The following is a 118,115-nucleotide window of genomic DNA, read 5'->3' as shown; positions in this document are numbered from 1 at the left end:
GTCACTCTCTAAGGCTCGGCTGGAGTGGCCAGGAGGCTCCTTGGGAGGGCACTCGGAGGGCCCCTCTGCCCAGGTCCCTGCCTCGCTCCTGGCAGATGGCAGTGTGCTACCGTAAACGCTCGTGCCACCGCGTAGCGGGAACTTCCAGTCCCCGTTGATGTGGAAGGGATGATTTATTTCTAAGGAATTAATGTAAACAGGCAAAATCAAATCAATCACTGAAGTCAAGGTGCTTCTGCAGCCAGGCGGGGATGCGCAAATGCTGCGTCTGGCCCGTACGGCGCGATGGAACAGAAATCCTTTCTGCTCCAGTCCAACAAGCCCCCAGTTTGCCGCTGCTGTCGGAGGGACGGCACCAACTCCAGCCACGAGGTAGTTGTTTTAAAATGTGTTGAAAGTTTTGGACGTAATGTTTATTCTCCTGCTGCCAAAGCTCCCCCCCCCAAACTGCTGGAAAATAGAGAGTGCTTTTCGGGAAGTTGCAGTTTGTTTAATCAAGGACAGAGGCATTTATTAGTACATGCCTTTAAATATAGCCCTCTTTGCCCTATTTTTAGCCTCTTGGCAAACATTCAGTCTTTTGGCTTCTGAGAAGCTGGCATTTTATTGCATTTCTCCACAGCATGGATCAGAACCAAATTTCTTATCACCTCTCGTTTGATTTTTACTCGCTGTCTGCTGGGGTTTCCTGTGAAGCAGGAAGTGGGAGTTGCTGCAGAATGGGGAAATTCTCTGAATGTGCTTTTTTCAACAAGCTTCAGGAATCCACACTAAGCCAGTTTCTTGAGCATTAGCTGTGTAATGGTAGCCCCACCTAAGACCTCCAGGCCTGGGTGGGGGCTGAACTTTCAGGGTTTATAGAAGCAGAAACACTCCAAGAGCAGTAATAACAAAACACTATTTGCTCTGAAATAGCAAAGTACGCCCTGGATGTTGCAAGCACAGCTGAAAGGTGGGCTTGAAATCGTCCTCATTTTACAGGCAGAGCCATTTTGAGTCCCTGGAGCACAGTGTCTTGGGCCAGCGAGGAGCTTGCTCACAGAGCTGGGGACAGAACGGGCCCTGGGGGACATTTGCTGTCCGCTTTGGGTTGCGCGAGGCCTCATCCTTCCCGTGTGTCCTAGGGATGAGCTGCTCCGTTGCTCTTTGCAGAGCAGGGACCTTGTCCCCTGCTGCCACCGCAGACCAGCCTGGCTTTGTCACCCACCGTGGCATTGCGCTGTGCAGCCAGCTGGGTGCTGGAGTCCCCAGGAGGTGGCTGACTTCAGGGGCAGAAGCAATGCTTTTTCTGGCCCCGTGCTTTAACACATTACCACGATGCATCCAAATATTCTCAAAACACAAAAGCTTTAGAGGCAGTTTTCCCCTGTCAGGTGCATCCCCCCTTCCCGCTGTGCTACCCCCTGCCCTGGGGGAGAACCACAGGGATGGGCGAAGGAGGGATGCTGAGTGCGCACGGGCGACCTGGCCCCGGGCGCTTGGAGCCCGTCTGTCTTTTTCTCCAGAGATTTCTTGCAGACTTGCCGGGCCCAGAGGGCTGCAAGGAAAGGTCTGTTGTAGTTGCTTGGCAGAGGCCACGGTCAGCCCTGCTCACATGGGACAGGACATCCCAGCTGGTATTTCCTAAACAAAAAGCTGCAGTGACTAATGGAGAGTGACCTTTGGGGAGACCAAAGGCAGCGGGGACGCGGGTGAGGAGGGTGGATGTTGGCCAGGACCCAGCGCTGCTTCCAGGGCTCCTGGCAGGAAGGAATTTCTCGCTTCCCTCCTGCCTTTCTGTGCAAACAGCCCCAATTTGGGAGCGGGCGTCCCTTCCCACCCTGCAAACCCACGGCAAACCGAGAGCCTCCCCACTGCCCTGATAAGACAGGCGAAGGGTAGAGAGAAAGGAAACGCTATTTCTCTTTTACTGATAGCAGCATTTTTATACCACAGAGGTCACGTGGGCCCGTCATTATCTGCCTGTGTGTGCCGAAAGCAAACCGGGTGTGCTGAACGCGATTCCAGTTCCTTCCTATCCTCTCCGGTGCCAGCGCGTGGCTCGGGGCAGCTGACGTCGGGGACGTGCTGCGCTGGTTTCCGCCGCTCAGCCACAGGCTGCAGCGCTCGGCTGCTTGAATTTCACTCCTGTTTCTCAGGGGGAGGCATCGCCTTTGGGTGCTGCTGTGGGGACAGCCTCTTCCTCAGCTCGCAGCAGGTATGGGTGCTCGGGTGCTCCCAGCTGCTTCCTGCAGCTGCGAGAACGGCTCCCTAGCTCGGACTGAACCCACCAAACCCAAGATTTGTCTTGAGCAGTAGCTAATTCCGTGTGCCTAGCAAAGACTATGTGGGAATCGCAAACACACAGCCATGCTTCCAAGAACACCTTTTGTACCTCTGCAGGTTTGACCTCCCTCTGTGTCACCCGTTGGATTTTGCTGCCGTTAATTTGACTGATTCCTTTCTGAGCCCACGCAGACTTTTAGTATCTGCAATGTCCTGCAGCAGAGAGCTCCACTGATTAACACGCCCTTTGTTTTGGATTCTTTCGCAAAGTATTAATTTATAAATTATCCAGTTAATGGCTATTAATGCCAGATCATCTCATCCCCCAGCTGCTTTCTACACATTTCAAAGAGCTTCAGTATTTGCCAGGTGGTACTCCCCTCGGCAAAAGCCACGTTGATGCTCTTCAGCTATTTCCTGTCTCTGCGAATCCCGGTCTTTAGAAGTCTGAGCAGTTTGCTCAATATAGGAGTTGGGTTTTCTGGTCTGTTATTCCTCATATTCCTCCCAGAATCCTTAAAAAAAACCCTAAAACCCCAGTATCACACTTGCCACCTTCCACCTATCTGGCACCAGGACAAGCAGTCGGTTTGTCCGGGGATTAGTGGCTTGGTGGGTTCATCCCTGAGCCCTTTGGACTCCTCCTGGAAACCTCCCTGGCCTGCTGAGTTATTCCTCTTCGTGTTGCCAGCTTGCACAAACCTCCCTTCTATTTAGTTCATTTGGGGCGAGTTCTTTAGATTTTTTTTTTTCTTTTTTTTTTTTCAATCACAAAGCAATGTGTAAACAACTCCATAGTAACCACTGGAGTACATGAGTCATTTAGCTTTTCTGCCACAGGACATACTCGCTTGCTCTTGCCTACTGTTATGTTTCCAGATTAAAGGAGGGTTTAGTTGTTGAGACAGTTACTCATGGTTTCCTACTGAGTGTACCAGTGTTGAGTCTGGCCCTTTTTCGATGGTTTGTATGACTTCTCCCCCGTTAGAGAGATCCTCTTCCTCTGCGGGACCTTCCACGCTTGTCATCTGTCCCCTCTGCTGTAACGTTTTAAACTTCATTTAAGTTTCTTTTAATCAGCAGCCAGACTATATTTTGCTTTTGTTGGAGGCCTCCCTCACATCTGGACCCTGTTTCAGAAGGAATTTGAATCGCTCACCAAAACTGCCTCTGGTCTCGGGAACTTCCACACCCGCTTCCCAGCCTCCGAGAGCCCACTGGGCTGGAGGTGCCTGAACCCACCTGCGGGCAGAGGTCCTGACCCAAAACCTCACCTAAAATCTCTTTGGATGAGGAAAAAACTAAACAGCCTTTTGCACAGCTCTTGGGTAGGCGAGCCCTTGATTTCTCACGTTTTAAATTGCAGGGTCATGCCCAGAAGTTTGGTTTAATTAGGATCTGGACTGGAGAGAGGAGGGGATGGGGACTTCCCTTGGATCCTGCTCCGTCCCCCGCTCAGAGACCAGATCATCGTAGGTGGGGTCTGGCCGGTAGCTGGGGCAGGAGAGCGGCACAGGTCTGGTTGCAGGTTGGGGGATCTGGCACTGACACCCGGGGTGCGGTGCCTTCATCAGGCATCCCGAGCCACGCTCGGGTTGAAGCCGCGGAGCTCTTCTGCAGCTGCTGCGAGTGGGACACCCCAAATCCCGCGGCTCCCAGCTGCTGCAAGAGCAGCCTCAGCAGAACGAGAGGAAAACGCAGGATCTGTAACATCCCTGTGGGTTTTTTCTCTCTGTTTGCGGCGGGGTGGGGAGGGCAGCGTCCCCTGGGGTGCTACCAGACTGGGCAGCCTTTAGGGGACATTAAACCAGCCTTTTCGTCAGCACCTGGCCGGTGATCCCCTGGACAAAACCTCTTGATCCCCCATGGCCCTTGTGTTTAAGGGCAGCATCAGCAAACATCTGGAGCAGCACCGCTGGCCTGACCCTGCCGTTGGGTCCCTCCAGCCCAGACAGCCTCCACGTGACGCAGACTTCGGTCCATCCCTCTCCCGTCTAAACCCGTACGGCGGCAGAGGGAGCTCTTATGCTTTTTTTTTTTTAATTAATTAAATAAGTTTTTTTTAAAAATGGAGCAAAGAATGTTTTCTGGAAGGGCTTGTTGGAAACGCCTCCAAGGATCAATCCTGCAATGTTGCAAGGAGCAACCTGCCAGCCCGGCGCATCCCGTGCGAGCGTGGGACCGCGGTGGGAAGGGTGTCACCTCCCCGGGCGTCACCCCTGGCCGCGGCCACCCATCCTCCCGCGCCTCGCAGAGGGGTGACAAAGAGGAAAACAACAACTGAAACCACCTCTCCTTCCGTTAGTGCTCCCTCTGAGCTTGCTGGGGCCGAGCAGGGATATAACGGGAACATGATTTCACCGCCCTGATGTTATGGGGTGGTGTGAGCAACCACTTGAGTTGGAAAAAGTAAGTAAAAAGCAAATTTATTCCCAGCTGGGTGTGTGTGTGGGACTGGCTGCCTGGGTTGTCTCCTCAAACAGACATCGGGACTGTCCCAATTTTGGGGAATAAACTCTGATTTAAATACATGCTTCCTAGGAAGCGATTCAGCCCTGTGCCCAGCAGAAGGTGCCCGTGTTTTGAGGGGCACGTTGCACCCCGCTGCACCCCCGTGGGTCCAGCACCCCTCCCCAGGGTGCGGGCTGGGTGTTCCCTGGAGCAGCGCCGCAGCATGCACTGGGTTTGGGGCGTAGGGATGGACATCCCTGCCAGGCCCCGCTCCCAGCTCCTTAGCTCGGAGCGCAGCCTCTTGCTCTGGATCCCAGGGATCGTCCTGTTTGCAAGCACCTTGGCGAGGATTTGGGTTGGGGCCCCTAAAGCTTAGCAGAGCTGCTCCACATCCATCAGCGTTCAGCTCTCTGGCACCTGCTGAGGTTAGCAAAACTAAACCGTCTTGGCTTAGTTTTGCTCCCAGAAACCAGAAGGGAATTTTACCATCGGTTTTAGTGGGAGCTGCCAGGTTTAATTGTTGGACACCACCATAAAAATCATGTCTACTGCTTCCAGGCTCAACTACCTATCGTCGATGCTTTGAAGCAGCAGCTAAATGCTTTCTACGCCGTTCAAATGACGACATTTTGGGATGATAGGACACAGGGGACAGGACAACCTGGCACCAGTGGCTGCCAGGTCACAGCCCCCAGACCAGGAAGGTGCAGCAGCGTCAGGCGGGTGCACTTAATCTGGTCCAGTACAAAGTAAAACAGATCAACCCCCATCTTTTTTGTGGTGGATTCAGCTTTACTTTGCGTGGGCAGGGATGGGGAAGGTGATCCCGTGATCCATGAATGGGTGGTGATGAGGGGTAGCGAAGAGCCGGGACAGCACCTCTCGCCCCTCACAGCCCGTGCCATGTGCCAGCCCCCTGCTCGGTGATGCTGCAGGGTGCAACGCTGCTCCCCGGCACGTCTCTCCCAGCTCAATGGCTTTCCTCAGCTGACAACCATGAGGCTGTGGTGCCTTTTTGCAGCATGGCCCTCAGCCCAGGTCCCCGGAGCCCTTGGGAAGGTCCTTGGGCAGGACCCGGCTCCCTCAGGTCCTTCCCAAGCCTCCCACTCACAGCACCAGGTCTGCCTGGTTTTGGTGGTAGGTGAGGAGTACCTGTCACCTGCCCAGTGACATTTCAGTGCAGAGCCACGCTTTCAAATCCCCCGCCCCTCATCAGGCCTGCACATCCCCGTGCCATGGCCGGTTCCTACCCGTGAACTCCCAAATCCATCACGACCTGGTTTTGCAGTTGCTCCTCATCCCTCATGCTCCAGGCAAACGGTTCGGCCCCTCTACTCCGGTGGTCTCGCCGAGAGACGTCAAGTACAAACATCCCCAGTGTAATTTTTGGCAACGTCAAAGTTTCTGGCTTCAGATATATCAACAGGACTTGTCATTACGTTTAGCTGCTTTCCCCTGCCCTCGCTCCCAGAAGACCTTGAAGTGCTCTTACATGATTTTAGGATATCCACAAAACAACCAACCTGTTATCCAGGCCTCGGATTTCATTTTTACGAGGCAGGACTGCAGTTTGCACACCGCAGCCTTGCCCGGCTGATATCCCCATCCATGCAGAGCCCCGCAGCACCCTCATCCTCATCCTCATCCTCATCCTCATCCTCCACTAGTGTGGGAAACGCTGTGACCCACGCGTGTCTCGTGGCTGCTGCTCGCTCAGGTCTCTTTGCAGGCGTGGGGCCACAGGTAGATGTGTGTGTGTAACACAGGCTCGGGCTCAGTAGGGTTTGGGGTTTTATATTTTTCTTAAAAGTAGCCAGAAATGATTTCCTCTCCCCTGTGACCTGTTGCCATCACCACACATGGATGACTGTGGATACCAGCACTGATGAAAACAGCGGTACCCTGCCCTCCCCTCACCACTACAGCAACTGGGGTGAACCCTGAATTCTTGGTCTTCAGCCCCCAGTTTGAGGTCTCTTCTTTTAGCAGGCGTGACACTACATTAGCCGCAGAGGACTTTGCAAGATTTCCATCCACTTTATGTCGGCGCTGCAGGCAGCTTGCTACCTGTCCCGCAGCTCGCTGGCCTTGCTGAGCATTAGCAGTGTTGGGTGTTTGCACCGACGTTACGTGGAGCCTTGGGTAAGGGACTGGAGCCACCCAGGAGACGTGGCGGGTGAGGAGGGAAGGAGTTGCAATCTCTGGGCTGGGCTGATGCACTTGCTGGCATAGATCTAGGGTGGCTGGAGAGGAGCCTGGGACCCACTCCATCTGAAAACCCCGTGTGCTGGGATCCCCGCTGTCATGTCTTCAGCAGCACCTTGACCACCAGGTGATGACCGTCAGGGACAGCCCCCCACTTACAGCTGCTATAGCTGCTGCAGGCACCGAGGCGGAAACTGCAGAGGAGGCTGAGACCTGGAACTCAACGGACGTGTCCTCCAGGACAACCTGCAGGGCCGTAGGACAACACTAGCAAAAGAAAGAAAATTAATTCCCTTCTCAAAGCTAAAGGAAGGCTGTCCTGTGCCCGGATTTTCAGTGCTCATTGGCACTGTGGTAATGCCCACCAGCCCCAGCGCCGTGCAACGCACGTGGGCACGCCACAAACACTGGAAGTAAAGATGGCTCGTGGCCAGAGCAGAAAGTGATTCTTGATTACTTGGGCAGGAGGAAGGAGCCCTGCAAGGATTGCAGTTCACAGGACTTTCTTTTTGCAATATTGGTTTGTATCCACATTAAAAATTCAGACTCTCTTTCCCCAGGGTTGTTGTTCTTCTTGGAAATAGGTGACTTCATGGCTTGACAAGGATCAGGGGGGCTTTTTCTCAAAAAGAGATGACTACTAGAGAGCTTAGACCTTTCTGCCTCCCCCAAAACACACAGCAGCATCAGGTATTCTCTGCTCGCAGCCTGATTCCCCCTGGGGAGGGAATAGTGCAGTGGCCAGTTATCCTGCTTTTTACCCTCAACTGAGTGAGATCCTTTCATACAGGAAAATCGGAGCCCTATACCAGAGCCAAACACACCATGTTACGGAGCCCTTGAAATTAAAAGTGTCTCACGCATAAAACTCACCTAGCTGAACTATAAATCAAGCCCCTGCTTTCAGGCAAACCAAACTTGCCTACTTATGAATCACTCCCTCCTTGCTTAATCATTTTGTATGAAGGACGTCTTAAAATGAATGTACTCAAGTCGAAAAGTCCATTAAAAATGAGAGTCCAAGTGACTAAGGGAGGATTTTGCATCTGCATCCAAGTTTGCAAGCAAATATGGGCATTTGTAGGAAGAGCAGTCATCCTTCAAATATTTCTGCAAAAAAAAAAAAAAGCTCAGGCGGGGAATGACTAATGGGAGCGGGCAGGAACGGGCTGATCCACACAAGCAAGCGCCCGGGCGAGGAGCCTGCAAGGAGTTTGGCTGTAGCTGCCTGGCTCCACCTTGACCTATGCAAATCTTCTTGGGTGAAGGCAGATTTCTTTGGAAATCGAAATTTCCCTGCTTTCTGATGGCCCTTTGCCAACCGAAGACCTCGGAGAGGAAAGCGTGCAGCAACCCAGCGCCGCGGCAGTGCTTCGGCTCAAAGGGTTTGTGCTGTGCTGGGGACCGCCGCAGTCGGTGGGATTGCAAATGGAGGGTGTCCTCTGCTTCCAAAACACCAAGTCTGCCTTTTTTTTCCTGCTGAGAAAGTCCTTATGAAATATTGGCCGTGCTCAGGACACTCTGGGAGCAGTAAGCAGGAGTCAACTTTCAAAAAAATTCAAAATTCAACTTTCTGTACTTTCTCTGCAGCAAGATGTTCAGGGGCTGGGATCTCCGTGGGGTTTGGGGATGGGGGAGCTGGCACCCCAGGCCAGTCCATAGGGCAGGCACGAGCAGAGCGCATCTGACTGTATTCCTGCACAAGAGCAGGAGAGAGAGATTTCATGTCAGAGCAGCGCAACACGCCCGCAGCTAACCTGGCGGGTTGCAAAGCCCTTGATGTATTGCTGCACGGGAGGGACATGCACCCAGTCCAGATGGAGATTTGCTGGCTCAGAAACTCCTCTTTGCAGGCAGTGCCTGGGTAAACCCGCTGGTGGCAGAGGGCAGGGCCGCCCAGCGATTTGCTTGTGCCTCGTGCGTGCACCGTGCCAAAGCAGGACGTGCCAAACACCGGCCGCGGTGACCGGCTGCCCCGCTCCGGCAGCGGCTCGGCCCCGTGCTCGCTCCCCTCCCCGCGCACGCACCCGCCCGGCTGGAGCTCGCTCCATACATAATTGCTTGCAGGGAAAGATGATTTGGGAATAGGTCCATGTCTTGGATGGTGAAGTTTGGAAGGTGGAGTACACATCGTCCAGGGGATACATGTCCATTTGGGCTTGGAGAGGCAGGCAGAGGGCACCCCCAGAACTGGGCTCTGGTGCTACTGTCCCCCCACAGCCGGAGCTTCCCGGCGGCGTGCAGACCCTTGCAGCACTTGATAAAAGCCACTTTATTCATCTCCTCCTGGCTTTTGTGGCAGCTGTAATACCTGACGCCCACAGATAGACACCCTCAGGCATGCAAGGACACAGCAACAGCCCCGAACACAGCAGGACGGGGAAGCCCAAGCAGGCGGCACAGGCGTCCGCACAGCACCCGCCGCCCAGACGCCTGGTGTCGGATGCGCACGGATGCGTAGAGGCACAACTGGGCACTAAAAAGCATCCCAGCATGGATCCCCGCTGGGGTACAGGGCGTGCACCCCACATCCGCCACATCCACCCTGCGTCGGGGTGCGCTCACACACACGCGTGCACACACACATGCACGTGCGCGCACACACACGTGTGTGTTCCCCACAGCAACGCAGCTATTTTTTCGCTCGGCTGTGGCTGCTGTGCATGTTTGAACCAAAGGCAAGGTCTGGGCTCTGGGCTGCCAGCGGATCCTCGGGGAGGTCCAACAGCCTCCAGCTGCAGAGGATGAGCTCAGCGCCAGCCGGGCCGAGTGAGCCTCCACCTTTTGCGAGCCCTGGAAGCCGGGATGGAGGTTGCTGCCGTTCTCGTCAGGCAGTTTTTCAGCTTCAAATGACCTTCACTCCGTTCCTCGCCCGCTCAGCCCCTGGGTGCTGCCAAGTGAGAGGGGTTTCGTGGCCATGCCCTGTGCAGCTCCCGTGGATTTGGTATGGATTTCATGGATTCTTGAACTTCAGCGACTGCTTAACTTTGGCTCAGTGATACCCAAAGGTGCGGAGGCACCGGGACCTTATAAGCCCCAGCTGGGGTGGATAACTGCAGAGCGCAGGCACAGGCCACCTCTGCCTCCCGAGCGTCCTCCTCCCGGCCTGGGAGCACCCTCAGACCCAGATGTGAACTCCGCAGCTCAGGTCTCTCCTAGTCTAAATATGTATTCGAAGGAAATTCCAGCTCAGACTCCTCCTGGCAAAGCTCTCCGGCTCTGCTCTTGTGGTTTGAGCACGCAGGACCTCTGACTTACAGCTGCAAATATCTTGTAGTTATACAAGAGGAAGCAGCATAGCTAATGTGCATGGGAATTATCCCATGTCCTAAAACTTTGCCGGGCCTGGAAGCCATCTGTGTGACCCTTCCCGGGGTCAGAGGTGAGACATTCCGTTTTTCCTGTGTCATTCGGAATAAAAAGCAAAATATTGGCTGGTGCTCGCAGCCCTGCGAGACGCTAAGTACGTGTGTCAGGGCGCTGCGAGCTATTTTCTTTAAACATGATTTAGCAATGCGAAAGCGTGTCTAGCGAGCAGCCGCCGAGTCCTGCAAACACATGGCTGGGGGATGTGTCACGGTCCTTGAAGGAAAGGGCAAAAGAAAACGAGCACAACTGAAGGGCTGAAACCTTGCAAGTGAGTAGGACGCAGCAGCTGCAAGGGCAAATAGTAACGATCGCAGTGTCTGGAGAGAATTTAAAATGCAGGACATGGATACAAAACTACCGAAGCGCTGGCTGGGCACTTAACTGCAGTAAGATGTGCAATTTATTGCGATTCATGACATATATTTGCTGGTAGTTGAACAGTATCAGTCATTAGCAACTGGAGTGGCCGGTTTAAATTAACTGATTTAAAATTTAATCATTTAATTTGAAACAATCCATTACAGGTGAAGTCAAGCCCACCTAATTTTGACCCTATGGACTGCCCATGAGCATCTCTTGGGACACCCACCCATGGGGGAGACCCGAGGAGTCACAGCACCCCAGGGGTTGATGGGTTTGAGATGTCCAACTCGGGCAAGACAAACTGCCTCCAAAAGAGCCTGTTTCTCCCCGGTTAGAATAGAATAGAATAGAATATTACTTTTAATATTTAACTACTCAAGACAGAGCTGTGTGTCTCCTCGCTGCACCTCTCCTTCCCACCAGCACAAGCGCACCCCGGGGACATGCCATTCAACCAGGGCATGTCCCGACTTTCCAAGAAAGGTCCTGCCTCCACTCCTTGCGGTGGGCTCTTTGGGGGAAGACCTGGCTGGTTGCATACTTCCACGATGAGGAAGGTCATCATGGGCTTGTTGTGTTGGACCAGCGCCAAAGACACCGAGCTGGAGCCTTTTATCCTGGGTGCTACCCAAACGTGGGGCGAAAGGACAGACTTCGCCTTGATGTACAAGGCAGAAGAGAAGGGGCTGACATGACCACGGTTGGAAGCAGTAAGGCCGTGCCAACCGTCACGGGTGACAAAGCTCCTTGCCCGTGCCGATGGGCGCTGGGGTCCTTGTTTAAGCCTCCTAGACCTTCTCCCAACCTGTCCTTTGGAGAAGATGCTGCTGGGATGAGGTGGCGAGTCCCAGACGGGCACTTTCCTCCCCCCAAAAAAAAGTCCAAGCCATGAATCAGGACTGGGGAGGTGGGCTTGCTCACAATGGGATGTTTCCTACGAGGAATAAATGAGGCAGTGCAAAGAGGGGGGGAGGAAATCACCCTGGAGAGGCGGCTTGTTTATCGCAGCTCACGCTTGTCCCAGACAGGAAAAATGGCCCTTGACTTCCCCTGTCCCCTGGCAAACCAGGAGGTTGTTTTGATGTGTCGGGAGAGGCGCGGGGGGCTGTCTGGAGTGCTCATTGAGAGACGCGTATTTCCATTGCTCCCACCCCACCGAACAGCCGGGGGTGACTCAGATTTCCCGGAGATGCTCTTATCTCGTCCTGCCCAGCGCTCGCTCGGCAGCGAGGGCGAAACAGCAGCCCCTGGAAAGGCTGCCCTCTGCCCTTTCACAGGGTGCTGGAGGTTTCCTGGCTCTGCGGCTCCCACACCCGCTGAGAGCTGGAAAACCCCAGCGGCAGCCACCGTCAGAGCCCCAGCTCCCCGGGAGGGCTGGGGGCTGCTGCGGTGCACCCAGGGCTGCGCTGCCCGGTGGGTGCTCGGAGGCTCGGTGCAGGTCTGCGTCCCCAGTTCAGCTTCACCGAGCAAGGAAAGGTCATGTTGAGTTGGGCATGGCTAAATAATCCTACACAGTCCTTGGCAAACCCTCCGAAAGCTACGGGGCACTTACATGAGCGTGTCATGACACGGACCGCTCTGGCATCACTTTTAATCAAAATTAAATGAAGGCAGAGCTGGGCGTGCAGGGCGAGCACGGGACAGCTGTCATGGCTTGGCAGGGCCATACCATTTTGCTGTTCACATTTAGATTCGTGACATCATTAACCCATTTCTGATTCCAGGTTTCCATCCTTTGCTTTTTAATTGCCCAATTAGCAAAATACCCGCCTTGGAGCCCGCAGCCACCAGCCTCACCCGGTGTCACTTCTTGCCGTGGCACATGGTGGCCGTGGCCACCCAGCACCGCTGTCACCTGGACACCGCGTTTGCTGCCTTCAAAGGCTGTCTTTTCCTTTGGGGGAAAAAATAGCTGAAGGAAGAGAGAGAAACATTTAACTTTTTGTCCCAAACATCTGAAATGTGGTGTATTTATTTTTCCCAGAAGTTTTGTTTGTTCTTCTGGATCTCAATGGGGTTTGAAGAGACACGGGAGGGGAATTAGTCTGGGTGGTTGATGAGAGGCAACTGGATGTGCAAGAACAAATTCAGGTCTCCAGTACTACCTGGCAGCATTTGAAAGTCTTTCTTTTCTGGTTTCTTATCTGAAACACACTGGGGATCTCGATGCAGTCTCAGCTCTCTGCATCACACAGCTGATGGGCTTCTTGGCCTCCGTGATATATCCAAATCCTTCATCTTCCTCTCCCAGCCTCTAAACGACGTGTTCTCTCCTCTTTCCATATTCTCACTTCGGTATCGCCCTCCCACCCACGTCTACGTGCTGCTCTGCAAAGCTCATCTACAGTAAAATGTGGAAATCAATCCTTTGGCTGAGCCAAGTGGCATTTACACACTTTTATCCGAAAGTCTGGGCTTAGTGCATTTTCAGACAGACTTGTCCAGCTCCTGTGTGTGATACGTAACTCCTGGGATTTTGTCATCTCAAAGTCCCCTGTCTGCAGAGCGAGCTGTGATTTTGCCACACAAAAGAGAGACAGCAGGTAGAAGAACAGACATGCTTATTACACCCTTATAAGAGCTTTGTTTCCATAATTTTAGGGTTTTTTTTCCATATATGCAAAAAAAAAAAGGCTTTTAATAATGTGTAAGTTACTGAAAGCATGACTTAGCTGCTCGATATGCACACACACACAGAGCACTTCTAAATGTAATGTTGGACACATTCATGAAGATCCCAATCCCAACAGAAATTCCAGCAGGGCAAGATATAGCTCAGGTTCATAAGAGGCAGGTTTGGGCCAGCTTTGGCTCGTCGAGCTGGACAGGTCTCCAGATGCTCTCTGGATGGCCAGAGCACGGGGAACTGGGTTCTCCAGAGCTCTCCAGATGCTCTTGGCCAGCAGACCAGCACAAGGACTGTGTCTGGCTTGTCCACCAGATCTAGCCCACCCTGCTGCTCCTTCACTCCACCCATAGAAATGATGAAGTCAACCTAGCCTGGAATCAAGGGAACTGTCCCATCTCTTTCTAACGAGATCTCACATAATTATCCTTCTAGTTAACAGGGCTGAGGCTTAGGATGAAAGCTTATTTGGTCCTTCCCTTCCTCACCCAGTTGTCCCACAGCTGACTGGGGTCGTGCCTCCTTCTCTTGCTGAACGGGGTGGCAGGAGGATTTGGGGTGAGGGAGGTGGGAGAGATGCTGCCCACACGCGGGGCAGAGAGGTGCCTGGCGGTGATGGGGCAGGGTGCTCGGGGGTGCTTGCTGGCTCCACGGCAAGGCAGTTTCCCTGCTCTGTTTATCAAGTGTTACGTTACCATCCAAACCCTCCACCCCCACAAATCCTGCTAAGCCAGCTGGCCATTTCTAACAGGCTCTTTTGGGGAAAAATGGTAAAATATAGCAGGTAAACAGACACGGCTTGGTGCCTTTGCCGCTTGGGTTCAAGCAAAGCAAAGGCCCTTTCCTGCCTTGTGCCCCAGCCTGGGTCGGAGAGGGACCCCCGGGATTCCCGTGCACGTGAGTAACAACGCTGGCTCACGCAGCAGCTCTTATTTCCTTGAGCACTGGCAAGACTTGGCAGGGCTCGGGCTGGTGAAAGGCTCTGTACATCTGTGCCGGGACTGGGGCTGCTGTCGCGGCTGGGATGGACAGACGGCCGGGCGGCCGGGAGGGCGTGCAGAGCCGCTGCGGGATGCTGGCGTCTCCTCGGCTCGGTGCAGCGGGCGGCAGGATGCTGCTAATGCCGCTCGTCTCCTACATCTCCCAGCTCCTCTTCAAAAGCTGAGGAACAGGTCGCGGTTTTTAAGCAGCACTCAAAGTACGTGGCTGGGGCTATCAGTGTAAACTGTCCAGCTGTAAGAGCAGAGAGTGTCCACCGCTGCTGGGGGGAGCGGCTCCATCCCACCTCATCGCCCTGCAGGTGGGAAGGTGTCTCGGGGCTGTATTTTTGGGTCTACTTTGAGGTTAGACGTTTTTGGGTCTACTTTGAGGTTAGACCTGGCTTTTCCCTGCTTTTGCTCAAAACAATATTGCTGTCCTGCATCTCCCTTGCACGACCCAGGCTACCAGTGAGGTGCTGGTGGGGCTGTGGAGGGTTTCCAGGCCTCCACTGACAGGTAGCTGCCTGTAAAAGGTGGATCTTCCTTCCAAGGCTTCCATTTGCAGTCTGGAGTGCAGAAATGACTTCTGATACCTCCTCCTGCCTAGGAAAAAAGTTTCCCTCATGCTGTGCAAATCAAAGCTGGAGCTTTGGGAGCTCCCCCGGAGCTCTAGGAAAGCCAGGATCAGAAATGCAATATCCCCACCTTCCCCGGGTGACACAACCACCCACCTCCCTGCTTCCCAGCAGCTCTCGTGTCACCAGTGCTCCTGGATGGGCAAAGGCTGGAGGGGGATCTGCACCTCCCTGCAGCTCGCGCTTCGGCCACGCTGAGTGGAGAAGCCCTTCGCCTGCCTGTACGTCTGCCTTCACTTAAACCACGCTGCTCTTTCCTACGTGCGCATCTGCAGTGTCTCCTCTTGGGCACAGGAGATGATACTGGAGGTCCGAGATGGAGGTGCAACCACACAGTGAACACCACGCTCCTTCCTGCAGCCTCCTTGCTCCCAGTTAATCAAAGTAGACACCCAAGATAATTATCATTACATTATTACCCTCGTTATTTTCTCATTTTCTTGGATGTTGGGTTTGCTCTCTGTGTTAACAAATGAATACAGGGAGGACGGCAGGACCCGGGGCTCATCGGAGAGCTCAGGTTGTAGCTGGCCTCGCTGTATGTCAGGATCTGTGGCACTTGCCAGAATTTTGCATTCTGCTTCACGGCTTTTTTTTAATCCATGGCCGGTTCTTTTCTTTCCTCCCTGTAATGTGACCAGCATGACATCTGGGCTCTCCATGCCATCACTTGTCGGCTTTCCCTGCCACCCGGAGCCCTGCCACCGTCTCCCCGTTCTCTGGCCACTGCGCTCCTGCCCAAGAAGGTGTGATGGTTTCTTACCAGTCACAAGGGTGTCAGGAAACCATCCGCAGTGTTGCTCCAAATACTCCCGGTATGTTGGAGACAAGCACCATCCAGACAGGGCAAGGCATGTGAGAAAAGAGTAAAATGCACAAATTTGGGAAAAACAAACCCCAAACAGATATAAAAGATCGTCTTGACCTGGCAGTGTCACTGCCCGGGGGCAGCTTTGGTGTCTCTGACACGGTGTGTGCACGTTCCTGTGCTGGGGACACCCTCAAATGTGGGGCTCCAGCCCTTCCCTGCGACCGGAGACGACCTTCTTTTTGTCAGCCCAGCCCAGAGGGGCCTCTTAACCAGACGGAGGAGGACGAAGGTGGGTGAAGGCTGCATGGAAAGGGATTTGTTAGGACTGTGGATATCATCAGCTGGACTCCTTTGACTTGCAGCTTTCTCTGGTCATGAGACAAGATCTCCAGGTTTTAACCACAGCTTCAGTATCGACACTTTCTAAGGAACTAGGCTGCCTCAGCTCCCTGCCTCAGTTTCCCCAAACAGGGCTACCAGTGTATCTACCTCGCACGAGTATCTTCACAAGGGCAATGTCATGCTGTACACATTGCCACCGTGCTTTCCCTCCGCTCGGTCAGACTGGACCGCACCAGCATCCCAGCACATGTTTTCCTCGCCTGGTGAGACTGCTCGGACACGATGCCGAGCCCGAGAAGCGAGCAGGGACCCAGCCTGGGCGATGAATGACTCGAAGGCGCCCCTGCAGGCATTTCCTTGCCAGATCCCTCTTGCAGTGCACAAAATTAGCACCTCTGACTATAAACAATCAATCCTGGAAGTTGTTACGTCTCCCTTGCGCATTGCAAAGGCATCTGGAAAGGGCCACAGCCCAGGTGAGAAAGGTGGTGCCGGGTCAGCGCCGTACGTCAGGCTGCGTGATGGATCCAGCTCTGCGGGGACAGGGCTTTAGTGTAAATGATGCGGCAGAGTTTGGCCAGGACGGGCCGGATCTGTGTCACACCAGCAATGGCTTTGGCTTCCTGCCCTGCCGGAGGCCAGCCTGGAGCCGTAATGGGTCAGATTGTCTTCTTGCTGCTTTTTTCAGACCAAGGCTGGAGCGCCTCTTCCCAGGGCAGAGGGGCTCCCAGAGGAAACGATTATTCATTTCCAGGAACATTTAAACCAGAGAGAGCTCCTGGAAGCCTCCTTCGTGCTTGATGTCAATGTGTTTCCTCGGTACCGCAACTCCTGCATCCGAAGGGGCCGGCGAGCCCTTCTGCATCGCTGCCTGGTGCCACCAGGGCTGCCCGGGCAGCTCCAGCCTGGGCTCATCCCTGGAATAGCACGGGATAACATCGCTCTCCAAAAGTGGCCAGAGGCAGGCGGTTGCAGAGCTGCCTGACACCCCCTCCACAAGGGTGGTCTCTCCCAGGGCAGGGACTGCTCGAGCTAGAGGTGGTTTCCAGGAGTGTAGATGAATAACCTCGATGGGTACCTCTTCCCTGAACTCCTCCGCTCCCCCTTACACCAGCACAAACTTTCAGCATCCGCAGTACCTGTGCCAAGGCATGTTGCAGTGTAACTACACACTAAAAAACCCCTCTTTTTGCTTATTCTGAACCTGCATCCTCCTACTTTCATGAATACATCCTTGCAGGACTGAGACCTGGTTTTGTCTGCCGTCACATCTCCCCTCCATGGCTCCCTTGGTTGCTCTTAATGAGAGCTGTTCCCTTCAGCCACCTCTCTGCTGTCATCTCTCTGGGATGGGGGACCAGTATCCACGGTGCAGGGGACTCGTGGCCTTTTCAGGTGGAATAACATCGTCCTCAGCTCTGACCCCTCTTCCTCCCCTCTCCCTTTCTCCCCTGGTTTGGGGGGAGCTGGGTGCACCCACCAGCCCTCCTTCCCTCTGTCCCTGCTCCTCCCAGCACGGGGCTGGGACGCTTTGGGGCTGGGACGGCAGAAGAAGTGACCTCAGCGCTGAAACTCCTGGCTCTGCAGGCAGGGCTCTGCCTGTTGTGTTTTCGCCAAACGTCTCTATTTACGATGCTCTGTGAAAACAATTACTGTCAGTACCAAAGAAGCTCGGCTGCAGGAGCACCCAGGTTCCCTGCTGCTGGCTGGGGAGAGGGATGGAGGTGCCAGAACATGCCCAGGCGCAGTCACTGGCAATGGTGATGGAGACGGTGACAGCCTGCTTAGCCCCAAAACACTGCCCGTCCCGCAAGAGGGGCTGCTCTGGGGCGACGACCGGCCCCGATCCCCGCTCCCGGGGTTGTTTCGGGTGGAATTGCTGCGCTCAGTTGAATTTGCTGGTTTCTGCCTGCTGTCTTTTTGGGTGCATCCTCCCCATCTTGCCCCACCTCCTACCTCGGTGCCTTCCAGCTCCCACCCTCTGCCTCCACCGCGGGCGTTCCCCTCCTGCTATCTGACTCCAGTCCTCAATATTGTGATTATTAAAATCTGCTGCTAAATAAGACAAAGATGTGCTCTCCCTCCTCCCCAGCTGGCCGAGCCTTCGCCCTTCATTTGAGGACACAGAGGGGCCACACCGCTTCCTCCGGCAGCCCAGGGGTGACCCCCGAGGGAGGGCGGGCTGGCAGGGAGGAGGCAGGATCCGTGGGTTTCGGTGCAGGATGCCCCCTGGCACTGCCAGCTCCTGCCCCATGGGAGAGCCCCGGGGCGGGCAGGGGGGAGCAGGCAATGCCCGCACAGCTCTGCCTGCGCGGGTGGTCAATCCAGCCCTCCCCTTCGTGGACAGGCAGCCCTCTGAGGCTCTCGTGGCACAAGAGGCATCATTATACACTTCCCAAACTTGTCTGCTTCTTGCCAGAGGTATTACTCAACCCAGACATACCATGAGTGTCCGAATCCCTTTCCCATGTGCAATCGGGTAAGGAATTACACCCGGCTTCCCGCAGGGACTCCTCACCCACCTGCTGCGGGGGAAAGTCAACTGCTTTCCACGTGAGCTCTGCGTTTCAGCTAGAAAACATCTATTTTGTGCCTAAAGGCATTTGCGGCGGGGAATGACCTAGCGGGACATCACAGACAGTATGTGGGGCTGCAGGGGAAGCGGTTCCCTCCCCTTCCCCTCCCCGTCCCCTGTCCCCCATCCCCTGTCCCCTCCCCGTCCCCCATTCCGCATGCAGGGACCAGGAGAGGAGAAGCACAGGAGCTCTGGGCTCAGAGCACACAAATTCGTGGCACTGCAGTGGGGAAGGAGGATTAGGGACAGGCTGAAACCCCGGTAACTCCCTGGTGAACAGGCTCTTGCCCAGCCTCCTCCCACAGACTCTCTCTTCTTCTGCAGTTTGTCATAAGAAGCAAACTGGAAGCTCTGGGAGGAATCACAAGCTCCCCACAGCTTTGTGTAGAAAATACCTATGAGGTCAGCCCGTTCTTCCTCCTGCTATTGCAAAACTTTTTCCTCTGTGGCTCTTCAGTATAATGCGCAGGCGTAGAATCTGTCATGAAATCCACCTCCTGCTTCAGCAGGCTGGAGCTCCTGGTGCCTGGCTGGATATTTTTAAAATATATGGAGGTAAAAGCAGAATATTTAGAAGTCCTAAGGGTCCGTCAGTTGGTACGCAGACGGCACCCATCCATGTACGCAGGCGATGCTCTGCGGCTGTGCCGGTGCGTGGTGCTGCTCTGCACCCTCTGCAGGGACATGCACACCAGTGCCCAGTTTGCCCGGGTTGCAAACACATGTTAAAAGCACCAGCTGAGCTGTTATTTAATGGTTAAGACCAGTAGCCATCTTTTATAGGACCTAGGATCAGCTCCCTGTGCCTACAGAATTAGTCTTGTTCCAGTGTCAAAACGTAGCAGGGAAGTTTATCAGCTTTGCTTCTGTGTGGATGTTCCCCTGGTTATAGTGGTTCTTCTACACCAGTATCAGCAAATTCCCTTCTGTACCCAACCCTTTCACCTTCTTCTACTACATTTGCCTGTCGGTACAATAAGAATAATATCCCCTTCTCTCACTTGCTGCTTAATACTCATGCTTAGATTATAAATTCCCTGCGTGGGAACTGCCTAGCTCCAGGTGGTTAATTCGATAAAAATCACGTGTCAGTACAAAAGCAGCACCCACCCAGGTCCCCGGAGCACCCGTCCCCGACCCCCTGGCCGTTGCAGGGGCTCAGCGCGGGTGTCACAAAGCAGGCACCGAGCACTGGAACAGGCTGCCCAGGGAAGTGGTTGGGTCACCATCCCTGGAGGTATTTAAAAGACGTGTAGACGTGGCACTTACTTAGGGACATGGTTTAGTGGTGGACTTGGCAGTGGTAGGTTTGCGGTTGGACTCGATGATCTTAAAGGTCTTTTCCAACCTAAATGATTCTATGAATCTATGATTCAAAACCAAAAAGAAATAGCAAGACCCCTTCCCTTCCCTGGGGTTGGGCTCAGCGCAGCCCCTGGCTTTCACCTGCAGCAAGGGATGCTCGGCAGCAAACTCATCCCGGGGACAGCGGTGACGTCCGGCAGCATCCAGCAAGCGCCAGCACGCCGTCCAAGTGGAGCAGACACCAGCAGCTTTCATCGGCTGCTCGTGAAGGGATTTTAGGCTGGGAGTCACAGCCTCTCTTCCTGGCACAGACACGACCCAAGACAAGTTGGGAAATCTTAGCAACTGCAGTAGCGTTTCCCAGCAGCAATCCTTCCCCAGGTAAAGGCAAGCTTTGACACTGCCAGTAACCAAGAGCCACTGGGAGGACAAGAGGGTATTTAAAGTGGTTTTCTTCCTGTAAAAGAAATTTCTCCCCTTTCTCTCTTTTTTTTTCTTTTTAAAGGTCATGAAATTGACTGCCAGCCAAAGCGCCTAGGATTCATGAAATACCCGAGCCAAAATTCGCTTTTTTTTCCAGTGTCTAATGAGCAGGTTCTGGTTAACGCTGGGTTTAATGGGAATCCCACGTTTCTGTTAGCCAAAGGAAAGAGCTGGGTCAGCGCCGCATGGAGCAGCACCAGTCCCTGGGCACAGGCTCATCACACGAGAACATTTTGGGTTTTTTAGGGTTTCTTTTTTTGCCTCAAATCTCAGAGGTATTTCTGGATATACCATATCTGATGAACCAAGCCTGTTTGGTCAGCGTGGCTTAACATACGTTCCTGCTATTAATTAAACTTCCCAATCTGTCAGCAAAATAGCACGTTTGCTGGATGGAGCGAGGGATTAATTCCAGCTCTTTGGACACCCAGGCGGGTGCGATGATAACCCCTGGATAGACTCATCTGTGTTATCCATGGGGCAACAGGTACCATAGGCTGGTGATCTGCTCCAGGGCGTGCATGGGGCTAGCCGTTGTTTTAGGCATTTAATTGGTGTTTTCTTTCGGAGGGCTGGATATGGGTGTCTTGTTCACGCTGTGGGAAGGATGATATCAATTGAACCGTGTGTGCAACGTAGGCTGCAGGGACAGAGTCACGGAGGGAGCAGCACTGAAGTGACCAGCAGGACTTTTTTCTAGCCAAGATATGTAGTTTCTTGGCGAGTTGGTGTAGGAGGAGGATGGTGATATTGTTGCGAATTAATCTGATAAAATAATGATAAAATAATCAAAATTTGATTCTACATATATAGAAGAGTTATAAAGCATAGGTTTGTTAAGATTGAAACAATTAACTGTAGAAACTTCACTAGAAATTAATGGCTTTTTGTTTTGTTTTAAGAAACTAAGGAGATGATTGTCATGGAGACCAGCTATGCTGCTTGGAAATCCCCGTACCATTCCCATCTTGATTTAAATATCAAGGATTCCAATCAGTAGAGTTAAATTAAATTGACCAATGATTGTTTTAGGGTAAGAATATCGATAAGGTGTATATATATATATATATAAAACTAATAAAATGATCATAGTAAAAGTTAAATTTAATAGTGAGCATATTACGTATCAGAGAAGGGGTTGTGAAGTGCCTAAAACAATGAAATACTAGAAACAACGGGGCTATTAAGGTAGGAAGGATGGGAGACTTGAAGCATCAGTGACCCTACCAACATATGGCATTGTGAAGCTGTCTCGGAGTAGAAACCAAAGTGAGTGATAGTCTGCACTGTTAACGATCCATGAAGGACCGCTTAGTGTTGCCAAGTTTAAGTGAACTTAAGGGAAAGGTAATTCTGGCAGGGGGAGATCATGACCACCGACTCATAGACCACCGACTCAAGAAACCCACCGACCCAAAAGGCTAAGGAAGTAAAGGTCTCGAAAATCGTAGTGGGCATGCGTAGTAATTTGCATGGTAGGGCAAAGACATTTTAGCCAATCATTTAATAGAATAACGATGAATATGTATTGAATGTTTAAATATGTTAACATCTCTTGTATAAAAAGGGATGGATTTTGATGTGAAGGTGAACACGGTTTGGTGGAGCTATCCCCCGTGTTCCCAGCACTGAATTAAAGGAGTGCCTGCTTATCTGCATCACATTGGTGTTGATAAGTTCTTTTCGTTGCGTTTGGCGACAATATGGTACCAGCACTGTCACAGGAGCACATGCAGGACTTGCATCAGCTGCCCAGAAAAAACAGACGCCCTTGTGGGTAGGTAGCCAGGGGACAAAGAAACATTTGGAGAGACAGATGAGCCTGTACAAGGGCCATGCACAGGACAACAGGAATGACTGGAGACATCTAGGCTGATTTTAGGCTTGTTGCCTAAGGAAATGAGCTCTGTATAAACGCACTGAGTGCCTGCCTCTCCCCCAGTAGATTTTAAACCAGCTGGCTGATTCAGCTGAAACGCATCAAAGAAGGAGAAATTCCCCATGACATTAAAAAGCCCCTTCCCAGGGTGGGCAATGTGGTGGCTGAGGTAGGGCTCAGCTGGTGGCACAGGTTGAGGAGGTGGCTTTGGGGGGTTAACAGTACCTCCAGCACCTGAACTGAATTTTCACCTCTCATTTTAATGGGTGCTTGAGGTGCTTTATGCTGTCATAAGCACCCAGCAACAGCCAGATCTGCACCTGAGTGTGTTCTGGGGTTGAGTGGCTGCTCCAACTCAAGCAGAAGCTGCCGTGCTCCTTGCTTGGCTGCTGCATCCAGGTACTGGGGGCTGGGAGGTATAAAAATGGGGATGGGTGAGGTTGGGACTGGAAGGAGAAAGCAGGGGCAGGAAATGGGGAAGGAGACCTAGAGAGGGGAATGATGAGCTGAGGCTGGGGGAATCGGCAGCACAGGGAGAGAGCTGAAAGGGAAAACCAAGGTCTGTCTGCGCGCCCTGCCTGTATCCTGTGCAGCTCCCAGCTTTTGCAATGGGTGAGGCTGGGCTTTTGCAAAGGGTTCCCGTGCTTTAAACACTTGGTTTTTTTGTGAAGCAAAACCAAGTGCACTGGGTAAGGGAGAGGGTTGTGGAAAAGTGTGCGCAACAGGGTAACTAGAGCTCAGCTGGCCTGTGTGTGCACAACGCTGGGAGGATGAGGGCTTAAATTTATCTCATCAACTGGTGTTTTCTTTAAAATGTGTGACTTTGCAACCTGCCCAACGCTATTCAAAAGCAGCGAGCTCTGTGTGAAGTGTCGAATACCCAAAGCCAGATTCAAATCCTTTCAGTCAGGCTCGCACTGACTTCAGAGGCTTTCAGAGCAATCCGAAGCCGGATGGTGTGCGAGGCAGCAGAGCGCGGCTGTACCGTAACATCTCTATAGTAACACCGTGTTTGTTGGCAGCAGAGCAGCTTCCCGCAATCTGCTCCCGGCCTGGGTGTCCCTGGGGGGGGGGGGGGATGTTTTGGCCACTTAGCATCATTTGATACTATTTTTTTTGTTTGTTTTGTACCCCCACCATATATTCAGTGGGAAAAATGGATGCTTTTTTAAAGGAAATCCTGGAGCCTTCAGAGCAGGACACATTTGACCACTTGACACGGATGGAAACACCTTCTATCAACCCCTTCAGAAGCCTGTGCACAGGTAAGGGCTGCCCGGGGCCGGGGAGTGCCCTGGGCCAGGGTGATGGGCAGGCTCCCGCTGCCTGCTGCCGAGGGCAGGCTTAAAGCGGAGAAAGCTGGAGGATGCCCGTTGTGTGCGCCTCCAGTATGGGCATTTCCCTCACACTGGTTTCCTGCAAAAACTTTGGGGTTTCTTAACTATGAGCTTAAATATCCACTGGGCTGAGATTTAAACTTGACTGCAGAAATATTAGTGAAGCTACACCTCGCTGTCTGTAGCTGGCCAAGCTGAGATGGCCATGTGCTGGGAACTTGGGGCTGTGTCGTGCTGAATTCGAACCTTCAGTGTTAGGTTTGAACCCGTTGCTTAGTTCTGCTGGGTGTGCTGGGGTCGGCGCTCACTGTGCCTGTCCTCCAGGGCTGGGGGAAGCTTTCAGTTCACCCCGCATCTTTGCAGCTCGCAGTGAAGTCAGGAGTCACCTCAGGCAACGTGTGATGCATTCCCTGAAACATCTGAAAAGACTAGGATTTGGTTATGGGCAGCTCAGCAGAAACAGTGAGACTCGTTTAAGTTGCTTGTGGCAGGTTGCTTCCCCAGGTGTAAATTCCCTCCTCGCTGATCCCCAGCAATTGAGTTTGATCGGTGGCTAATTGCAGCCATCAGTGGCTAATTGCAGCCGTTAGTGGCTCATTGCAGGCTGGCTGTTTAAGGCTTCACTGCCTGTGCAATGGCAAGCTGGGGGCGGGGGGGGGGGGGGCAGGGATTTGCAGCAGGTCACATAAAAATGATTTTCTGTGTAGGTTGGTGTGGTACATGTAGCAGGAAGATTGTGATCATTAAACTTGACTTTGTGTGTTTTAACCAGCCTCTGCAGAGGTGTAAGAGCCTGCCTGTGGGTGTGTAACTTGCACACTTGCATGTAGGAAGCAAACAACAAGTTCAGTGATGGAGTCTATACGATAGTTCTTGGTGTTTTGCGTTTCCCCGGATTTTTTCTACCTTCTTGCAGTTAGTATTTACATGTACCTGGTACATCACTACCTGCTCTTGTGACTTTTACCTGGGCGTGAGAACCTGCGTTAGCGCAGCCCTGTGACTGCACGTCGGGCTGTAGGTTTTAATGTGCAGGTAGAGGAGAGGTGCTCTTATCTATAAGAGGGTGCCTGATGCTGCAGGTGACCCTTGCTGTGCCACAGCCTTGTAGTGTGATCTCTGACAGATCGGTGGCTCTCTCTAGCTCTCAGGACCTTCCTATAACGTTTTCTGCCATCTCTCTGGGTAGTGAATCCCTTGCGTATGCGTCATCTCCCACTCTGTGTGTACAGCCCCCACATGCCAAGTGCAAAAGCAGGACCACTGTCCTGGGCTGCCCTGCTTGTTTTCCAAGCAGGGGTTTGCAGCACAAGGGCATTTCCAGCTGAAGAGGTTGATATTTTGGATTAAAAAGCTAGGTGCATTTTCTCTGCCTGGAGGCTAATGGGTATGTAGTTGCTCTATATAGCTGTACTCTCTCATTAATTCACAAATAGCCAGGGTATTTTTTTTGTATGGGTCTTTCAAATAAAGTTTCAAGATTATACAAACAAAAAAGTATGGAATAGCTGGATAATGCTGCTTAGATGGCCCATGATTGACATCTTGGCACGGGACTGGGAGCTGGCTTGATGCCTGTGTGTCTTGGTCAGGACAGCAAGCTTCTCTGTGCCACCTCTGTAAAATGGGATCAGCAGTATTTCTGCACCTGCGCATCGTGTGGATAGACACATTGTGGAAGGCAAATAGCTCAAGGAGCTGTAATCAGCGCTTGGATTACCTCTTGGTGGTTTATGTGGGCTGCAGGTGACGTGTCCCGGGTGGCATGCTGTGCCGAGATCCCCCCTCACCAGCTGGCAAGGCCTGTCACCTCTGGGACGCTGCTGTGGTCCTCGCATCCCCCTGCACCCCCCTTGCAGCAGTCCAGGCCACCAGTGATGCTGCAGCACGGGTGGTGCGGGGAGCCCTGGGGATGCTGAGCCTGTGTGGCTGCTGCTGAGCTGAAGCCACTGCAACTGGCTGATTGCATGATCCCTGCCCAGTGGTTTGGGTGTCCCTGCTCTGCTCCACTGGGAGCTCTCTCCCATCCTGAAGGGAATCAATTGTTTTTTGTCAGCACTAGCGTGTGACTCCACAACCCCACGGGCTCCCCCAGGCTGGGGCTCCAGGAAGGTTCAGGCTGTCCTGAAGCCAAACGACTTGCTGAGGTGCAGTCCTGCTCCAGACACCTTGGGGTGGGTGGGACCGGCTCCCTGTTGACCACTTACTTCCCCTGGTTCCTCCAGTCCTGTCCATGCACCAGCCTGCAGATATTTCTCTTGCCACCCAGGTGGAAGGGTTCTAACAACACTGTCTGCTCTGCTCAGGCTGTGGATTGCAGAAATGCTGCTGCGGGGAAAGGATGCTTTTTATGGCTCTGCTGGTTTTCACTTGGTGAGGTTGAGCTGCTTTACAGCCCTGCTTTATGGGTGGGGATCGTGGCAGCTCCACTTGTAGTTTTTATTTTGTAGACTTGCTTTGTCCCAAGGGATGAGGTGTGTTTCTTAGGGAGCTGCTTTTTACTCTGCCCCACCAAGTTTTGCTGGGGTCACTGGTCAGTGGTGTTGGAGGAGACAAATGGCGTGTGCTGTATGGAGACAGACAGGCAGATGTATATGTTATGCGCTTGGAGCCCTGCCCAGGGGAACATGGAAAGCAGATGTTGGATCGTTGACCTGCTGGATAAGCCATGGGCCCTCGCTTCCTCCTGTGCCTCTGTGGTCTGGCTTGGACAGAGCTGGAGTCAGTAACTCTGTGGAGGCTCGGGTGAGTTCAGCACAGCCCTGGCTGGTTTGGCTGAAAGGAGTGTCTGTTCATTTTAAAGTTCGTATAGCAGAAAAACAGATCCAAAAGTCATGTTAAATAGGAATTGAAGCATGATCAAGAAATTGAGATGCTCTGACTTCTTTTCCCTATTCTTAAGGTAGCCTGAAGGCTGCTCTAGTTATCCTGGGGTGACCATGGGCCAGCTGGAGGTAGCTGGGATGTTGGGCACTCCTCTAATAGTCTGTCCTGCCCATCCAGACCCATCCCCACTCACTCATTAGACACCACTTGGGGCCAACGTTGGTTATCTGGATTTAGGAGCTAGCCTCTGGTCCTTCTCCATCTACCCACAGAGCTGGACAGAAGCTGAGGGTTTGGGCCAAATCTTCAGATCTATTTGAACTTCAGACCCAAAGAAAGACCCAAATGGGCGAGATCCTTGGCTGGGCGCCACAAACTTTCCTGACTTCCACTAGCAAAGGAGCAGGAGATGCCTGACTTTTTTCCTTTGTATTGTCCTCTGCTATGTCACCTAACCCTTGCTCACTAGACCGTGGTAACTGAGCAGTAAGGGTAGTATCTTGCTCCGGACTATGAAAGAGGGTCCTAATTAAACGCTGTGCAGGGCCATGCAGCAGTCTGGGCTGTCGTGTCGCCTGGGTGTGCTGGCAGCGTTTCTGTGGTTGTGTGTGTGTTTGCACGCAGGACAGCAGCGCCTGCTTTTGCTGCTGCCCTCAGCATCCCAGGTGTGCTTGGGCCAGGGTGAAAAAGCAGGGCTGGCCCCAGGGTGTGCCAGAACAGGGGTGCAGCCTGGGGCTGCCGGGGAATAGTGTGGGGCTTTTGGGTCTGCCTCCATTTGCTGACCTCAGGGCATGAATATAACGGGAGGAGGAGCTGGTAAAACTGGCAAAGAAACCTTTTCCTCCCCAAAGCATGAGATCTAGCGATTCCAAGTGTGCAGGGACCCCGGGCGTGTTTAGAGCCCAGGCGGGTTGGTGCTGTTGTGGGGCAGCGAGGGTCCCAGTGCTGGCTCCGAACACTGCTGCCTGTGTCTGCCTCGGCGGGGTGTGACATTCCTCCCAGCTCTGGCTCCTGGCTGCAGCTCGGATGTGGCAAAGGAATGGTTTGCTGCAGAATAGGGAGGTGTCTGTGTGAGCCTGCTGGTTTTCTGCAGCCTGAAGTTTCTTTACTCCTAAAAAAAAAAAAATTAAGGAATTAATTTTATTCTGTCTTGCCCATAGCCTCTGCTTACTGTTAAATTTACGAAGAGGTTTGATAATGCATGGCTGGAGAGAGGAGACAAAAAAATTCCTACAGGGGAGGCATGATCAATTTTGCCGAGAAGGAAAGCTTCATGGTACTGGTGTGATTTTTCCTTTTGGAGTGAGGAACAGCACTATTGTGAAATACATGCTGGAGAGGATGTTTCGAGGGGCTTGTGCCTTTCCTGCTCTAAGCTGTATGTGCAGCTGGAACAGCTTCAGCCCTGGCTGACTTTCAGGGCAGATTAGGAAAACTAATTGGATCCAAATGCCCTGATTTGGCTCCTCTGAATATGGAGTACCTGAAGTCCAGTGGGTGATTTGGGGGGCAAAATGCCTCTTGTACAGGGTTGAGTCCCACTGGATGGGGCTGATGGTTCAGAAAGGAGTTGACTCTGGAAGCCCAGCATCTCAGAGGGGGCTTAACCTTTTGCTAAGGAAACTCCAACCCAGGGTGTGTAATGGTTGGCAACACAAATCTCTGGATGCTTCTGGAAATAGTGGTCTGTACTTTCATTTGAGGGTGCCTCTTTTTTTTTTTTTTTTTGGAATCAACCAGCTTTATGAAGTGTTTATCTGCAACATCCCTTTCCTATCAGCTCAGGGAGAGGGCAGCCTTGTGGGGCACTTGCTATAGCAGCTCCTTGCTTCTGTTTTTGGCTTTTACCCTCTTACTTTGCACCTCTGGGAAGGTTGTGTTCTGATTCTCGCTTTCATTTTCTATGGAATGGAGATAATGGCAGAAGCAAGCTGAGGGTGTTGTAAGGCTGAACAGAGCACTGCGGAGGGCTGAGCTGTTCTCCAGGGGCAGCTACGCAGAAATCCAAGTAATATTTTCTTGATCACAGTTTAGGAAAAAGAATGCTGTAAGTGATTAATTCAGTGATGAGCACTCATATTTCTGAAGAAACTTGTGTTACTGGTGTCCAGGCTTCTTTGGTGTTGGTTTCCCTTGGAAATCGTATCAAAAGCATTCCTTGCAGGAATGTGTGAGGAATGCAGGAAGCTTGCAAGTAAATATCTTGGGGATACTTATGGAAAAGCAGTGCACAGTTTTTTAACTGTGGATGACTGATGTGAAGGCTTCAATGTGAGAGCACGTGTGTCCTGCTGGGACCTCTGTCCGTGCTGAGCAGCTGCCTGGTGGCCCCTGTCACACCAGATGGGTCCAGGGCTGAGTCCTGCTGATGGAGCAGCCTGTATGCAGCAACTCATCTGCAGAAAAGGATTAACAGTTTCCCTGGCAGTTGCTCTAGAAATCACCACAAAGCTCTTCACATCACTTCGGATGTGCTCCTTGTATTTATCCTGCGCTGCTGGCCAGCTCTAGCAGTGCATCGTCCAAGTCTGTGTATGTCTGGGGAGTGTGTGAGCATGCTGAGCTCTATCCCATACCTTCTCACCTAGATTCATCTCATGACCTTCTGACTTAAATCTTTTTTCCTTTATCCATGTGTTTCCACAGCTTTCAGAAAGTTGCTGCCATCTAAAGGGCACAAAAAGGTTGCTCTACAGCTACAAAACTGTGGAGGTGGTGCGCACTGAGTCAGTGTGTCCTGATTCACAGATGCCTGTGAAGGTCTCTTTGGGATTGGATATGTTCTTCATGCTCTTCTGAGCAAACCGTGTGCCTAATCTCCAGCTCGTGGCTAAAAGCAATGCTGAGTGGCATTGAATTAGTAACCAACTGCCTAAAAGCTTGAGCACATGTCACTAAAGTGATTGGGGGTTTAGTCATCGGCTTTGCAGAACATCGAGATCAAGTGTGCTTTGGGTTTGTTCATGGGGGTCAGAGCTCTGAAGAATGGTCCTCAGAGCTGGGTTCCAAGTGAGTCTTAGTCAAAGCCAGAACTGGTCTCTGTAGGAGAGCAGATCTATCTGTATCGGACCCACTGATAACAGGGAAGTCTGTATTTGTGGAAAGACATCAGATTTCTATAGCTTTGTGTGCATGGTTACCAAGCCAAAGGCAAGAGAAAGGTAAGAAGCACAAGCAGACCTTGTGTTCTGCGACAGCATTTGGTTTGGCTTTTCATGCCTTGTTTGTAGGACTCGGTGAGGGCTGCTTTCCCTTTTGATGACATGTGGTCTAAAAATGGGGAGAATTTCCTGTGCTGAGTGAAACTGTTGGGTGACAGAAAGCTATCCCAGATGGCAGATATGGAAAGGGTCACACAGCGATGACATTACTGCTCTGACTCCTTCCTTGTTCATAGCTTCGTTTGTTAAAACCGACTTCCCAGCTCTGGATTGCAAAGGGAAGGTTTGGCTAGAGAATGGCTGCTCAAACACAAAACCCAGTTCTCTTGGGAGGGTCCTTCTGCTATGCTCCTGTGGCATTCTTGATGGCTATATGGGCCTGCATTTTGCCTTTTAGGATAGATAAATTGTTCTGTGGTGTGCAGCATCTGTCAGCTCTGTTCAGGCCAGGAGCTTGCTAACAAGTAGGAAAATGAAGTCATCAAGAAGCTGCTTCAAGTGACCCCAATCACTCGGGTCGTTCCAGGAGGCTCCCAAAAAGACACAAAACCCACCATAACTCAGCAACCACAACTACTTGAGGGATTTTCTTTCCTGGACTTGTAAAACCTTTATCCTCGTGTGCAGACTGCTGCTCTGACAGAAGCATTGCAGATGCTGGGGTGGGGTGTATGGGAGAAATGAAAGCAGAAGCAAGAATCGGCTGTAGCTAAAGCACTTCAGAAAGTCATCTGAGTAAATAAATGTGACAATCCATGTGAATAAACTAAGCAACCCATGTGCAAGAGAGGTCTGGCTGCTCGTATGCACCGGCCCTTCCTGAGTTATATTTGGTGGCAGGTCCGTGCAGGGTTTCCTTTTATGCCCTCGCCTTTGTTCTGCTCTTGTTTGTTGTTCAGGAGCGAGGGAACTGGGAGCTCCGTCTCGGGTCATCCTGGGTTTCCTAAGGGCGGGCCGGGGGATGTTCTCTTCCCCTGAAAGATCAGTTGTATGAACCCGGTATTTCTGTTCTCAAGGGTAATTTGGCTGGATACTGAACATTCCTGCCTCGCATTTTTAGCATGGCAGGCGGGTGTCACAGCCTTGCAGCATCTTCCTACTAAAAACAGATGCTATTTCAGCCCCTGGCTCACGTTGCACACTGCATCCAGAACAGCTCGTAGACAGAAAGGCACATGCACACACCCTGCTCCTCCTGAACGGCATCTGCGGGGAACGCGGGGTGTGTCGTAGATGTGTGCTGGGCTTTCATAACATGCACGTTTAAGGTAGCTGGGTGGTGAGATGGGCTTATCCATCCACTCCTGCTCCGTTTCAGAGGGCTAGGTTGCTCGTGAAGGGCTGGGGTTTGTAACCCTGGGTCCAGCAAAGCCAAAAGCAGGACTTGGACATCACTGGAACAAGGATTTTAGCATACAAAGCAATACTGCTGGCTTGGAGTTGTGGAGATATTTGGGCAATGACATGTCCTGTGGGTCTCTAGCTGGAGTGAAGTGCTGCTCAGTGGGAGGCAGTCTGGGGCCATGTGAAACGCCAGCCAGGAGCAAAGGCACGTCGGGCGGGCGAGCATGGGCCAATGCAGCACCCTGTGGCAGGAATGCCGTGCCTGAGGCGTGCTGTCACTTCTCCGGCTGGCAGAGCAGTCCAGTGGCTAATCGGTGGAGCTGGCTGGGAAATGTTTTCCTGCGCTAAGGAGAATTTCATGACAAAATGAAAACAAACAGTGCAAATTTTCCATTTTGAGAGATCATTTTAACTGAAAGGCAAAGTCTTCTGTTCGCTTGCCTGATCAGGTTTTTGATGCAAAGTGGATATTTTCCAGTTGGAGTTTTTCATCTTGTCAAAAAGTCAACAACTCTGAAAAGCAGATTTATTCCAGCAAAATAGTTTCTAGCTGAAGCTTTTTTCCTCCCAACTCATTTTCAGCCAGCTCAACTCATTATTGCTGTTGAGATTGGATGTTGCCTGATCTGAGTACCTTTGTACAAAAATCTTTTTTCCATGATTACAGTGGGATGTTAGTTAAAAGCAGAAAAAACATAAAGCAGAAGTCTCCATCCTCAGAGTTATTAAATATCTGACCAGGCAGCCCTGAGCAACCTGCTGCCGCTGACCCTGCTGTGAGGAGGCAGGTTGGAGTAGATGATCTCCAGAGGTGCCTCCAGCCTCAGCAGTTCTGTGAACTGCTGCACGTAAAGCAATGTGCTTTAAGGCGTAGGGGCTGCCCTGTGAAAGGGAAGTATTGGAAACCACAGAGGCTTGACCTCTTGCGCAGTGAAATTCCTTCTGGACACGGCTAGAGATAGTGCCTTGCAAGCACAGCTCCTTCATGGCGCTTCCAAAACAGTCTGGAAAAAGTGGACTGTCATGTGGCAAGGTCAGATGTGCTGCGGAGGTTGGGGTCTGTTAGCTAAACGCAGTCCTTGCTCCACATTGCTTGCAGGCTGGGTAGGCAGGGAAGAGGGAAGAAAGCCTGGTTGAAAGCTTTGCCTCCTGCTTCCAGCCACGGAGGTGTGGAGAAGCTGATTTTTTTTGTGGCTGTCAGTCTTACGGGAAATCCATGGAAGAGTAGCTCCATCCCTTGGCCCTCACCTGCTGGAAACAGCACAGCTATGCGAGGTTCTTTCCTCTTTGAGACGAATTCATATCTCACTGCCTTGACCAGCAGGCAGGTTGCTTGCAGCTTGCCTGCGTGCTGCAGCTCAGCCCACCGTCTGGGTACCAGACTGTCTCTGTTGGTGTAGGACCACAGAGCACTTCATGCTGCCACCTTCAGTGCCACGTCCTGACTGTGTGATAACAGCAGCCACCACCACTGAAGGGCTGTTGCTGACTGACATGGATGGAAGCCTTTCCTTAAGGGAAAGGTGGCCTCTCCCACAGCCCCTCTGGGAGTGAGCAGGTATCGCCCTGGTGCTCAGACCAGGCTGCTGGGTGAGAAAGGAGCTGTCTTCTGTGTTAGCTTTTGATCTGGTCTTCTCTGCTCAGCACACAAGTGAGAAACCATTCACAGTCAGAAATGGGGATGTCCATTCAAATAAAGATTGGAGAGGGTTTCTCCAGCAGCCGCTCACAAGCTGTTAGTGGGGACTCACGAGGGCAATATTTGAGTTGCTGATAAACGGTTCAGTGTGAACAATTTGAGCTCTCCTCATCAATCTCTCTTTGAGTGCTCCAGCCAGCACAGGGAACTCCACTGGGGTTATCAAGCTGAACTTGGAGTCTGGGTCCAAGCCACCCTGGGAGCCTTGCACCATCCTTTCTAGACTGCTACACGTGTGCGCTGTCTTTTACTCTTGTGTTTTGCTGAGTCATGTTATAGTATGTCTCTGTAAAGGGGAAATATGTGGCTTCCATGAGTAATCTGCTTCCTCTCTGTGAAACTGTTGGGACTACAGATAGCAAAATAGGGAGGAAGGTGCAGGGAGGGGGAGAAAGCAGAAGCCCAGAGCATCCTTCTTGTTCCTGTGGGGCGCAGGAACAGTCGCAAGCCCAGCAATGCTCAAGTTAACATTTTGGCTGTTTTACATGACAAAAAGGCACCACTAAACAGCTGGGTGGACCCCTTGGCATTGCTAGGTACTTCTGTGGTGCACTTCACAGAGGTGGAATACACGTGATCCCATCCAGGAGGTTGTTTTCCACAGGAAAGGTGGTCTGAAGTTAATTGGCTAGATAGAGCTAACTGTGGTTGTGGCATTAGATAACTGAGTGAGCATCAGTAGAAAAGACTCTTCAGCAGTTAATGTTGGCTGCCAGCAGGATCTTGCCTATCAAGTTAAGTTTACTGCAGAGGCTAATAGCACAGTAATTAAGGTAAAACAAATATTAGCTTGAAGCTGTGCCTGTAACTTGAATCACATAGCTCTACTTTTGATGTGAGGCTTGACTGGAAAACCTTATGTTTAATTTGTGTTGCATTAGTCTGATGGCAGCTGGTTTTGTGGGCTGAGCGTGAGCCAGATCTTCTGCTGTCGTAAAGCTCTGGCTCTACTAACGCAGCGCTGATTTACGCTGGGTGAGGATCTTGGCCAAGTCTCCTTGCTGTGTTGCTATAACCTGTATTGTTCAGGCATTTGCTGGGGTGTTGTTTTGAGGACAACCAAATAGTAAGGAGGCTGTGAGGAGGAAGAAAATACTCTTTTTTTTTTTTTCCTCCTTCCTGTGGGTCAGTGTTTTTATATTTTTCTGTTACAGACAGGCCTGTCTGTAAATGAGGCCAGATCTGTGCCTGGATTTGAGTTTTTTGTTGTGCTTCAGCATCTCCCTGTACCTGAATCTGTGTTACATATGGGTGAACATTCCTGGGGCAGAGAAAATGCCTGCCTTCACCGTAGCCAAAATGTACTGGGTTGTCACATAGGGCACAGATGCAGAGATGCTCTGGGTGGGCAGCTCCCAGGAAAGGAGGTAGAAAGGACCTCTGGAAGCCGCAGTGCGTGCCCTGGGGCTTGCTGCTCTCCTCCACAGCAGCAATTTCATCTGTCCTATTTGCTACCCGAGAAACACAGACTGATGTCAGCTCTAGTTATGCCTGAGACTCTCCTTATGCAGCCTGCCTGCTTGCGTGACAGCCTCTTCAGCCTTGGCAGAGCCAGGCTGATCCTCACAAGATCATGAGCAAGCCTGAGGTTTGCAAACATCCTTCTGAGCTCAGGTCTGAGCTGTTTCGCTGGATGAGAGTGGACTTCAGGGGAACATCCTAGTGTTCAACCCCATCTCAGCTTTATGCTCAGCCTCTAGATTCAGAGCATTAGCCCTGAGGTGGTCTCTTTCTCACAGCACATCCTGGACTTCAACTCAGCTACACGTAGTACGCATGGTGTAGCTTTTGTGGAGGCAGCGAGTGGCCTGGTGCAACGTGGGTTTGGTGCATGACCCCATTCGCATGCTTGTTGGATGATGAAACTAAGTGGGCTGTTGCAGAGTATCTTGGCCATGGTGATTGAGATCCCAGGCTGGAGAGCTACCTGGGAGGTGCTGATCTCTACCTGGATTTTGGTTTTTGGCTTGCCTTGTCAAGTTTTGCCTGGGGCTTCATACCTGTGGAGGGAGGGCATGTGGTATGTTGTGAGGGGGAAGCCCTCGCTGAGAAAATCCTCTTTCCCTGGTGTTTAAGTCCTTAACCTGAGTGCAGTGCCTTCGCAGCACTTTTCTGCTGTGGGAATAACGTGAACTTTTGACTCTTTCTGACTAATACTTAAAGCTGCTATCCTTCCCTGCCTGTGCTGCCAGCCTGGTTTCTCTCCCTTCATTTTTGTGACTTCGTCTGATCCCAAATCCAGTCCTTGCTGTGTGCAGAGTAACCATGGTGTGTTTTAACCACCAGCACTGGGATTTTTACTGCTTGTGTGAGTACCGGAGGTGTTAGAGCTGTGGCAAGATGCCTGGGAGGGTACTGCAGGTGACTGCATGTTGTAGCCTCCCTGAAGCAATCTAACTTCATATACTGGTGCTCCCTGTGCAAGAGGAGCCCTGTGATGTGGCTGTGGCAGTAGGAAGCTCAGTGTTTGCTGCCTAAATATTGACCTGATTACTTGGGGAAGGTTTGAATGAGTCTGGACTGCTAGCTCAGAGCTGCTGGGGTCTTGTATACAAGCTGTGCTCGGGGCAGGCCCCCTTGGTGGGGCAGGACCGTGTCTGTGCTCTACTCTGGTTACAAGACTTGGAGCATCACCATTCAGGTGCATGTAAGCCCTGCAGAAGAGACTGGGTGTGTCTGCTGGAGAAATCTGGATGGAAAATGCTGCATTGAACTGGTCATCTTGCAGTGAAAAATTATCATCCTTTCAGGGACATACTGGCTAATGTCTGAGGAAAAATGATTACTAGGAAAAACGTGGTCATTACTTGTACTTTGGTAGCACTAAGACTCTGCTTAGCTCTGATATTCCCCACTGTCAGACACCTGAAGTAGAAACAACAGGGTGATGCTGGACCAAGAAAGCTTGTAATGACTTCTATCAGCTTGTTGCTGATTAAGCAAAAGAGTGAAATTTGGGGCTGGGAGGTGAACGACTTTCTCTGGAAAGCTTTCTGAAGCGTGGCCTTTGGATGTCAGAAATAAGGCACCCCTTGAGAGTGGTGACAGGATGGCCTTACTCTTCAGTGTGCACCTTGCCACCACGTGTCCTGGTGCTCTCCCTGCTCTGGCACCTCTGGGTTACCAGCCAGAGCACTTGGGAAGGTGCCATGGCATTCCTGGGGGATTAATTTGGAGACAACATGAGAAAGTATAACCCCACATGACTTGAAAGCCACAAACACCAGGATTTATGGTAGAGCTTCCAGCAAACCTGCCACAGGAGTGTCCCATGCCTGTGTCATAACATGTTGGTGGAAGAAAGAAGTGCAGGAAAACTGTGAAAGCTCCAACTGATGTACATTGTTCTGTATGTAGGGAACAGCATCTGTGACTTCTCTGGGAAGGCTTATACGGGTGAAATTCCATGCAAGATTAAGCTTTTTGGAAGATCCAGCTCACAACAAGGTTTGCTGCATTGCTTAGTCAGTGTGAGCTGTGGGAGTCTTGCAAGAGTCATTAAAACAGAAGCTGCACTAAAATAGCTCCCCAGGCCAGCTCATTTCCAGGCAAGATCACACTGAGTCACAAAGCGTAGCTCAAACTGTATGGTCTTTACAAATGTATTTATTCATAAACACATGAGGTATCCTGGCTCTTACTCACCCTCTAGAGTAGGGCTTCCAAGAGGGTTGCTCTAGCTGTGACTCGAGGTGTATGGCTCTACTGCAGTGGGTTTATTTTTATTACCAGGGTGTTTACAAACATCAGAATTGAAGTGGGGGGGGTATGAGAGATGGCAATGTATAGGATAACACTGGGGTGCTTTTAACGCAACTTGGGTTAAGTGGAAACATTGATAGCAAGCCCCCAGACTGCTGGGGTTGGGGTCAATCAGGTGAGATATGAGGGGTGGCAGGTGGGGAAATGCAGCTTGGGAGGATGCTTGTGTTGGGATAGACTTACTGCTGTGGCCTCAGGAAAGGGGTTGCCTGAGCTTGCTGTGGGGTGGTGATGGTGGTGGCTCTTCCGTGGTAGAGCTGGGTGGTGTAGGAGGGTGAGGAGCCTCCCTCAGTGCTGAGCTGCCCACTGGAGTCTCTTCCCAGGTCAAGCCCACTGCATTGGTCCAACCAGCAGTGGAAAGAGACTGGAGGGAAGCCTGGATGGAGAGGAAAACAGAGGAGGCTCTGTTTCTGTAGAGGTTTTGAAGGCCATCAGTGCTTTCAGAGCTCTGGAGCAGCACTTGCTGCTATCTGTGCTTTGCAGTGGTCAGAGTTCAGTGTCTCAAGCCAACAGCTGCTCCAGGCAGCTCCTCTGGAAGGTGCAGTAGGAGGTCAGAGATGTGGGGATGTGATGCTGGCTGCATCCCTTCCCTGCCACAAATGGGCATGTCTTAATGTTGGGCACCGGGTGGGTTGTTGGTGTGCTTCTGATTTGTTCTACCTCTTAGTGGAAATCTGTAACATTTTTTGCCTTTGAAAACAAATTTCATAGGTTATCTATAAAAGATGCTTTTGGGAAGCAAAAAATCAGACTTGATTGCACAAACATGCTTGTGTGACAAACATTTGTAAATGTGCTCGTGAATATTTATATACATACACACAGAAAGTGTTGATAACACTGCCAATTGTTCTGAAAGTCCATTTCTGGTAAAGGTTTTTGTTGGTGAAAAATATTGCCTGGCTTTCCTGTTTCCTCACTGAGGTTCAGTGTGCAATAGCAACATTCCCAAAGAGGCACTGTGCATATTCATGCAACTTTGTAGAGCTTGCTATTCCATCCATTCACATTGCAATAATTAGGTAGGTTGTGTTGGTCTAATCAGCTGTGGATGCTGCTGCATGGTAGCCTGGTGTTACAGCATGCAAAAGATGAATCTGAATTCCTTGCACTCGTTCCTCACAGCCCTGTGCTTTGTACGGTTTGCACAAGCAAGAAATTAGTGTGCTGTATTGCAGGGCTGTTGGATTCTGGATGGGGATAGATACTGCGGTCCTGCAGGCTTTGAGTATGTGGCCCCCTTCCCTAGTGTGCAGCTTATTCTGAAAAAGGCACTGAAGGCAAATAAAACAGGAGAAGGAGGTTATTCACTCTGTCTGGGGCTGCAAAGGGTTAACCGCTGCCTGAGCTCATAGACCAGTGTTGTAGAAGTTGAGCAATCTGGGATTTATTAAGGAAACTCAAACTGGGAATTAAGAGAGCTCCAACCAGTAGGAAAGCTTTCTCAGAGGTTTGGAGCGAGTTTTCTTCAAGCCCAAGCACTGATTTGAAGTGGCAATGCCAGAATTTCTTGCAGGGGCCTCCGGGAAGCGAAGGACGAACAGGCTGATTGGTTTGAACCGTCCCACCAGCTTAGCATGTAGCTTTTATTGCTCTGTTGCGTCTCCCTTGCCCGGGCTGACAAAGTGCCCATTGTTCGCCCTGGCACCGCTTCCTCCTCCGCACCCCGTGGAGACTGCAGCCGCTGACTGATCGTGATCTTGTTCCCAGTGGACAGGGAGGCTGAGTCCTCCCTGAGGATGCACAGTGCCCCAAAGGGATCAGAGGTGTAAAACCGGCTGGAAAGATGGCTTGTGGCCAGATGTTGGGGACCAGAAAGGGCTCCTCTTCCTTCCTGGAGGAGGTGGCCTTTCTCTACATCTGGGCTTCTTTTCAGAAGTGATCAAGAGTTAGAAGTGAATGGGTGTCCACGAAAAAAAGCCTGTGAGCTGGGAGAAATAAAGCACATGAAACTGCGGAGCAGGCTGGTGGGGAGCAGGCAGCCGAGGAGGGCTGGATGGTGCTGGGGCAGGCTGTGCCCAGTGCCTTGGGGAAACAGGAGCTGATGCTCAGTCCTGGCGTGTCTGGGACCGGTTGCCTCTCCAAAACGCCTGTATCGGATGTGGCTGCAGATGCGCTCTGTATTTTTGCTTTCCCCCCTTGGAGTCTCCCAGTTAACTGAGAAAATATTATTCTGCCAACTCCTCTGCGGCTCCCCCCTCGACAGGAGGTCCTCGTGCACCCTCTGGCCAGCACGAGCCGGGCTGCTCTGCCGCCGGCACCATGCCACGCTGTTCCCCTAATCTGCCCTCCCCGTGCTCGGTGGGATTGTGTGCTTGGTGCTGGCACTGGGGGGGTCACACTGGGCGCTTGCTGCAGGAGAATGGTATTTTTATTTTCCGTGTGTCTTCAGCCTTTTGTACCAGGGCTGTCCTAAGACGACCTTACTGCCCTGGCTGTGTGCTATGTATGTTCAGGAAGGGGAAAACGTGGCTGATGTCCAGATGAACTTGGAAGGTCTCTGTTTCTCCCCTTGCTGCTGAGTGGGTGAGGTGGGGAAATGCCTGTAAACAGCAGGAGTTGCACCATGCCCTGGTGTTAATGGGACTTTCATCCTATAAACGGTGGCTGCTGTGTCAAGGTTGGGCTTATCTGGCGTTTTGCTTGCACGGAAGCGTTGCTCTCTTGCCAATGATGGATGTCAGCTTTCTTCCCTGTCCCGACTGCTTTCCAGCAGCACCCATGGCAGTTTGGCTGCCTGCAGAGGACAAGCTCTTTCTATCAGCTGTGGGCAGAAGGTGCCTTGGAGGTGTGAGGCGCTTCAAGATGAGCTGTGCGGTGGGGTCTGTGCCAAATTCTTACAGTCTCTGAGGTGGCAGGGGTTCACGGAGGGTCAGGTAGGAAGTACATCCATGTACCTTTATGAACTTGGAGAAATCTCTGTGCTTTTGCCAAGACAAGATGGAGAAGAGCTCTGCTGTGTTGTATAGGCACCCTGTCCACAGTTGCTTGTGTGTTTGGTTGTTTCTGGGCTGGTCCAAGCCCTGTGGGCACTGGTGCAGGAAACATTTTGGGGTAAAACTGTTGTGTAACACTTCCACAGAGAAAGTGCCGAGAGGTGTCCTCAGCCCTGTTGGGAACAGCACTGATGAAGCAGCAGCACACACATCCTGGTCCTTGCTGGGACAGGAGCATGTGCATGGATGGGGAGCTGGGCTGGGCTGGCCTGGAAGCTGATGTGGACTTGATGCCCCTTTTGGGGATGGCTGAAGCTGGAGACTCATGTGGGATGATGAGTCCAAGGCGACCTGTCCTGGCTCCCAGGCTGTGGCCTGAAACATGGCTGGATGGAAGGCGACAGACTGGAGATCCTCAGCAGAGTCGGGGTGGGAGCTCTGGTCCCCTTTGCAAGAGGGGATGCATTCAGCAAATGGCTTCCCGCAGTATTTGCAGTGCCTCCAGGCATGGGTGCAGCTGCGTGAGCCCTGGTCCCTGGTGGGGCACCCTGGGCTCTGCCCCTCCGGCTGCTGCAAGCAGTAAGGGCTTCTCGGGGGTAAAGGGCTTGGGGGGGCTGTGGCAGCAGGGGGGCAGGAGGCGGATGCAGAGCCACATACGAACATCTTGTCCTTTGCATCCTACTTCATCTGTCGCTTTGGAGTGCAGGCCACTGTGTCTCCAAGGGGAAAAAAATGCCCAGAAATTCCACAGACCCTTCAATATCGTTTCTGTTTTACAGCGAGACAAAAAAGGTCCCTTTGTGTGAGAGCTGAAAGAAATAGCCCAGTCCCACAGCCTCCCCAAAATCTTAATGTCAACTATTTGCCTCCTTGTGTTTTCACATAAACAAGCACTTTCTCCGGAATATCTGTGCTCTGGCAGCTCCCCCAGCTTGGTGTTCCCCCTGCTCGGTGGTGCCTGTGGGACGGACAACCCAGCCGCCTTGTCCACCTCCCGGCCAGGCTTGTGCGGGTGGAGAGATGCAGGGCTAGCTAGGGGGGATGAGGGCCAGAGAGTAGCAAGAAAGGCAACTAAAGCTGGGTTTGGAAAGAAATGACCAGTTTGAGCTGCTTTTAAGTCAAGGGACTGCTGCTTGTCTGATAGCAGGGGGCAAGCTCTTGCTTACAGATCTGAGCACAACCACAGGGAGGCTGGTGAACCTACCCCTTTTACAACAGCCTGGCCCGGTATCTCGTTCTGCTCTTGCCAGGGGATCACCCACCCTGCTTTGGGGTCAGATGTTCCCCTGGTTTAAGTGACTGTCAAATTAATAGTGCTACACAGATTGCAGCAGCTGAGAAACCGCCCCTTCTATTTCAGTTGCTGTTTGCATATACACACTGAAGCGTCTGGAGTGTAACGCTGAAGGCTTCTATCCTGGAGTCCACCTTTTTTTTTATCATGTTCCCTTCCCCTTATAAGAAGAAAAATTAGAAGCGAAAAAAGGACTATAATGTTGTGTCTGCAAAGTAAAAATGAATTAGACTAAAACACGAGTGCCAGCAGCGTTCCTGTGGTTATTGTTCATTCAGCTGCGCCGCACACGTGTGCTGCTCCGTGTTCCCGTTCTCGACCGTGTAACCTGATATATCACTGGGCGCGTTGTAAAACATAAAACATGTCCTGTGACCCTCGGGGGATGCAGCGCCTGCAAACCGCTGCTGCTGCGGAAACCCTAATTTTTGTTTCTCTTACGTTCCACTGTCAGTCTTCAAAACTCGGGGCTGTTGGGGGTGGAAGCTGGTCCTGGTAACCGAATGTGGATCCTGGGGTTAGGGCAGTGCTTGCTAAGGCAGCTCTGGAGAGAGGTGAGGTGGTGGAGGGGATGTGATCCACATGGGTTCATGCCTTACCTCCTCACCTCAGTACCTGTTGGGAAGTATTTGGGGTGATGTGATGGGGCAGGATCTTGGCTAATTGCTCTTGGGCCATCATAGCTTACCCCATGGTTCAATTTCCAGTGGATCCAAAGCCCCTCGAAGGCAATGGATGGGTACCTGTCAACTCCACCTGATGTTAGATCAAGCCTGTCCGGGAATAAACAGAAATAAACACTTGTCAAGCTATTTGTTTCTTCTATTGGCTTTTCACTGTGGCCCCAGCATGCGGGCAGGATTTCTCCCCTTCCCTGGGATCTGTTATGGGGATCCTGAGTTCCGAAATCTGCCTTGCTGCCTCTTCTGTTGATCTCTTCCTCCTCCAGCCCTTTCAGAGACTGTGATCATCTCTTTCCATCTTTATCGCACAGCTTCCCAATTCACATGTATGGGGAGGAGTTTGGGTTGGAAGCAGTTTGTGGAGAACTTCAAACAGTAAAATCGGATGAATGAATAAAGGGTAGTTTTGTTGCTCTTATCCTTTCATCAGCTTTATTTTGTTCCAAGCAGTTCATTTTGCAATTGCTGTTCCATCTGGCTTCTTGCTGAGGGTCAAATTAAAATCCTGCTGAAGATGAGAGCAAACTGCTGTTGAGTTGCATAGGACTAGTAAGGTCTGAAGTTGACTTCTGGCAGAGTAGCACTCATTTCTCTTCATGTTGCTTAAACTGAGAGGTTGAAAAACCTTTGGCCAGGAGCCTTGGAGGCAGGAAATTCCTGTCCTGAGGATCCTCCAGCAATGCAGGCCGAGCTAAGATTGTAAAATACAGCATTAAGATACGCCCAATGGTGTTTGCCAGCTTTCTTGGAGGAATGTATGTGGTCCCCCCGAGGACGTGGGGAAGAGGAAGGGACATCAGCTGCTGATGTCTTCCCAGCTTAGATCAGCAGTTTTCAGTGCTATACTTCTATTGGGTTGTAGAAAAATAGATGTTCTGGTTCAAATGAAAAATCCCACGTCAGTGGAAGGTGGCATGATCTCCATCCCAAGCCCGCTGTAGGCAAGACCCTTTCCACCAACTTGGGTGTCCTGTGGACTGGCCTGGTGCTGTAGGAACACGTACGCCTGCAAGCTGCTCGGAAGGGGTGTGCTGCACGGGTTCCCATGTCCAGGGTGGACCCAGTGTTGTATCTTCTCCACCCCAGCCTGTGGAGATGTCAGCTCCTGCAGGCCAGCCAAGAATATGGGAACCACATGGCTGAAGCCAAATGAATGGGAAGCAGATGCTGGGGGCCCAGAGCCTGTCAGCAGGGGCTGGCTTAAAAACAAATGAAAGAACAGAGGAAAAAATAGTTCTAATTATTGTGAACTTTTAAAAACACAAAATAAAAGCTTATTATTTCACAGAGTTCCCTTTGCAGCATGTAATTTCATTTCCCCCCATTTGCTTTTACTACTTGCTCTGGGCACTGTCAGAACAACCTGATTTATAAGCGACAGCTTTGGCTATTTTTCAGGCGAGTCTCTCTAAATATAAGAGTGTGAAAACTGTCCCGCTGCCAGCAAGTCTTTTAGAATTAACTCGCATGAGTCGTAGCATGAAGCAAAGTGCTGGGTGCTTTATGACTTAAATGTCTTTCATAAAAAGCAACCCTCCTTCCTTTCTCTTGGGATAATTTTTCTTTTTATTACACAGAGTATCTCAACCTGTAGTTGGAGAAAATAAAATAAAACAAGCAGTGGCTGTTACCTTACTGTTTCCCTGCTACCGGCTCCCTTGTGTACTATCAGTCGAGAGTTGTAGATCACGAGGGAGATGTTTATTGACCAAGGGTGTTAACCTTAGGCAAAGCTCTGTTGCTTTCTTCCCATCCTGAAGAGGTAAAGAAAATGAGCAAAATGAAGCCTAATACAATAGCAGGTATACAGCATAGCCTGCTAATTAAGTAAGTTGATAATGATGTCTGAAAACTGGGGAGAGCCTGAACAAAAGTTAGCATGTGCTTTAATGTTCCGGTTAATAAAGAAAAGCTGTGCTCGCTGTGTGACATTACTTCTGTGTATCTGTCTGTTCATGAACACAATCTCCCTTTTTGCCTGTGGAAGCGCCTGGCTCTGGTTGTGCTGCTTTTTTGGATGCAGTTAGAGAGAAATGTGGACCTTTGACTGTCGATGTCTTGAAGCTCAGAAGCATTTGATTTGGACTTAAAGTTGGTCACATGTGTCCCCATTCTCATAGGAATCGTAGTTCTTGTTGGTGATCTCTATGCCAAAGTTCTGGTATTGCCTGTTTTCATTCAGCATCTCAAAAGGATTGTTGTTTGAGGGAGGGGTCTTTTAAACTCCACTCTCTGAAGCGTGCTGCTCTGGTATTCAAACAACCTGAATCTGATTTAATAGCCTGGTTAGACTGAGCAGGCTGGAGGCTCGTGCTGCCAAACCAGCGGGAAGTGACCCGAGTGGGTCCATGGCTCTGGTCTGGCTGCTGCTGATCCAGCAAAGCTTGATAGAGGTGGCAACTCCTTGCGTACAAAGGAGGCTTTTTGATTTGATTTTTGGACTGAACGTATTTGCAAATGCTAGGATGCATCTCAGAAATGCTGCTTCTCTCTGGTGCTTGTGGGTGAAGGTGGTGAGCCTGCGTATGGCTGTGGGAAAGGTATGAGGCACTGTCCTCCTCTGCCATCCTGTGTTCTGGGTGGGAGCTGCCATAGTTCCCTACACCAGACCCAAGCCCAGAGAGAGTTCTTGGCTTTCATACGTGGTCCCAAGTTGACTCAGAGGGTCTGGAGGACACTGTGCAGTGAATGCCCTCTGCAGTAACTTGAAGGGTATAAAAAAGAGCTGCAGCCATGGCCCTGTGTACGTGGCACGTGGACAATCAGGAGATGGGTCTTTGTGTTGGGGAGAAGAATGGAAACAGATCTCTAGATCTTAAACTTTACCAGAATCTCAGAGTTTAAGACGATTTCCAAAGATGAGGACTGCAGTGCCCCTGTGAAGTGGCCTGGCTGACTCTCCAGAGCAGGTTGCAGTGGTTTTAACATTGAGGGGTTTGCAAAGGTCTGCGAGACAATAAATTTCCAAGAAGAATGGTCACAGGTGTAAAAGCAGTGTCCTTGTAAAACACACACTGGGTATACATGTGTCTTCAACCTAAGGCTGTCCTCAAAATTCACTTGACGTTAAGTCTGGTCAGGTATGAAGTTAGGAAGCTGCAGTCTGATCTGAAACTGCACTTGCCTTGCAAGCCTGAACAGGTTAACCTTATCTGTTACAGAGGAGGGCAGGTCTTTACTTGCCTTGAATAGTAGAGGTACTACTTGGCTCCCATCCTAAAGGGAGCTGCTCAGCGCAGTCTACCCCACGAGCAAGACGAAGACCCCAGCACTGCATAGCTGGTCGCAGGCTGCCGCTGCCTGCCAGGCTGGGTGGGCAGTGCTGGAGGGTTGCCCATTGCTCAGTAGAGTTAGGTCAGTCTCCTGAATTATTCCGTCTAGATACCATTCCATTGATGGCAGAGGACAAAAAAAAAAAAATCAAATTTGATCAATGCTGCTTTTGTGGATGGGGTTTTCAAAAACGCTCGCTCCCACTGAAGTCAATAGTGAATTTTTGGGTTGGATGAGTTTTATTTCAGGAGGAAAAAGTTAAGCTAACACAGGGTGTTTTTACAGTCCCATTCTAGATATTACAGCCTTCAAAGCCCTCTTTGGAAAGCTTCCAGATGGGAGTTTTTTTGGTCTTATATTCCAGGGCTGGCACTTTCAGCAAAGGCGCATGAAGTTCAGCACTGCAAAACTGAATTTTTCAGAAATGTCTGTGTGCTGTAGGGGTCTGGCTCTCATCTCGGGTGCTCTCAGCTGTCCCAAATGAAAGGCAATACTAAGCTGGCTTTATAGTTGCACCTGAGCAGGTGAGGTGCCCTGATGCCCTCTGTCTTGTAATGGTTGTTTTTAGCCGTTGTCTGATCTTGCTACTTCAGTCAGGTTCTGTCTTTATATTTGGCATTGGCTACTTATCCCAGAGACAGGAATCAGTGAATTCAGGCGTGTACTGAGTTTGAGACCCAACAAAAGCACAGGATGGGATGTGGATGGAGAGCCTCGCGCAACCTGATCGCCTGTTCTCACGGTGCACCTACTGCCAAGGACGGACGGCAAGAGCAGATGGTGAAGAACATGAGGTGGAAGCAGAGACGGGAGGGGAATGTGTGGTTTTGCGGGGGGGAGGTCCTGGCACTCATGGCTGCAGGGAGGAGCAGCCAGGCCGGTGGTTGTACTTCACATGAGGGCCGTGTTTCCCAGTGGTTAGTCTGCAGGTGGCCATGCAGCAGGGCTGATGGCTTGTGACAACGGGCCGGGAAGATGTGTGCCTTGTCTCAGCTGCATCTGGTGGCATGTGGCAGGCCAGACCTGATGCTGAGCTGGTCTCTGTTATCAGGGTACGCTGTGTTAGGGTCACGTTTGTCACTGGCAACCACAGTCTGGAGGGAATGTGAAAATCCCACCGTAGTGCTCCCCAATGCGTGCCGGTAAGATCCCGAGCCGGCATTGAGATGGGAGAGGAGTGTGTTGGAGCGCTTCCCGTTGGAGCAGTTCATGAGCAGATATCTCAGTGTGGACAGCTTTGGATAAACCCCAGGCAGGGTTTGCGGAGGCAGTGGCAGGCAATAATCCTGTCACTGCAGTGGGAGGGAAGATGACCCAATTCTGCTCTGGAAAGCCTTTACCAGGACAATCCTGGAGACAGGTCTCAGTAGCAGGTGCTTATGAAGCAAAGGAGCTGATATGCTTAGAGGATTCCCAGGGATGTTGCGGAGCCTTTTCTTCCTGGGCTCTGAAATCACTTCCAGGACAGTGGCCAAGCACAAGCTGTAAATAACAAATGGTGGCTGATGATCCCATCTCATTTTGCTCTGAGACGTTGTCAGCTCTAGGCTTTCCCTTGGCACCTTCTCTCCAGTGCTTTTGCATTCCCATCTTCAGCTCCCGGTGCTGTCATGGCATCTGGCTGTCTCCGGTCTCATGCCGTTGGTGTGTACTTGGTGTGAAGGAGTCACCTCTGTGGTGGCCTCCGCAGGGACGTAATGCAGGAAAAGCTGATGGATCCAGGCTCTGTGGTCAGGGTGATGTTTGTGTCTTCTCTCCCTGGGGCTTGTCTAGTCATTGCTGGTTTGGGAAGGGCTAGAGATAAGGTCAGAAGAGAAATGTCTAGGATTTGCATCAGCCTCTCTCTCAGCACTCCAACATGGGCAACATGGAAGGCAGATCTTGTGGCCTTACCTGAGGTTCTTTGCACCCAAGCACCCACAACTATGCAGGAAAATCCACCTGGTGGGTATCCAAACTTTATCCTGTCACCAAATGTTCCCAACTCATCAAATAGCCAAACTGAGGTTGCTGTCCATCACACTGCTTTTTTTTCTCACCATTTAGGAAGTTCTATACCCCTTTTATTTTATTGCCTGGTGAGATGATGCTGTAGCAATCAGGCAACACAGCTGAGCCCAAGGCCCTTTTGAAACCCCAGCCTACACAAATATCACAGAAGTAGCAGTATTTATCCAGGATCAAAATCATAGTGTGCAAACACAGAAATATTAGGAGACATGCCTAGTGCACGCACATGTCTTCCTGTCCTGAACCCGTGAGCTTAGCTAGCCTCTTCACATCAGGAACTCTTTTTGAGCTGGGAGCATCTGGCTTGGTGCAGCAAAGGTAAATGTTCCAACAAAAATACCAGACGTGCAAGCGAGAAGTGTGGGCTAGAGCCACATCTCAGCACCGTAACCCTTGTCCTTCCCTATTCCACCACCTTGTTGTGCTCATTCCTTGCCTTTTCATTGCCCAATTGATTGTTTGGGCGAGGGACTCGGCTGGATCTTGTTGTTTGCTCTGCAAAACATGCAGCACATTTTTGTTTCGTGGCTATATGCAGAAGCAGCTCACCATCTCCTTACGGCGTGCTCCTCACCCACGTTAACCTTGTTTGTTTTGTTAGGAGCTGGTGCTGCTGGTTTGGCTGTGGCCCTTGCCGTCACCCCCCAACCCCCTGGCACCCATCTCGCAGCTGTGTTTGGGTCCGGCTCGGGAACAGGCGGGGAGGTTTCGCTGTGCCTCTGGGGCGCACGGAGTTCTTTCCATGGGCTTTGTTACAGCTGAATTAAATTTACAGCTCAGCCCTGTGCGGTGGCTGGCTGCCCGGGTTTCTCTCGGTGTGTTTATTCATTTTACAAAGACCTGAGCTACAGCCTATAAAAGTGGGGAAAAGGGCTCCAGATCAGCTCTTTTTGTGCTTCGCTAGTGTTGTTTGGTGCCTGATGCTGCTGTTTTATCCACCGGGTTGCAGTGCTTTAGCTCGCACGTATGCATGCTCGCCGTCATGCTGATGTGTCCTCTGTGGTTGCTGCTCAGAGCAGCTCCCGGCGTGCTGCTCTTCCTTCTGCCGAGGCTGTGGGTGCCCCGCTGCCTGTCCCGGCTCTCGGGAGGGCGGGCTGAGCCAGAACTCCCTAGTCATCAGAAACACTTGGAAAATAGTTGAATTGTCCTTTAACAGATTTTTTTTTTTAACCCTGTTGTAGTGGGTTTTTGCTGCACATTAGCCTGAGGAGCTAAATTGTAAACCGGTTCTGTAACACGGGTTAAAAACTCCAAATAGTGAGTCAGAACAGGCATTTGAAGAGACGTGGACCGTCTCAGCTTGTCAAAATAAACACTTCGTTTAAGCACAGAGTGTGCCACTTATATGAAAGCTCATAATTTAAAACAAGACTTTTTGGTTTGGCTTTTCCTGATCGTAAAGCTGGCTGCGTGCGTATAGCATAGGTACAGAACGGTATAACTTTACAGCAGTATGATTGCAGTGAAACTTTTTTGGTATGGAAACTTTTTTCTGAAAACACGTCAGGCTGTTTCTATTTATAAACTTCGGGAAGAGCCTGGGCTGCCCGTCGGTTGATCGTCCCCATACGCCGCTACCCTGCTGCCGGGCCATCAGCTAGCGCTTCGTGGGCTTGTCCTGGCTGGATCTGCTGACGTCTCCCTCGCGGGGAGGACGGCTGGCTGTTTCTAGAGAGCGTGGTTCACGCAGGGGAAGCGAGCAAAGCCCCAGCGCACGCCCTTGGGATGCGGCGAAGAACAGTTATTGTCAGCGGGCGTTAGCACCAGTGCCGGGCTGTAGCCGGGAGCGCGGAGGGGCCGTGCAGGGGGAGTGTGGGAAGGCAGAGCTCGGCGCCGGCCGCGTTCCCGCAGCGCGAGCGGGAGCACAGCTTACGTAAAAGCAAATTCCTGACGCCTTGCACACCCGGAGCCCATCTGGCACCAGCCGCGGCACGGACAGAGGCTGCAGGAGCGGTGGCCGTGGTGAACGGTCTCGGGCTTGGGAGCCTGCAGGATGCGGTTCGGTGCAGAAGCCATGGAAAATAGACTTTTTGTCCCTCTTTCTGTCGCTACAACTTTAGCAAAAGATAATCTGAAGCAGCATGTTTCTTTAAATGCTCTCATTTCTCTAAAATTCTAACTTAGAGCTCTAAGCTTTTTAATTTGCACCAGGAGCTCGTGGTGGGACCTTGGGAGAAATGCTCGCAGCTCTGTCCCTGTACATCCCCATCTCTGAACACCCAAACCTGGCACACTTTTCTGATGAGGACCCTGGGTATCACAGCTGAATACCAGAGCCCTAACAAAGCCCGGTGTGTTTTTGTTCTGCGTGTTTCCCTGATATGCATAGCTTGGTCACAAAGGACTGACCCTCTGCAGGACAGAAGGGGAGAAAAGGGGCAGAATTATTCCCAATTTAAAAAAGAAAAGAAAATAGTGCACAATGAGAGGTAAGGGCCGGGCTTTCCACCTACACCTGGCTGATTTAGGAACAGGGAGGTGTGTGTGATGTGGGCAGGTTTGTAAATCCCAGCTGAATGGGCTTGCCTCCTTCCTTCTGTGTGCTCCAGGCTCAGCCGAGCTTGGGGAGGGGTAACCAAGGGCTGCTGTGCCCTCCAGGGACATCTGGTGAACAGGGCTATGGAGGTGACAAGTATTTATTGGCCTCTACTTCTTCATGTGTGAAATGGTTCGTAAAGCATCTAAGGAATAAGGTTTAGCATCATTTTGTGGATCGGGCTTTCCACATCTGTAAACCAAACAGCCTTGCTCTTTAATAGGACCACGTTCTGCTGCTGCTGCCCTCCACAGCAGCCACTCCTTGTCCTTGCCTGTTTTGAGGGTAACTGAGTCACCCCACCTCCTCTCCTTAGGGCTGCTGTGTCCACCATGCATGGGGGACTCTCAGACTCTAAGTATGGATATCTTGAGCAAAAGCCTGATTGCAGGATGGTTGCTCCATCTCTCTGGTCTTCCTTCATTTCTTGCCTGCAGGCTGCTGTTCAGAGCTTGCTACAGATCAGTTTTAAATATGCTGTAGCGTGGAAGAGCGTCCCTTTGACAGCAACAGACCTTCAGGGGAGCCTTTATCAACAGGACTTTCCTACCATCTTATCCTAGCTGTTTGTGCTAAGCAAGATTGCATTTTACTACTTTGACTATCTAGCCATAATTAAGTTAACCGTTGCATTAGGCAAAGTTAGTGAAAAGTAAAATACTTGACACTGAAAACTCTGCTTTTGTGCTATATAACTCTTAAAGGACTAATGACATCTAAGTGAAAAAAAGCTGGTTTTATGAAAAGCCTTGTATCTAAAAATACTAATACTGATGATCTCATTTTCCAAGATCTATTTGAATGCATCTTCCTTTTCTGCATGATTTTTTTTCCTTGGATTTTCTGCTTTGAAGTTTGCCTTGGACAGACATCTTCCCAAGTAGGCCTGGTCTAATCCTCCAGCCATTTCTACCAACCTTGTGGCTTTGTGTTTGAGGTGCAAGACTTGAGTGACTAAGGGGTTTAGGGCAGAAAGCTGAGACTGAAAAGATCTTCAGTGCTGTCTTGTCCTGCTGTGTGCTATCTTGGCTGTTGGTCAGCGCTGCAGAAATGAGAACTGCTGATTTTTTTTTTGTCCCCTTTTTTTTCTTTACCACTGTGCTTCTCTGTGTAATACTGACCTTCTGCAGCTCCTCCTCGGTCACTGCATTCACACCCTGTGCTCAAGTATAGAAATAAAGGCACAAAGGCTAGAAACGATGGACATCACCTGAATTTCTTGCATGGGTTATTTGAATCTTGATGCAGAGTAGCTACCTGGTATGGCACTGCTGTCCCTTAGTGCTGCCTGGCCCTCCATGGCCATAGCAAAGCCATCACTAATCCCAGCCATGGTCTTTGGCTCCAAAGAGCATCCTTGGCGTCACCAAAGGCATCCTTCTTTCTAACCCTTCCCAGAGAGGGAAGAAGCCAGAAGGTGACCGGCTGCACTCTCATGGTGTCTGTTTCTTGGGTTCCAGAGTATGTGCTGCCCTCAGCCAACATGGGTCTGCCTGGCCACCTCATCCAGTGCCACCGCCCACGGCCTGCCTATATCACTCACACGGCCCCCGTGGTCAAGATGCTTGTTGAGCAGGATGAGCGGAGAAAGGCTGCATCCAACCGCCCAGCAGAGACAGAGCCAAATGGAGAGCCTCAAGAAGCTGGTTTTGAGGAGGAAACCCAAGTGCTGTCAAATCTGAGCAGAGGTAGCAGCACCCCCGGGACTGGGAAGGACTCTGTAGGAATGTCCATGGCTGAGAGCAGTTTGCCATCACCAAGTGTTTGCAATAAGGTTATTTTTGCAAGGAAACCTCCCTTGTGTGTGCTACCATGTAGCTCCCTGGCACGTTCCAGCAAGAAGAAATGATCTGTCTGTAGCTCAAAACAAAGAAAAGAAAAAGAAGATGCTCTCAAGTGTTTTCCAGAGTGCATTAAACTACACATGCAAATAGCATTAACTTTTTGACTCTTTTCCTAAAAGCCCCCTTTGAATGAAAGCAGACAAGCACAAAAGGTGGTGGTATTGCATTTTGCGCTTGTCTGCTTTCAGGTCTGGTGAAAACCATAACCTCTTCCTATTGAGCTTGCTTCACGTGCATTGCTAGCTGTTTGCTGCTTTGCTTCTTGGAAATGCCCCACAAAGGGTGCAGTGCAGAGGCATGGTATGGAGATGCGGATGCCTGCACGCCCACGGAGCCCGGCACACACACAGGGCCCAGTTCTCTGCTCTCCTGTGTCTTGTGACCCTGCTGGCATTGGGGCTGAGTGCCAGCAGCCGTCGCGGGGATTTGGCTGAGGGTAATGGCCTCTGGGGCCTCTCTGTGCATCTGCATCCGCTCAAGATGTTGGGTGACTGCAGGAAAAGTGCACTGGGACTCAGTGTCCTCTCTCCTTGAAGCTGTACATTGCTGAAGGAGCACGGACTGGAAGGGAGAGGAGTTTACAATGAGCATTTGCTTGTACTTTTATCCCTTTTCCCCTGGCCTGCCTGTCCTTAGGGTGTGAGGTCTGTTCAGGTTGCATTTACTGGACTTTATGTATGTGTATATCTATGCATGTGACACTTTCATGCACACAGTCAATTAAAAGAAAAGCAAAGCAGCAGCAAAGCTGATCCATCAGCTGGTAGATGAGCTGCTACTCCTTTCTCACTGTTACAGATGAGCAGAGATGCTAAGGTCAAAATTGCTGGGGGATGTGATTTTTTTTTTTTTTTTTTTTTTTGCAAGTCCTTAGCCTTATGTGATACTGGAAAGCATATACTTAGGGTCTCCAGCTGCTGGTGCATGCCAGCTCAGACCCTAGGTGCTGAGGAATATTGCCAGATTTTTTAAAACCATTTGCAAAGGCATCACCTCATTATTCTTTGGCTGACAGAAGTAGAATTCAGTTTTCTAGTGCCATCTCTATGGCCACCTTCCTTCATTAAGACCTTCCAACTGGTGCAACGGAGCCTGCAGGCGCCTCTGACAGCGTGTCCATCTCTGCTAGAAAAGGTCCATCCTGCGCCTTGAGCGAGGCGGGGTTCACATTGGGCGAAATGCGGAGTGACTACTCAATTAAAGACTATACCAGCCTGCGTACCCGAGAGGTGGCTTCTCCCCCAGCAAGAGCACTGCTAAGGAGAGCGCCTAAAAGGGAGCAGGAGGCTCTGGAGAGGTGGGAGGGAGGGTGCCCAGTTTAGCCATGTGTGCCTGTATCCCTGGAGCGTTCTCCTGCTGGTAGGGCTCTGCTGGGGATGTGACCTCACATTTCTCTTGAGTTTCTAACTCTGGCAAATATGGTTGGGAAGTTTTGTCACAAAGACAGCAAAGGACACCCCTTCCTGCAGGGGTGACCCCTTCTAATTTCAAATTCCACTTCTGCAGGGACTGAACTGGCACCAGATCATTTCAACATTTAATGCATTTGAAACAAAGTATTTTCCTTGTGGTGGTGAAAAGAAAATTGTCAATTTTTTTTCCCATCAAAATTAAATTTGCTTGAGGAAGCCACTTGCCCTGGAAAACTTTGCTAAAGTTATAAACACTTTATCTAATAATCAGGAGCATTTGTTGCTCTGTCTGTTGCGCTGTTCCCAACTGCTGCTGTCAGCTCATGTGATTTTGGCTGAGATGGGACCAGTGCCACTCGTCAGCTGAATGCTTTGGGAAACAGTGTTGGGCCTCTGCAGGGAAAAAAATGTAAAGAATTAGAAAATGTAACAAAAAAGAGGAATTACTGCTTTCTATGGATGTATAAATAAATTTGTTCCCTGCCCTATTTTGAGCCCGGGGTAACTCGCACCCCTCACGCCTGCGCACGCACAGACGCAGCGTGTCACAAGCCCCGTGTTTAGCAGCGTGTCTCGCCTGCCAACCCGTGGCTTTGGTCACAAGCCACGGAATTGGGAAGAAATAAATAAACCTTGATTTCCAGCTCTTCCCTCTGACTTTTCTGTTTATCGTGAGGGATCCTGGAAAAGGGATAGAGTGATGTCATGTGCTTACCTCCTTGCTGATACGATGGCTGCAGAAATAGTTGGGAGACCCGGCTGGGGCTGTGTCTTTCCTGACCGTGGCTGGTGGGGCTGTGGGCACTGTCCCCCTGCATGCCCTTGGCATCCAGCCTCCTGGGGGGGGCACCAGCTGTAAGGGGGGGTTGCTGGCTTCTATTTAATAGCATCGATGTACGTAGTTGACACTAGGATGGTGTCGCGTGGGAGTACCGAAGCAAGTGGAAGAGGTGTAAGATGTGCTGTGCACCACTGTCCAAGCTTCTCGGGGTTACGGGTTTGCTCTGCGATCACATATTCCCAGCAAAGGGGGGGTAAGGCACTGATTTTTCTCTAGGTTCACTGTAGGCCAGCCCTGCCTACACAGAGGATGCTGAAGCAGGCGTGAACTGTATGTGCTTGCACAGCTCGGGGATGGTGAGAAGGAAAAGACCCACCTTCCTTTTCATGGCTGCACAGAGGCTTTACCAGGGCTGGGATCTTGTTCATACCTCTGTGTTAAACCATTTTCACTATTACACCTCCTCCCTCGGGGAATGGCTGCCTCGTTCTGCAGGTGAAAGACCAGTTATTTATAGGCAGTTCTGTGGTGAGAAATGGTATAGAAAAAGGTTGACATCATCCCTAGAGAGCCAGAAATGGTAGCTGAGGTGACTGAGAAAACATTTTTTGTTTTTCTTTTGCGTGTGCAAGTGTTTGCACATGTGCTCGAATGTGTTCGAGTTCACTGCGGGAAGGTGTCCCGGGGCATCCCTGCAACCACTGTCCTTCCAGGTGAGGAACCCTGTCCTATGGTCAGGTCTAGGACTGGTGGAGGTGTTGTGGGCTGCTCTTTGCTCTCCTGTTTTCCTCACTGGATACGTTAGCTATTGTTTTTGTCTCTGTTTCTCTATCCCTGCAGCAGGGACAGTAATATGTAGTTGGACGGGATTGTGTATGTGCATTTGGAGTTCAGGCGTGTTAAAGCTGCCTTAAAAATGTTCTGCCAGTACCGCTTTCTGTGGCAAAATGGCCAGAGGTGTAAAAGTTTCAAGGAATTGAATGATTTTATTGTTAAAAATAGTTGAAAATGCATCATGTCTTTAAAGAATGTTGAAGTGCTGCTTCTCCATAATGACTTAGAGTAAAATGGAAACAGGCAAAACACGGGTTTACAACAAGTGTTGTAAAAAGCTCTTGTAGGAAAAAAAGGCGGGCGGGGGGCGGCAAAAGAAAAAAACAGACAGACATGCCGGCTTTGGTAATTCTTCAAATGAGTTTTTCAGTAACTTCATTTTATGGAAAATTTTGACTTTTCTGCTGTTGTCACTGAGGATAAAAGGGACCTCTCTAGAGCTGCAAATTTGCAGAACGGTAATTCTATGTTCCAGCTTGTACTGCCCACTAGCATTAATAAAATAGTTCGAGGGCTCTGTTCAGCCCCAGTTGAAATCAGTCGCTATTATTTTGGAGCCCCAAGGCACAGCAATGCATGGCGTCGGTGAGCCCAGGGCTGCGATGGAGAGGGTGTAGGTGGCATTGGGGATACCAAGAGGGCTCATCACGTTGGTGAGCTCTGTGCTCCAGACATGCATCTGACAAGACTGGAACCCATGAATTAACAGTGTCCTGGGCCCGGCTCTTGGTCCGTAGCCTGGCGCCGGAGAGCTGGGTAGGAAAAAGTTTGCTGCGTGGTGCAGGCACAGGCATCCCTGCCCGCACGCAAGGTGCTGGAGCAGGGCAGCAGCATGACGTTGGATGTGGCACAGGGGAACGTCGGGGATCTGAGGATGGGAGGAGATGTAGGGTGTCTCTTGGGGGTGGGGTGGAATTGACCCCCCTGCATCTGTCAACAGATGTAGCAGCACCTACTTCGTTATTGTAATATACAACTGGAGGCCCAGAGCTAATTGCAGCTCTAAATGACTTTTATTATGCTGTGGTTGCTCCTTGCCTGCTGTATTGAAACCAGATGCTCAGGTCATTAAATAGATGTAAGCCAGGTGCTGACTGCCTTATTTAAGCAAAATACAAACTGATTTCCTGCAGAAGTGAGTGTGGTCATATATATGCCAGCACCCAAGAGTGGGACAAGAAGGCTGGGGAGAATGGTGGCCATTGTGGCTTGGGGACCCCTGGTGAGGCTTTTAGTATTGCTTTGGGAGTTGGCTGATGGATTGACTGGAGGCAAAGCTGCTGAGGGTTTTGGAACTGTGCTCCAGAGCTGTTCCCTGAGCATGTCACCAATGTGTTGGTACGCATTTAGAAAAGTGTCTCTGGATGAGACACCTGCCCTGCTGAAAGGCGCATGGATCTGACAGCATGGCACAAAGGTGACAAACCCTCAGCAGCATGTGGTGCTGATTCTGGGAGGATGCTGCGGTCTAGTCCCTAGATCAGGTCTGTGGGGTGTCTCTGTGCCTCTAGCCCAGTATTTTAACCTCACAAGCAGAGCTTTTTGTTGGAGGATTTGTCACTGAGAACCTTTCATCTCAGAGTGCTTTACCATGATCGTGAGCACAGCAGGTAGAAATTAGCTGGTCGTGAACAGAGCTAAGAGTTGCCCAGCTATCACCAAGGTGTTTCCGAAACAGCGTTTCTCGCCGGTTTTGTGTCTGCGTTCACCACTTGACTCATCTGTCATCATGCAGCCACCCGTGCCAGCAGCAGCTCCAGGCAAGGCAGTGCTCGCTGCCGTTACCCTCTGCAAGTGCTCGTGTTTGAGCCCTGGAGGAACTGAGCCGCTGCCAGCAATTACAGTTAGGAGTTCCTGGCTTGTGCCAAACACTGCCAGCAGTGCCCAACCTGTCCTCACCATCCCGTGCAGGCAGAGGGGAGATGCTGCAGACACCGAGGTGATGGAGCTGCCGGTGCCTGCTGCTCTCTGATCATTTGCAGCTCTTCACAAAGCCTGTGGCGAGTGCCGCGGGGGTCACAGCCTGCTGCAAACCGCCCTATTCTCACCAAGATGTGGATTTCTTTCCTCAGAGGCAGCTTGGGGTGGGTTCTGTGGGGTTTTATGAAATTGAGGGGGAGATGGGAGAGAACTGCTTGCTGTTTGGCTGGTAAGGCTGAACCTGGGTAGCTGGAAGCCTCTTGGATTGCTGTCGGACGTTAGGTGAGCCCAGGGCAAAGCCGTGACAGCCTGGACTTGGACTTTGCTGAGTCATTTTTATTGGAATCAAAGAGCAGTGGAAAACCTGCCATTTTCAGGCAAGAATTCCCCCTCCCCAGCCTGTCCTCCCAGGCTACAAAGATGCTTCCCCCCCCCCCCCCCCCCCCCCATCAGCATTTACGCTGGGTGCAGTTGTGCCGCTCCGGGTCTCGGGAATGACTGTCTCAGTAGGAGCTTGGTATGATGTCAATGTTTTGAGTGGGTGAAGCAGAGGAGGCAAAAATAGACATTTAGACATTTTTCCAGTTATGCATTTTCAAAAAGGGATATTTATAGCTCGGTGCATAAACATAAGCTCTCTTTGTGAATCCGCTACCAATTGCAACACAGCACATTACCCCCTCGGACCCTTGCGCTCTCAGCCTCAGGACTGGAGCCTTGACCTTCTTGCAGCGGGAGCCTCTGTCTCCCCGTACCGCACTACAGTGCTGGAAGTGTTTCCAGTCCAGGTGTGAAGCACCCACAAAGATCTCGGAGTGCTCAGGGGCTGGATCCCTTGCAGCAAGCTCTCCTGGCTCATCTCCAGGGTGGGGATGCAGCACACTGCAGTTTGAGCCTCGATTTGATTTTGTGATTAACTCTGAAGCATAATGAGGACTGTGATCAGGGTAGTTTTATCAGATCACTCGTTGCTGGGTACAGAAGGTCCAAATCACTACATTTCACTTTACCTCCATTTCCCCATCTATGGAATTTGGATAATGGCCTTTAACACACAGTTTAAAGTGCTTTGAGACTTTTTCAGGGTGGTGTTTCACAGCAATGCTACCTGAACCACCTCTCAAGGTCTGACCTTGCTTGCAAGGAGTTTTGGGTCTGTTAACATCGTGTGTTGTTAAAGCTTTCTAGCTACTGTTTTCTCCACTGTTTCAGCAGGAATGGGAGGTCGGGTGTGGGTGGCACGTGAAGAGGTTTTCAAAGGCCAGCGCGGGCTCTTCAAAAACTGTGTGAACTGTATTTTTCACGAAGACTGTCCTGCTGCCACTCGGCAAGAAGCACCGGTTATTTTTGGCAACGCTGCCATCTGAACTGCAGAGGGATGGTGCCCTGAAGGGCTTCATTGAGTGATGCTCGCCAGAGTGGCTGGGACTTATATGTTTGTATTTATGGATCTGTTGTCATACTTTGAATAGCAGCTTGGTGGAGGGTTAACGCTGAATTCTGTGGGAGAAAAACTCCGAGGTCTTTGTGTTGTGCAGAAGATGCGTGGGCAGAAAGGTGGGGCTGATAATGTCTAGATGTTGTGAGAGTCTCTGCAGGTGGATAGTATTCAGTGCCTCGCAGGATCAGTCTCCTAGCATCCAGGGGGATTTAACTTTTGCACCTTAGAGCCTTAAAAGCAGGAAAAATAATCCTGATGAGCAATGGGCTTAAAGCCTGGCACGCTCTGTTGTGCTTGCCGTGGCATGTGGCTCCAAGGGTGTGCCTCCAAAACATTGCCAGAGATCTCGATCTCGCCTCAAACTATTTTTCATCAAACCTCGGCCCGCTCTCTGGCCTGCTCTCCAAGCTACTCCAGCGGAACAATAAACTCCATTCCTATGGCTTGTCTCACACTGCCTAGCTATGTGCCAGCTCATCAGGTTCCCCACGCGGCGCCTGCAGCCTTGTTGCAAGCTCTGAAGTCGGAGCTGCCTTCCTCGCTCGAGCGTCCCTGCCCTGCTCAAGCAGCGAGTGCCTCTGCTGCATCAGCAATGGCATTTTGATTCCTCCCCTGCAGATGCAAAGGCAAAGTCCGGAAAGGTTTAGTGCACCAGCCCTGTTTGGATTTCTTGAACTGCTCAGGCCTGAGCTCTGCACCGAGCTGTAAGCTCTGGGTGCAGGAAAACTATCTGGGTGGGTCACAGATGTTGTTTGCAGTCCGTGGGTACCAAGGGGTAGTAGCTTGGAAGTGCGATTCCACCCCCAAAACCCATCTGCTCCAGTGAAACCAACACTTTTACAGGGATTTTGCTGTGTTCCTGCTTTTATTTGGGTTCAAGGCTCATCTGGATATCGTAGCATGGATGGGGATCATGGGAAGGAGAGCCTGAATGCTGTAATTTCAGTCTTCCAAGGCTGATCATTCTTCTGTTTCTTCTCTCTTCCTGTCCTCCCTATCTCCATCTTTCAGCTGAGCTGCTTGTTAGCACAGCGAGGACAGGAGCAAAGCTTAAAGGCTGGATGAGGTTTCCCTGGCTCAAATGTAAGGGTGAATCCCTACACCTCATTCTCACAGAACTCCAAGGATAGCCGCCTTTAGTCCCTGTCTTCAGTGGGTGGCATCTGCTTCTCCAAGTCCAACCTTAGTCCTGCAGCGGGAATTCTGAGCGTGCAGTTTGCATTGAACAAGGGATTTTTCCACTCTTCTCGTAGTGGAAATTTCTTACTAGCTAGATGAAACTATTAGATGCTTTTTTAAAGTTTTCTTAATGCACAGTAGATGCTTTCTTAAAGGTGTTACAGTTTCTTGTTAGAAATCTGAAAACCACAAACTGATTTTGGTTTGGTCTTGACCACAGATTTTCAGTTTTTAAATAGATAAATAAAAGATCTCTTCCCAATGAGCCTGGGGAAAGAGAGCTAGACTTTCTCCTAGATCTTTAGCTGTGCTGGTATGAGACTCTGCATTATCTGTTTAGGAAGAATAGCACTGAAAATAAGCAATGCCTCCTCTACAAAATGCAGATCATCTGTTGAGCTGAAGGAGCACTGGCTGTGAGCCTGTTCCAGGACTGCAGTCCCTGCTTGGGGGAAAGCTCCCGCTCCAATACTACTGCTTTTTTTTCAAATGGTGATGATCAGGGTAATATATGAGCAGGTTCAGGCGAAGATTTGTGGCAAGCCTTGTTTGGAGGAGTGCACAGATGGCTGTCCAGGGCAGAGCTGCAGAAGGGTCTGCCTACCCCACCGTCCTTTCCTTTCACAGCAGCTGTAACATTTGCTCTGCTGGGAGCAGGGAAGATGGGTTCTGCCACAGTGGCAAAGCTAGAGATGAACGGACTGATTTGGTACGATGCAGTAGCATCCTCTGAGACGGAGTGTGCTGGTGGGACTGCCATGGGCTGAGGAGGTACCAGTTGCTTACTGCCCGCACAGAAGTGGGGAGCTGCTGCAGGGGGGCTGGAGCTTAAAACTGCTGATGGGGTTTGGAGCTTAAAACACCAGCGGCGAGAGGGAGGCGGCCAGCAGATCACTCGGTCCCTGTCTACAGAGGTGGGACCAACTGCCCTCGTGGGGAACTGCAGTTCCACCTCTCCCCATCCACCTCGATGCTCTGCTTGACTGCACTGACTGTATGCCAGGGACTAGCAAGGGCTGCATGCACGTGCAGGAAGAAGAGTGATGGCAGTGATATTTTAGCCCATGATTCTCTCCATATATGACAGATTACTCTTTACACTCATCAGGAGCCAGGATCAGACCTGTTGCTCTCCAAACATAACTCCATAAATGCCAGTGAGATGCCAAAGCTGTGATGGAGGATGGCACAAAAGGCAGCAGCTGGGAAAAGTCTCTTGATTTGCACTCAGGGTTGACAATGCTTGCAGGACTCCTACTTTGGGGAGGGGTGGCTGTGCCCAGACCTTACATGAGGACCTGCCAGCCTCTTGGCAGGGTGCGTGGAAGGCCACTCTGCTGCAGCTCCTCTGTGGTCAAAAGATTTTCCCCCTCGGTGCTGGCATCCTGGGCTCCCTTTTAGCAGCCTCAGGAGATAGATGGCATTCCAGCCACCCACAGAAATCACGTCAGCTAAAGGCAGCCAGAAGACTGAGGAGTTTATAAGTCAGTCATGTGCCCATCTGCCATTGCATCTTACACTTGCTGCTGCAGAGCAGAAAAGAGCTCGTCGTATGCTGTATCTGTGCAAGATGCTTTGTCCCTTTGTGGTCTTCCCCTAAGGCTGCTCTTTCTTGCTTGTTTGACTATGTCAGACCTCCAAGAGTTTATGAAATGCTTTAAAAAGCGAAAATGTTGCTGATCTTGCTTGCAAAATTCAGCAGAGATAGCAAGACACCCAGGCCCTTCTTAGAGGTTGCTGTCTGAAGGCATGGCGGGGGGGTTAAAGGGAACAGATCCTGCCGCTCTTAATCTACGGCCCTGCCCTACAAGCTTAGTAAATGCATCAAAACATGGCATAAACTCTGCTGGGGAGCTGCCAGCCCTGTTTATTTTGCAGACCCCGTGTGCACCAGGCTCTCTTTGCATGTCCGCACCAAGGCGGTGAACCCTGTGGGTCTGCACTGCTGCTGGCAGCCACGGGCAGCAGCAACCACCCTAGCAATCACCTGGACTGCGAATTTCTTCTCTCAAAGGGGCTGTACCTGAATTTGGGGTGCTTTATAGCAGGGTGACAGCCAAGGCAAGCCCTGCTCTGATGCTCACCATGTCACTCCTGTTTTCCTTCTAACCGTGCACGGATCTAGCAGCACATTTCCTGGAAGATGCTCTAGCAATTAAATTACCATTGATCTCTCTGAGCTGGAAGCGGGCTCTGCTGTTAGCTGAGGCCGTTAGCAGGGCCGTGGGGAGCTCGGCGTGGTGGAGATGAAAATATGCTCAGAGAACAGAAACTCTCTGTGGCCGCCCCAGCCGTTCTGGGCTGCTGGCCAGACTCCTTCGGATGGATTAATGGCAAAGTACAATGATGATAACGAGAGCTATCCTTTCCAATGGAGAGCTAATCTACAGCGAGCAGGGCTCTAGACTTGCTGATTCACTCTCTAATGGATAAACAGGGATGCTCTGCCCACGCTCCAGTGTCTAGACGAAGAGGGGTGCGCGGGGAAAGGTGCTGCTGCGAAAAGCCGGGCAGTTTGCGGTGGGGCTGTGTGGCCGTGTGTCAGCACTTCCACTAGAAACTCTCCTCCCTGGGGAGGATCTGATAGCGTGATGATGCAGAAATGATAGGGTGAGCCTCTATAAAACCTGGGTGATGCAGGAGTTAGAGGAGACTTCTTGTAATGGTGACCTTGAAACCAGGTAACAGCAGTTGTGGTGTTTTGCTTGTCTGCACAACGGTGTGATTGGAAAGTGCCGTTCGCTTGGCAAGTGGGAGCGAGCAGAGGTCGCGTCACTCCCTAGGGAGCGGAGGTTACTGCTTGCTTTGATGGTTACGGGAAAAGCTTGCAGAATCCAGTGTATGATGCTCTGTTTTGCATAGGGCTTTGGGCTGCAGCTTAGCATGGAAAAATGCATCCTGCTTGGACAGGCTGGTCCGAGTGGACCCCTGAAGAGCCTCTAGTCAGTGGTGCAGGGAGATTTCATAGTGAGTTTGGTGCTTGCAGCCACGCAAACTCTGCTTTCTCCATAATGATGCAGTAGGGCAGGTGAAGATTCATGCTTTCCCCTGTCTTTTAAAACTGATTTCCACCTGTTAAAGATGTTTTGTGGTGAAGGCAGTCGGTTGAGGAACCAGAGTCTGTTCCTGCCCCTGCAACGGAGTCAGTGCCTTCATCTGGTGTGAGCGTAGCCGGGCTGAGATGAACCTGGGCTTTGTGGAGGTCGGTGGCATTTGGCCTGTCCCTGGTGCAAGAGCCTTTGCTGGGGTGTGAGCAGATGCAGCGGTTTGGTGCCTCCTGGGAAAACTGTCAGGCCCAAACTGAAGGAAGGGCCATCAGCCTGGGGCTCGCGGTGAAACCATGAGGTACCCCAAAGCCTGAGACACATCCTGGGTGTCATTTCCAACTCCTCCTCATTTCTAGGGCATTTAGAGTGCTATGGGTACAAGAACATAACAACCAACAAAATATAATTTTTGACCTAAATATCTATTTTATGGGGGGAAAGCAAAACAATTAAAGCCAAAGCTCAGTGGGATACTCTTCACTGCAGATGGCCATTACTCCTCTAGTGACAGTCTTGGTGCAGTCACGCTCAGCTTGGCCATGCAGGACAGCTCTAGGTCTCACTTGCCGTTGTGCTGACTTTAACCTTAAACAGCTCCATTTAGCAAGCTGCTGAGGACCCATCAGCTTCCAATGCAGCCTCCCGCTTTGCTGTCTGCAGGCAGAGCTGGCAGGCAGACGTGGCAGCAGTTTCTCTAGCCAGGGATTGAGAGGTGGGATTTGAAGTCGGTGGAGAGTGAGTCTTCACACAGAAGTGAACTTCACTCCAAAATCTGGCCAGACCCTTTGCTTCCAGTACTGCAAATGAGGCAGATCAATTATTCTGAAACAGAAGGTAAAAATTATGGCTCCCCTGGCTTTGTTCCAGCCTCTCAGGTTGCACTGCAGCCGATGTGCTCCATGCCGTGGGCTCCCTCTGGGATAAGAGGCATCCTGCTATAGAGCCCGGAGCAAGGGGGTTGTGGCTAATGGGTTTGCTTTGGGGTCAAACCCCCTTGGGCCTGACCCTGCAGCCTGGCTCATGTTAAGGCTGAGCTCCCCCAGCCCCACGGGCTGGGCTGGGGTCTGCTTGGTTGGTTCATATGGAGAACTAGGGATGTCCCAGGCTGGGGACATCAAGGTTGCTGCACGTTAATGCTGTTGAGATGTTGGCTATACAGTCGATAAACCCCAGTTGTACCCTTGTGAAACTGAGAAAAGAGCAGAGGTGGGTGGAGGAAGAACCAGAGCTTGTGGTTAAGGACAGGACAGAATAGGAAAAACTGTCTTTAACCCTTCCTTGACTGCATTTGGCTCATGAAAGCAGCTTGGTTGCTCCCTGGTCTTAGGCTGGCATAAAATTAACCTTGTTAAAGAAAGCAAAGAGATAATGAGGGCTGAGTGGTATCTAATAAAAGATGAAAGAGCAGAGACAAACCATATCTCCAAGGGAAATGCCTCAATTTCTCAAGGCTGCCAGCATCTCTCGGGGCTCAGAGCAGCAGCAGGTGAGGGCTGGGTGGGAGGGTGGGCTCCTGCGCTTGGAGCTTTGCTTTTCAGAGCCTGAGACTTGCAAACACAGGGACTGGAGGAGGCGCTCGCAGCATTGGGCTTTCATGGCCTCACATACTGGGTAGTGACCCATGCCGTGGAGGTTGGTGGGAGGCTAAGCCCCAGGCCAGCTCAGTGGTCAGCCTCTGCCTGTGTACCTGGGATCAACAGGGGGCCAGGCAATAGGTGGAATTTAAGATGTCTATATTTAATTTTTAATTATCTTTTATTACTTTTCCCCCCAAAAAGAAACTAATTTTATTTGATCTGTCTTAAAGGTCAAGATGTGCAGGCTGTGCTGTCGAACAGACACCTGGCAGGAGCTAGGCAAAGTCTCCTTTTGGTGCCCCAAGATGCACCAAGTTAACGCGTATGGGCAATGCTCATTTCTGGCAGTCACAGCAGCTCTCGGTGCCTCTCTGATCTGTTTATCTGCCAGCATTTACACTGCATTTATAGCGGTGGGGTTTTTTTTTCCCAGGTGTGGAAAGAAGCCCACGTCCTGCAGGGTGCAGCTGCCCCAGCGGCAGGATGGGGCTCCTGGGCTGCTGGACCCAGCCTTGCTGCGATGGGTGGTGCAAGCAGGGGCTGTCACGCCTCTCTCTGCCTGCTCTTGCCTTTGGCCAACGCTGCTCAACAGCGCAATGCCAGTGTGAGGGTTGGGATGCGAGGAGAATCTGGGGATGAGACCTTAGGTCACTTCAGAGCAACACCTCTAAAGGTTTGTGATACATGAAGCTGGTATTAAATTCATCGCAAGAGCTCAGCTATTCCTATAAGCCTCAGTTTCTCCCATGTGTGCCCCTGTTGCTACAGGCAGGAGTACAGCAATGGGCTCTCCAGGACAGCCCCTCACACTGTGCTACGGTCCCTCTCCTACCTGGACACGTCCCTGAGTTTTTTTCTCTCCTGCAGTTTCCTACTGCTCTCCCAGCCAGTCCTTCACTCTTTCTCTTTTGTTTTCATACGGATCCTCCATCCCACCTTCCTGAGGCTTGCCCAAGCCTGTGCTCATGCTCCCACAGCTCTGCAGGTGCTGGTGGCACTCCTGGGAGCAACTCGGTGACAGTTTTGAGTGCTAAGATGCCCCGTGTGCTGCACTGCCCGGGCACTGCACCCCAGGACGGGGACTAGGGCTACATAGGAAGAGATTTTTCCCGACTACTGTATTTCCCAACAACTCAGTTTCTTTTCCTGCAGCAGGACAAGCTGAGACTGGTACAAGTTTTCTGATGAAGAAGCAGACCCAAGAAGTAGAGAGGGAGCCCTGCCTGGGAGGAACAGTCCCACAGTGAACTTCTGCCCCTGATCCCACCTCCTGCAGGGAGGAGAAACTTTTCTCCAAAGTTATGTCAGAAGAGGGATGTGCTGAGGAGAAGTTTCACTTCTTCAAACAGCTGGGTTTTGGACAATTTCCAAATGAGTTCTAGTGATGAATAAGCACTTTTGCCCTGGAAAACTCTTCCTCCCCCTCCCTGTAGCAGCATAGTCCTCCAAGACTAACGGTCGCATTGCCCGAATTCCAGGCGAGCCACCTCGCCTTCCCCCTCCATCCCTTCGGTGCACCATTGCCTGGGGCTGACGCAGCTTTTCTTGGGGACAGAGGTCTCCCGGGGGCCATGGGTGCCTCACCCCGGGCAGAAGGACCCCCTGCAAGCTCCCAGCCAAAAGCCACTGCACGTTTTCTAACATTTCTCTTGGTGCGGTTGCACCGCTGGTCTTCTGGCTAGTGACGAGCTGGGGTCATGCTCAGTGCAGCTTTCATAATTTGACCGAGGTCATCTCAGATGGGGTTGTGTCACCTGCTCCTTTCCTTTGTGGCAAACCAGGGGTTTCCCATTGATGTTGGCGAGTGTGTGGGTAACCCAGCAGCATCAAGACCAATATCTCCTGCCCAGGGCTTTTCCCTGACCCTCCAGGATGACTGAGTATCTCCCCTGTGTGCAACCTCTGGCCACAAAGGAGGCGCTCTGCCTCCTGTTTGCAGCATCCCACTCTGCTGTTGTCCAGGCATGACGCCAATGTACTTGCAGAAACTTTGCTAGGGCTGTTTGGTTTGTAAGGTTGTTGGTGTTTCCTGGGCCTTTCAGGCTCCAGCTCTCTGCCTTTCCTCCCTTCTCTTTTACTTTTGCGTCTTCATTTTTATATTTTTTTTTTTTGCATCTGAGGTCTAAAAGGGTGAGTCCCAGCTGAGGAAAGCCTGCAAGGACATAATCCAGGCCTTTAGAAAAAGCAGCCATTAAACATCTATGTGCAGCTTCCCCTAAAAGATGTAATGGGCATTGCATTAAGAGGTGGGGTAAAGCAAAATATCCATAGAGCAATATAGCTCTAATCATACAGAGGCAAAAAATGGGCAGGAAAACACTCCCAGGGAGTCAGTCCCTGCCGTGAGTCCCAGCAGATAATTGTTTTTTTGCGGCATGCCTTGAGCATTAATGTTAAGGGATATTTTGGACCGAGAACTGGGAACTGATCCCAGCATGCCGTAGCCTTCATGAGAACTCCTGGCAAGCGCTTGCTCTTCTTGAACATAAAATATTTGCAAGCCCCGCTGAGCTGCCTTCCCGTGGGGAGCAGCGGTGAGGATGCCGGGCTGCGCGCGTGGATTCATCCCTCTCTACTGGGCTGGACGGGGCTCTGCGAGCACCCAGCCCACATGGTTCATTCACCGTAGGGTCATGGAGCCAAATGTCGGAGATTTTCTCTCTGAAATGCAATCTCCTTATGAAACATGGTTTGTGCGACGGGGGATTGGTTTTCCTGCTGTGACCTGCCAAATGGCAGGGTTTGATCTAGGCAGTGGGCTGGGGAGCAGGCTATGAGCAGAGGAGGAAAAGGGGCAAACGGCATGGGCTTACCAAGTGTCTCCTCTGTCCTTGCCCTGGCTGAGGTCCTGCTTTGGTGAAGAGATTTCTGCACCAAACACTCTGGACTCTCACTTTGTATTAATTTGAAAGAAAAATGTGTGTCTAAATCTCAAAAACAGGCTCCTTAGTGCCTAAGTCCCTTCTGAAAGTGGGTCTGGGGTTCTTCTGTCACTGGTGGGGTGACTTCTCTTCCTTTCTTTGGCTGTCTGCAAGTCTCGGGTGGCTCTGCAGAGAGGGAGAGCGAGTGCCTGCGCTCTGAGACAGATAAAAATGACTTGTCTTTGGAAGGGGTTGAAGCTGGGGATGAATGCCCCACTTGGATGTTTGGTTGTTTTTTGTTGTTTGGTTTTTTTTTTTTTTAAATCTGATCTGAAACAAGGAACCCAATTTTGGCCAGTGGTTGGATCCAAACACAGGCTCTGTTTCAGGAGCTGTCCCTGAGAGCATCCCTGGTTTTGCTCAGTGGAAAATTCATTAGCAACACGTTTGATGAATGAGGCTCTGTTACGACACAAACGTTTCAGAAACCAGCAAAGCCCCGTTGGGTTATATGGGCTTTCATGACGCTACATAAACATCCAAGAGGGCGAGTGAGCAAGCTGGTGGGTGGTGCTGTCGGTGCGTAGCTGCCGAGCGCGGCTCTGCGCAGCCTTTGCTGTTTTTCCTGTTACCCTTTTAGACTTCCTGAAGCGCTCGTTGCTGTGGCAGCAAGGGCAGTTTGGGCCGCAGAGTTTGTGAATGAGCACTTTGGTAAGGAAGGGGAGGGCGGGCGAGCCCGGGCGGGCTGTGCGCAGGCAGTGTGGGCAGGTGTCGCGCTGCCTCCGCCGCAGCCCTGCCAGCCCCGTGGCCCCCGACCGCAGCCTCCCCGCTCTTCCCGTCCCAGGCTGCTCCCGAGCGGCTCTTCTGATGCCCAGGGGGGTCCGTCCATTTGTTTCTCGCTTTGGGCTTTGACCTTGTGCCTCCACAGTTTTGCTTTCAGATTCCAACCAGCTTGGATAAATTTTTTTTTCCAGGCTTTTTTCCCCAAAGTTTCCTCATATTAAGGGGAACAGAATCTGGGGTCTGAATTCTTTACTTTCCCAAGCAATTAGTTTCATATTGACTTAAGCACAAATATGCTCTCTGCAATCCAACGTAAAGACCTGCGGAGCCAACAGCTCCTTCAAAGTGCTTTGCAGTGTTAAAATGAAGGACTAGACCCTGCGTCCTGCCCTGATACTTGTGAGCAGCTACTCAAGTGCATGATCTTGAAGCTACTGAACACCAGCCCAGTGTCAGAATAGGTCATCAGGGCTCCTTGTGTAATTGCACTCATCAGCTGAGCGAGGCTGACACATCAACTGGAACAGAGCATGAGAAATGAAGCTCCTTTCCCTCGAGGCTGTGGGCTCTGCATAGCACAGGGGACTGCTTGGGGCCATGGCAGCCTGGTTTGCTGATGGCATGTTTGCGTTTCTGTGTTTGGCCGCTCTCAGCAACGTTTGCCTCTTGCCCCGGCAGTGCTGAGCACGCTGGTCACATTACCCCGACCTTCTCATTTTACAAGGCTTTTTTTCCCTGGAAGCTATAAAAAGCCTGTAGTGAAATTAAAACCACAAGGTAGCTCCTGACTTTGCTGGAGGGATGTTTCTTTTTCCTTTATAAATGGAGCAGAGGATGAGGAGAAGGGATGTGTGTGCATCAGAGGGAACGAAGGCTGTTGGGGCTGTGTGTGTCTGTGTTTGACTCCCGCGCTGTCACCACCAACTCCCCAGGGAACGGTGTCTCCTTATTTAGCAAAGTGCCTAAAGTTAGGCAAGACAAATCTAGTCCACTGAGTCATTTAAGACCAAATTTCAAGTGTGACATAAGCAGAGACCCTCAGAGGTACTCCTGGGTGGATGTTCTCCAGCCATGCTTCCCTGGGCATGAGGCGTTGCTGGTCCAGATTTGACTGCATCTGCAAGATATTTATGGGCAGAAGGGGCCCCTGCCTGTGCGGGACGGTTTGTCACAACTTCTGTGCGGCTTCTGATGCCTCCCTCTTCCCCTCTGCTGATGTTTGCCTGTTGCAGAGGTATGTGCAGATGCACATGTTCCATGTATTGTGGACCAGCTCCGGGAAGGTGATGGAGAGCCCTCGGGACTCCCCAGCCCACTGGCTGTGAGAGCCCCCTGCCATCTCGAGATGGCCTTGGTGAGCTGGAGTGGGGAGAGCAGGCACACTATTAATAAGGCAGAGCATGTAAGGAAGAGGGAGGATGCAGAGTGAGGTCCGCTGGTGGAAATAGCAAGGGAGAATATAGGAATACGCGTCATGTCTTCCAAAGAGCGGTGGGATGCCTTGCTGAGTCCCATGAATTCCCATGTATTTAAGTTAGTGGTGTCTCTTGGAAATAAGCCAAAAAAACCCTGAAGTTGAATTGTTGAAAGAGTTTACTAGGATTTTTTTTTTACCCCTTTGGAAAATGTCAGTTTCTTGAAATCTCTCTGACCTGGAAACATTTTTGTCCAGAAGGTTTCTGAGTTTGAGTAGGCCGTCAGAGAGGGAGAGATGGACACCCACTGGTCACACTGGTCTTGGGACAGGAGCTGCGCCCAGGCGTACCCAGCACTACATCCTTTGAGCTGAGGTCTGCCATGCCCACCTTCAGGAAATGTCCACATTGCCCTTAGCTGTTCCTGGGTGGAATAGTGAGAAAGCCTGAAAAGGGTGGAAGATGTCCCAGATTTCACTAAAAAAGCCCTGGGAACCTCATTTTGTTCCCACAAATTACTATTTCTCAAGCTGTCAGAGCTGCAACACCATGAGATGACCAGGCTCAGGAGGGAAGGACTGTAGATCCCCCTGATCCACAGTGCTGGGGAAAGATGGAGATTGCCCAAGTAGGAGAGTCTCCTGGAGCAGCCCGGCTGCTTTGTGGGTAATGCCTTGCCCCAAGGGATGCCGCAGCATCCTCATCTTCTCGTCATCTCAGCTCTTGTTTCTCCCTGGGCTGGCAGGACATGGAGGAGCTATGGTGGCAGATTTTTCTCACTTCTCCTTTGCAGACCCTCTTTGCTACTTCCTTTGCCCAGCTGTGACCTCTCGGTGGTGGCATGTATCCCTCTGCTCACCCGCTGCCCAGAGCACGCTGTACTTTGCTTGCAGCTGTTGTTCCAGCTGTGTCCTGCCAGCACAACCCAAGGCACAGCTTCATGAATCACCACCCAGCCCGTTGCGTGGAATGAATTTAACTGTCGCCATCCATCGCAGGGAGACATGACCTTTGAGGAGGCTTTATGGGTGGGCAGCGATGCCCTGCGGGGAATGGCATGCCCTGCTGACACTCTGGTGCACGCTGTGCCTTCTGGCTTCAAACCCCCGGACACCTCCGGGAGCTCTTGCTGCTCCTGGCCTCTCCGTTCCTGTTGCTGCAAGCGCAGCAGAGGGAAACCTCATGTCTGGCAGCGCAGCAGTTATATGTGCATCCTGCATGGGGCCAAGGCCAGCTAGGGTGAGAGATTATGGTGCAAGTTGTCTGCTGGGAAATGCAGAATGCTGTGCATCTTGTGCGTTTCTGCACAGGCTTTTCACTCAAAAATAATTCCCAGCCTTGCTAAGCCACGTGTCTCCTTCCCACAGAAAGCTAGAAGTCTGCAGCGGAGAACTTGTGACAGTAATTTGCCTCCAGCTGTGGCCTTGGTTACATCCTCTGAGCACCACCAGCGGTAGCCTAGCTGTGTAGTGCCATTGCTTGCTCCCGTGTGAACCTGCCTTCACGCCTATCTCCTCTGTTAGCGAATGCCACCACAAGCTGGAGGCCATCAGTCTAAAATTGGTCCCTAAACCAGAGGGCATGTGGAAAATTCAGGTGACAATCAAATGGAAAAGACAGCAACTAAATGTTCAAGAAATATGGGTGTCACTTGATATAGCTGGTTCATACAGCAACGTGCTGCATAGGACTGACTGGGCTTCCAGCTGGAAAACCTGTGTAATACATGGGATACAGTAATTTATTTAGACAATAAATACTGGTTCTTCAAGATGTACACAGGGAACAGGGTGGATGCTCTCCACCCTTTTACTCCTTTTCTCTTTGAGAGCCTGAATCAGGCTGTGCCCTCATCAGCTTGCAGGTAGCCCCTCATTGCTGCATCTGCTCTTGAAGCCAAAGGCTTCAAAGGCTGGTTCCACACAAGCTGAGCCCCTGGTTTGCAATAACGGCAGTGTTACAGCTCTTACAAAATACAGTATACCCGCACTCATGTTCACGTATTTGAATTTTTCTACTTCTAAAGAAGGGGAGAAGTGAATAACAAGCACTATGAAAGCTCTTGTCTCTTGGTGAGGTTGGAGAGACTGGAAGATGTAACGTGAATGCAAATGTGTCGTTCTTGATCATTAGGGCAAATCTGTGTGGACACAGTCCTTGGTAAAGTCTGGGGTGGAAGTGAAAGATACTTGTTTTAATTAAATATCAGTGCTTTTCAATTGCAATTTAAATTTTGGAAAGGGTCTCTCTTTTCAGTAGTCTGAAGGTAAGGACATTGTTGTCTCCAGTGTTGTGGGATTTCCAGTGGGCAGGTTGTGCTTCTGGGGCCATTCTTGGTGCTGGAGAAATCCAGCCTTCTCTGAACTGTGGTTTTTCTTTCCATCCCATCGCTTTTGGGCTCCATTTTTGCTTAGGACCTGGGTGATCTGGGGAAGGGGTGTGTAGATGGGTAGAGAGGAGCTGAAGGATAGGGACAGAGCCTCAGAAGTTGAGACCCACCTTCTTATTTGTGTCTTTTCACTCGTGGCATCCAAGGGCTTGTCCCGCTATGCTCCACTAAACCTTTTTAACTGGTTTCTCTTTCTTTTTTCCTATAAAAAGTTTCAAAGGGGTCCACTGGAAATATCCCGGCATGGTATGGAGGGTCTGGAGAAGTCCCCAGATGCTTCAGGGGAGCTCCAAGTGGCAGATGTTTTGAGAGCCATTACTGAACCAGTTCCTCGGCATGGAGCTAGGGGGAGGTACCGTCTTTCAGATGAGATAAAATCAAAGTCCTTGTGACCCTTAAAAATTCTAAGTTGCTTTTTGCAAGAATAGAGATGTTAAGACCATTTTTATGGCCAAAGGCTTCTACACCTTCCTAGTAATTTTGGTCCTAGCTATTGGTGTCCTGTAGCATTATAACATCTGCTACTTCTTCCCCAGAGATGTCTGTGCTTTCTTTAGCATTGTGTGCTTGTTGCAGGAGAGATACTATATTCAGTATCTTTCAAGCAATTCAGGAACCTTTGGGACGAGAGGCATTAATTATGTAAATGACAATGGTGGGGGATTTTCACGGACAGGAGCAAGTGATTCACTGAGGAGTTCCCTTCTGTATCGCCCACACGTGCTGCTCTAGTTCCTGCTTTGGCTTCCTTATGTCAAGAGAAAGGGTTGGTCTGACAGCAAAGAGGTTTGAAAAAAATCCACATTGGGGGGAACTTCTATACTGGCGCAGGATGGAGACGCTGTACCTGGCACTGTGCTCCATGCCCGGCCTGGCTGGCAGGCAGGGAAGGCACGTCGTGGTGGCCAGTGCTGCCTGTAGGCAAATCCTCCTGATCCTGTTGTGGCCCTCTGAGCTGATAAGGGCAAGCAGATGCAGAAGTGAGATGATTTTCTTGGCCCAAAACATGCTGTGAGTCCGGGATTCCCTCTAGAAATGCAAAATCTTTTGCTTTTGCCTCAGTGCAGTTTCATTTTCATCTCTGCAAGAGAACAAGTGATTAGAACCATTAGCACAAAGCATTTAGAAGATGTCACCATGAACTATAGAAGAACCAACACTTAATACATTAGTCAAATCATCCCTCTGTTGAAATGAAAGCATCTCCCAACTGGCGTTGTACTGCTGTCGTAACGTTTGAACCCCAGCCAGTCTCACCACCTCGCTCTTGCAGACACTAGTTTTGATGTGCGGGGGTTTCTTTGCAAGCACGGAGATGTGAGGAAGTCACTCGAGTGTGCAGGCGGTGGGAAATGGACCATGAGCTCCCATGGGGGCTGCATGGGCGTGGGATGCACCGGGCTGGAGCATTGATGCTGAGGGGAGCCGCTGCAAGCGGGCGCGATGGGAGAGGTGGCCACAGCACGCTTGGCTGAGCGGGGAGGGCAGCCCTGAAGACCAGGACTCCATCTGCAGTCAGCTTGGGACTCCCCCACCCTGGTATGTTGTTGTTTCCTCTCTCCCCTGGTAAAACTCATTTTCCTCCAGAAACCTGCGTTTCACCATGCATGTGTTTTTAATCGCGTACATGTGATGAAGAAAACAACCAGAGGTGTTATGTGTTACAGCCTAATTCATGGGCCCTTTTTTTTGTAGGGCTGCTGCTCCACACCTAAGGCTTCTTGGCTTTGATTTTCTCTTTCATGAATCGGGTCTCAGGGGAGGAAACTGTTGGATAATACAACCATTTGTTTTGGCAGTTGCCTGCGGGTGCCGGCCCTCCAGCCTTCCTGAATATGTACTCAATGTGAACTGCTCAGCCCAAAGGGTCGGCAGGGCCTTGATCTCTAACCTTAATAAAAAGCCGGTCGAAATAACAATAAGCAAAGGAACCGGCTCGCTGGTGTTCGCTGTGCTCTGCCAGCTCTGAAATGCAGAGAGAGGCCAGCACTGAGCCGCCTCCTCCGAGGGAGACCTTGTCTCCAAAGTTGGGGTTCCTCACGCCTCGGGGTCTACCGCTGCCTAACCCCACAGCCAGGACGTGGTGTTTGGCCTCTGCTCAGGAGGGAGCCTTTGCCCGCAGGCTGCCTGCATCACTTTGCAATAGCGACAAAGCCATCCTGAGCGTTTCTTGGTAGCAAACACAGAAAACGCCGTAATTTCTCATGACCTCCAGTTCATAACGAAACTGGGTCCTGTCTGTGTGGATAGGATCAAATCCTTTTGTAAGCAGTTGTTGTCATTATTACTCGAAGCCCTGTCATCACAGTATCAGACAGCAGAAGCCTATAACAAGGTTGTTTCCCCAGCTCCTGTCGCTGTGCAAGGCTGCCCTGTGACTTTGGGATGCCCGAGCACAATGAGCTGTAAGAGGAAAGCACTTCATCTATCCAACCCTGCGAGAACAGAAATCTCCTCCAGAGAAATCCTGCCTGTCCTAGCTTCCTCTGCTCTGCACACTGCAAAAACAAGACACCTAAACTTTAATAACAACATTCAGAATTCCCATCCCCAATCTTCTTGCAGCCCTTTCTGGGGTGGATGCGGCATCTCCCACGCTCGTACCCTTGCAGCACCAGGGATGGGGGTCACAGGGACAACTCGTGCTTGTTTCAAGAAGCAGAGGTCTGTCAGTACGAGTTGGGAGTTTCCCCGAGATGCTCCATGACTAAGGCTTTTATAATGCTGCCCACACCTCAAGACAGTGTTTCAGGGCTAATGAACTGAAGGTGAAATATTTAGATGCTTCCCTCCCAGGCAGGGTGCCTGGAGGGACCAGCCAAGGCTGTGCACTGCCTTGGCGAATGGGTGGCAGTGCGTGGGCTGATCCTCGCTGGGAGCGGCAGCGTTCGTGTCACCAGTCGTAATGCAGGAGAACTCCCCAGGGAGTGCCAGCGCCTTCGGTGCAACCCATGCCCTTCCCTTGGGGCACGCCAGGAGCATCACCGTGCTGGCTGCACTATCCTGGTGACACACAGGAGGGGCTGGGATTTATGCTGGTGACGCACAGGAGGGGCTGGGATTTATGCTCAGGCTCTGTCTCCGATTATCCCAATAAATCACTTTGCAAGGCTGATACCAATAGATAAGATTGCTATTATCCCCCCCCCCCGCAAACCATTCTATCTGGGAGGTTTCTGTTGGTTTTGGGGTACTGATCCCATAGATGGCATGCGTGCTATTATTGGGCTGCTTTTGTACAGAGATGAAAATAATTTGATTCAGCTGTTCAAAATAACGTTATTAGCTACCGAAAAATCAGAGCTAGTTAAATGTGAGTATTATTCCATTAGAAAATGTTGTCATCAAAAATTATTTGGGGGGGGGGGGCTGAGGAGATGTAAGGTTTAAGTCAGAAGAAAGCTCGCAACTTCTTTTTTCTTTCTCTGTGTTTTTTCCCTGCTTATTTATCTGTGGAGGTTTTTTTAAATGTGTTTTCACTGTGTTGCATAAAGGCCACTCCAGAAAGCCCTGGTGCAGTTAGCTGAAAAACCCTAGTATTGACTCTGATGGTGCAAGGTTGGGCCCAAGGCAACTCTGCCAACTTTTATTAGAGCCTTTTCCCCTCCACGAGACCCAGACTGATGCTCACTGACAACCTCGGAGCTAAACACAGCTTTGACAGAAACCATTGGTGCAAAATACGCAGAGTTCAGCAAGTTGCTTCTGAATCTGCAGCAGCTTTTGGGACTGGGTTCCTCTTACTTCTGGACTTGTCTCTGCCCTCGTTTGCATTTTGGTCAGCTGGAAAGGGCTTGCACAAAAATCTGCTTGCTGGCAGTACAACGCCCACAGGCAGCTTCGAATAGCATCGATTCAGATACTAATTGCAGGCAGCGTGCTGCCTGCTAGGGCGCTGCCTGCTGCAATTGCAGCCCTGTGATGGATGGCAAAGTAGAGCGTAAGTGAATTAGGGAAAGCAAGATGATAATTCAATAACATCGATGGCACAATTAGATCCGATCTGCGTGAATGGAGTTCTGGATGCCAGCCTGCATCTCAAGGCTGTGCTTTGGGTGCTGAGCCTCTTTTTGGGAGCGCACAAGAACCTACCTCAAAAATGAGGGTGCAAAAAGGGGTGTGCACGTGCGTGCTATGGCCATCACAGACCACTTTCCTATAAGAGTAGTTTAATTTTTTTCCCTAAACAGCGAAATTCTATTGTTACATGACTCAATAGCTCCACGCGTGGATCCCCAACCTTACCTTTAGATGTCACCCACTGTGCCAACACCTGAGACATGCCTATGGCGACAGCGCTGTTCTTCTGCTTCCTGTACATCAGTATTAGACACACTTCCCTCCTTGACAACCATTTTAAGGTCAATGTGTTGCTTATGCCAGACATGGGATTCAGTCATGAGTGATGGCTACAACCCCAGGAACCCCAGGCAGCAGCGGCTGCACAGGACCTGTAAAGGTCCCAAAGCCTGGGAAGGTCCAAACCCCTTTGAAATAACCTTCAGCTTCCTGGTGGTGATGGTGGTTGTTAAGCTTTGGTGCAACGAAGGCTTTAAAGGCAGGTTAGAGACAACGGTGTTAAAGTGATGCTCCCATGTCGATGGTCAAAATGCAGTGATGTTTCAGACCTGCAGCTGTGCCTGCAGGAGAAGGCTTTCCCAGTGGCAGATGTGTGCTGGGCAGCGTGCAGGGGCTGCTTTCATTCTTCCTATGAAAGACCAGTGTTGGGGACCACTTGGCACAGCCCAGGTGATGTCCTCGCATATCCAGGTTGACCTCAGTGCCACCTTGGGTTGGCAGAGACCTTTCAGCCTATCTCTGTGCCATGGAGGGACACCTGAATCACGTAGGGACGGCCAGGGTGTGTCTCCGTGACCATTACTGAGGGCCCTGCCCTTGCTGACACCCTCCGGCTTTCTCTTATTTTGCCTGTGACACACCGCAGACATCCCTGGAGAAGGTCGTGGGTGGAAGCCAAGGTGACATTGGGCACCGTGTGGGACTGCTGGGCTGGAGCTGTGAGCCCTGCTCCCTGTGCCCTGGCCCTGCTGACATCGTACACCTGAGCACCTCGAAGAAGCTGTTTCAGTGCAAAACCTGCCTGCTTTTGCTCTGGAGACAGAGATCTCTCCCCATATAAAGTGGGAATCATGCTACTGATCTGCTGGAGATCTGCTGCTGAGAAGCACGGGCCAGGAGCGACACAGAGTTTACCACTGTCTGCGTTTTCGGGTGGGTCAAGGGGGTGGATGCATGCTTGGCACTTTGCTGTGTGCGCATCAGAGGGGACGAGCGGCACAGGGTTTGCACCTCATAGGGGAAGAAAAAACCCCTTTTTCAGTAATGCTGTAGATAAGTAGAAGCCAAATATGTGTCTTTTTAACCAGAGCCTCTTCAGTTATATTAGGAGTTTGGGCTTTATAATATTTTTCCACTCTGAAGTGCATTTCTACATGCTTTCCTTTGGGGATTCCTAAATGCTCTGCAGATGATCTCTCTCCAGCCTCTTGAGGCAGGGCACTGTGTTAGCAGCTCAAAACCCCCCCGGCCCTTCGCCTGATCTCGTCTCTGCAAGCAGCTCCACTTACACCAGAGACTGGTTCTGCTGGGCACAGTGGGAGTCTTGCTGTGTTTGTCATCAAATAGATGTGTTGAGTGCACGGCAGGATTGGGACCTCCTCCACCCATCAGATAAAGCAGCGCACTGTGCTCATGGGAAGGTGCTGCCTTATACGATGACATTAAATGCGCAGAGGGAAGAAGTATTTCTGATTTAGCCACCTCAGAGCTGGGTGTCTCATCCACGCTACCCTTCTGGACTCACTTTATAGTCACTGGAAGGAGACCGGTGCCTCTATCCATCACCTACCAGGTGTCTCCTGGTGGACACTACCAGGATGGGAGAGGTTGGGGACCGAGCCACCAGCTCACACATGAGGCTTCACCGCAGGTGGCCCAAGGGCTGGCTCGGCAGGGCCTCATCCCCATCCTTGGGGCAGAGCCCTGTCCCTGTGGAGCCCCGTGCCATCCCTCCCTCCCCAGCACGGCTGTAGATGCTCCCCCACGCTTTGCCGCCGTGCCCTCCTTGCATTCCCAGAGTTGTTTCGCTGGCAGAGGCAGCATCCCGAGCCTGCTTTCGGGACGCCGTCCGTCATCCCCCCCACTGGCCTGGGTGTCTCAGCGGGAGCGTGGGGCCGGAGGCTGGGACAAGGGATGCCTCTTCTCTTGGGCCCCGGGGCTCTGCAGGAATGCGCTAATTGCTGCTGGAACAAAAGCTGCTTCTGTGCGGTGCTGTGCAGGGCTGTGCTGATCCTTCCCAGGCCCCGCGCGAACGCTCCCAGCGGTTTCTGCCGTGTGCTCTGCACACACTCCTAGCATATTTGCGAAGGACTTAGATTTATCTTTTCTTGTGCTGTTCTACTTAAAAGGCATATTTGGGGCATGCCAAGAGCTTGCCTGGAAAAAGCATTTCCTTCTCCTTTTCAAATACAGAGAGCTGTTCACTCAAGTCTACCTTGAATGATGCTACCTGAAATTTCAAGAGGTTTTCTTAAGAAAAAGTACCCCGTGCTCCCCAGCTATTTACTGCTGTCATGTTTACCAGGCTCCGTGGTGTCTGATGATTCAGCAGCACTCCTTGCTCTTTGATATATATATATATTTTTTTTTTACCTGCAGTTTTTGCTGAGGCAGTGATTTCCCTTATCTCCGCACCAGCGTGTTTGGGCGGGTGGCTGTGCCTCTCCTCCCTGCTCCATGGCCCGGTGGAGATCAGACGCAGTGGGTATGGCTGTAGGTGCCCTGAGTAATGGTACAAGCATCCCACAGCCACGTGCTGTGATTTCCCCAGGACCATGGAACACTTCAGCAGCCTGTTTTAATCCCCCAACACCACTGCTCGGGGCAGCAGGGAACAATTTAGTGGCAGCTTTCTGGAAATTAAAGGATGCAAAGAGAAGTTAGGGCAATGCAGCGGCTTTTCCCAGGGAAAAGGAGCAAAATCATGTGCGGGTTGTGGCAAGAAGGACAGTTTAAGTCACCCTGGGAAGTCTGTGCCAAGCACGTTGGATGTGGCTCCCTTCCCAAACACTCAGATTTTTGCATTGTGGTTCAAAAAGTAGAAGGCATTGGCTGCAGAAAGCCACATATATGGAAATAAAGTGAGCGCAGGCAGGAACCAGAGAGCTGGCCCATGGGTACGTGGGCTGGCGGCTCGGCCGGGGACACCCATGCCTGCAGGGCTACTGCGAGGGGACGGGAAAGGGGTGGCCGTGTTGTGCAGGCAGAGGGGTCTCTGGGGAGGTGGCTGGGCTTAGACAACAGGAGAAAACTTCTTGACGTGGATGAGCCCTCTCTGTGCCAGACCCACCATCCTGGGGCTCTCCGAGTCCCCAGATGCTACTTCAGTTATTAAAAACCGCCCTTGCGCAGAGATGGGCTGCTGAGGTTTGAGTGCGAGAGTCCTGCATAAATCCCTCACCGCGGTCCCCTTTGCCAGGACGTGCGTCCTCGCGGCGGGGAGGAGGGAGGGACGGGGTGATGCGCGCCTTTTTGTTTCTATGTTTAAAAATCCATCAAGCCAAGGCCGGGGCCAGGCAGCCGCAGCGTGGGGAGTGCTCTGCTGGAAATGTTTATCTGTTGTTCCTGAAGAGCATGCTGAGCAGGCAGAGAGGAGCTCAGCCAGGGCAAAACTCCTCTCTGCACAAGAGGCAAAAGTGACATTGGCTCTGGCATTGCTCCCAAGCTCTTACGGTGTGTTTTGTACATATGCTGGCACTTTATAAGCCCTCAAAATAAGCTGTCTCCAGGCCCAAGATTAGGCTTCATTGCAGGTGGGGCTCATAACAATGTCTCTGGCTGCGTTTGCCTAACAACGTCTATCGTGTTTTTATTTGATTATAATCTTGCCAAAGTGTGGCCATTAGCTTTTACATTTTTCATGCTGTGTGTCAGCTCCCTTTTCTGTTTTTGGAAGCTTTCCAGGGAAGGGTTTAGCTGTTGGGAAGAGCAGGGCTGGGGCACTGCCCCCCGTACATCCGACCACGTCGCCTTTCAGCAAGCTCCCTGGTCCCTGACACCGCAGTGTGCGGCCCTGACTGCGTCCGGGTGAAGTTCTGTGCCAATATTTCTATTTTCATAGGTTGCTTATAAAACCCCTTGGACATTGTGCTCCTCACCCGGTTAAGAGCCGTGCCCGAGTTTGCAGTGCCGCCCCCCTCGGGGTTGCAGCCCTGCTGGGGCTGTGCTGTTGGTTGCTTTGGGGGATGCAGGCATCTTTCTGCATGCAGAAAGGCAGAGGCTGCTTTTATCCTGCCTTTGCTGCAAAATCTGATTTTCCTGGAGGCAGTGCAGGATTGGGCCCTGCCTTGTACTCCATCCTTGACTCTATTTTCGGGCTAGCTGGTCGCCAAGCTAACCTATGCGGGCAATGTGTCCCTTTAAGCTGGCATGGCGCTGCCACGTTTGGGCTGCACCCAAATCAGCCCAACCTTGGAGAGTGGCTCCCGGTTCTCCTTTCCCTAGGATTAACTCAGGAATGTCTGTCAGCAGCTGGAATAAGTTGCAGACAACCAAACACATGCTTAGGTCCTGCAAAAGATAAAGATTTAGCTACAGGCTGAGAAGGAAGATCTCCCGTCGCCGGGGAAGGGGCAGAGTGGACATGTCAGTGGGATGGATGGATGGGTTGTACGGCAGGGCTGTTCCTGGAAGGCACCGGCCTGGCCTGGCTTCACTCAACCTGACCCTGACAAATGCAGCCTGATGTAATGTTTTTTAAGTGCAATGTCTGGATCTTGCTATTAGGGGGCTTTACAAACGGCTGAGGCTGACAGACAGACACACAGGTCACTACTGAGCCGTCGAGCCCAGGGGAGAGCACGTAGCACGTTAGCTGGTGAGAGGGCCCTAGTGCAATGCCTCTGCTGAATGCCGCACCGTTGGTGCCTGGCTGGTTCGGTGATGCTCGGCGCAGGGCTCTGGGGTCTGGCATCCTCCGGCAAAATCCCGTCTGCCCTGGCATAGCCCAGGGGAGGGCGCGGAGCTGCCTTGCGGCTTTCCCCATCCTGCGCACTAGCTGTTGTACAGGTGCTTTTGGAAATGTCATCCTTGGTTTTTATGGGAAGCTGGTCTTCTCGTTGCAGATGAGACCCATGTCGTGGTCACAGGCAATGGGCTGCTGGGGTAAAATATGCTTGAAAGGCAGCTTGTTTTGGAGGCGGTGGAAAAAGGTAGCTCTCTGAGTGCCAAATATCAATAGTTGCTGGAAGAAAAGAGCATTTTTGTTGTTGCAAAATGGTCTGTAATGCATAGGTCAGCGTGGGATGTTAGGGCCCTCATGGGAGAGGGCAGGGGCAGGAAGAGCTGTGCTGCCCTGCAGAAGCGAGCCCCAAGGGCCCACCTGAGCCCTGAAGGTGACACCGAGATACCTCCTGGCACCCTCAAAAGATTTGCCCTTCCCTCTTGTCCGTGGGGTGTTTCCAACAAAGTGGTGTTTGCTACTGAAAACCCTTTGAAGGCAGAGAGAGCACCGAGCACTGGGTGCTGTGGAGCAAACAAAAGTGGCATTTTCAGTCACCGCAACTAATTAGTCTGCAGCCCCGCTCCGTTCAGAGGTGGCTTTCATCACCTTTTGTACCCTCAGGATCCCAATGTGCAGCAAATCCCCCTCACTGACTGTGCTCTTTCTGCGCTCCCTTTTTTTTCCATGTCTCCTTGTGAAACCAAAGTATTCAAAAGACCTTGTGGGTGTGTATATCTATCTGTATATCTATGTATACTTATTTCTCATCACATTGCATCCAGTACAGTCAAGTCACGTAAAAGGCCTATTGCATGTTTTGTTGGTATAGAGAAGTAGAGATTTTGCCCGTCAAACCTAGCAGAAGTTAGTTATTTTAATCCAGAGTAGCCCATGGAGAAGTGAATGGGGATGAAATTGCTCTGAGCCTCTCAGTAGCCTTTTTGTGCCAACTTTCAGGGTTGGAGTATGAGGTTGGAAAAATATGGTCTCAGTTTCTGTCTTTGTTGCTTATCTGTTGGCACAGCATTTTAACATCAGCAAATAAAAGATGGGTGGAAGTGTTTTGGGGATGAGTAGGACGGGAGCATCTCAGTTATTAAAGCCACTGAAAAATTATTCTCAGTGTAACTTTCCGTATGAAAAAGGAGGTTAATTGAACTTGAGCCACGTAGTAGAAATGTGCTGATTCCAACAACATTTTCCAGCAGCAAAAAAGAAGTTGAAATATTTTGTTTGGACACTATCAAAACTCCAGCAGAAGCAGAATGTTTCTGTTCTGTCGCTTAAATTAATTTCATGTAATGTAGGCCATAAATTTTAATATGATATTGTTTTTATAGATTGTATAATTCCACACGCATGTAGTGCATAATTTAAGAAATGCATAGGAACAAAAGGAATAATGAAGACTCACTGAAGTGAAACACCGTAATGGCCCTAAATTGATTGCTGGGAGGAAATGTTGTTTCTTGGCAAACACAAGAATTCTAGCTTTTTATGCAGAATCAATCTCTCCCTTAATGTCAGGATTTCCCAAGTAATGGAAATTGCAGCTCCCAGCCAGCTCTGTTCAGGATGTAGTCTGCGTTAATTATTCATCCGAGTCAGATATAATAGGAGATAACTTAGAGGAAACCTGGGATAACACCACTCCTTTAAAGTCATGTCACATCCCCAGGCTGGCCGGGGACACGGAGCAAAGGAGGATGCCCGGCTTGCAGTGCCTGGGGATGGACAGGCTCCTCCGACGGACAGTCGTGGTCCGGTGGTGGAGGGGGCGGTGGGTGTCTCAGACCCTGCGGGGCTGGAGGACGCCGTAGCTCTGTGTGTGTCCACAGAGACCCAATTTGAATGCTACAAAACCCCGACGTGGGCTGAAGAGCCCAACAGCTCGTCGCGGCTCTTGGCTCTGCCTTGCAAAGGTTCAGCCTGCGGCTGCTAAAGCAATAACAGGGCTGCTGCTGCCATGCTGCCAGAAGCCAGAATCAGCTTTTGTTTGCTTTGTTTAGCAGAATACTGAAATTCTTCTAGAGTGTGCATGTGTACAAGTGAGGTAGCAGCAGTCCGTGCTGGTCTGCACGGGGGACCCCCAGGGGAGATGTGCGTGGTGGTTACTCACCTCGGCTGAACATTGTCCACTGATGGGGAGCACGCAGGAGGCACCCACAGCCCGAGCGTGCTTGTCCTGCACTGGGTCTCTCCAGCACCTGGTGAGAAAGAGGCAGTGGCAAGGATTTATTTTCAAGGTTTGCAGAAAAATTGCTGCATTGGCATTGCTGTTGGAAAGGGAAACCGTGGAGGAGCGTAGGAGCGAGAGCCCAGGGCCCCCCTGCTATTGCGCGCTGCCAGGGCTTTGCTGGGGCCAGGCGAGCCCCGGCTGCCACGTTACAGGGTCGGTGCCGAGCCAGCTGCACGGGGACCGGAGGAGGCTTCTGTGGAGGAAACACGGCAGTTTGATACGGCCCCCGTGCAAACAGAGCTGCTTCCTTGGTCCAAAACTTGCTGCCTCTAAGTAGCTGCCATGTAATTTCATCTAGCCATTTTGAAGGAAGGTTTCGCTACCAGCTAATTTGATTTTATGGTGAGCACTGAGATGTTTGGGTTTGTTCCTTTCAAGCCCCCGGATCTTGGAGTCCTGTGGCTATGTCAGCATCTCAGCTGCTGTATAAAACCACTGACCTTTCCAGGTCCTCAGGATAATGGACTTGAAAGGCAAGGTGAATACATATTATTTTATACCGTTTATCCAGAAATCTTACTGCATTGTTACCTGTGAAAAGCCACATTTATTTTGGCATTCAAGACGCCTGTGAACATCTACCATTGTCGTGGTTTAACCCCAGCCGGCAGCTAAGCACCACGCAGCCGCTCGCTAACTCCCCCCCACCCCTGGGATGGGGGAGAGAATCGGGGAAAAAAAACCTCGTGAGTTGAGATAAAGACAGTTTAATAGGACAGAAAGGAATGAAAAACAATGATAATGATAATAATAATACGACAATAGTAATACTACAAGAATTAAACTATACAAAGCAAGTGGTGCACAATGCAATTGCTCACCACTCGTTGACCGATGCCCAGTTAGTTCCCAAGCCGCGATCCCCCCTCCCAGCCAGCTCCCCCAGTTTATATACTGGACATGATGTCACATGATATGGAATAGCTCTTTGGCCAGTTTGGGTCAGCTGTCCTGGCTGTGTCCCCTCCCAGCTCCTTGTGCCCCTCCAGCCTTCTTGCTGGCTGGGCATGAGAAGCTGAAAAATCCTTGACTTAGTATAAACACTACTTAGCAGCAACTAAAAACATCAGTGTGTTATCGACATTATTTTCCTACTAAACCCAAAACACAGCACTGTACCAGCTACTAGGAAGAAAATTAACTCTGTCCTAGCTGAAACCAGGACAACCATGCAGCCCTGTGGCAACCTGTAGCCCTGGGGGAAACCTGCATTAGGGAGGAAATGTGCATTTCGTCCTCGGTTTAAGCTTTGAATGTTGTTATGTAGAAGGAACAGAGTTGCCTTATTGCCCCGGGATGGGGTAGGAGAGCCCGGAGGCTGCGGTGCCTGAGCCTGCGACAGCATGGTCCAGCCTGGAGGCAAATGCAGTCAGTGGGACTCTTTCCTCCAGCCTCCTGCCTGATCTCTGCAGAGGGCAGGGGACCCGTGCTGGGGCAGCAAACACTGCCATAAAGCCAAGAGATGTCCCCAGGGTCCGCTCCCAGCTCGGCCTGGGAACTGCTGCTATCAGATTCACCCACTTGCAAGCAATTCCTGGTCCAGGAGTGATAACTGCATGAGAACTTTTCTGATAATTCCACAACAAACTTGTATTCACCTTGAAAAAATAGCATCTTTTGTATCAGCAGTACTTTCCCAAAAATGTTTCAAGGAGGAAAACAACTCTGGGTTTCTAATAAAGGTCTCCAACATCAGCTGAGCAAGTTTTATTTTAATTTTTCTTCTCCACAAAAGTTTCCATTGTGTCTAAAAGCCGTTTTCTGTCAAAAAAGGTTTTGATGGAAAATATTTTACTAAATCTATTTGAAGCTGATACAAAGCATTGCCAAGAAAGAGGGAATGAATAAACCCCATGGCAGCTACTTGGAGCATTAAAGGAAATATCACCCAACTTCCCAGAGCCTCGGGAGGGTGGTTGGGTGGTCCTGGTGCTGGGGCAGCGGGGCTGGGCACATCACAGCCCCCGGTAAATGTTAAGCTGATAAACAAATCCGCTTCACTCAGCTGCCAGAATACAGCCTTCAAACTAGGGTGAAGCTTTCCAAATATCGTTTGGCATGTTTTCTTTAAAGGAAGGAAGGATCTTAATTCCAGCATTCCAACCCAAAATAGACATCTCTAAGAATAGCCCTTCCCCACTGCGGGGCAGGATGCCGTCAGGAGGAAAAAGGGTCGGGGGAAACGAGAAGTGCTTTCCCTAAATAGCCAGGCTGTAATTGCGAAGTGATGGGTTTCAACTCTGGCCACGAGCGATTGCCCCCGGAGCATTCAAGCCCATTGAGGTGGCTTGGAGCTGCCAACGGCCCCTTGGATGGGGACCAGAGCGGCTCACCAGCTCCTTGGGTTGATGGAGCCGTTCCTTAGAGACCTGCCGGCCGCCCTGCAGTGGATGTGCATTGGCGTCCTCCACCCTGCTGCCGTCGGAGCCCATCGTGCGGCTGGGGAGGGTGCACACCCGCAGCGCTGCATCCCGGAGCAAGGAGAGGATGCCCCAGCCGTGCTCGGTGTGTCCTGGCAGAGAGAAGCAAAGGCATCCCATGGAAAAAATGAGGTTGGGCGGCGTGACCTACTGAAGTCTCTTCCACCGTGAGTTATCCTATGATCAGGTGCTACCAAGCTGGAAGGCTTTTGTGCGCGGCTGTGTGTGTCTGGGGTAGGGAGGACTCTTGTTCCCATCTCTTTTGGTTTAAAAAGTGCAATGCTGGAGTACCCCAGGTTCCATGAAATTCAACAAGAGATTGGATGGATGGAGTGTGTAGTCCCACCCCCTTTTCCCTAGAAAATACAGGTTTGCATCATTTGACCAGTTTTGACTTTAGTATTCCCCTTTTGGGGTCACATTTTCTATGCAAATATGAGGTTTAGAGAGGAATCTCGGCGCAAGAGATGAGTTTCTTATATAGCCTTACGACGCCAGGAACGGTGGCTTTAAGAAAAATACTAATTTTCATGGAAGTCCTAATAAAACAATAAAAACTGACAGCCAGGCAGGTCCTTCTGCCCTCATTTCCTTTCTTTCAATGCTGGCAGTGGAATTTAAAACTCACAAGTTATTAACGCCCTCAGATGCTGAGAGCTTAACATCTCCTGGAGGTGCAAGCTGCATCTTCCCAGTCCCTATATATTATACCTGTTCCTGGTACACCCCTCCAGGAGCTGTTTTTGAAGCTTTTCTCCGTGTGACGCTGGTGTCGCATTTGAATCGAGCTTTTCCCCAGAAGTCAATAACCGGACTCGGGTGATACTTAACACTAAATAGCGTAATCCCAAGTTTTTCAGGAGCTTGTGTCAGACCTTAAATATCACAATATCGGCTTTACAGAATTGCATCTTTAGTTTAAAAACAACATTTTGGGGGCTGCCATGTGCCTGGTGGAGGGTGTCATTTGTCCTAGTTCGTGGCTAGGGCAAGTGTCTCCATGCGAGCTGGTTGTGCAGACGCCCTTGGCACTCAGTGGACAGAAAAAGGTGATTTGGGGGCAGAATCACTCCCTGCTGTGATGGTATTAAAGGTCTAAGAAAGTGAATGAACTACCTCTGCTTTTATAGCCCAGCTTTACAACTGAGATGATTTATGTATTCAGGTGGGTTTGAAAAATGTTGGCCTAAAACCAGGCAAAACCTGCTGGATTTGGCCAATTACTCGCTTTGTATTTTGGGCCCTTCTCAAATAAAACTCAAGGTGGGTGTAACGAAACCACAAAAACCCAAATCTGAAAGATAGCTTGCACGAAACCCTGAAAAGCCCCCAGGAGCTGAATCTCACGGTCCGGAAAGAGGGAAAAATAATAAGGTGGAAAAATGTGAGTTCCACCAGGCTGCAAACCTGAAACCCTTCGGTGCTTGTTTGCGAAAAATCAAGCCAAGAAGCCACGCTCCTGCCAAAATTTCTGCTGCGGGAACGGCAGGTCCAGCCCGAGCTGCCTCCTTCCTGCTGCTCGCACACACCGAGGAATAAACCCTCTGCAGAGATAAGAGAAGAAAAAACCCTTCTGCTGAGATACGGCTTCAAACACGCCTCCACGAGTCCACGCCGTGTGCCCGTCAGCAGAGGAGGTCCACCTTCAACGGTGGGTCCTGGGGCTGCAGCTCTCTGCTCCGCATGCATGCAAAGGTCTCATTTTAGTGACGCAAATGGCCCTTTGGGGCATCTTTGCTCAGGTTGCCGGTGGCAAGTGTGACGCCAACCGGAGTTTGCTGTGCCAAAGGAGTAAGTGCTATCCTGGAAGCTATGCTAAGGCACATGGAAAATAAGGAGGTGATTGGTGACAGCCAGCATGGCTTCACTAAGGGCAAATTGTGCCTGACAAATTTGGTGGCCTTCTACAACAGGGTTACAGTGTTGGTGGATAAGGGAAGAGCAACTGATGTCATCTACCTGGACTTTTGCAAAGTATTTGACACTGTCCCGCATGATATCCTTGTCTCTAAATTGGAGAAGCACGGATTTGACAGGTGGAGCCCTCGGTGGATGAGGAATTGGCTGGATGGTCGCACTCAAAGAGTTGTGGTCAACGGCTCGATGTCCAAGTGGAGACCAGTGACGAGTGGCGTTCCTCAGGGGTCGGTATTGGGACCAGTGCTGTTTAACATCTTTGTCAGCAACATGGACAGTGGGATTGAGTGCACCCTCAGCACGTTTGCCAACAACACCAAGCTGTGTGGTGCGGTCCACATGCTGGAGGGAAGGGATGCCATCCAGAGGGACCTTGACAGGCTTGAGAGGTGGGCCTGTGTGAACCTCATGAAGTTCAACAAGGCCAAGTCCAAGGTCCTGCACATGGGTCAGGGCAATCCCAAGCACAAATACAGGCTGGGCGAGGAGTGGATTGAGAGCAGTTGGGTGCTGGTTGACGAGAAGCTCAACATGACCCGGCAATGTGTGTTTGCAGCCCAGAAAGCCAACTGTATCCTGGGCTGCATCAAAAGAAGCGTGACCAGCAGGTTGAGGGAGGTGATTCTCCCCCTCTACTCCGCTCTCCTGAGACCCCACCTGAAGCACTGCATCCAGCTCTGTGGCTCCCAAGATAAGAAGGACATGGACCTGTTGGAGCGAGTCCAGAGGAGGCCACAAAGATGATCAGAGGGCTGGAGCACCTCCCCTATGAAGACAGGCTGAGAGAGTTGGTGGTGTTCAGCCTCGAGAAGAGAAGGCTCTGGGCAGACCTCATAGCAGCCTTCCAGTACCTAAAGGGGCCTGCAAGAGAGCTGGAGAGGGACTTTTTACAAGGGCCTGTAGTGACAGGACCAAGGGGTAATGGCTTGAAACTGAAAGAGGGTGGTGAGGCACTGGAACAGGCTGCCCAGAGAGGTCGTGGATGCCCTATCCCTGGAAGCGTTCAAGGCCAGGGTGGATGGGGCTTTGGGCAACCTGGTCTAGGGGAAGGTGTCCCTGCCCATGGCAGGGGGGTTGGAACTAGGTGATCTTTAAGGTCCCTTCCAACCCAAACCGTTCTGTGATCCTATGATTGAAGCAGCTAAAGATTTTTGATCTTCACAATGCTCCTGCCCTTGTTTTCAGACCCAGAAGTGTGTTTGGGAAAACAAGGACATGAAAGTGCCAGGTTATGTCCTTTCATTTTTTCCCCTTTCCTGTTTTTTTTGGAATCATCTCCAGGAGATCAGTCAGTTTTACCTCCATACTCCTCCCTTGTGGATCCCCCAGGAGATAAAATAAAAAAAACAGGGCCAGCACATGCGGTGAGAGGGAGCAGAGCCATACGGCAGAGGAGTGGCCACGGCATGTACGCCCGGCTCTCACTGTCACCAAGCCGCCACCATTTTCCCCTGCTCTAAGCCCAAGTTTTATTCACCGGTGCCTCTGTTGTACTCAGGAATCTCTCTGCTCTCCTCAGCTCCTGAAAACATCCTTCCTCGCCCCCCAAGGTGGGATAACGTGGTGCTCATGGTCTCCAGCCTTGCACAAGCCCATCTGTAGGCAAAGCTGTAGCTTGCAAAGTGATAGATAAATTATTTATTTCCCAGTATTTGTACCTCTCTTCCTTATATTTTGTCCCTGAAAGTGGGCGCGAAGGGCTTCTCCAAACAAAGCACATGAACCCACACTCCTGCGCTGGGTTTTTATGGCTGCTTGGCTCAGAATAAATTTTTTTTTTGCTCTAGCCTGGAAGTCTCTTTTAAGGAGCCGCTGCCCATAGCTCCGGCCCCAGCAGATATTGCTGCTAAGCTGGCATTGCTGAGAAACCTCCCGCAGGTCTCGCTGCGCTCAGATGAGCAGTGGCCCCACTGAAAGCCCTGAGTTTTGTTACTGGTTTCTCAAGCGTTGCTGATCTCTATAGGTGCTCCGGCTCCTATAGGTGTTAGTGATTGCAGACGGTCAGGGCAAGCACATCGCGAAATCCTTTCTCAGCAAAGGGTGGGAAAATGCAGATTTCCTGGAGTACTTTTCTGGCTTTCATGATTTATTGCAAATCTCTTCTGGTTATTATTTGTGTCGTTACCTTTATCTGATTTTATCTGTTTTCATTGTTCTAAAGTGAAATCCGGGTGTTTTCTTTTGCTTCATGTGATTGATGGGCGAAGGTAGGTCGTGTTCTGGCTCGGGCTCACCAGCACCAGCGTCCCTCCTGGCCACCCTCGGGTTCATTTGTGTGATGAGTTTCTGAGTGCAGGACATCTCTGTCCAGCTCTTTCTTTCCGAGGACTGTTGGTGACACTGGGAAAGCCCAGCCTGGCGCTCAGGTCACAGGAAAAGCTGTCATGGATTGGGTGCAAAACAGCAAGCAAGAGGCTGCAGGATGCTCTTGTTAACATCAGCTATTGGTGTCTTGCTACTCGGAGGGACTTGTATCTCTGTTAGTGCCGCATGGTATCAGGCAGAAAGCATTTATGTGCAGTTTTTTTAATACAGGTTAGGAAAAAAAATGGTTGAAGTACAGAATGGGTGATGTCTACCATACAGCCAGTCTGTGTTGGGTAGGATACAAGTCCCAGCTTGCAAATCTCTGTTTAGTTGAGCAGCGAGGACTGAAGGACATGTGCAGCAGGTACGCTGCTGAGGCTCCAGCACCAGAATTGGAGCCTGTCTCCATGAGGGTGCCCTCATGATTCTCCTGTGGTGTGCGGATACCTGGCACAGCTTCTCCCGTCTGCCTTGGGGAGGTACCTGGAGGAAGGGGCTTTGGGGTCATTGTAGATCTTTTCATGCACCATTCAGTTTTCCAAAGGAATTTACCCCGGGGCAAACCCCTGGGGATGGGTTTGGCAGAGCTCCCTGCAGCTGCAGCCCAACAAATCCTACTGCGCACCCGCAGACCAACAGAGAGGTGGCTTTGGGGAATTTGTGGCAATAAGGAGTCCTGTCCTTGGGTTGGTGGTACCTGTGTGTAAAGCATGTGGGCTGCGTCTCTGGGGAGGCTGCTGATTCCCCGACTGCTCTTCACCCCACTCTGTGTCCCAGGACTGATGCAAAGCGTTTATACCTTGTATTATAATTGTGTAAGGCAAGATTCAGGAAGAAGCCATGGGATTTAGAGGAAAACTGAGAGGCTGACACATTACTTTTGGGGATGCAGGTGAAAATCCCAACTGTCGACTCAAACCCCAAACCAGCATGGCCTGTAGGTGCCTTTTGGAGCAAACCTTTATGCGGGTTCAGCGTGCAGAGACCCCAACGACTTTCATCCTCTTACCTATTAGTCTGAGCACCATTCATCTCTCCAAAACGTGCCAGAATTAACCTTTTTCTGAAGGCTGCTCAGGATACAATCAGAAAACACCTCTTGCTTAAACTGCTTGAAAATATTTGCCACTTGCAGGGGAAGAAACCCATCGATTCAACCCTGCTTCTCCATTTTCTTTAGCAGGCACTGCATCCTCCATCTGGCTAAGTGGACCACAGTGTTCCAAGGATAAAAATTGCATGTAATATGAGATAAAGTATCAGGCAAAATATTTACGTAATGAAATCTTAATGATAGTTCTAAAGGTCTGTGGCAGGGCATGGCAGAAAAGAAACGCTCCCCTTGCTGGCTTGTCACAAGGAGGACAGATGCACAACGAAAGACACTCGCAGGCGTAGGAAAAAAGAGGGTTTTATTAGGAAATTTGATCTGCCCTTTCTAGCAAAAAAAAAATCTACCAAATAATATTACGTAATTTACAGGATCTAACCTGATTCCAGCTGTCTTAATTATTTGTCAGCTTTACATGGAAATGGTTTCCCTTTGTTTTGAAGTAGTAAACATCCTCCGTAATCCTCAAACCCCAGCGGCTGCTGATCTATGGAAACCAGAGAGCGATGCTGACCTAAACCACCGAGGGCCCTGAGCGTCACAGGCTGCAGCTGGGAGTGGATCCAAATTCATCCCATACTTCACTGGCGGATCCATCTCTGGCATCCTGGCTTGGGCTGGGATAGCTATAATGGCCAGTCACAAATGTGGTAAGAAAGCCAAATTTCCTGAAAGGAAGAGACGGTTCAGAGTCAGGCTCCAATTCCAGCCTAATATTTGGCCAAGTGAGGTAGGCTGCTTTGTCGTCCTTATCCAGCAACTAAATGTAGTTGGAGTTTTTCATATCGCATATCGAAATGGCTCTTAAATACACGCATTTTATGCTTATCAGAGCTCTCAGTGGCCAAATCTGATAAAAGGAAATTTTGTCTGGAGTTAGACAATCCCTTGAGTGATCCTGAATAATAAGTGACACTGAAATGTGAAATTATTGCTTCATTTTGAGCAGAAGTAACTCTGTAGGTGATCTCTTTGCAGAAGTGTTAAAATCAGTCAAGCACAGTCTGGGTGGTGTTTTAAAATAAATTGTAGTCACTAGCACTTAGTGTGTTTTGTGTATATATGTTAGGGGCAGACCAGCCAAGGCCGCCTGTATTTTTGAAAGTTCAAATAAAAGGAACTGGTATCTAAATTGTTGGGTTTTGGCTGCAGCCCTCTGAGGTGCCCTGGGCAGATGCATGGGGATGGAGCAGGGCACGTATTCCCTCTGCTTTGTCTCATCTCTGTACTCAAGCCTGAATAGCTGGTTGTATCCTAAGCCCAATGAGGGAGAGGGCACGGGAGAAAGGATGGGGTGAGCACTCCCCACCTTCTCCCCCTGGCCTGGGGGGAGTCAGGTCACCGCACACCCACATCTCAACTTGTTTATTGAGAGTATTTTTTCCCCTGAGCTGGCTGTACCTTTCCCGACCTGGCTGTACCATGTGTATCAGAGCAGAGCCTTGCTCACGGCTCAGCCGTGGGGTATCACTGCTGCAGAAACAGAAGGGATGCACTCCGGGAGCTTAAATGCAACATCAAGTGGCTCCCGATGCTGTGCCCAGCAGGTTTGCTGCAACTATGCCTGCAAGGAACATTTGCTGCATTTGCTGAGTATTTACTGAGGTAACTGTGCGCTGGGAGATGTTTTTCTTCCCCCTGAGCTGGACAAGTGCGATAGCAGTGGGGAAGGGTACCGCAGACCTCTCCAGTGCCTCGCTAGCACTGCGCTGCACTGATGCAAGTGCTACATAGACATTTCTCTTCTGGAGCTCCAGCAGTCTCAGGGCTAGCTGGCCTGTTGGGATTATTTGGTATTATTTCCCCATGTAGGCAAGCCCAACAGCCCAGGAATCAGGGGCTTTTCTGCAGCAAAGGCTCCTCTCTGGTCGTGTCCTTCAGAGCGGCAGCAAAAGATGAGCAAGGGCTTGTGCCACGGGACGGTGCAGAGGCGCATTCCTCCTTCGTGAAAGTTTATTGGCACGGGGAAGAGTGTTTATATGACCATGGAAAGAGCACCCTGGCAGTGCTGCAAGGGGAGCTGAAAAGTGAGGAGAGATTTTTTTTTTTTCTTTCTTTCTTTTTAAAAGCAATTTCCATGAAGGTTGTTTTTTTTCCAGACGAGCTTTCTGGGCACTTCCACAACGGGACTGCATTCAGCCCTCGCTATTTCCTGAGGAGGCAGAAGCTGAGGTTGTTCCTATCGGCTCTGCAGACTTTGTGATCCTTTTGCTGTCTGTGAAATAGTAGCCTGATTACGATGACAGAGAAAAAAAAATACAATAACTCTCCCCTCCCCTTTCCAACCCAAGCCCTTGCCAAAGCAATAAAAAAACTTTCAACAATAGCCAGTCATGACATAAACCAGTCCTTGAGGAGCCTGCCAAAATTCACCTCAAGAAAGTAGGTCCAAAAATAAACACTAACCTATAAAAAGCCCCACAGACTTAAAGATAGTCTTCCCATTGTGCTAATTGCTTTCACATCTGGCTCAGAAATGAGGAGTGTATACGAGCACGGAGAGGCCACCGATAACTCACTTCAGCTAAGCACAAAAGCATGTGCGTAGCATCAATCACGCAAGCCATCTATTTCTACTCAGCAGATCTCAGATGCTGGGGCTCAATTTTAAGTTTGTGTTTAAATTGCACTGAAATAATGGAGCTGGTTGTGACGTTAATAAACAGCACGTGGTTAAATGCGTTCACGGGTGGGATATTTCAAGGCAAATATAGAGAAACTGGTTTCATTTCCCTTTTTTCCCCTTCCATCAGTTATCGGACCACAGTGCCATCAGCTCTGAACAGTTTTTGCCTGGCCACCTCCTCGGAAAGAAGTCAGCCCCCGGGGTGGTTGGAAGGTTGCACCTTTGATAGATCAAGGGCTACGGCAAGATGGGCCATACAAAGGAAAACTAGCTGGGGATGGTTTCATAAGGCCTTGTCTGTGACCCCAAAATGTGACCTTGTGTGAACTTGGTTGGAAGAACAAAACTCCTGTCGGGCTCCTGCCAGGTCCTAGGGAGCCAGAGGTGTGGTGTGATGCTCTGCATCCTCTGCTCTGGGCATGCGTTCATCTTTTTTCATGCTGATGTCTAGACCTTTTATATGACTGTGAATCAGTGGGTTTGCATAGGACTGTCTCCTACTTGCTTGTACGCCTATTTGTTTGTGTAGTTGATTGAATTTTACGGTGTGAGCAACCCCTTTGCTTGTTGGATGCAATTTAAAGCACACCTTCTCCACAGCCTTGGACTTTGCGGTGAGGCCAATATAGAGAGCAAAATCCAGACACCACCCCCCACCACCCCCCCCCAAGGCCATGGTGTATTGAAGTGGCTACAGGGAGGCTTTCCCTGAAATCACTGGGTTTTATTTCTGATAGTTCCTTGGGCACCGCTGAGAACATCACCAGTAAATTAGTACATTTTCTGAGATCACGATTGCTGTGATTACATGAGTTATCTGTGTCTTAACCTTGGGGATGTGCAGAGCAGCCTGCCCTGAGCATCTGTGGTTTGGTGGTTGTGACTCATCACAAGAGCTCAAGGAGGGATTTGTAATGATGTATTCATGCCACATTTATTGTTTGGAAAACTCAATCAAATGCTACTATGGTTAGACTGAAGAATTCATCTGCCAGTCTACTTTTTGATCTCTTTATTGGTTTCTCTCTTCGTTAAAGGACTCACGTTTGGAGGCGAAGATCACCCTAGTCTAGAGGCAATTTTCCATGCTTGATACCTCTGGAAACCAAAACTTCAAGGGTAGATTTTCAATAGGTCTGGCCTTGCTGAAGGACTAGGGGTGTTTTTGAGACAGTCGGAGTTCATCTGCCCTGGGTCAGTTAGACATCCAAGTCTGGGTATCGCTCTGTGCATCTCTTACGGGACACGGAAGAAATGCACCTTCCCTTGCACCATTTGCCTAATTCTGAGAAAAGCATCTGAGACAGTTCAGATAATGGCCTCTGGAGAGGACCTATTTCTTCCTACTGACTGTAAAGGAAAATTATTTAGGTTGCAATATCTAAATTTAGGTGAGGTGACTCCCATTCAGCACGTCCCCCATGGGCCAAACTGGGGTAAGTGGTGTCCTGTTACATGTCACATATAGCTCCTGAGCATCCTGAGCTCCGGGGCAATTTTGTGTGAGGACAGAGGTATGTCAGCGTAAAATGGCATTTGCGTCTCCACGCAGCGGGTCTCGCTGGTTCAACTCCATCTTTTTCCCCAGTGCCTTTGAGAAATTTGGTGAAACGTCTTCCTGTAGACAAGAGCTGATCCCTCAGCTCTGAGGCAGGGCTGGAGGTGGGACGTGCTCGCTCCATCAGGATGAGGGTACGAGAGGGGTGGGAATGGCCACCCCTGCCTTTGCACCAGGGAAATGAAGGGGTGGTGGGCAGGACAGGGCAGAGGTTTTGCTTTGCCTCCCCTCGCTGCAGCCTGCCCTTGTCCACTTGCAGTTGGCTCAAACGTATCCCGAGTTTATTGATAGAAAAGTCAGGGTGGAAAAGGAGATGTAAACTTCGGCAGAAAACGCAGGTTCTGGGAAAACAATCACTAACCCCCTCAAGAGTGTTAAAAAATGCACATAAAACACATACATAAGGAATGATTCACTTAGGTAACTGTCACAGATTTGTGCAAAATATTTGGACTGTTGCTCATGCCTCTTTCAGGGCAACAGGATACGTACATCACGCTTCCACCTCAGAGAAAGGAAAGGCTTCACAACACGCGTTTTTAACAGTTTTTCTATGAATAGCTCCTGTGTCAGAACTGAGCGCAGGACGGGACCGCACATACTGATGTGCTGACAACGCGAGGTGGTTTCTCAAGCCTTCGCCAACACGTGCAGACAGTCCCGGCTGCATTGCAGCATTAACTGTGGGCTGATTCTTCCCTACCTGACACTGTATTTACAAGGACTTTTTACAAGGGCATGTAGTGATAGGACGGGGGGTAATGGCTTTAAACTGAAAGAGGGTAGATTTAGATTAGATGTAAGGAAGAAGTTCTTCACTGTGAGGGCGGTGAGGCACTGGAACAGGTTGCCCAGAGAGGCTGTGGATGCCCTCTCCCTGGAAGCGTTCCAGGCCAGGCTGGATGAGGCCTTGAGCAACCTGGTCTGGTGGAAGGTGTCCCTGCCCATGGCAGGGGGGTTGGAACTAGGTGATCTTTAAGGTCCCTTCCAACCCAAACCATTCTGTGATTCTATATTTACTCCAGTACAGGCTCATGGCCATCGCAGAGGTCATCCCACCTTAAACCAGAGCAAGGGAGAGGAGTCAGGTCCTGCTGGGGCAACCTGTTGATGGACTGCATTTTTGTAGCCATTTAAGGATGCCAAGAAAGTGACTCAAATGAGTCTTTTTCCACTGGCCATGTGCAGAGATCAAAGCAGCCCAGGCCTCGCCTCAAGAGTCCTTGGCCCTCTGTGTTTTATGGTCAACTCATAATTTTCACCAGAACACGGGAAACCCAGTAAAACCCTGGAAAGTCTCATGTGTTTCCCAGCCAGATGGAGCCTGCTGCAGGACCATACGCATGCAGCTTGTCCCTAGGAGCCAGCCTTGGTTTCATAAATAGATAAAATCTTGAAGCCTGTCTGAATCCCTAAAGTAGCCCTGGGCCAGACGGGAGCGTGCACTGCCTGTGAGCATCCTTGTCCTTCGACGTGATATCATGGGATGCACCACACACAGTTTAATTTTATTTTAATGCTCCATGAATTAATGTGACTTTTGAAAATTATTCTGCTATTGAATAGACAATTGATCCCTTTCAGGCGGGTACAGTGTTTATAGGAGAGAGAGGAATATTCAAAAGTGGCGTAAAACTGTGGCTGGGCAATGTTATGGGTACATGTAGACTCATGACGGATGCTGTAAAAGATCTGGATCTGGGTATTTTCAGAAAGGCAGCTTATGATCCAGCGTAATGCTATATTAATAGACAGCGAGAATGTAGTGCTGTGACAGAAAGATTGACAGCTTTTGGCAGTAGATTTTGTACTTAGGTATCTAAATGTATCCCTTGAAATTCCAGTTTAGTCAACTAGGCAAACCTGGGCTGACGTGCTGAAAACTGGCACCCCTGCTTAACATCAGCCTCACGTTTTCACCCTTGTTTTTCTTTTTTCATTCTGAGCTAATATGGTCGAGGCTTCGGGACAAACTGTGTTCTCACGTGTCTCTCAAAACTGGATATGGCCCACCAGAACCGGGAGTGGTAGTTTTGTAATTTTAGTGAATTTGCTGCCGTTGGAGTTGTAGTCACAATTAAGGAACCCAGTTTAATTACTCGAATAAATGGAGGTGATGTGAATAGTCTACTTAATTCGGTGTGGTACCCAGAGCACGAGGGATTTGGGGACCACTTACTGTGTGCAGTTGATAACTTCTTGCTTGAGAGTCACTTAGCTTGTGAATTTGACTGTTTTACCCGTGCCAATTCTCCTCGTCTTTGTAGCTTTTAGGTACATTGTTAGCCCTTCACGTGAAAAGCCACTCCAGATGCTATGGTGGGACCAAAGCTTCATCCATTTTGATGTCCCCTGCTGTCCCTCTGCATCACGGTGCTTGTGGGTGCTTCCCCAGAAAGTCCTGGTCTGTGTGCTTTGCAAAGCATCTGCGGGCCATTTACAATATTATCTAATTATTATTGCTTAATTTAGCAAATATTTCAAAAACTGTGTGGTTGCCTACAACAATTAGTGGTGTCCCTTGTCGTGCAGTGATTCATCTGAACAAAATTAGCTCCGGGCAAGGAGGGAGAGTGGGTGTAGATGGAGGCTGGGAGCGTGCAAGGACCAGAGAGCAGGGCTGGTCCGAGGGTGTGTGCGTGTCCTGCCGAGGGGCGGGGTTTGGCTTGCTTTGATTGAAATTATTTTATCTGGTTTAGCTATAGAAAAGCAACTTGTGCGCTGAACTTTTTATTTCAGTTTAAGTCGATTCTTCATCCGGCTAAAGCAAGACGTGTGTTTAAAGTGAAATCAAAGTGTGCTAAACTTTGTATACACAAATCAGTTTGAGTTATTTTTTTATCTCGGATCTTTGGCAACAGAGGCATGGCTTTCTCATGGAGGCCAGCTCCGTGTGTGTGTGTGCACAGAAAGCAGGAGTAGTGGGGCAGGGCGTCACTGCGCTCACGAGAAGCTGTAAAACATTTTGGTACAGTCTCAGTCTGCAGCTGCGATAGCTGGGAAAATGAGAGGCAACTGAAAAAGGCTATGAGAAGACAGATGTAGCAGCCTGAGTATTTGATGAGCCATCCACATAGCTCACAGTTAATCTAAAGCGGTAAAATGAAGCAAATGAAAATGTTTCCTCTGGATAAAGTGGGACACAGAGGTCCTCACAGCAGACCTGATGGGTGTTTTCAAAAGTTGGAGAGAAACCCCCTTGGGTTAGCCGGAGCGGCTGTGCTAACCACCGCCAGCACTACCGGGCGCCTCCTGTCTCAGTGCCTTTTCTCAGGCTAAAGCCTGAAATAACTGGGGAAGGACCCTCTCCCAGGAAACGCTCCCGATGTCACTGGGTGACTGGTGCACGATGCCCTGGCGCTGCATGAGGCTGTGCTGTGGTGGGGCTCCTGGGGACACCGTGCATCTCCTCACCTGGGGTGCCAGCACCCCCACCCTGGTGCACCCGCCCACCCCAGCGAGGCCTCCGCTTGTCCACGGGCTGGCCCAGGAGCACCAGTGCTGGCACCGGGTTGCCAAGTGAGGGCACTGGTTTGCCCATCAGGTGCACTGGTTTGCCCAGGGGTGGCACTAAGCTGCCCAAGGGCTGTACTGGGTTGCCCATGGATGGCATCGGGGGTCACCCAGCAAAGGCACTACATTGCACAGGGTCTGCACTGAGTTGCCCAGCGGTGGCACTGGGTTGCCCACTGAGGGCACTGAGTTCATAGGATCATATAATATCTTAAGTTGGAAGGGACCTATAAAGATCATCGAGTCCAACTCCTGGCTCCTTGCAGGACTACCTAAAACTAAATCATATGACTAAGAGCATTGTCGAGCTGATCAAGAGTTGCCCAACAGCTGCACCTGGTTGCCCAGGGGCTGCACAAAATTGCCCAGCGAGGGCAGTAGGTTGTCCAGGGTGGGAACTAGGATGCCATGTGAGGGCATTTTCTTGCCCAGGGGTGGCCCTGGGTTGCCCATTGAGAGCACTGGGTTGCCCAATGGCTGCATCAGGTTGCCATAGCGGCTGCAGGGAGTTGCCTGGGCAGAACCCGGTCACTGAGCACCCTGCGCCCGTGGCAACGCTGCCCTGGTCCTGTGTCACTGACAGCACGGGGGATACTGCAGCGCCTGGCAGTGCTGCCACCGAGCCCGACAGCACAGCAGTGAGTAGCGGGCACCCCAAGCCTCCGGAGCGCACCCCACACCTAGACAGCTACGGGTGAGTGTGTGCTTTAACTGGGAGGGGAGGACTGAAGAAGCAGGTATTTCTCATAATCACCCCCAATATTTCTTAAATCATCCAAGTGTATCCAAACTAGGTGGTCAGCAGTTCCTGGCGTGTGTCCGTGTTCAGGGGTGGTAGAAAGTGTCACCCTGGGATGGCTTATCCCGAGGGGCATGCAGGGGCATTTATTTCAGCTGGAAATGCAGGGAAAAGTAACTCTAGTCCATTCCCAAGGTTTTTCCCCCTCTCTTTCTTAAACGTGTGTCTGTCAGTATCTGAAAGGGAATAATTTATTTGCAGGGGTGGGAGCCAGGGAAGCTGTCTCCCACTCTCTGAATGCTGTTTCTCAGGTATAAATAAGTGGCGCGGAGCTAGGGAAAGTGCAGTCGTTTATCCCTAGCAGGGACAAAAGGGCTGAAGTGACTGGTTTGTGGGAACCGGCTCACACAGTGCTTTTGTTGGACCTGAGCACAGACATTTCGTCCTCGGTTCTGCCAGACTGGCTCGGAGGGTTGTGTTTGTGAAAGTTTTTTTGCTAAACTTGAGGGTGTGAGTTTCCCGCTGCCTATCCCACAGCCTCTTCAGCCAGGCTCCATCCCAGGGCGAGATTCGGTGCCCGCAGCTATGCTGCTCTCAAGTCAGGTACTGAGGCAGCCCATGCCAGCATGGCCAAAATTGGGCAAGGCTTGCAAATACAGTCCTCAAAGTTCAATGATTTCCCAGCTGCAGGCTGTGCACTTTTCCCCTCTGACTCATCCCTATTTTTCTCCAATTTGCCCTAGCTAAAGGACCTGTTATTCTCCTGTATTTGCCGTTCGTTTATTTAATAGCTGCATTTTGAGACACTGTTCATCTGAATGCATCAAACCATTACAGGCACCGGTGACGCAAAAAGTCTCTTAGGTCACCTGTCCCTGCAGCTAGATGTTGGACAACACGCAGTTTAATGACTTGTGTTTTCTGCTCATCGCCTGGTGTAAATGGGCATGGCTCCAAGAGAGTCAACGGGCTGCAAGCGTCTGGCATTAAAGAGGGTTACCATCGGTGTACAGTAACAGCAACTCACGGGCAGAGCCTGCCTGTCTCTGTGCGTCTCCCATCTATCGCCTTTTAAGCTTTCCAGTAGGAAAGCGTGAGTCCTTGGTCCTGCCCTTGTGCAGAAAGAGGCATTCTTTGTTGCAGAGGTGACTAAAATGAAAGAAACTCTCTTTCCCAAGGGTTTTATGCTTTTAAAAATAAGCCAGTCTCTCTCAGCTCGCCTACACATGCAAAGCGATCAGGGTAGCCCAGGAGGAGCAATTAAACCTCTAGTCATGTGATTGCTTCTGTGGCTGCTTTGTTCTAGAATAAAAGCAAGTTTATTTCATGCAAACATCCCATTTTTAAAGGAATAAAGTTGATTTCATGCTGTAACAAATAGGATTTAGCACATGCTTCATGTCAAACCTCCCTCCCATCCAGGGATCTCGTTGTAGCACACCAGTGCCCTAATCTTTCACTGTGGCTCTGAGCCAGGCTGGGAGCAGTGGGGATGGGATGGTGTTAGGGGAAGGACATGTCCCTGCAACACAGCAGCTGGCTACAACAGCCATAGGGACTTACTCTGCCAGTGGGTGACACCCGTAACCACACAAGAACTTCATACCGAGCACAACATACCCTCCTGAGTGTTTGTCCTCAGATTAGGTGTGTTAGGTATATTTGGTGGCCCTCTGCATTATATTTCTGATAATAATTGACTGCTAACCTCAATCTGAAAAGAGCAATAGCACCCACAGTGCTGTATGCAGTTATTGGCAGCAAAATCTTCCTGTGTGGCCATTCCTCCTAGGGTTACGGCAAGGCTGGCATTTACGAGCCGCTCTGAAAAGACTTTGTGGGATATCTCCTTTCCAAGTGCATTTATTTTACATTGGGTGAGCCATAGACATTTTTCTTCCTTTGCAAGTCAAGAGATGGCTGTTCTTTTTAGGTTGAAATAGGTGGGTTTTTTTCAAATTTGGATGTAGTCCTGCAAAGCTCAGCTCACCTGCAGACTCCTCACTTGAGCATTTAATGCAAGTGAAGATAGAGATGATGAGGATGGAGTCCCTCGCCCACAAGTCGCGCTGGGTTGCTAGCAGCTGTGTGTCCAAAGCTATCAGGGCTGGTAATGGAACTTTTAAAGAGAAAATTATATCTGGAGTACTATAAGATCAGCAGATATGCCAGCCAAAAGAAACAAATGAACAGCAGAGAATCAGCAACTACAGTTTCACTGGATTGACAGATTTAAGGAAAATGAAGGCATAATATCTGTCATTCTCCTTAGCAGCCGTGATTTGTTTCTCTCTGCATTTCAAGACCTGAAGCTAGATACTAACAACAAAGTCAAATCCTTATATATACAAATGCTTGAGATGCTGTCAGAAGGGATTTGCTTTCAAGAGTTTTAGGCCTGTACAGGCGATGTGTGGGTGCTGTGTGCATCGCTGTTTGTATTATAAGTTGCATGCGTTGCTGTAAGAAGTAACGCAAGTGCAGGAGCTTACTGAGTGAGGTTGTCTTCTTCTGTCTCCTTTGTGCAGGACACGTACCTGAATAGTAGCGTTCAAGAATGGAGCTGGTCGGCTCTCCCTTAACAGCAACGTATGCCCATCCAAGATCAACACCTACCAAGTTTCTGCCTGCCATCAGCACCATGGCTTCAAGCTATAAGAACCGTTTTCCTTACTACCCCTTGCCTCAGACCTCCAGCCTCCCCTGGATACCCAGCACCTACTATAAAACAGCTGCCATCAACCCAACTTTGGCTCCCTTTTCCAAAAGCTCCCAGGGGTTAACCCCCAGCAAGATGCTTCCTTTTGTTTCCAACAGAACAACCCTCTTCACCAGGTACACACCTGATGACTGGTACAGGTCCAACCTGACCAACTACAAAGAGTCGGAGACTTCCCGGCACAATGCGGAGCGTCTGAGAGTCGATACCTCCCGCATGATTCAGGATAAATATCAGCAGACAAAGAAAACCCAAGTAGAAAGCACCAAAAACCTGGGAGAACGCGTCAATGATATAGAATTTTGGAAGTCAGAGCTCTGCCATGAGCTGGATGAGATGATCGGGGAGACCAACGCGCTCACAGACATGAAGAAACGACTGGAGAGAGCCTTGGCTGAGACGGAGGCCCCCCTCCAGGTAAGCACCCCGTCCAGTGGGCTGCAAGCTGTAGCCTACTGCTGAAACATCTGCAGCCATTCAAACATCTAATTAAGTTTCATTACAGCTCCACAACGTCTAGAAAGTTTTTATTAAGAGACCATTAGTTAAGCTAGTAATAAACAAATCTCTTGCCATCTGCTGCATCCCCTATCAGCACACGCTGAGCACATCAGAACAGTATTTGCTTAACCAAATATTTTTATAAGCGGTATATCCAAAATCCTTGTTTGGGAGACAAAAGCCCATGTCTTACTACGAGGCTCTGGTGAGGTCAGCATCAAGCCTGACACAGGTCCCTGCATTCAGCTGTGGCTGTACCAGGGACACGTGTGCTCCCTCATGTTGATTTAATGCTGATGTTGCAGCTCGCCTGCTCGTTGTCAGCTAAACTAGCTGCCCCGGGCACTTTTTTCCCCGTGCTGTCATCTCTGTGCCCACCTGTAATTTCTTTTCTTACATTACTTGACATGGGGACCATCCCTGCCCCTGCAGCCAGCAATGATGGCATGTCCCCAACAGGTCGCTCAGGAGTGCTTGCTTCACCGGGAGAAGAGGATGGGCATCGACCTAGTCCACGATGACGTGGAGAAACAGCTCTTCACAGTAAGTTTGGCAACACAGATCATGCGTTAAAGTTATTTTTACCTAAACTACCCTAAACAGGTTTTGCAGCCCTGTTCCCTCGCTGGCTCCTTAGTGCTGGTGAGGTGCTAAACTCTTCAAACTCCCAAAACCTGCCGGGCCAGGGGACGGCGTTCCCCCACGGAGCAGCATGCCCACGCGGTGTGGGTAGGACTTGCCCTTATGGAGGAAGCAATAGCTCAAAACCAGCTCTGTGTTTGTGTAGCATATCGGGGTCCTCTGTCCCTCTTCAAGGAGTTTGTGAGACTGTCCTGCCTGTCAGAGCCCTGCCAGAACAGGATTTATATGTATCTGTGTCACATACATATGATATATCTCTGTATCTATATCACATACATCTATCTATCTATCTATCACACACATATGCACACACAGATATGGAGAAAGCAGTGTGTGCCTGACAGCTTGTCTGGTTTTCCCAACTATATTAGTTGGTCTAATAAAAGATATTACATCTACCCCCAGCTTTGCTTTGCTCAGAGCAGCACGGCTGCAGTAGGACTGCCGCTATGTGTGCTTAGGCAATGTATTTTATAGAAATCATAAAAACGTGCACTGCTCTGCCTTTATATAGTCTGCTTCAAATCATGAATAAAAAGCAAACACGATGAGAGCTGGCACAGAAGATGGGATCCTAACGCAGGGTACAGCGAAATACCATCGCTGTGTGTGGTTGCGGATGGGGACGTGTAGCGCTGCCGGTCCAGGCAACCACTATGCCTGTTCGTATCAGGTCAGGATCTGTCCCTGTCCTCCCTATTGTGGAACTAACCAGCATTTGGCATTGATGTCAAGATGAAAAAACACTTGGCAACCCACCCTGAAAGCGAATTCAGAGGCCATGGCTGCGGCCACAGCACCCTCCTGTCCCCTCCCGGTCACGGCGCGCAGGCTCAGCTGCACGAGGGAGTGCGCTGGGCTTGGGGGGCACTTCCTCCACTCCCTGCCTGTTCGCTTTGGGCAGAAAGACAAGCAGGCAAGTTCTTGCTGTGTGCAAGGTTGCAGAGGCCCGAGGGGATGAGCGTGACCAGGGTGACAGAGCATGGACACTGATGGGCTCGTGCTTTGCCTTTGCCCAGGAAGTCGACGTCATCAGGTCCTGCCAGGAGAGGATGCAGCGGTACCTGGATAAGGCGAAAGCCCAGCTCGCGTAAGGAGGAGCTCCTTATCTCACGCTGCAGCGCTGATGTGCATTTGCAGTTGTAATGTGAACCCCCAGCCGACCCCTACCCACACCCACACCCTGCAGGCATAAAACCCCGCGCGGGCCCCAGGGGAAGCGGGCAGCGATGCTCGTGGGAGCACGTAGCTGCCCAGGTGGGAGCTGCGGGGAAGCGGGATGGGGAGGAAACCGTTCCACCCATACATCCCCACCGATGGCTGTTGTTTGTGTGTTGAAGGTCCAACAGGGCAGCCCAGCACGAGCTGGAGAGGGACCTGGCCAACAAGCAGGCGGCCCACCGCATCGACGACAAGTGCCACCACCTGAGGAACACCTCCGACGGCATCAGCTACTACCGAGGGGTGGAGCGGGTTGATGCCACGTGAGTGCACGCCGGGCAGGACGTGAGCACCGAGCTGTCCCTGGGATGCACGGTGCCTCTCCCTGGCAGGGAGCTGGTTTTCCTCCGCCCACAGTAAAGGCATGTGTCTCTGCGTGGCACGTCCATCCTGCCTGGAGACACCCGCTTCGGAGGGGCTGTTTCTCTCTGCTCACCATAAAGGGAGAACAACCCTCTGCTTTCAGCTGGGTGCCGAACATCCAGCGGGCGAAAGCGAGTCCCACCTAATTAAACATTATATCAGGGTTCAGAGATCAGCCTGAAAATGAATTCAGTCCAGCAGCTCTGCACAGCTCATTAAGTTTATGCATATTTTCAAAGATGTGTCAGTGCTTGCCTGAGTGCTCTTCATTGACGTAAAGTCTGGGGGGTTCACCCCTGCATGGAAAGGGCCTGGCAGGGAGCTGAAACGACACAGAAGATAAAGAAATAGCGAGCATGGTCCTGGGACAGAGTTCAGCTGCTTTTGGGGGCCAGGAATTTGGCTTTGGATCTGCAGTAAATGAATGGTGACCTAAACCAGCACTCGCAGAGATATGCCCTAAGTGGCAAAAGGCTGAGGGAACAAATCTGCTGCTCACACAGACACATGCCGTTTACGGAGGGGCATAGATTGATTCAATTTTTCTAATGTTTGAATAATTATTCACAGTAGAGCTCAGACATATTTAGACAGGCAAATTTGGATTGACGCTAAAATTCAGAGGGGGGTAAAATGTGCCGAGGATCAGCATGTTTTAAATGGAGCTTATGTGGTATTTAAGTCTTTTGTTGACCTTGTTCTGGACTACTGCACAGGCGTGAACTTCATCCTCAATGCACAGACAGGGAATCGAATATTATCTAATGCTTTTTCAGTTTAGTATGAAACTGAGATAAGTTATGAGCAAAATGAATTGACTGCAATCTGCGCATTGTCGTGAAGCTGTGAATCACTTGGCACTTAAATGCCTTGAATGTCTAAATACGAGGTCTGATTAAAATCTCTGTTTTTCTGGGGGAATCTTGTTTGTCTGAGCTTTCATAAGTATCACAGTTGTCTTCATGAACATGTCACCATTTGATAAGCGTTACTGAACAAATGGTGTCCAGATGTTTCACTTGCATGTGGTCAAATTAAGAGCAATAGATTTAATCTACATTTAATCCATGCTGCTCCCTGGCAGGGTCCAGGCTTGCCCATGGCCAGCTTTAGCAGCACGGGCTTACCGGAGGCCTCTCCTTTCCCCGCTCCTACCCCAGGATCTCGGTGCCGGAGTCGTGGGCCAAGTTCACGGACGACAACATCCTCCGCTCCCAGAGCGAGCGGGCAGCCTCCGCCAAGCTGCGGGACAACATCGAAAACCTGCTGGTGGTGACGGCCAACGAGATGTGGCGCCAGTTCAACGGGGTGAACGTCGCCTTCACCAACCGCATCGCCGAGACAGCCGACGCCAAGAACAAGATTCAGACCCACCTGGCCAAGGTAGCCTGAACCCCTCCCTTTCGGTGTGACACCGTCACTTCCCAGTGACACCACCCTCCACGCAGACCTGGCCCAAGACCAGGAACGGTCGCCGCAAGAAGCTGGTTGTAGTATCGTTTTCTGTTTGAAACTCAGCGTATTGGGGACTTCCTTCTTGGAGCAGGATGAGCTGGCACTGCAACTTCATCGCAAGGGATACTGTATTTTGCTAGTGCATCCTAGCTGACAGCCTGGCAGCACAGGGATTTCCAGCGGAAAATGCAAATGCTGGTTGCATCTCTTGGTAGTTACTTCAGAAATGCTGGCTGCCCTGCAGAAAGTCTTTGCTGGGTCTCTGCCGGGCTGCCTGCCGGGGGGTTCGCAGGCTCGCCTCTCCTCCAAGGACGTGCTTTCAGTCTCAGCACTGTGTTTGCTGCATGGTTATCCATGTGTTTCCTGCACTGCTCTGTCAAGCAGAGGAAGTGGAGATCAGTGATGGGCACCTGGCTCGGACCGGTGGGTCTCATGGAAAGCTTCCTGAAAAGTGCTCGACACGATATTGGTTAACTGAGCAGAGGACTGGGCTTGCAGCACTGCGGGATGATGCCACATCCTTAAACGAGGATCCATTAAAAACTTTCCCTCTATTAGTTGCTATTGATGGATGATCAGTTCCTGCAAGCAGTAATTTTGGTAATTCAATAGATCCATCACTGCTCCAAAACCTCCTCTGATGTGACAGCAACAGCGAAGAGAGGCTTTTCCCTGAAGAGAAATCTCTGCTGGATCTGTGCCTCAATATGTGGCAGAGTGACAGTGGTCTGAGCCCAGGGTCTGCTTATTGAACTTGTTTTTTTCTGCAGATGGACAGGAGAAAAGGGAAATGATGTGGTCACTTGAGAATATATTTTTTAATTTATGCATGTGTTTCTTTTTCACGCCAGACACTGCAGGAAATCTTCCAGATCGAGATGAATATAGAAGCCATCCGGAAAGCCATTAGGGACAAAGGGCCTCCGTTAAAAGTGGCTCAGACCCGGCTGGACGAGCGCACACGGAGACCAAACGTGGAGCTGTGCCGGGACACTGCCCAGCTCCGGTAAGGCAGGAGTGCAGGGCCGGCAGGGTCCTTGAGGAGTCACTGGTGGTAGCACTCAGGAGCATCACTGGATGACAGAATTAATCATGGGGTTTTTTTTTCCTAAATAGTCCTACCATAAGTGCACTGATATAATCAAAAGCAATGAGCAGGTATCCCAGCCTTTGGGTACTGGGAGAGCTCTGCACCCACGAAGGAGGCTGCACACCATGGCTGGGTACAGCCTGATGCCACCCCATGAGGGGCTGGATTTTTCCTACTTGGGAAAACCTCATCTTCCCTCCTGCCTGCTTCCCGGTGGCTGGATGTGTGATTGTTGAGCACTTAGCTCCTTCCTTCTGGGTGACTGCAAGAAAGGGTGCACCACATGGAGAAGCAGTAAGGGCTGTCCTCCCATCCCCCGGGGACACTGGAAATCCTTTCAAAGACATAGTGAGCTCTTTGGGATTGCACCCCAAGGGGCTGTGGAGGAGCAGGCTGCCCTGAGTGCCCAGCAGCCCCCCCTGTGAGGCACCCCAAACCTCACACCTCCTCCTGGGAGCCCGCTGCGCATGACTCCACGTGAAGCCTTTTAAAAGCAATTTAAACCCAGCCCCAGGGCCTGTTGCCATCTCGCACGCCAGTGTTTTTTTCCGTCCTCCACTCGTTTCACATTCACTTTTAGCCTCTCCCAGCTGTCCTGTTTCGCCCTGTGTGCATCTGTGGGTGTGGGGAGGACCCCTGCACAGGGAAGTCCAGGAGGGTGAACCAGCAAACCCGCAAAACCAAACAGGAACAGGAAACCACGGCTGCGCATCCCTCTTCTCGGTGGCACGAGCTGCTCCGGGAGATACGGCTGCGCATTGCCGAAGCCTCAGAGCAAACTTAACTATGCCTCCCTGCTGAGGTCCAGAGGAGCTCTGCCCTCGGCTTTCCCAGGCATCTGCCAGAAATGGGGGGTCCAAGTTAGTCTGAGCACGCTTGAAGGGGGAAATCCTGTGCCCAAGGGGCCCGTCAGCAACACCGTGCTAGAAACCACCTCCGTGATGGGACTGTTAACAGGCGTTTCTCGCTGTTTTCCAGCCTCGTCAACGAGGTCCATGAAATCGATGAGACGATCCAGAGCCTTCAGCAGCGGCTGAGAGACGCCGAGGACACGCTGCAAATGCTGGTTCGTGCCAAGTCAGTCTTGGAGCATGACCTGGCCGTCAAAGCCAACTCGCTCTTCATCGACCAGGAGAAGTGCATGGGGATGCGCAAGACCTTTCCCAGCACTGCGCGGCTGGTGGGTTACGTTTAGGCTGGGCTCAGCTGAACTCACGGTATCTGTTGCGGGAGGTATTCCCTGTTTTGCTAGGATGCATTCCCAGTTTTGCTAAGATGCTTTGAAAATACATAATTAGACTTTCACTTCCTGATGAAAGCCCTGAGTAGAAATTAAGTGATCACTTCGTGTGTTACATGGTCTACCAGAATTTTTTTTTTTGCCCTTTGGTTTTTCTCTTTCCACTGCTCTTTCACAGTGTGCCAGAAAGTAGCTGAAAATATCCTGTATGCGACTAAGAGTAAATCCACCCACGGGGATTCATTCCTACCCTTTCAGTCTGTGATTTTAGGAGAAAAACTGTTGTGTCTTCCCCCTTTTGAGTCTGTCTGATGTGGAAAAAGCACAAGGGGAAGTAAAGCTAGTTGTCAGAGTAATTAGCTGTTGACATCCATAATGTATTTTTAATGGTGCAGCAGAAGAAACACAAACTATCCCGTAAAGTGTTACAGTGTGTTCTGTTCCTAAATAGAAAAACTTGCATTTTAAGCTGATTTCTACTGATAATTTTCTTGCTTTTGAAAAATTCTAAATGTCATCTAAAATGTTAGTGCTGGGGTCTTAAAAGGAGGAAGTACTTTCGACGAGCTAATTGAAGAAAATGCTGTGATTTTAATTTTGGTGAGTACGGATTGGTTCCTAATCTAACCTCTTGCATGTAGTTTGTTGGTGGAAGCACCAAAGCACTTTGAAGATAAAGAAACGAATCAGTCCTTAAGTCAGCCACCCTGACTGCCACGGTCCCTGCTCTCTTGCTGTAAATCAGACCTGTTTTACCAAGTATTTGAATTTTCAGAGGGATAAGTCTTAATCAATCTGAGGTTCAGTGTGAAAGTCACTTTGCAAGTTGTCTCCTTAGACTCATGTGTCACTTAGACACTCTTGAATCTTTTAACCTAAGCAGAGTTGAGCTCAGCCTAGCGCCTGTAGGTACCAAGAATGCCAAAGGAGCAGAAGCTCAAATCCCTTCTCCTCCCTTGGGAATCCAGGGCATGGACCTTCTGGCCCAGCGTGAGGGCTCTCGGGAGCTGAGAGCATCTTTTCTTGTCTCGCATCACTCCATCTCACAGCACAGGTCCAGACAGACCCGCCTGCCCCCCCCTGCTCTCCCAGGGGCAGCTCCCAAGAGCTGTTACCTGCGCCGAGGTCCTGCCCCGGCCTCAGCATCTTGGCAGGATCTCTCTTCACAGCAGCAGCCCTAAACAGGAAGCAATTGTCTTTTTAACCTTTTTTTTTACTAGCACTTTTGTCTCATGGAGACTAAAAATAGATTTCCTCTACTTTGTGTGTATCTTGGAGCCAGAGTCCGTCGGAGACAGCAGCTACCTGTTCTAAAGAGAAGATACAACCATAAGCAGGAAAAACTGTCCAGCTCATCACACCTTCCCCTTCTCCACTTATCTCCCTCCCCAAAATAAGCCGATGGTGTGCTGAACTCATAGGGACTTCCAGTTTTTGTCAGCATCCTCGCTAGCCTTCGTGCTGCTTTGTGCTGTTACTCTCCCTCTGTTCCTTTACTGCAGACTTTCACAAACGCTGGTGATTTTGGCTGCTCTGCTGTTTTGAAGCCCCGCTCCAGATGGCTGGTTTTCAGGCAGAGCTGCCTGCTTTCTTTTTTGAGAAATGGGCCCGGTGAATTTGTCCCCAGCTGAGCGCTGGGAAGCGGAGGCACCCGCAGTCCCTTTCCGAAAGGCTCATGCTTTTAAGTAACTTGAGCGAAGTCGTGGCATCAGCGACAGCTTCACATTCATTTCACTTCCACCTTCATTTTTGAGTCACATAAAAAAATCTCTGAGCTCCATTTTACTATGAGGGCACACTGGTAACAGTCAGCACCCAAAGTCTCCTATTTTCTCCAATTTTGGTTTCAGAGCAGCCCAAACACTCATCTTTCCCACTAGCCCAACTCCTTTAAGGCTTTCTCCTAATTGACAGCGTTTATGTGGTGTCGCAATTATCTGACTCCAAATTTTATCTTGCCGTCCTACCCTCTCGATGCTTCTTTACACAATATTGGCAATGCATTTCTTTCCTTCATTTGAGCCGTGACCAGAGGAATTTCAGTTGCAGCTTCTCCAATTTCACAAACACTTTCTGCTTTCCTGCAGCAGATTTCCCAGACATTAGAGAATTCCCAGGTCCCTTTGGGGTTTCATTCTCTCCACGCCAGTTTTCCATAAGTTGACAATATTGATGTTACTACTTCTGGGAGCTGATACTCTAAAATCCCCCCCAAGCACTTTGATTGTCTAATCCTATGTGTGCTTCAGGTTGAGTCTTTTTTTTCCCCTCTCACAGCGTGTCCTATGCACATCCCATGACAGGAGCCAGCCCTGCCCCAACACTCCTGTAAAATGGGTCTCTAGGGAGAGGGTTTGGGGCGAAATTCCAACGTGGCAGGGTCTCCTCCACAGGGATGGGTTTGCCTCCTGTGACTGAGCTGCTGGTGAGTAAAGCTGCTCGGTTCAGTCACTGCAGGGTTGGTTTTGGGGGTTGCAGCCGAGCCGCCTCTGTCTTTGATGCATACCAGATGCATGGAACGACTGTCCTGCCTTCCCGCTTCTGATGTGCGAGATGCCTTTGCGTTCGTCCCATTAAATGATTTGCTTTCATAGATCCCTTCTAAATAGCATCCCCGTCTGCCTCAGCTGCCTTGCTGCACTGATGTGATGCTTCCTTTCCTTAAATGCCTTCAGTCTGAAGAACGACGTGCATGCTTTTATTGCTGTTTATTGCTGGTTTATTGCTGGCTTTATCAGCCAAGTTGCTGAGAAAGTTAGTTTGTGGAAATTCCTTTGCATCCCACAGCCATATTCCCACCCTCCTGCATCATTTCAACAAACCCTGCAGAGCCGGGTTTGTAAACTCATTGTTTACTGACTGGAGGAAAGAAAATAAATTAATAAAACCAGGACAGCATTGCTTCATGCAAGCTAAGCTTCGTGTCAGTCCAGGATCCAGCTGAACAGTCAAGGCCCGTCTGTCAAGAAGCTATTCAGAAAGGAGGCTTGGGTGGTTTTTTTGTCTAAGAAAAGAAAAATCATTGAATGTCCTGGAGGAGTCTGATACGAATTTGGGTGAAATGAAAGCTTGCCAAAAAACATGTTAACAGTATATTGCATAACTAATGCAGATTATGATGCTCGAGGGAGAGAGAATTCCCAAAACAGCATCAGCAGTCAGAAAGAAACCCGAACTCATTGCTATTATGAAATAAAAAAAAAGGAGAAAACTTTGGCAAAATGCTAAGGAAAATTTGGGCAGTGTAGGATCATAGAAATGGCTGTGCTGGCTCAGACCAAAGTCCAGCAAGCCGCAGATTCAGCCTCTGACAGAGCCAACAGGAGATGCTTAGATAAAAGCACCAGAAGGCGGCAAGCACCCTGTGATACTTTCCCAGTCTACTTTCCCAGCTTCCAGCAATTAGTATCTCAAGGACTTCCTGAGCTGACAGGGCTGTCCTTGAATTTAATATCCCCCGATGGATTTGTTTCACGTGATCTTGTTCCAGTTGTTCTTCGAGCCCGTGCAGACTTGCAGCATCCGCTGTGTCCCTCAGCAGGGAGCTGCAGGGGATGGAGCACCGTCACCCTCAGAGCATCGGTGGCCACTCTTGGGACCCTGGAGGAGACTGAAAAAGGGGCCAGACCTGGGGCTGCTGAAGCCAAAAGTGTAAAACTCAATAGCTTGGGCAAAAAGGTGGCTCCAAGCTGGTTTAGACCTGTATCCTCTGTAGGTTCAACACAGGAGCTCACAGCAAGTTGGCTCCTTCTGTATGCTGTCAGCAGGCAAGAGACGAGCACGAATCACAATTTCTGAAAGTATCTGAAAATGTTCTGACACAGAGTCGTGTCCCACCTGGGAAGCTCAGTTGGTTTTTTCTTTTTTTTTTTTTGTGTTTTTTGTCATTTTGGTCAATTTTGGTTTCATTGAAGCCAGTGGGATTTTCTCCAGTTATTTCAGCCTGACTCTATCAGTGATGACAACTGGCTTGGAGTTGAAAGTAAAAAGTTGGATGAAGTTGTTTTTTGGGCATGAATGCAGACAGGACTAAAATATTTTATAAATTCTTCTTGGTTTGGTGGAAAACAAATGTCAGGAAAAGTAAGTAAATGTCTCCAAAATGGATTAGACCTCTTGTTTTAGAAGTTTGCTGAATTTAAATGTCTCCCCTTCTGTCTTTTTCTGCTTGAAATGGCTTTTCAGATAGCCATTCCACCAGTTTTATCAGAAAAGGTAAAAAACACACGCTCTCAGTGCATTTTGATCCAAACAGCGTTTTACACTGGAGAAAAGGCCCATTCCTCTTGCAGCCCCACCGTGGAGTAGCCGTGCAGCTCAGTAACCCGCAGCGGCAACCCCTCCTAGGGCACGGCCTCCGCCTCCCTCCCAGCCGCCCGGCTGAGACCCAGCCGCGCTCGGTGCACATCCCGCCGTGTGCTGGGGAAAGGGCAAGATCCCGGCAGCCCTCTGAGCCCTGCTCTCACTGCCGGCCGGGGACATGCTCTCAAGGTGGAGAGCCTTCCCCCAACCCTTCAGCTGGAAATACTTATTTCGATAGTGATTTCTCTCTGTGTATGTATATTTTTAGATATATACGCCTGTGCGTTGTTTGGGGGAGCACTGTAAGTTCTCCATAAAATGCGGGTTGTTTGAAATCAGGATTTTTTTTCCCCGTTGTTCTGTTCCCAGCCCCAAGCGGGCTCGCTGATGGCAGCGCGGATTTCTGCCCCTTCCCCTTTGCATTTCAAATCCTCCGTTGCTAACGGTCTCAGTCACCAGGGTAGGGTACAGGAAGCGAGTCCCTAAAATTGCGATGACAGAGCAAAGTCTTGGGGTTAAACGAGCTTATCCACAAGAAGGCATACAGAGAAAATCTTGTCTTTTTGTGTAGTTTGAAAATGCTTGTTTTAAGAGTGGTTTCATTCACTTGGCCTGGGGCTAACACCAGGAAGGGGATGGTATACATGTACGCCAGACCAATGGCGGCAGAACCCATGATACGCTGGTTCAGGTGGTGCCACAGACAGTTAAATGAGGATTAGAGCCTTTTCAGCAAAGTCCTCAAAGTCCGTCGCTGCCTTGTCAGATTAGCATCTGAGCCCCTTAAAGTGATACAGAAACCACTTTCCCTCCTGAATTCTGACTGTTTTGTTCTAGAAATTCAATCTGAAGCATCGTAAGAGTTTTAAGTGATCCCATGGAACAGATTCAAAGTGAGAAATCCACATTTTTTTACCCAGTGTTTATACAACCCGTCAATCTTGCAGTATTCCCAGCACAGCCTGTGGCGAATCTTGTTTGTACACAAAACATTTTTCATATTTATTGTGGCGCCTGCTTTTATTTCGGCGGTGATGACCACTGCTAGCCACACTTGTATGGAGACTGAGCTGGGGCAGCCGGGCAGCTTTTGAGCCCCTTGATGGGGAGCCCTGTGCAATTCCCTGGCCTGTGCCGGGTCGGGCGGTGATGCCGTCTCTCCAGCAAAACCCCAAGGGCTCTGCTGTGAACATCCTCACTTTCTCACCTCCTCTTCTCCTGGCCCGGACAGTCGCCATCCGGCACCGCCGGCTGATGGAAAGCGCAGAGAGGAGCTTTGCCTCCAGTGCTTTCACGGGAACCCACCGTGCTCCCCCGTTGCCAGAGCTGCCGTGATAGCACGGGCTTAGCAGAGGTTTTTCCAAAGCCCCGCTCCGTTTGCGTGATGCACCTTTGCAAGAAGAGAAGTGTCTGAGGAGCACGGGAGTGATGTGCTCTTCTCTCTGGGCTTCCTCCACGGTTTCTAATCCGCAACTCTCAGCCAAAACAGGCTTAATTACCCGCAGGCTACTCTTTTCCCTGATTTGAATTTCAGATATTTCTCCCGTGCTTAAAAAGCTGCTTTTGGCACCGTTTTCAGAACTGGAGCCGAGGTGTTTTTGCTCTCCTGCGTTCGTGGAGAAGCTCGGGTGCCGTATGCGACCCCCACACCTCCCAGCTGCCTTTCACCACTGTGCATCTCCCCGCTCTGCTTTTGGGGAACGGGTCAGATAATTTATCCAGAGACGCAGCAGCCGAGATCTCAGACCTACGAACCTGAATCAGAAGATCGTCTCTAACAGCAGGCTAGACCGCAGTCCTTGGGGACAAGACCCTTCTCGCCCTGTGCTTGCGCAGCCCCGAGCGTGGTGGCTCCTTCTGCTCTGAAAGGAGCGCAGGCGCTCAGCCCACAGAGGCCGGACAGCCCGAAATAGCCTCATTAGCGAGGAATGTACCGATGGCGGTCCAGATGTTTTAGTCCTCTGGGTCTTGCAGTCACGGATGGCACTGGCTCCCGACAGCGCGTGCAGCAGCCTGCTGCGGCAGGCAGCAGCGTCACGGGGCGCAGGGGGGTGGCAGCAGCAGAGAAATGGGTGGGTATTTTTCGGAGGGGAGGGCAGATTGCATCCTTTGAAACCAGGCTGGGGAAACCTGCACAAGGCAGAGCTGGGGTTGCTGGAGCACAGTTTGGCTCGGCGGCATCGCGGCGGGGCGTGCAGGCGTGTACTGAAACAGGGGCTCGAGCACGGTGTGAGGCCGGGGGCCTTGGTTCAGCCACTGGCCCATCTCCCCCCACCCCCACAGAGTGCTCTGAACCCCCACTTGCTGGCTAATGCGTGTGATGGGACCACTTACGTGAGCGCGGAGGAGCCAGAGCCCGTGCTGCAGGGAACACGCCTGTGCTTGCCAGGAGGAAGGAGCCAAGCACGCTTCTCTCCCTCTTTTCTCCCAAGATTTACAGTTTCAGTGGCTGGATGCCGAATTCCCTCGTCTCTGCAACAAAGCGGGACTAGTTTGGAGCTGGTGCGTGAAGAGGGGAGAGGTGATGGGGAGGCTGGTGCTAGTGCTCAGGACGCCCGGGAGTGTGCCGGTCTCCTGTGGGGACTATTGGGGGGGGGGGGACGGACAGGGGGTGTGAGGTTTATTTCAACAGATTAGCTGTGGTTGAGGAATGAGTGAAGGCTGCCGTACCGGAGCGCAGCCACCCCTTTCTCTCCGAGCACCCAAGTCCTCCAGCATTTTGGAAAAATCTCACCCTCCATTTAGTGAAAAGTTGCTCAGTTCCACAGAATTTGGCTTTCAAGTGCTAAAAAACTCCAGCCCAAGAGCCAGAATCACATTGCCGTCACGGGAGCAAATTGCAAAGGTGTCACTTTCCCAGACAGAGCCACGCCGTGTAAATCAGAGGCGACGTTCCCCTTCACTTCAGCACAGCCGGGCGCTCATTCCCCAAATCCTGTCCCACGGATCCCCGTCCGGGGCTACACAAACTGCCTCCGCCGGGGCGAGGGGAGGCACCTGACGCAGCAGAGCTCTCTCTCCCCTCTCCGTGTAACCTCGCGGCTGACGATGCCCCCCTCCCCGTGCAGCCCTGGAAGAGGAGAGCTCCCTGCCAGCCTTCCCCCGGAGTTACTTATCTGCTTAGGAGAACACCCCGCTGCCAGCGCTGCAGCCGCGGGTCGGGGCCGCATCCCGCCCCGGGCGCGCCCCGGCTTCCTATAGCCTCGCACTCCGCTGCGTCAACCGCTCCCAGACACGCAGGCACCCACCCACGCCCACGCGCGGCCGCGCCGGAAAGCGGAGCGGGGCAGAGCCGCTTCCCGATGGTTCCCACCCCCCCCCCCCCACCCCCCCTTCGGGCTCCCCACGCCGGGGATCCATCGTGGGGAAAAAGGGGGGGGGCAGCCCAGGCTTGGGGGGGAGGGGGGGGTCCCCACAAATCTCCCCGCTGCCCGGCGGGAGGGCAGAGGCGGGAGCGGCCGTGCGTGTGTGTGCGCGTCCCGGGGATGGGGAGGGATGGGGATGGGGAGTGAGTGACCCTCAGGCGGGGGCTCGGGGGGGGCCGGGGCCCGGGCGCTGCCGCATTTATAGGAGGCGCGGCCGGGCGCCGCCGCAGGGCCCTCCCTGTCCCGCAGACGCAAGCGGGGCGGTGGCCCCGGTTAAAGGGGAAACTTGACAGCGCCGCCGCCCGCTCCCGCTGCCCGTTCCCGCTGCCCGCTCCGCTCCCGCTGCCCGCTCCCGCCGCCCAGCGCCCCTCGGCTCCGCCGCGACGTGAGTACGGCCCGGCCCGGCCCGCTCCGCCAGCCGGGCTGGGGAGGGGGACGGCGGGGGGCGGCTGCTGGGGGGTCGCCGCTATTGCGCTCCCCCGGGGAGGGGAACAGCCACGCCGAGGGGGAGAGGGGCCGGAGAGACCCTCCGGGGGTCCGCAGGGGAGAGGGACTGGGGGATTCCCCCCCCTCCTTGCTCCGGGGGTCCTCTAGGGAGAGTGGGTCACGGCAACCCCTCCCTCCTTCTCCGAGAGTCCCGAGGGGAGATGGGCTGGGGAAAGCCCCCCCCCCCCCCGGAGAGAGGGTCCGAGAGACCCTCTGCTGGGGGTGCCGAGGGGAGATGGGCTGAGACCCCGGAGAAGAGGGGCCGAGGTAGCCCCGTCGGGTGAGATGGGCCGAGTTAGACACCCCACCCCCCGGGGGTCGCCAGGGGAGATGGGCCGGGGAAAGCCTCCCTTGGAGAGAGGAGCCGACAGAGTCATCCCCGGTGGTCCCATGGATAGGTGGGCAGGGGAACCCCCCCCCCTCGCGGCGGAGAGGGGCCGGGGTAGCCCCTTGGGTGAGATGCGCCGAGATAGACCCCTCCCCGGGGAGTGCCGAGGAGCACACTCCCCTCGGGGAGAGGGATCGGAGCCCCCCCTCGGAGGAGAGGGGCTGGGGGACCCCCGCGGGGAAGCCCCGCCACGGGGGTCCCCAGGGGAGGGGGGCTGGGAAAGCCACCTCGGGCCTGGAGGCGCAGGCTCGGGGGCAGGGCTCGGAGGACCCCCCGCGGGTATCCGGGAGCGGGTCCGGGCAGAGGGCTCGGACCCCTCCTCCGGCGGCGGGGCCCGAGGGAAGAAGCCCGGGAGCCGGGCGCTGCCCAGCCGCCCCCCGGAGCCGGGCGGGCTCCTGCCATCGGCGGAGCGCCTCCTGCTGCCCTCGGGGCCGGGCTTCACACGCACGCACACTCTCACTCACTCACTCACTCACTCAGCAGCATCCCTTTCCCCCTCCAGTTCTGCCCTCCGCCACCACCAAGATGCTGCTTTTGCTGCTGGGGATCATCGTGCTCCACGTCACCGTGCTGGTGCTCCTCTTCGTCTCCACCATCGTTAGTGTAAGTACGGACTTCCCTCTGGCACCGGGGTATGGGCAAGGCAGGGAGCGGCCGGCGGGGTGGCATGGCATGGCAAGACCAGAAGGTGTTATTTTTATTTGTGTTTTATTTTCCAGCCTAGCTCTTAGCAGGAAACCTTGACTTGCCATTTGCTGGTCTTATTAACAGCGGGGTTTTGGAGCATTTTGCACAGAAAGCTCTTTCTGTATTTGTGCTGTCCGGTGTAACTGGTGGGTCGCTTGGTTGTGTGCCGCAGCGGGTGCTCAGGGCGTCCACGTTAGTACAGAGGAGAGCGCTGTGGAAGCCCATCTCCTCATCGTCCCCACGCTGGTTCACATCAGGGAGCAGCCTCAGAGCACCCAAAATACCCTCCGTGGGGGTGACACGGCACTCCCCTTTCCTAAAGGAGCTCTGCCTGCTAACGGGCTTTGGCCTGCAGGACCAGTACAGCCAGTCTGAGCGAAACCCCTTGAAACAGGGCTGGTTTGGGCACTGGCTCCTCAGCAGCAGCAGTTTTGCCCTCCAGGTCTGCTCCTTTGGGGCTGTGAATTTGGCACAGCTTCTCTCTCCTAACCCAGATGGGCTCCTGCTGGTGATTTTCAAAGCGTAAGCTTTGCAAGCAGTGGGAAGATTGAGGGTTGGATGCTGCACAGAGGGTTCCCAGCACTGTTCTCGATCTAGAGCCCAGTTAACGTGTCATCTACTTAGGAAGAGGTTTGACTTGGTTTTAAGGCAGCAGTTTTGTGGAGCTGGTGAGTTCCAGGCTTGCTTCACCAGGTTCGTCTTTCCCATATTTTTTTTTCTTTTTTTTTGGGGTGGTAGTAGTAGTAGAAGACATTACGAAAATCTTCCAAGTCGTTAGAAATCACGTGGAAGCATTCAAATAGCCCGGCCAGGCACCGGGCGAGGACGGCAGAGGGGAGGGAAGTGTGCGTGCCCCGTGGGACTTGGTCTATGTTTAAAGAGAATAAAGAGCTTCTGTTTTTCTGCCGTTGAGGTGAAAGCACCTAAAAGCAAATACCAGTATTTACTTTCCAAACCCCTTTCTAAAGAAAAGCACGTGCCTGGCAGCACCCGGCCGGGCACACGCGTGCCGGTACGCGCTGGGGCTGCTCGGTGCCGAATCCCCGGGGGGGGGGGGGGGGCACGCGGCTGCCTGCCACCTCCTGCCAGGGCCCTGCTCACGGGGCTGCGTCTCTTTGCAGCAATGGCTGGTGAACGGCGGGCACACGGCGGACCTCTGGCAGAACTGCACCTCCGGTAGCGTCTTCCACTGCCTGACGTCGTCCACGAACGGTGAGTGCTCCCCGGCAATCAGGGCTGCTGCTGCCCCTCGCTTTTATTCTCCTCCCCAGACTTATGAAATCAAGAGGGATTTGCCTTTGCAGGTTGTGATTCCCTCTTGCTTTTGCCTGCACCCCCCTGAAGTTGTTCCCTCCCACCCCTTCCCCTTGCCTCCTCTGCTCTGGCCCCAGATGGAGGGGCAGGGCTCCACCGCGTCCCCGGTGTCCTGGTGGGGGGATACCGGGCTGGCCCAGCAGCGGGGGGATTGCTCCCGTCCCTGCCTTGGTGGTCCCTGAAGTTGTGATGGGGCTTAGCACTGGTACCAGACCCAACGCCCATCGCTCTGCCCTGCTGCCCTCGAGCTGTGGGGC

The 118,115-nt window shown here is 51.1% G+C and overlaps 2 protein-coding genes across 2 annotated transcripts in view; both read left to right on the top strand.

The window, feature by feature from the left end:
- Nucleotides 1–22,808: 22,808 nt before the first annotated feature.
- Nucleotides 22,809–107,783, top strand: TEKT3 (tektin 3). Its single transcript, XM_050908280.1, has 9 exons — nt 22,809–22,848; nt 23,464–23,554; nt 100,614–101,221; nt 101,765–101,848; nt 102,967–103,037; nt 103,288–103,431; nt 104,692–104,914; nt 105,838–105,992; nt 107,055–107,783. The coding sequence occupies exons 3-9, from the start codon at nt 100,643–100,645 to the stop codon at nt 107,269–107,271; spliced, it is 1,473 nt and encodes a 490-aa protein (XP_050764237.1). The 5' UTR covers nt 22,809–22,848; nt 23,464–23,554; nt 100,614–100,642; the 3' UTR covers nt 107,272–107,783.
- A 7,522-nt stretch (nt 107,784–115,305) lies between these two features.
- The window catches only part of PMP22 (peripheral myelin protein 22), an 18,798-nt gene continuing 15,988 nt past the window's right edge, over nt 115,306–118,115 (top strand). The window contains exons 1-3 of the mRNA XM_050908286.1: nt 115,306–115,368; nt 116,360–116,460; nt 117,666–117,756. Coding sequence (XP_050764243.1) covers nt 116,383–116,460; nt 117,666–117,756 — 169 coding nt within the window. The 5' untranslated portion in view covers nt 115,306–115,368; nt 116,360–116,382. The remainder of the gene's footprint in view (nt 115,369–116,359; nt 116,461–117,665; nt 117,757–118,115) is intronic.

Source organism: Gymnogyps californianus, chromosome 19 (genome assembly GCF_018139145.2).
Source record: "Gymnogyps californianus isolate 813 chromosome 19, ASM1813914v2, whole genome shotgun sequence".
In the NCBI taxonomy this organism is placed as follows: Eukaryota; Metazoa; Chordata; class Aves; order Accipitriformes; family Cathartidae; genus Gymnogyps; species Gymnogyps californianus.
Note: the sequence above shows the minus strand (reverse complement) of the source record. Positions and strands in the feature narration are given on the sequence as shown.

Coding starts and splice junctions, on each gene's coding strand:
- TEKT3 (XM_050908280.1), top strand. CDS start 100,643: ATGGAGCTGGTCGGCTCTCCCTTAACAGCAACGTATGCCCATCCAAGA. Junction 103,432..104,691: donor GTGGAGCGGGTTGATGCCAC/GTGAGTGCACGC, acceptor CTCCTACCCCAG/GATCTCGGTGCCGGAGTCGT. Junction 104,915..105,837: donor TTCAGACCCACCTGGCCAAG/GTAGCCTGAACC, acceptor TTTTCACGCCAG/ACACTGCAGGAAATCTTCCA.